This window comes from Oncorhynchus tshawytscha, linkage group LG31, assembly GCF_018296145.1.
Source record: "Oncorhynchus tshawytscha isolate Ot180627B linkage group LG31, Otsh_v2.0, whole genome shotgun sequence".
Classification (NCBI taxonomy): domain Eukaryota; kingdom Metazoa; phylum Chordata; class Actinopteri; order Salmoniformes; family Salmonidae; genus Oncorhynchus; species Oncorhynchus tshawytscha.
In genome coordinates, this window is record NC_056459.1 from 40,578,233 (window position 1) to 40,722,411 (window position 144,179).

The 144,179-nt window shown below is 43.7% G+C and overlaps 2 protein-coding genes, 1 non-coding gene and 1 pseudogene across 10 annotated transcripts; 1 reads left to right on the forward strand and 3 right to left on the reverse strand.

Annotated features, from left to right (window-relative positions):
* The first annotated feature begins 11,925 nt into the window (after positions 1–11,925).
* On the forward strand, positions 11,926–18,601 carry LOC112236200 (annotated as a pseudogene).
* A 14,989-nt stretch (positions 18,602–33,590) lies between these two features.
* Positions 33,591–84,185, reverse strand: rnf19a (ring finger protein 19A, RBR E3 ubiquitin protein ligase). Of its 7 annotated transcripts, none has more exons than XR_006080483.1 (11): positions 83,909–84,185; positions 65,659–66,453; positions 58,808–59,016; positions 58,548–58,692; positions 54,889–55,051; positions 49,582–49,696; positions 49,224–49,385; positions 41,276–41,489; positions 37,201–37,341; positions 36,007–37,002; positions 33,591–35,972 (listed from the first exon to the last, which is right to left on the reverse strand). XR_006080483.1 is itself a non-coding variant. In XM_042309881.1 (10 exons), exons 2-10 carry the CDS (start codon positions 66,249–66,251, stop codon positions 36,240–36,242), a joined length of 2,505 nt encoding a protein of 834 aa, XP_042165815.1. In that variant the 5' UTR covers positions 66,252–66,453; positions 83,909–84,185; the 3' UTR covers positions 33,591–36,239. The 7 variants fall into 7 exon arrangements, 1 of the variants encoding a protein (XP_042165815.1); XR_006080485.1 differs by having other exon boundaries at positions 33,591–35,256; positions 35,612–37,002; XR_006080484.1 differs by having other exon boundaries at positions 33,591–35,256; positions 35,578–37,002.
* A 22,085-nt stretch (positions 84,186–106,270) lies between these two features.
* LOC112236199 (polyadenylate-binding protein 1A) lies at positions 106,271–116,105 on the reverse strand. Of its 2 annotated transcripts, none has more exons than XM_042310285.1 (15): positions 115,409–116,105; positions 114,477–114,670; positions 114,218–114,333; positions 113,425–113,573; positions 111,340–111,434; positions 111,089–111,226; positions 110,711–110,806; positions 109,711–109,983; positions 109,437–109,527; positions 109,217–109,327; positions 108,911–109,053; positions 108,558–108,642; positions 107,257–107,387; positions 106,947–107,068; positions 106,271–106,626 (listed from the first exon to the last, which is right to left on the reverse strand). In XM_042310285.1, the coding sequence occupies exons 1-14, from the start codon at positions 115,599–115,601 to the stop codon at positions 106,976–106,978; spliced, it is 1,908 nt and encodes a 635-aa protein (XP_042166219.1). In that variant the 5' UTR covers positions 115,602–116,105; the 3' UTR covers positions 106,271–106,626; positions 106,947–106,975. The 2 variants fall into 2 exon arrangements, with proteins under 2 accessions (XP_042166219.1, XP_042166218.1); XM_042310284.1 differs by having other exon boundaries at positions 106,970–107,068; positions 115,409–116,104.
* Positions 110,914–111,046, reverse strand: LOC112242329. Its single transcript, XR_002952473.1, has one exon. It is a non-coding gene; the product is annotated as a small nucleolar RNA SNORA5 (small nucleolar RNA).
* Positions 116,106–144,179: the final 28,074 nt, after the last annotated feature.

Consider the following 144,179-nt stretch of genomic DNA (forward strand, 5'->3'; position numbering starts at 1 on the left):
GCTAGCGGCAGTTCGGCGGTAGAGAGGGCAGAGGAAGGGCAAGGACGTGAGGAGGAGCATAAAGGGATTCTTGCCTATGTACATATTCTCATTCACCCCTTTAGATGTGTGTATGAGGTAGTTGTTGGTGAATTGTTAGATTACTTGGTAGATATTACTGCACGGTCGGAACTAGAAGCACAAGCATTTCGCATTAACATCTGCTAACCATGTGTATGTGACCAATACATGTTGATTTGATTTGACGTTTAGGGAGGAAGAAGGAATTGGGGCGATGATATTGACGGCTGTGGGGGGTGCTCATAGTGTGGGTGTGAGGAAACGAAGCAGGCAGTGGAGGTGGGGATACAGGGAATTAGTTTAAAGAGTATATTGAGTAGAACGTCATTAAATTATATATACGTTTAAACGCAACGGGGCTGGCCTACACTCCAGTGGGTGGCAATACATTTTTTTTTTTTAACTAAGCAAGTCAGTTAAGAACACATTCTTATTTGCAATGGAACAGTGGTTTAACTGCCTCGTTCAGGGGCAGAATGACAGATGTTTACCTTGTCAGCTCTGGGGATTCGATAACACCAACCTTTAGGTTACTGTCCCAATTCTCCAACCACTAGGCTACCTGCCGCCCCGTTAGAATGCACCAAAACGTTGGTTAAACCCTAACCTAAGAAGAAGAATCACGTCCTTGATCAAGCAAAAGGGTTCGATCTTTTGGTGTCTAGGGCTCTATTTGACTTTCTCAGAGGAACAGGAATAATTGAATGTCGGTAGGCTGTAACTGGCCTAACACTTCAGTCCAGTAGGTGGCGATGTTAAAGGTCGGTCCGCCAAACCCAGAGAGAAGAATCACGTTGTTTCGACGCACGCTGGCATGAGAGAAACAAATACACATCTTTAGCAACTTTTTTTTTTTAACCGGTGGGTTATCTATTTCATACTGAATTGGGTTATAACATGCTATAATATTTCCCAGTTATTTTTTTATGGTATTTTAAAGTGGTTATCTGTGGGTAGTTGTTCTGTTTGCTGCTCTTAGCTAACTTTAGCTAGGAAGCTTACGCTAGCCAGGAAACCATTCACATGTAGTTAGCAGCTAGCTAAGGCTAAATCACAGATGACAGGAGTTAGTGTTGGATCCTGTATTTTACATTATAGCCATTACCATATATATGATTGAATATTATCTGCTGTTGGCTTGTGTGGATGTATGTATGTGTTATGCAACATAGCTGACTTGAAACATTGTTAAAAGTATCAGGGCCATGGGACCTTCTCATGATGGAAAAATACAGAGAAGCATGAAGACAGGAACTGTTCAAATTAGTTGGGAGGGGGGCACATTCAGAGCGGGGTGTTGCGAGAACAAGCGGTCTTTTGTTAGATAACAGGAGCCAGGTGCGAGATAACGGTATGGAGCATGAGAGCCTGGATGTTCTTCACAAGCAACATTTACATCTATCAACAGAAGCGCCAAGAGGCGGGGACCCGCCTGAGCGCCTGCAATAGGCTGAGCAAGTTTAAACCACGCCCAGTCTCTACTGTGATAGACAGTTCCAACCCGTCTGTTGGCCTATCACAGTATAAAGAATACAGTTTTACATACATCTTGTCAGTTCTCTGTTCTGCCCTGCGTGGTATTACAGTGAGCCCGTATATACGAAAGTTGCATTTGCCATTTATTACTTAGCTAATAAAAAATACATAGTATAAAATCGGTGACTCATTGTTATATTTATCCTGATACCAGATTCAAATTTACGCAACTCTAACAATTTGGTGACCACCGACGTGATCTGGTAGAAGGACAACGCTGGAAATTGTCCGGCCGATTGGCCAGTAAATCAAAATCGAATCAAATCAAATTTATTTATATAGCCCTTCGTACATCAGCTGATATCTCAAAGTGCTGTACAGAAACCCAGCCTAAAACCCCAAACAGCAAGCAATGCAGGTGTAGAAGCACGGTCGTACTCTCGTTGGACAGACACCTGTTGTGAAAAACTAAAGTTCTGCACATTGGACTTATCCAAATTTAGTTTTGTGAGACACCTGTTTGATGTAAGTTACTAAATTTAAACTATTATGATGTGTGAGATTGGAAAATAGTTGAGAAAGTAATATCTCCATTGGCAACTGCAATTTTATTATTGATCAACAATACTTAATGGTGCATTGTGTATGGGATGTACTAGTATGCCTGGCTGGTAGGTGGTAATAGAGAACACTTACTACATGTATGAATGGTGGGTAACGGGTGACCACCAAAGTGTGACTGGATAGTCTGGGACTACATGTATGAGTGGTGGGTAACGAGTGACCACCAAAGTGTGACTGGATAGTCTGGGACTACATGTATGAGTGGTGGGTAACGAGTGACCACCAAAGTGTGACTGGATAGTCTGGGACTACATGTATGAGTGGTGGGTAACGGGTGACCACCAAAGTGTGACTGGATAGTCTGGGACTACATGTATGAGTGGTGGGTAACGAGTGACCACCAAAGTGTGACTGGAAAGCCGTATGATGCGAATGTGATGTACTAGGCAGGGCCAAGTGTGAATGACGGATATTTAAATTGATTATGAATGAGGTCAGGGACCAAGCGAGTGTGGTACATTAGGTATTTCAGTTGGAGCTGGTACCGGTGAGAATGTTGAAAAAGTCGCATGCTTGCTGATGAGAGTTATATCATAGAATATTGAGGGGGTGTGCATGACTGTTGGAAAAAGTGTTAAACTCTATTAACGTAAAATTCTGTGTGTAGATTTATATTATGAGGTTTGAACTATACTAATATTGTAGAATTACATAATCAACATCTGAACATATTTACGTTAAACATTAATTGAGCCACTGAGTAATAGATAAGATATACACTAGGTACGGGGCGACGGGTGTGGTCGATGTAAGAAGCGAGTGGTGTTCTAACCAAGTGCTGAGAAACAAGGTAGATTTATTTTGTTCTTTTAATTAATTTACACAAGTACTTCCCGGTTATTGATTTTGGTTTGATTGTTCAGATAACACCACTGAAATTAAACAGGAGGTTAAGGTATACTAACATTACAATCTGTTTTCATTATGGGGAACAATGAAAGGCCCGCAGAGTGGATTGCAGGCTGATTTTATTTTATGTTAAAGGGACAGTGCACATTTATCACAGTTGTGTGTGTCTAATGGCTGGGTATTTAAGAAGTATTTTGGGGAGACAATTTGGAGAAACACGAATGTAAGACATGAAACATCGAGACGAATTATTTGAGTTTGAGGGGATTATCATAATTATTAGGTTTTGTTTTTGTAGTAAACGTTTGGGTTAAGGGGATTTCCATGTTCCCAGAGACATGATGTCTTAAAGGGGTACACTCACATATGGAATATTAGGAGTTTTAATTACATAAATCAATTTTTTAAAGATAAAGGGTTCTTTAATATGTCTAATATGGTATGTAGGGGGATGGTGTAACCTTTGACCTGCTTTCATGACCCTCCCGGGTGGTCTGATCAGCCACAAGGGGGTGCCATTTGAATAATGAATTTGTGGTCATGGGTAATACTGTTTTAAAAAAAATGTTTTTAAATTTAATTTATTTTTTAAGGTAACTTAAATTATAGTGGAGTTTAATTAACCTATATAAGGACTTTAGAAATTGCCACCATAGACATGTTTTTCTAAAAAAAATCCATGAGTTTAGATAAAGCCAAACAGTGAGACATTTAGTTAAAATGTGGAAACATGAGGAAAAAGAGCTACAGACAGATAGGGGAAAAGGCAGACAGAAGAGCCCTCCCCCGCACTGCAGAGACCTTGAAGGTTGGAGAGCAGAGAGGAGAAGTTTTAGAAGGGAGCCAGGACGAGCAAAGATAACAGTTACTGAGTGGAGACAAAAGGGAGAATTGGACATGTGGAAAATGAAAGGGGCGCTCCTACATGATAATGTCAGAACAGAAGGATAATATACTAATCTTACCTAAGTCATTATTTAGAGTAGGTAAGGTTGTTACCTGGGCAGAGCCAGGTATCAAAAGGGGGGTGGGTAAATTGTGGTCTAGGATAGGATGGGGCCTTTTGGATAAGAAACTAATAATAAAAAATAAATAAAAACATTTTTTAGCTATCAGATAAAACATATGAGAAACTGTTTGTTAACCAAGCCTGTATGTCCAGGATTTTATGCATTACAGGTGAACTACAGGTGAAGTCACTCAATCCAGTCCCTGAGGCTTGTTGGGGGGACCATACCAAGGACTCCTGGTGACAACTAGCTGAAAGAGCTACCCGGATTCATATCGCACGGCGGGAGTGTAAGACACATTGACACTGTCGAACAATAAACAGTGTTCGAGAGGAGAACTGGAATTAACAGAATTCCGGGGGCCATCTCTCGAATGAAGTAACCCTCCCTGTCCGGTCACCCCTGTTTTTGTTCATAGAAGTAAAGATGTGTCTGGCTCTTGCTAAGTGATGTGTTCTCGGGGAAAGGGTGGGGCTTCACATGGAAGCTGTTCGTCTGAGCTGTCTTATCATGGGTGACATATTCCTGATACAGGACGTCCTACTTGAGTATGCGGAGAGTGGTAATTTGACCCATGGTTTAGACGATGAGGATTTTGTTCCAAAATAAGCATAAGAGATCCCTAGATCTGGGTAAACAGGAAGTTAGAGTAGAGGTTGGGAAGGATCTCTCAATGGAGTTTTATGTAGACCAAAATGGAGTCTCTAACTACATGGCAGTCTAGGACACTGAGCCATTATGGCATATATCGGTGCAGGTTCCCATATTGATCGTGGACACAGGTCATAGCTCATTTGGAGAGAGAGGGCTATACGAATCCACTCACCCAGTATGGAAGGACAAAGTATACATTGATAACATTGGGTTTTCCACGGACATGGACTGGATTAACTATATTTATTATAATCAACAGCGCTTTAACAATTATACCAGAGATGCTATTAAATGTTTTGCAGAACAGACTGAAGCAACCAGCCTGATGGCTTGGCAGAATATAATTGCATTAGATATGTTATTGGCTGAAAAGGGAGAAGTATGCGTGATTATCGGGACCATGTTTGTGCTTACATCCCAAATAACACAGCTCCGGACGAATCAGTGACCGAAGCCTCAGCTGGTTTGACCACCCTGGCTCACGGTTTGGCAGAAAACTCTGGGGTGGATACTTCTCTGATTAATTGGGTTTGATAGTATGTTCAGAAAATGGGAAACAATATTATGATCACTGTATTATGGGCTACATTCACCTGTGTGACTGTTTAGTTTTATGGGGCTGTTGTCTAATTCCCTGTGTATGAGGCCTTATTTCCAGGACTCTGGAGAAATCGATGGAAATAGATGGTGAGGTACCAGCGGATTCCAGGTTCTGACCCGTGGAGTGCTGAATGTATGTCTACAGAACAAGTGGACTAAAATTATAAATGAAATTATATTAAATTGGGAGGGTGTCCGTATGGGGATTACATGATAACCGACTTGGGACAGTTCTGGGATTGGAGAAGAGGGTATCCTTATAGCATAGGGGATCCCACAAAGGTGGATAGGTTTTCCATGATATGGGGAAACCTGGGAGCACTGTTGAACTCTGTAAAGGTGATGAAATCCTACTAACCATCAAAACTATTAAGCTCTGTGATGCAGGCACTTACACCCTCGGACTACAAAGGACCGGGACAGACACGATGGGTGGGTTTTCTATTAAGGTGCTGCCAAAACCAGAGGTCCCAGACGAACCAGGGCCAGACACACTCCTCTACCACCCCTGGACCGAACCTGCCACCACTGTGTTAAAAAATCCCATTCAGGTAATTAATGTTAGAGACTATTCAGCTATTGATCAATTAGGCACTGAGACTGGTTTTGATGGTAGTGACAATTTGTGGCTGTCTTATACGAGGTATACAGCTAAAACCCTGAGAAGAAAGGACTGCATTATTTGTAGTCATGCAAGACCTGTTCTGGCTACACACCCATTTGCTATAGGAGAAGGAGAAGGGTGGTTGTGTATTCTGAGAGGTTTTTACCAGGTTCAGCCCAATTCAACTCTCTGTTCCTCTTTGAGCCTTGTGTTTCCTACAGTACCTCCTCATCGGGCCCCTTGGGGTGTTAAGGCATATGGGGGCATTTACAGTTGCATCACGGGTACAGGTAATGGCATTGATTATGGGAGATTGTCTGAAGCTGATTGCAGTAGTAACATAACCATTAATTCCACTTAGCCAGTTACAGGCCTAAACCAAACTAGTGGTCTGGCTGATGTGTGGTGGATATGTGGACCCAAAAAGTACTGAGACCCATTCTTAGAGGATACTGGCAAGGTACGTGTGCTCTGACCAGTTTGATAATTCCACTGACCATTGTTGAGGTTACTGCTGAGCAGCTGTTGGGTTCTGTATCCAGGGGACCTGAAAACATTCCATCCCATGGGAGACATAGACGTAGTGCTCCAGGACAGAGGATGTAGTTGACATACACACTACCCTGTTGGGAGTGCCAGTGGGGGTTCCTCATGAGTTTCAGGCCTTGGGTAGGAATGATGGACTCTGGCACTTACTACCTATTATGGGTCCAGCCATAGTGGATGCTAGACAGACTGCATGGATTAATTGTATCTACTATAATCAACAGCGTTTTGTGAATTACTCCCGTGATGCACTCACTGGTATGTCTGAACAGCTTGAGGCCACATCTAGGGTTGCCAGACTTTGGATATGCTTCTTGCCAGTCAGGGGGGCGTCTGCAAGATGTTCGGTGAACAATGTTGCACGTAACACCAGTCCAGATGGTAGTATATCTAAGGCCCTTAGTGGGCTTGATGCACTATCTGCTGAGATGAGGACCATGGCGGGGGTGGAGGAGTCTGTTCTCTTGGTTGGGAGCCTGGTTTGGTAAGTACACTGGTATGGTGGTTACTGGATTTCTGACCCTAATTCTTGTATTTTTGTTATTGATGTGTTGTGCTGCTTGCATCATACCGTGTTTGAAGAAGTCTGTTACAGATGTGGTACAGGCTTCAGGCATGATGATGCCTTTGCTTGATGCTCCAGTTGGAGATGCTGATACTGAAGCATGCTTTCAGGGGAGGATGGGACTGACTGAGGATGACCCATGGTATGCTGTGGGTGAGGTAGTAGAATACATTTTACACCACCACAGTTCCTTGTTATACATTTTTTATGATAGGTTTTCTTTCCAGTATGTTTGTTCTCCCTGTTGTGAAGGTTTCGAGTCCCTGGGTGGCATGGAGCCCACCTGGTGCAGGATAGGAGTAGCTGAGAGGACCAGATGGTTTATAATAATGCTTTGCTCTGCTTTACTCTGTTTTCCATGACCAAAGTTTTATCCTACATCATACATGTCAATAAACAATAAAGTCTTATCCTGTTTTTGTCAACAGGGGGAGACATAAGCATATATCACTTGATTTTTATTTTCAGTTTTTCTGTAAAAAAAAAATAATAATAATAATAATAATTATGTTTTATTAATAATACACTTTTTGTTATTTTCATGAAATGCTATTAACACATTACTATGTTGGGACCGCTGAAATAAGGATAATTAGTGACACCCTGGCAGGTGTCAAAAGGGGGATTGTTGGATCCTGTGTTTTACATTATAGCCATTAGTATACATATGATTAAATATCATCTGATGTTGGCTTGTGTGGATGTATGTATGTGTTATGCAACATAGCTGACTTGAAACATTGTTAAAAGTATCAGGGCCATGGGACTTTCTCATGATGGAAAAATACAGAGAAGCATGAAGACAGGATCATTGACTTCCGGCGCCGACAGAGATGGCCGCCTCGCTTCGCATTCCTAGGAAACTATGCAGTTTTTTGTTTTTTTACGTGTTATTTCTTACACTAGTACCCCAGGTCATCTTAGGTTTCATTACATACAGCCGAGAAGAATTACTGAATATAAGATCAGCGTCAACTCACCATCAGTACGACCAAGAATATGTTTTTCGCGATGCGGATCCTGTGTTCTGCCTTACAACCAGTGCCACGGAATGGTTCCCATGCAGCGACCCAAAAAAACGACTCAGAAAAAGAGGGAAACGAAGCGGTCTTCTGGTCAGACTCCGGAGACGGGCACATCGTGCACCACTCCCTAGCATTCTTCTTGCCAATGTCCAGTCTCTTGACAACAAGGTTGATGAAATCCGAGCAAGGGTAGCATTCCAGAGGGACATCAGAGACTGTAACGTTCTCTGCTTCACGGAAACATGGCTAACTGGAGAGACGCAATCCGAAGCGGTGCAGCCAGCGGGTTTCTCCACGCATCGCGCCAACAGAAACGAACATCTTTCTGGTAAGAAGAGGGGCGGGGGCGTATGCCTTATGGCCAACGTGACATGGTGTGATGAAAGAAACATACAGGAACTCAAATCCTTCTGTTCACCTGATTTAGAATTCCTCACAATCAAATGTAGACCGCATTATCTACCAAGAGAATTCTCTTCGATTATAATCACAGCCGTATATATCCCCCCCCAAGCAGACACATCGATGGCTCTGAACGAACTTTATTTAACTCTCTGCAAACTGGAAACGATTTATCCGGAGGCTGCATTCATTGTAGCTGGGGATTTTAACAAGGCTAATCTGAAAACAAGACTCCCTAAATTTTATCAGCATATCGATTGCGCAACCAGGGGTGGAAAGACCCTGGATCATTGTTACTCTAACTTCCGCGACGCATATAAGGCCCTGCCCCGCCCCCTTTCGGAAAAGCTGACCACGACTCCATTTTGTTGATCCCTGCCTACAGACAGAAACTAAAACAAGAAGCTCCCACGCTGAGGTCTGTCCAACACTGGTCCGACCAAGCTGACTCCACACGCCAAGACTGCTTCCATCACGTGGACTGGGAGATGTTTCGTATTGCGTCAGACAACAACATTGACGAATACGCTGATTCGGTGTGCGAGTTCATTAGAACGTGCGTTGAAGATGTCGTTCCCATAGCAACGATTAAAACATTCCCTAACCAGAAACCGTGGATTGATGGCAGCATTCGTGTGAACTGAAGGCGCGAACCACTGCTTTTAATCAGGGCAAGGTGTCTGGTAACATGACTGAATACAAACAGTGCAGCTATTCCCTCCGCAAGGCTATCAAACAAGCTAAGCGCCAGTACAGAGACAAAGTAGAATCCCAATTCAACGGCTCAGACACAAGAGGCATGTGGCAGGGTCTACAGTCAATCACGGACTACAGGAAGAAACCCAGCCCAGTCACGGACCAGGATGTCTTGCTCCCAGGCAGACTAAATAACTTTTTGCCCGCTTTGAGGACAATACAGTGCCACTGACACGGCCTGCAACGAAAACATGCGGTCTCTCCTTCACTGCAGCCGAAGTGAGTAAGACATTTAAACGTGTTAACCCTCGCAAGGCTGCAGGCCCAGACGGCATCCCCAGCCGCGCCCTCAGAGCATGCGCAGACCAGCTGGCCGGTGTGTTTACGGACATATTCAACCAATCCCTATACCAGTCTGCTGTTCCCACATGCTTCAAGAGGGCCACCATTGTTCCTGTTCCCAAGAAAGCTAAGGTAACTGAGCTAAACGACTACCGCCCCGTAGCACTCACATCCGTCATCATGAAGTGCTTTGAGAGACTAGTCAAGGACCATATCACCTCCACCCTACCTGACACCCTTGACCCACTCCAATTTGCTTACCGCCCAAATAGGTCCACAGACGATGCAATCTCAACCACACTGCACACTGCCCTAACCCATCTGGACAAGAGGAATACCTATGTGAGAATGCTGTTCATCGACTACAGCTCGGCATTCAACACCATAGTACCCTCCAAGCTCGTCATCAAGCTCGAGACCCTGGGTCTCGACCCCGCCCTGTGCAACTGGGTACTGGACTTCCTGACGGGCCGCCCCCAGGTGGTGAGGGTAGGCAACAACATCTCCTCCCTGCTGATCCTCAACACTGGGGCCCCACAAGGGTGCGTTCTGAGCCCTCTCCTGTACTCCCTGTTCACCCACGACTGCGTGGCCACGCACGCCTCCAACTCAATCATCAAGTTTGCGGACGACACAACAGTGGTAGGCTTGATTACCAACAACGACGAGACGGCTTACAGGGAGGAGGTGAGGGCCCTCGGAGTGTGGTGTCAGGAAAATAACCTCACACTCAACGTCAACAAAACTAAGGAGATGATTGTGGACTTCAGGAAACAGCAGAGGGAACACCCCCATCCACATCGATGGAACAGTAGTGGAGAGGGTAGCAAGTTTTAAGTTCCTCGGCATACACATCACAGACAAACTGAATTGGTCCACTCACACAGACAGCATCGTGAGGAAGGCGCAGCAGCGCCTCTTCAACCTCAGGAGGCTGAAGAAATTCGGCTTGTCACCAAAAGCACTCACAAACTTCTACAGATGCACAATCGAGAGCATCCTGGCGGGCTGTATCACCGCCTGGTATGGCAACTGCACCGCCCTCAACCGTAAGGCTCTCCAGAGGGTAGTGAGGTCTGCACAACGCATCACCGGGGGCAAACTACCTGCCCTCCAGGACACCTACACCACCAGATGCTACAGGAAGGCCATAAAGATCATCAAGGACATCAACCACCCGAGCCACTGCCTGTTCACCCCGCTGTCATCCAGAAGGCGAGGTCAGTACAGGTGCATCAAAGCTGGGACCGAGAGACTGAAAAACAGCTTCTATCTCAAGGCCATCAGACTGTTAAACAGCCACCACTAACATTGAGTGGCTACTGCCAACACACTGTCAATGACACTGACTCTACTCCAGCCACTTTAATAATGGGAATTGATGGGAAATTATGTAAATATATCACTAGCCACTTTAAACAATGCTACCTTATATAATGTTACTTACCCTACATTATTCATCTCATATGCATACGTAGATACTGTACTCTATATCATCGACTGCATCCTTATGTAATACATGTATCACTAGCCACTTTAACTATGCCACACTCATCTCATATGTATATACTGTACTCGATATCATCTACTGTATCTTGCCTATGCTGCTCTGTACCATCACTCATTCATATATCCTTATTTACATATTCTTTATCCCCTTACACTGTGTATAAGACAGTAGTTTTTTTTTTGGAATTGTTAGTTAGATTACTTGTTCGTTATTACTGCATTGTCGGAACTAGAAGCACAAGCATTTCGCTACACTCGCATTAACATCTGCTAACCATGTGTATGTGACAAATAAAATTTGATTTGATTTGATTTAGGAACTGTTCAAATTAGTGGGGAGGGGGGCACATTCAGAGCGGGGTGTTGCGAGAACAAGCGGTCTTTTGTTAGATAACAGGAGCCAGGTGCGAGATAACGGTATGGAGCATGAGAGCCTGGATGTTCTTCACAAGCAACATTTACATCTATCAACAGAAGCGCCAAGAGGCGGGGACCCGCCTGAGCGCCTGCAATAGGCTGAGCAAGTTTAAACCACGCCCAGTCTCTACTGTGATAGGCCAACAGATGGGTTGGAACTGTCTATCACAGTATAAAGAATACTGTTTTACATACATCTTGTCAGTTCTCTATTCTGCCCTGCGTGGTATTACAGTGAGCCCGTATATACGAAAGTTGCATTTGCCATTTATTACTTAGCTAATAAAAAATACATAGTATAAAATCGGTGACTCATTGTTACATTTATCCTGATACCAGATTCGAATTTACGCAACTCTAACATTAGATAGTAATATTGGGCTAAATTGCTGAGATAATTATGCTTTTGGGTCACTTAGCAAACCAGTTATGTTAGATAGTCATAACATAATTTATAAGCCATGCAGTTTCGGGTGTTGCACATAAATTGGTTATACTGTCTCAAACGATACTGAAAATGTTATCTGATTTTCTCCAGATTCAAGCATGGACACTCAAAAAGACGTGCAACCCCCCAAGCAACAGCCTATGATCTACATATGTGGGGGTAATGTCTTCTGTTCGGAAGCTGTAATATTGTACATGGCACAGTGTGTTTGAGATGCTATTTTACCATTGTTTCTAAAATCCATGCTTTGTCTTTGTACTGTAACTAAGACTGTTAGTGACTTTTCATAACATGCCCTTCAGTACCCTTGTTTTGTTCACCCATATCTACATATGTAGTTACATGATTGATGTACTACTGCAGCGCCTGCCTTACATGCTGACTAGATCGGGCACGTGTGTGCTTTCTTAGCGCCATCACAAATATGTTGATTTTGTCCATCCAAACCAGATGCGACCAAGACGTGCAGGTTGAAATATCAAAACAATCTCTTAACCAACTATTTTAATTTGGGGACAGGTCGAAACACAAGAAATATTCATGGCCATTTAGCTAGTTTGCTGTTGCTAGGTCATTTGTCCTGGGAAATAAACATTGGGTTGTTATTTGACCTGAAATGCACAAGGTCCTCTACTCTGACAATTAATCCACAGATAAAAGGGTAAACAGAGTTTGTTTCTAGCATTCTGTCCTCCAGGCTTCTAATGATTTTTTCTTTGGACTTTATATGGCGGTTGGCACCCAACTTTAAGGTGCATTACTACCAACTGGACTGTAGTGTGCACCTCATTTCAGCTTCCAATCACCCACGTAGGTATATGCTCCTAAAAACAAATGAGATGTGAGAGGCGGGACTTGCAGCACATCAAGCCTAAAAAAATAAAGAAAACAGTTCTATTTTATCGCCTGGCTACGCAAACGCTCGTCGATGCGCGCAAGCAGTTTGGATGAAGTGATTGAATAACATGTATGTGTACATTTATTTTGCAACGCTCGCGCACGTAACGCAAGTGGTGTGGTCAGCATGTTACAGAATGTTTGATGTACTACTGCAGCTCCTGCCTTACAGAATGATTACCAGTATGTCTGTGATGTAGTAGCTGCTAAAATGTTTTTCTCCTAACAGAATGCCACACTGAAAATTAAATTAAGGCCCGTGATCCAATCAGATGCAGAGAGTGTGGATACAGAATTATGTACAAGAAGAGAACAAAGAGATGTATCCTTTGAAATATATTAAGGTTTTAAATAGGTGCTGAAACCTCTAGGAAAGAATCCAGGGTTTTATGGATCAAAAAGGTGGGGGGTTTGGCAATGGGCACGGTCGGCGCGGCTGAATTTTAGAGAATTTGAAGCCCCTTATCTTTTGTTTCGTTGCATTTTTTAAAGCCAATTTCTTGCCATTCAAATTTCAATGGAGCCGATATACATTTTTGCAGTTGTAAAGTTAATTTCCTGCTATTCTACACATTTTGCCAAGAAGCTGAGAGAAAATATTGCAGTTTTAAAGAGAATTTCCTGCAATTCTATGCAGTTTGCCATGGCTGTGCTTTTGCTCAAACTTATCAAAATCAATACTTTTTTAAATGAATTAACAATTCTCCTGTCTAGATTTGATTGATTGTTAGTTCTCAAAGATTATATTACAAAAAATATATAGGCCCCCCACCCTCATACAATCCTGCAGGTGGAGGTTCTGGGCTGGCGTGGTTACACATGGTCTGCTTTTGTGAGGCCGGTTGGACGTACTGCCGAACTCTCTAAAACGATGTTGGAGTAGAGAATCGAACATTACATTCTCTGGCGAAAGCTCTGGTTGACATTCCTGCAGTTAGCATGCCAATAGCACACTCAAAGCTAGAGACATCTGTGGCAGTGTGTTGTGACAAAATGGTGCATTTTAAAGTGGTCTTTCATTGTCGCCAGCACAAGGTGCACCTGTGTAATGATCATACTGCTTAATCAGTTTCTTGATATGCCACACCTGTTAGGTGGATGGATTATCTTGGCAAAGGAGAAATGCTCACTAACAGGAACTACCAGAGATGTAAATACATTTTTGCACAAAATTAGAGAGAAATTAGCTTTTTGTGCATTAAAAAAACGTCTGTGATTTTCTTCAGTTTATGATACATGGGACCTTTACATGTTTTATATTTTTGTTCGGTGTGTACAAATACTTTTCTTACTGTTTGGACTTGGGCTTAGGCGGCCCGGCCCGCCCAATGGTTTCTTTGGCAGACAAATCCCTGGAATCATTAGTGTACATTATAGAAAAATGCCCTGAAATAGACTAGCGTCCTGTCTAGGGGCTCAAGCTGCCTCACGCAACATAAACAGGATGTAGGCTCCTGCTCCTCTGAGCCGTTCCGATTCGCACACAAGCCAAAACTACATTCCTTGACTCTGACTCCAGTGGTTGTGTTTGACGCCCGGTGAAGTTGACGACGACAACATTGGCTAGGCACATTTTTATTATGTTCGTTTAAATAAATAAATTTAATTTACAAGTCACCAACTCTTTATTCTTTCTAAGAAATTCCACCTTTGACAGGGAAGCTGTGGGATGACAGGGCCAAGCCTATGGGTTCGTAGCTTCCACCCCGCAGCACACACACACACACCAACTGATTAATGGACTGCTGAATACATATTTTTCTCTTGCTTTGTCTGCTCTTTTCAGTATTATGTCTCTCTGATAAGCTACCCAGGAAAGGGCTGAAAACAGCCCATATTAATATATGCAGCCTTAGAAATAAGGTTAATCAAATCAATAACTTGCTAACATCAGATAACATTTGATGATTCAGCAGTAGCAATACAAGGATATAACATTCATAGAAGAGAGAGAATTGCATTTAAGGAAGAGGTGCTGCTATATATTCAGAGGCATATCCCTGTAATGCTTAGAGAATATCTGTTACGATAAATGAGTGAGGAGGTGTGGAGTCAGGCGCAGAGAGCAAAAGATGTGGGAAAAACACGCTTTAATGTCCCGGAAACATAACATGAACCAAAAGTAGAAAAACAAATGATCAGAAATATAAACGGACAGCGTGAAACCCAAATACAAACAAAATACACTCAAACAACAAAACAGACTAACAAGCCCGCACGAAACAAAAGCGGGCTGAACAAACTATATATAACCCTACCCTAACAACCAAACAAGAAACAGGTGATACCAATCAGACAAAACCAAAGGAACACAGAACAACGGATCGGCGATACCCGAACAAGAAGGGGAGTCACCTTCGGTAATATTCGTGACAGTACCCCCCCCCCCTGACGCGCAGCTCCCGCAGCACGCCGGCCTCGGGGACGACCCGGGGCCGAGGCGCTGGGCGATCCGGACGGAGGCGATGGAACTCACTCAACATAGATGGATCTAGAATATCCCTCACCGGAACCCAGCACCTCTCCTCCGGACCGTACCCCTCCCAGTCAACGAGGTACTGCAAGCCCCTCACCCGGCGTCTCGAGTCCAGAATAGCTCGTATCTTGTACGCCGGGGACCCCTCGATGTCCAGAGGGGGCAGAGGAACCTCCGGAACCTCACCTTCCTGCATGGGACCAGCTACCACCGGCCTGAGAAGAGACACATGAAACGAGGGGTTAATACGATAATACGAAGGAAGTAATAATCGATAACAAACCTCGTTTATTCTCCTCAGCACTTTAAATGGCCATATACACTGCGGACCCAGCTTCCGGCAGGGCAAGCGGAGGGGCAGGTTTCGGGTCGAGAGCCAGACCCTGTCCCCAGGTGCAAACACGGGGGCCTCACTGCGGTGACGGTCAGCGCTCTTCTTCTGCCTTATACTCGCTTGGCGTAATGACTCTTGGACAGCCTGCCAGGTCTCCTTAGAGCGCTGCACCCACTCCTCCACCGCAGGAGCCTCAGTCTGGCTCTGATGCCACGGTGCCAGGACTGGCTGGTACTCCAACACGCACTCAAATGGTGACATGTTGGTAGAGGAGTGGCTTAGTGAGTTCTGGGCTATTTCTGCCCAGGGAATATATCTCGCCCACTCCCCTGGCCGGTCCTGGCAATACGACCGCAGAAACCTACCCACCTCCTGGTTCACTCTCTCCACCTGCCCATTACTCTCCGGGTGATACCCTGAGGTCAGGCTGACCGAGACCCCCAGACGTTCCATAAATGCCCTCCAAACACGGGAGATAAACTGGGGGCCCCGATCAGAAACTATATCCTCGGGCACCCCGTAGTGCCGGAAGACATGGGTGAAAAGAGCTTCCGCAGTCTGTAGGGCTGTAGGGAGACCGGGCAATGGGATAAGACGGCAGGACTTAGAGAACCGATCCACGACCAGGATCGTTGTGTTACCCTGAGAGGGGGGAAGGTCAGTAAGAAAATCCACCGATAGATGGGTCCACGGCTGTTGTGGAACGGGAAGAGGTTGTAATTTACCTCTTGGCAGGTGTCTAGGAGCCTTACTCTGGGCGCACACCGAACAGGAGGAAACATAGAATCGCACATCCCTCCTCAAAGTGGGCCACCAGTACTTCCTCTCAAGACCTCGGACTGTCCTAAAAATACCTGGGTGACCCGACGAGGGTAGACAATGAGCCCATCGAATCAATTGATCACGAACAGCCAGCGGCACGTACCTACGACCCTCCGGACACTGTGGAGGCGCAGGTTCCTCCCTTAGCGCCCGCTCGATGTCCGCGTCCACATCCCATACTACTGGTGCCACCAGCTTAGCTGCCGGAATGATGAGAGTAGGATCGATGGACCTGTCCTCAGTGTCATAGAGTCTTGACAGCGCGTCGGCCTTAGTGTTGAGGGAACCTGGTCAATATGAGATAGTGAAACGAAATCTGGTGAAAAACATGGCCCACCTTGCCTGACGAGGATTCAGTCTCCTAGCTGATCGGATATACTCCAGGTTACGGTGGTCAGTCCAGATAAGGAAAGGGTGCTTAGCCCCCTCAAGCCAGTGTCTCCACACCTTCAGCGGCTTAACCATAGCCAACAACTCCCTATCCCCCACATCATAATTCCGCTCCGCTGGCCCGAGTTTCTTCAAAAAAAAGGCACAGGGGCGGAGCTTCGGTGGCGCACCCGAACGCTGTGAGAGCACCGCTCCAACCCCAGCCTCGGATGCGTCCACCTCTACTATAAACGCCAAAGAAGGGTCCGGATGCGCCAACACCGGCGCCTCAGTAAACATCGCCTTCAACTTATGAAAAGCTCCGTTCGCCTCTGCTGACCACTGTAAACGCACCGGTCCCCCTTCAGCAGTGAGGTAATAGGGGCAGCTACCTGACCAAAACCCCGGATAAACCTCTGGTAGTAATTGGCAAACCACAAGAACTGCTGTACCTCCTTTACCGTGGTCGGAGTCGGCCAATTACGCACGGCCTTTACGCGGTCACCCTCCATTACCAACCCAGAGCTGGAAATGCGATAACCCAGGAAGGAAACTGATTGTTTGGAAAACTCACATTTCTCCGCCTTCACATACAGGTCATGCTCCAGCAGTCGTCTAAGAACCTTGCGCACCAGAGATACATGCGCAGTGCGTGTAGCGGAGTAGATCAAAATATCGTCAATATACACCACTACACCCTGTCCGTGCAGGTCTCTGAGAATCTCATCCACGAAGGATTGAAATATAGCTGGAGCATTCTTTAAACCGTATGGCATGACGAGGTACTCATAATGGCCAGAAGTAGTGCTAAATGCAGTTTTCCACTCATCTCCATCCCGAATACGCACCAGATTATAAGCACTCCTGAGATCCAGTTTAGTGAAGAACTGCGCTCTGTGAAATGATTCCACTGCCGTAGCAATGAGAGGTAGTGGGTAACTAAAACCCACCGTGATGGAATTTAGACCTCTATAATCAATACACGGACGTAAACCACCATCTTTTTCTTCACAAAAAGAAACTCGAAGAGACAGGTGACATGGAGGGCCGAATGTACCCCTGTCCCAGAGCCTCGGTGATATAAGTTTCATAGCCACCGTCTCCTCCTGGGACAAAGGATACACATGACTCCTGGGGAGTGCAGCGTTACCCTGGAGGTTTATCACGCAATCCCCCTGCCTATGGGGTGGTAATTGGGTCGCCTTCTTTTTACTGAAAACGATAGCCAAATCGTTATACTCAGCTGGAATGCGCACGGTGGAAACCTGGTCTGGACTCTCCACCGTTGTCGCACCGATGGAAACCCCTACACACCTGCCTGAACACTCATCAGACCACCCCTGTAGAGTTCCCTGTTTCCACGAAATCGTAGGATTATGAATAGCTAGCCAGGGAATCCCCAGTACCACTGGAAACGCAGGTGAATCGATAAGGAACAAACTAATTCGCTCCTTGTGATTCCCCTGCATAATCATCTCCAACGAAATTGTGGCTTTCCTCACCAGCCCTGACCCTAATGGTCGACTATCTAAAGAGTGCACGGCAAAAGGGGGGGTCTACTTTTACTAACGGAATCCTCAACCTCTGAGCGAGTCCGCGATCTATAAAGTTTCCAGCTGCGCCTGAATCTACCAGTGCCTTATGCTGGAGAGAAGGAGAATAATTAAGGAAACAAATTAATAGGAACATGTGACCAACAGGAAACTCTGGGAGAGTGTGGTGCTTACTCACCTGGGGTGACCGAGGAGTGTTCTGCCTGCCCTCTCGATTCCCAGATGAATTCCTCCAGCACAGACCAGACGTGTGCCAGCAGTGCTGGAACCGGATCCAGATGGGGGAGATGGTAGAGTTGCTGGTGGGAGGGTCGGTGGGGTAGTAGGGAGACCATTCCTCTCCCAACGATCCATCCTTTCCATCATCTGATCCATCGCTGATCCTAGGCGATGGAGGATAGACGTGTGATGAAGGACTCTCTCCTCCATAGTAGGAAGAGGAGTGGTCGCTGCTCCTGCTGACTCCATATCGTGGTGCGGGCTTCTGTTACGATAAATGAGTGAGGAGGTGTGGAGTCAGGCGCAGAGAGCAAAAGATGTGGGAAAAAACACGCTTTAATGTCCCGGAAACATAACATGAACCAAAAGTAGAAAAACAAATGATCAGAAATATAAACGGACAGCGTGAAACCCAAATACAAACAAAATACACTCAAACAACAAAACAGACTAACAAGCCCGCACGAAACAGAAGCGGGCTGAACAAACTATATATAACCCTACCCTAACAACCAAACAAGAAACAGGTGATACCAATCAGACAAAACCAAAGGAACACAGAACAACGGATCGGCGATAGCTAGTAGACCGGTGACGACGACCGCCGAGCGCCACCCGAACAAGAAGGGGAGTCACCTTCGGTAATATTCGTGACAATATCTTATTTTGTGTTATTGAAGTGTTGTGGTTGCAGGTTCACTTGGCACATCTAAAGCCCTTTCTTTGGGGGTGTATAGTGCAAACAGTCAGTATCGAAATAATGTGTGAAATGCTTGATAGTGTATGTGATGTAAACAGAGAGGTCTACTTTCTTGGGGACCTGAATATTGACTGGTTTTCCAGTTATTGATAAACATGCATCTCAAGGACATTCAGAGTCTTGTCCCGAAGCCATTCCTGCATTGTCTTGGCTATGTGCTTAGGGTTGTTGTCCTGTTGGAAGGTGAACCTTGACCCCAGTCTGAGGTCTTAGAGCAGGTTTTCATCAAGGATCTCTCTGTACTTTGTTCTGTTCATCTTTCCCTTGATACTGACTAGTCTCCCAGTCCCTGACGCTGAAAAACACCACCATGCTAGGGATGGTGCCAGGTTTCTTCCACAAGTGATGCTTGGCAAAAGAGTTCAATCTTGGTTTCATCAGACCAGAGAATCTTGTTTCTCATGGTCTGGGAGTCTAGGTGCTTTTTACTAAGTGGCTTCCGTCAGGCCACTCTACCATAAAGGCCTGATTGGTGGAAAGCTACAGAGATGGTTGTCCATCTGGAAGGTTCTCCCATCTCCACAGAGGAACTCTGGAGCTCTGTCAGAATAGCCATCTGATTCTTGGTCACCTCCCTGACCAAGGTCCTTCTCCCTCGATCTCTAGGAAGAGATTCCTTCGACCTCATGGCTTGGTTTTTGCGCTGATGTGTGCCTTTCCAAATCATGCCCAATCAATTTAATTTACCACAGGTGGAATCCAATCAAGTTGTAGAAACATCAAGGATGATCAATGGAAACAAGGTGCACTGGAGCTAAATTTCTAGTCCCATAGCAAAGGGTCTAAATACTTATGTAAAAGAGGTATTTCTGTGTTATTTTTAATACATTTGCAAAAATGTCTAATCCTGTTTTCACTGTCATTATGGGGTATTGTGTGTAGATTGAAGGAAACGTATTTAATCATTTTTAGAATAAGGCTGTAACGTAACAATGTGGAAAGTGAAGGGGTCTGAATACTTTCTGAATGCACTGTATGTCATAGCTTTAATATGAACAAAGAGGAAAGTGTTTGTCCTCAGGCCTGGAATGAAAGCAAAAGTAATTCTGCTATCCAAGAATGGTAAAGCAGCCTTTACTGGTTTTAACAGATGACCGATCAGCTCTTTGCAAACTTTTTGACCAAATACAACAGACTTTCAGCAGGCTTATAAAAAAGGGCACTCCATGTGTACTGCACGGACACTGACTGGTTGACAGAAATGTATAAAAAATATCCTAGGAGCTGTTAGATTTCAGCAGCCTTTGATATTATTGACCATAACCTGTTGTCAGAGATATATATCTAATAGAACTGAGGGTTTGTGTTACTGGAAGCTTCTCTGTCGAACATGAAGGGTGTGGTGTACCACAGGGCAGCTCTCTGGGCCCTCTACTCTTTTCTATTTTTACCAATGACCTGCCACTGGCATTAAACAAAGTAGTTGTGTCCATGTATGCTGATAATTCAACCATATACCCATCAGCAACCACAGCTAATGAAGTCACTGAAACCCTTAGAGTTGCAGTCTGTTTTGGAATGGGTGGCCAGTAATAAACTGGTCTTGGAACGTTTCTAAAACTAAGAACATTGTATTTGGTACAAATCATTCCTTAAGTTTTAGATCTCAGCTGAATCTGGAAATGAATGGTGTTGCTGTTGAACAAGTTGAGGAGACAATTACTTGGTGCTAACTTAGATTGTAAACTGTCATGGTCAAAACACACAGATTCAATGCTTGGACAAATGGGGAGAGGTCTGTCTGTAATAAAGAGCCTCTGCTTTTTCGACACCACACATCAAGAAGCAAGTCCTGCAGACTCTAGTTTTATCTTGTGTAGGGCTGGGCGATATGGCCTTAATATATATTTTTTCAAACGATATCGAAACTCAGCAAAAAAAGAAACGTCCTCTGTCAACTGCTTTGATTTTCAGCAAACTTAACATAAGATTCAACAACTGAACAAGTTTCACAGACATGTGACTAACATAAATTGAATAATTTGTCCCGGAACAAAGGGGGAGGGTCAAAATCAAAAGTAACAGTCGGTAACAGTATCTCCTCCTCATGGACTGCACCAGATTTGCCAGTTCTTGCTTTGAGATGTTACCCCACTCTTCCACCAAGGCACCTGCAAGTTCCCAGACATTTCTGGGGGGGAATGGCCCTAGTCCTCACCCTCCGATCCAACAGGTCCTAGACGTGCTCAATGGGATTGAGATCTGTGCTCTTCATTTGCCATTTCAGAATATTGATATTCCTGTCTATACTGCAGGAAATCACGCACAGAACGAGCAGTATGGCTGGTGGCATTGTCATGCTGGAGGGTCTTGTCAGGATGAGCCTGCAGGAAGGGTACCACATGAGGGAGGAAGATGTCTTCCCTGTAACGCACAGCGTTGAGATTGCCTGCAATGACAGCAAGCTCAGTCCGATGATGCTGTGACACCGCCCCAGACCATGACGGACCCTCCACCTCCAAATCGATCCCGCTCCAGAGTACAGGCCTCGGTGTAACGCTCATTCCTTCGACTACAAACACGGATCTTAGGCGTTTCACAGTACGGACATTGCCCTGGCCACATCTGCAGTCCTGATGCACTCCCCCCCTATTTATTTCTGCAGTGAGGAGTCACCCCCTTTAGAGAATCATTTGTAACTTATCAGCAGGGTCCATTTCAGAATGATGGAGGCCACTGTGTTCTTGAGGACCTTCAATGCTGCAGACATTTTTGGTACCCTTCCCCAGATCTGAGCCTGAGCTTCCTTCAACCTCATGGCTTGGTTTTTGCTCTGACATGCACTTTCAAACAATGTCAAATCAATTGAATATACCACAGGTAGACTCCTAGTTGTAGAAACATCTCAAGGATGATCAATGGGAACAGGAGACACCTGAGTCTCATAGCAAAGGGTCTGAATAATTATGTAAATAAAGTATTACATTTAAAAAAACATTTCTAAAAACCTGTTTTCTCTGTCATTATGGGGTATTGTGTAGATTGAGGAGGACAATTATTTATCTAATCCATTTTAGAATAAGGCTGTAACATAACAAAAGGTGGAATAGGTGAATGGGTCTGAATTCTTTCCGACTGCACTGTATCTACAGTTTAAAATATTACATTTCACAACACTTTGTGTTCCCTCAGACCACGACTATCACACATCTACAATACAGTACCCGTGTCTGTGTATGAGTCTGCCCGTGTGTCTCTTCACAGTCCCCTGCTGTTCCATAAGATAATTAAAAATCTGATTCTACTGCATCAGTTACTTGAGTTCCATAAACAGTTGAAGTCTTAAGTTTACATACACTTAAGTTGGAGTCATTAAAACTTGTTTTTCAACCACTCCACAAATTTCTTGTTAACAAACTATAGTTTTGGCAAGTCGGTTAGGATATCAACTTTGTGCGTGACAAGTAATTTTTCCAACAATTGTTTACAGACAGATTATTTCACTTATAATTTACTATATCACAATTCCAGTGGGTCTGAAGTTTACATACACTAAGTTGACTGTGCCTTTAAACAGCTTGGAAAATTCCAGAAAATAATGTATTTGCTTGAGAAGCTTCTGATAGGCTAATGGACATCATTTGAGTCAATTGGAGGTGTACCTGTGGATGTATTTCAAGGACTACCTTCAAACTCAGTGCCTCTTTGCTTGACATCAATGGGAAAATCTAAAGAAATCAGCCAAGAGCTCAGAAAAAAAATGGTAGACCTCCACAAGTCTGGTTCATCCTTGGGAGCAATTTCAAAATGCCTGAAGGTACCACGTTCATGTGTACGAACAATAGTAGGCAAATATAAACACCATGAGACATGGGGACAAAGACCATACTTTTTGGAGAAATGTCCTCTGGTCTGATGAAACAAAATTAGAACTGTTTGGCCATAATGACCATCATTATGTTTGGAGGATAAAGGGGGAGGCTTGCAAGCCGAATAACACCATCCCAACCGTGAAGCACTGGGGTGGCAGCAGCATGTTTTGGGGGTGCTGTACTGCAGGAGGGACTGGTGCACTTCACAAAATAGATGGCATCATGTGGCAGGACAATAGATATAAATATATTGAAGCAACATCAAGACATCAGTCAGGAAGTTAAAGCTTGGTCGCAAATGGGTCTTCCAAATGGACAATGATCCCAAGCATACTTCCAAAGTTGTGGCAAAATGGCTTAAGGACAACAAAGTCAAGGTATTGGAAAAAAATCACTTGTGGGAAGCTTGTGGAAAGCTATCCAAAATGTTTGCCAAGTTAAACAATTTAAAGGCAATGCTACCAACTACTAATTGAGTGTATGTAAACTTCTGACCCACTGGGACTGTGATGAAAGAAATAAAAGCTGAAATAAATCACACTACTATTATTCTGACAACTCACATTCTTAAAATAAAGTGGTGATCCTAACTGACCTAAGACAGGGAATTTTTACTAGATTTAAATGTCAGGAATTGTGAAGAACTGAGTTTAAATGTATTTCTCCAAGGGGTTTGTAAACTTCTGACTTCAACTGTATGTAATAACACGGGTCCTGTTTCAGTAATAATATCAGACCTTCTTGTTGCGTGTCCGATAATCTACCATTTATATAGGAGTGGTTAAAACATGCTAATAATGGTCCACTGAGTACATCAAAACAAGTTGTGTAAACATCCGCTGGTCTGCCATCCAGCCCTGCAGTTTTCCTTGAAGGCCCCAATTGCATCAAGAATTTCCTCCTCTGTAATTTGGCCTTCACATGAGCCTCTGTACAGATATTAATTTTATATTATTATTATTAGGAAAAAAATCCATATAATTAGTTTCAGTTAGTGGAGATGGAGGAGACTGAAACGAAAACATATTCTTAAAGTACTTTACTTCCTCTTTCAAAATATAATTTGGTTGATTCATGCATGACTCCATTTGTAGCATTTCTTTATTGAAGATCGAAAAATAATTTGATGCATTTTTCGCCATCTCCCATCCAGTTCGCTTTATTTGATAATATATTACACTGGATTTTTCTTGAATTAAGTTCCTCCATTTATTTTCCCTCGAACTTATTCTGTGCTACCAGACTTAACACACTGCACAATTTATAGTCCAATATTTACACGTGGATGGGGGATCCTTCTGATATTATAATTAAGTTAAAATGTTTATTCTATTAAACTGAGCCATTTACTTATGTTCCTATTCTTATATTTTCTTATTGTAATTGAAGGAACCTGCTAGTAAGCATCTCGTTGGACGATGTATTTTCCCGATACGCATGGTATACTGAACAACTAATACAACTTCAACTATTTTTACCAGGGAGATCAGATTGGCAACTCAAGTGCATTGTGATTATTTAACTAGGCAAGTCCGTTAAGAACAAATTCTTATTTTCAATGACGGCCTAGGGACAGTGGGTTAACTGCCTTGTTCAGGGGTAGAACGACAGATTTTTACCTTGTCAGCTCGGGATTCGATCTTGTAACTTTTCAGTTACTAGTCCAACGCTCTAACCACTAGGCTACCTGCCGCCCCAATAAGTGCATCGATGACGTTGTCCCCACAGTGACCGTACGTACATATCCCAACCAGAAGCCATGGATAACAAGCAACAGCCTCATCGACACCTATAAGATATCCCGCTATGCCCTCTGACGGTTCATCAAACAAGCAAAGCATCAATACAGTAATAAGATTTAATCCTACTACACTGGCTCTGACGCTCGTCAGATGTGGCAGGGCTTGAAAACTATTACAGACTACAAAGGGAAACCCAGACGCGAGCTGCCTAGTGACGAGAGCCTTCAAGGCAAGCAACACTGAAGCAAGCACGAGAGCACCAGCTGTTCTGGATGACTGTGATAACGCTCTCGGTAACCGATGTGCGCAAGACCTTTAAACAGGTGAACATTCACAAAGCCGCTGGGCCAGATGGATTACAGTGTCAGTGTCTCCTGACCCCTCCTGTCTCAGCCTCCAGTATTTATGCTGCAGTAGTTTGTGTCGGGGGGCTAGGGTCAGTTTGTTATATCTGGAGTACTCCTCCTGTCCTATCCGGTGTCCTGTGTGAATTTAAGTATGCTCTAATTCTCTCTTTCTATCTCTCGGAGGACCTGAGCCCTAGGACCATGCCTCAGGACTACCTGGCATGATGACTCCTTGCTGTCCCCAGTCCACCTGACCGTGCTGCTGCTCCAGTTTCAACTGTTCTGCCTGTGATTATTATCATTTGAACATCTTGGCCATGTTCTGTTATTATCTCTACCCGGCACAGCCAGAAGAGGACTGGCCACCCCACATAGCCTGGTTTCTTCCTAGGTTTTGGCCTTTCTAGGGAGTTTTTCCTAACAACCGTGCTTCTACACCTGCATTGTTTGGGGTTTTAGGCTGGGTTTCTGTACAGCACTTTGAGATATCAGCTGATGTACGAAGGGCTATATAAATACATTTAATTTGATTTGATTACCAGGACGTGTACTCAAAGCATGCACTAACCAATTAGCAAGTGTCTTCACTGACATTTTCAACCTCTCCCTGACTGAGTCTGTAATACCTACATGTTTCAAGCAGACCACAATAGTCTCTGTTCCCAAGAACACTAAGGTAACCTGCCTAAATGACTACCGACCTTTAGCACTCACGTCTGTAGCCATGAAGTGCTTTGAAAGGCTGGTCATGGCTCACATCAACACCATCATCCTGGAAACCCTAGACCCAGTCCAATTTGCATCTGCCCCAACAGATCCACAGATGACGCAATCTCAATCCACCTGTCCCTTTTCCACCTGAACAAAAGGAACACCTATGTGAGAATGCTGTTCATTGACTACAGCTCAGCGTTCAACACCATAGTGCCCACGAAGCTCATCACTAAGCACCTCCCTCTGCAACTGGACCCCTTGACGAGCCGCCCCCAGGTGGTAAGAGTAGGCAACAACACGTCTGACACGCTGATCCTCAGGGGTGCGTGCTTAGTCCCCTCCTGTACTCCGTGGCCTAACATGACCCTGACGACAACAGTGGTAGGCCTGATCACTGACAACGATGAGACAGCCTATAGGGGGGAGGTCAGTGAACTGGCAGTGGTGCCAGGACTAAGCAATGTGAGCAAGACAAAGGAGCTGATCGTGGACTACAGGAAAAGGCGGGCCGAACAGGCCCCCATTATCAACAGGGATGTAGTTGAGCGGGTCGAGAGTTTCAAGTTCCTTGGTGTCTACACCAACAATCTATCATGGTTCAAACACACCAAGACAGTCGTGAAGCAGGCACAACAAAACCTTTTTCCCCTCAGGAGCCTGAAAAGATTTGGCATGGGTCCCCAGATCCTCAAAAAGTTTTACAGCTGCACCATCGAGAGCATCCTCTTCAAAAGCCAAGTCAACAAACAGATCACTGACCATCTCAAATCCCACCGTACCTTCTCTGTGCAATCCGGTTTCCGAGCCGGTCACACCTCAGCCACGCTCAAGGTACTAAACGATATCATAACCGCCATCGATAAAAGACAGAACTGTGCATCCGTCTTTATCGACCTGGCCAAGGCTTAAGACTCTGTCAATCACCATATTCTTATCGGCAGACTCAGTAGCCTCGGTTTTTCTAATGACTGCCTTGCCTGGTTCACCAACTACTTTGCAGACAGAGTTCAGTGTGTCAAATCGGAGGGCATGTTGTCCGGTCCTCTGGCAGTCTATGGGGGTACCACAGGGTTCAATTCTCGGGCCAACTCTTTTCTCTCTCTATATATATATATATATATATATCTCAATGTTGCTCTTGCTGCGGGCGATTCCCTGATCCACCTCTACGCAGACGACACCATTCTGTATACTTCTGGCCCTTCCTTGGACACTGTGCTATCTAACATCCAAACAAGCTTCAATGCCATACAACACTCCTTCCGTGGCCTCCACCTGCTCTTAAACGCTAGTAAAACCAAATGCATGCTTCTCAACCGTTCGCTGCCTGCACCCGCACGCCTGACTAGCATCACCACCCTGGATGGTTCCGACCTAGAATATGTGGACATCTATAAGTACCTAGGTGTCTGGCTAGACTGCAAACTCTCCTTCCAGACTCATATCAAACATCTCCAATCCAAAATCAAATCTAGAGAGTCGGCTTTCTATTTCGCAACAAAGCCTCCTTCACTCACGCCGCCAAACTTACCCTAGTAAAACTGACTATCCTACCGATCCTCGACGATGTCATCTACAAAATAGCTTCCAATACTCTACTCAGCAAACTGGATGCAGTTTATCACAGTGCCATCCGTTTTGTTACTAAAGCACCTTATACCACCCACCACTGCGACCTGTATGCTCTAGTCGGCTGGCCCTCGCTACATGTTCGTCGCCAGACCCACTGGCTCCAGGTCATCTACAAGTCTATGCTAGGTAAAGCTCCGCCTTATCTCAGTTCACTGGTCACGATGTCAACACCCACCCGTAGCACCCGCTCCAGCAGGTGTATCTCACTGATCATCCCTAAAGCCAAAACCTCATTTGGCAGCCTTTCCTTCCAGTTCTCTGCTGCCTGGGACTGGAACGAATTGCAAAAATCTCTGAAGTTGGAGACTTATCTCCCTCACCAACTTCAAACATCTGCTATCTGAGCAGCTAACCGATCGATGCAGCTGTACATAGTCCATCGGTATATAGCCCACCCCTTTTACCTACCTCATCCCCATACTGTTTTTATTTGATGTACTTTTCTGCTCTTTTGCACACCAGTATCTCTACCTGCACATGTTCATCTGATCATTTATCACTCCAGTGTTAATCTGCTAAATTGTAATTATTCACTCCTATGGCCTATTTATTGCCTACCTCCTCATGCCTTTTGCACACAATGTATATAGATTCTTTTTTTTCTCTACCGTTACTTGTTTATTGTTTACTCCTCTTGTGTTGTTGTCTGTTCACACTGCTATGCTTTATCTTGGCCAGGTCGCAGTTGCAATTTTTTTTAACCTTTATTTAACCAGGCAAGTCAGTTAAGAACAAATTCTTATTTTCAATGATGGCCTAGGAACAGTGGGTTAACTGCCTGTTCAGGGGCAGAACGACAGATTTGTACCTTGTCAGCTCCGGTTAATAGTCCAACACTACCACTAGGCTACCCTGCCGCCCCTGGTTGCAAATGAGAACTTGTTCTCAACTAGCCTACCTGGTGAAGTAAAGGTGAAGTAAATAAATAAAAAATCCCGACTGGTTGCATCACCGCCTGGTGACTCCCCACTTAAGACGCTACAGAGGGTAGTGCGAACAGCCCAGTACATCACTGGGAACAAGCTTCCTGCCATCCAGGACCTATATAATAGGCAGTATCAGAGGAAAGCCCAGAAAATTGTCAGAGACTCCAGTCACCCAAGTCATAGATTGTTCTCTGCTACCACACGGCAAAAGGTACCGGAGCGCCAAGTCTAGGACAAAAAGGCTCCTTAACAGCTTCTACCCCCAAAGCCAGAAGACTGCTGAACAATTAATCAAATGGCCACCCGGACTATTTACATTGACACACATCTCCCCTTTTGTTTGTACACTGCTGCTACTCCCTGTTTATTATCTATACATAGTCCCTTTACCTTAACTAACCTGTACCCCCTGCACACTGACTCTGTACCGGTACCCCCTGTATATAGCCTCCACATGGACTCTGTACCGGTACCCCTGTATATAGCCTCCACATGGACTCTGTACCGGTACCCCTGTATATAGCCTCCACATGGACTCTGTACCGGTACCCCTGTATATGTCCTCCACACTGACTCTGTACCGGTACCCCTGTATATAGCCTCCACATGGACTCTGTACCGGTACCCCTGTATATGTCCTCCACACTGACTCTGTACCGGTACCCCTGTATATAGCCTCCACATGGACTCTGTACCGGTACCCCTGTATATGTCCTCCACACTGACTCTGTACCGGTACCCCTGTATATAGCCTCCACATGGACTCTGTACCGGTACCCCTGTATATAGCCTCCACATTGACTCTGTACCGGTACCCCCTGTATATAGCCTCCACATTGACTCTGTACCGGTACCCCCTGTATGGAGCCTCGTTATTGTTATTCTTAGTGTTACTTTTTATTTTAGTCTACTTGGTAAATCTTTTCTTCTTCTTGAACTGCACTGTTGGTTAAGGGCTGGTAAGTAAACATTTCACGGTAAGGTCTACATGTGAACTGCACTGTTGTATTCGCCGCATGTGACAAATAAAGTTTGATGTGATGTCATCCCTCTACCAGATTGATCCCTACCAACCAGTCAGAGAGGAGAAGTCTACTCCACCTCAGGTTTGATGTCAGAGATGAGACTGTATAGGAGGCTGATGAAGACCTGGGAAGGCTGTTCAGGCCTCACAGAGTTGACATGAACTATGCTGGATGTTGGGCTCTGGCCGGTTCTGACTCCAAAGAGCATCATTAAAGCATTGTGTGGACAACGGCGGAGCGTTCAGTAACACAGGGCAGGCAGCTGCTTCCTTCATTTCCATTCTGGAGACTCTAGAAGCAATGCAGCATCTTACATTTGACTCATCCAGAGCGACTTGGTTAGTTCATTCTGTACCTTGGCGTGCTCAGACTCCCTGCAGCAACACACTAGAGAAAGGTCAGATTCCATAAAGTGCACTATTGACCAGGGTCCATAGGGCTTTAATCAAATGTAGTGCACTATTAACCAGGGTCCATAGGGCTTTAATCAAATGTAGTGCTCTATTAACCAGGGTCCATAGGGCTTTAATCAAATGTAGTGCACTATTAACCAGGGTCCATAGGGCTTTAATCAAATGTAGTGCACTATTAACCAGGGTCCATAGGGCTTTAATCAAATGTAGTGCACTATTGACCAGGGTCCATAGGGCTTTAATCAAATGTAGTGCACTATTGACCAGGGTCCATAGGGCTTTAATCAAATGTAGTGCACTATTAACCAGGGTCCATAGGGCTTTAATCAAATGTAGTGCACTATTAACCAGGGTCCATAGGGCTTTAATCAAATGTAGTGCACTATTAACCAGGGTCCATAGGGCTTTAATCAAATGTAGTGCACTATTAACTAGGGTCCATAGGGCTTTAATCAAATGTAGTGCACTATTAACCAGGGTCCATAGGGCTTTAATCAAATGTAGTGCACTATTAACTAGGGTCCATAGGGCTTTAATCAAATGTAGTACACTATTAACCAGGGTCCATAGGGCTTTAATCAAATGTAGTGCACTATTAACCAGGGTCCATAGGGCTTTAATCAAATGTAGTGCACTATTAACCAGGGTCCATAGGGCTTTAATCAAATGTAGTGCACTATTAACCAGGGTCCATAGGGCTTTAATCAAATGTAGTGCACTATTAACCAGGGTCCATAGGGCTTTAATCAAATGTAGTGCACTATTAACCAGGGTCCATAGGGCTTTAATCAAATGTAGTGCACTATTAACCAGGGTCCATAGGGCTTTAATCAAATGTAGTGCACTATATAGGGGATAGGCCCATAGGGCTTTAATCAAATGTAGTGCACTATGTAAGGGATAGGGTGCAATTTGGGATGCATTCCCAAAATCTCAGAAGCTGCGAGTGACTAGATTTCTTGCCAAATTATTTGATTTGTTTCCACTAAACTGCAGATTATGCAGAGAGGCTCTAGAAACACAATGTGGTGTGCCTCAGAGATTCAAGTTCAACCATATATTGGGGAATTGTAATCTGAACCTCAGAGAAATAACATCCTTGTGTGTATATATAACATACACTGCAGAGTATTTTACATGTGAACCATTATTGGGCACTGTTGCCTACTTATTTTTATCACCACAACACTCCAAACTGGTCACACTTGTAACGCAGCCAGTCTTTCATTCAAAACCTGTCATTGTGCATTCATTTTGGATTGTAAACATCTCCCCACAGAACCATTCATGTGAAATGTAATGAACATTGGCTTACATCACCAAAACATAATATTTTCACTGTATTCGGTTTAACTATCAGTTAAACCTATAGCAAACAACGCAAGAGACGTGTTTCAAATCACCCTTAGAAGTCATGATGTTACTGTAGATTACCCAACTAAACTGACAGAAAACCTATAATCAATGAAGACATCCTCCAACATCAGTCATGCAAAAAAACGGTTAGATTTTTCAGATATAATTGTAACATAAGTGTACAGTTTTTATTTAATTAGGCAAGTCAGTTATGAACAAATTCTTATTTACAATGACAGCCCACCCTGGCCAAACCCTAACCTGGACAACGCTGGGCCAATTGTGCGCCGCCCTATGGGACTCCCAATCACAGGCGGTTGTGATACAGCCTGGAATTGAACCAGGGTCTGTAGTGACGCCTCCAGCACTGAGATGCAGTGTCTTAGACCGCTGAACCAGGGTCTGTAGTGACGCCTCCAGCACTGAGATGCAGTGTCTTAGACCGCTGAACCAGGGTCTGTAGTGACGCCTCCAGCACTGAGATGCAGTGCCTTAGACCGCTGAACCAGGGTCTGAAGTGATGCCTCCAGCACTAGAAATAGCATAAACTCCTCTCTACATGAGGCCTGGCACTAGTCTTCAAAGTATCATACAGAATCATATTATCAATCCAGACTGATAGTTGCACAGCACCACAACAGTAGATAAATGAACAGTTTAGGGTCAACCTTTAGGTTTAGAGAATTTAACTCTGGACTGACAAGCCCCCCCTCCAAAACCAGTTCCCCTCTAATCAGGAACTGGTTTAGACCTGGGACACCAGGTGGGTGATTCCCCTCTAGTCAGGGCCTGGTTTAGACCGGGGACACCAGATGGGTGCAATTAATTATCAGATAGAACAGGAAACCAGCAGGCTACAGACCTTGTAGGGTAAGAGTTGAATATCCCTGGTTTAGAGCACACATCCATGCACTCTTGAGAATCACAGGTACATGAACGTAGCCTCAACCCGTTTGAACATGTACTAACACGCCAAAAAATACCCCCCCCCCCCAAAGACGTCTCATTCTTGATGAAACCATAGCGTTTGACATTGTCACAGTGTTGACTGCACCCAAGACTGTTGTCACAGTGTTGACTGCACCCAAGACTGTTGTCACAGTGTTGACTGCACCCAAGACTGTTGTCACAGTGTTGACTGCATCCAAGACTGTTGTCACAGTGTTGACTGTTCAAGACAAGACCTTTGTTACAGTGAAGAAGTGGAAGGGAACTGTACAGCTGAAGCGTTTCCCCCCCAAATCCTTCAAATAAACACTAAGCTATAGGTGAATGTTACTCATTAAATCAGATAATGGACCGCTTGGTAGAAGGTTTGTCTTAAATGCTACACTATATAGGGAATAGGGCTCCATTGGACACCGACTCGGTCTGCTCTGCAGAGCAACACTACACCCCTCATCAGGGGTCCTGAGGAGTGAGGGTTCAACCACAGTAGCCTGTTCTGTCTTTGGTAGGCTAGGTGGTTACCAGATTGGTGTGTCCATTAGCATCTCTTGACTTGTTAAACATGATGACGGGATAGTTAGCATCTCTTGACTTGTTAAACACAATGATGACGGGATGGTTAGCATCTTGACTTGCTAAACACAATGACGGGATGGTTAGCATCTCGACTTGCTAAACACAATGACGGGATGGTTAGCATCTCGACTTGCTAAACACAATGACGGGATGGTTAGCATCTCGACTTGCTAAACGCAATGACGGGATGGTTAGCATCTTGACTTGCTAAACACAATGACGGGATGGTTAGCATCTTGACTTGCTAAACACAATGACGGGATGGTTAGCATCTTGACTTGCTAAACACAATGACGGGATGGTTAGCATCTTGACTTGCTAAACACAATGACGGGATGGTTAGCATCTCGACTTGCTAAACACAATGACGGGATGGTTAGCATCTCGACTTGCTAAACACAATGATGGGATGGTTAGCATCTTGACTTGCTAAACACAATGACGGGATGGTTAGCATCTTGACTTGCTAAACACAATGATGACGGGATGGTTAGAAAGGATCTGTAGCGATAACAACACTTAGACATTCTGATTTTCTCTACATTTCTTTGGTTGCGTCCCAGATGGCACCCTATTCCCTATATAGTGACCAGGGCCCATAGTAGTGCACTACACAGGGAATAGGACACAGTCCTGTATCTATTGAAGAGACAGGATGAGGTGCAAACAGACAAAAGCAGCTTTTTCAAAAAGGCAACATAGGTAGAAAAATCCTCATTTGCATGGTTCCAATGGAGAGGTGTTTGAAACGACCTGAATGCATCACCGTTAGCCTGGCTTGTCCCCTCTAACTGGTGATAATGACCTACGAGTTGAAGACAGCACAGATCATGAACTCAGGCTTAAATCACCATAGCCTTTTAATTAGAAGTGATGTAGATCTATAACAGAATGAAAAGAGAGTCAACCTCTTATCGCTCCCTTTATACCAAACGACCGCTGTTGTCCTCCTACTGATGGGCCAGCTCAACTCTGAGGCCTGATTCTTTCTGGAATATTTACTTATATTGTAAATCCAATCCTGACAGTTAAAATCTGTGTTGTTTAAGAAGACAAAGGGTTAAATTAGTTGACTCTTTCTTCACTCTGCTCACCCTAACCCCCCCTGGCCTCCCCTAACACAGGATCTGACCTCACAGGGCTCAACATGGAAAATACTAAAACTACAAAACAATATTCATCAACATCTTAAAAGTAATATTCATTTTTTTTATAGAATCATGGAAAAAATAAAAATGACTTATTGACTGGTCCCTCTTAGGTCAGTTTGACCTTTTCTCTGACCGGTTTATATTATAACTGAAGCTTGACAATCCTTTCTGCTGCGGTGTGATGCGACTGGCTGGCTGTTCACCACAGACATAGAAGTCTGTCTCAAATGGAACCCTACTCATCTAGTAACGCAGTACATGGTGAATATGATGCCACCTGAGACGGGGTTCGTTTTGAGTCGGATCCATAGGAGCTTCCTGGATGGACAGTCGTGTGGCCTTCTGGAGAATCTGTCCCCCATGTGAAGGCTAGTATAGAACACTGCTACATCATCACCCCACTGATACACCTGCCATACACCTCGTACTCTGTCCCCGTACATTTAACTGGAACTTTCCATGCGCCTTGGGCCATCTAAATGTTACCACCGACCAAAAACACTCCGGACATGAGATTTAATCAAGACTTCCCATCCAGACTGCCAACATCTCTTCTATATGAATAAAACCCTTAAACCAGTAGGAAAGCTTTCTCCCTCCCTATAGCCTGTCTACCTTATCCCTCCACCTGTATCACCACCCAGCCTACCTTATTCCTCCACCTGTACCACCACCCAGTCTAACTTATTCCTCCACCTGTATCACCAACCAGTCTACCTTATTCCTCCACCTGTATCACCAACCAGTCTACCTTATTCCTCCACCTGTATCACCAACCAGTCTACCTTATTCCTCCACCTGTATCACCACCCAGTCTACCTTATTCCTCCACCTGTATCACTACCCAGTCTACCTTATTCCTCCACCTGTACCACCACCCAGTCTACCTTATTCCAGTCTACCTTGTCCCTCCACATGTATCACAACCCAGTCTACCTTATCCCTCCACATGTATCGCCACCCAGTCTACCTTATCCCTCCACATGTATCACCACCCAGTCTACCTTATCCCTCCACATGTATCACCACCCAGTCTACCTTATCCCTCCACATGTATCACCACCCAGTCTACCTTATCCCTCCACATGTATCACCACCCAGTCTACCTTATCCCTCCACATGTATCACCACCCAGTCTACCTTATCCCTCCACCTGTATCACCACCCAGTCTACCTTATTCCTCCACCTGTATCACCACCCAGTCTACCTTATCCCTCCACATGTATCACCACCCAGTCTACCTTATCCCTCCACATGTATCACCACCCAGTCTACCTTATCCCTCCACATGTATCACCACCCAGTCTACCTTATCCCTCCACCTGTATCACCACCCAGTCTACCTTATCCCTCCACCTGTACCACCACCCAGTCTACCTTATTCCAGTCTACCTTGTCCCTCCACATGTATCACAACCCAGTCTACCTTATCCCTCCACATGTATCACCACCCAGTCTACCTTATCCCTCCACCTGTATCACCACCCAGTCTACCTTATCCCTCCACCTGTATCACCACCCAGTCTACCTTATCCCTCCACCTGTATCACCACCCAGTCTACCTTATCCCTCCACCTGTATCACCACCCAGTCTACCTTATCCCTCCACATGTATCACCACCCAGTCTACCTTATCCCTCCACATGTATCACCACCCAGTCTACCTTATCCCTCCACCTGTATCACCACCCAGTCTACCTTATCCCTCCACCTGTATCACCACCCAGTCTACCTTATCCCTCCACATGTATCACCACCCAGTCTACCTTATCCCTCCACATGTATCACCACCCAGTCTACCTTATCCCTCCACATGTATCACCACCCAGTCTACCTTATCCCTCCACATGTATCACCACCCAGTCTACCTTATCCCTCCACATGTATCACCACCCAGTCTACCTTATCCCTCCACATGTATCACCACCCAGTCTACCTTATCCCTCCACATGTATCACCACCCAGTCTACCTTATCCCTCCACATGTATCACCACCCAGTCTACCTTATCCCTCCACATGTATCACCACCCAGTCTACCTTATCCCTCCACATGTATCACCACCCAGTCTACCTTATCCCTCCACATGTATCACCACCCAGTCTACCCTCAACCATCACATTATTTTATCTTTCATATTAGCAGACATGGATAAAACACCTCTCCTCCTCTGCTGTCCTGTCTTTCTCTCTACTCTTCTGTAAAACGAGCTTGCCCACTCAGTAAACAGAAGTGGATTTCAGGCTAGCTGTGAAAAAAGCTGGCATAAATATTAGGTCAGTCTGTAGTAGTAGCCCTGGAGTCAGCCAGCCAGTCAGTCAGCCAGCCAGCCAGGAGAGTTTATATCTCAGTCTGAATGCAGCCACTCCTCACAGGGCTGGAAGGCTGCTGGGATACGACACCTCCGTCCAACATGTTGTTATTGGTCTCCTTCAGGACCTCCTCCACCGCGAGGGAGTCCAGCTCCTCCTGCGTCGTCCTCATCAGCCCTAAGCTCTCCTCGGCGATGTAGAGGAGCATACCTCCTCCTACCCCTCCTTCTGTGTAGACGGGGGCCGCGGAGGAAGGTGAGGAGGAGGATGCAGCGGGACAGTTCTCCAGATGGTCGTTCTCCACCTCCGGCAGGGCGGTGACGGTGACCAGGTCTGTTCCCAGGGAGGTGAGGGGGCGCTGGGGGTGGAGGTCAATGCAGCAGGGGGTGAGAGGAGGAGGTCTGGAGGTCTCCGGATCAGAGCAGCTAAACTCTGATAAGTGGCTGCAGTGGGAGTCTGCTACGGAGGGCAGGGAGCCGCTGAGGGAGTCGAACTCTGAGGAGTTAGTGCTGCGCTGCTCTAGGAGCTGAGCATCCATGTCCTCACGGGTCTCCTGGATCTTAGTTCCTCCGCTGGTCTTCTTAGTCCTCAGCTTGCCCTTGCTCTTCTTGCCCCCCGAGGAAGAGGGGTCCTTCACCCATTTGGAGGAGCGAGACTCATGGGGGCAGCCGGAGGGACACACTCCAACCCCTCTCCCCTCGCCGTTGGCGTCGTCCAGGCTGCTGCTGTTGCTATGGTGATGTAGTTTCTTCTCCTGCTTCCCCTCCATGTCCACCTCCAGATTACCCTCTCTGTAACCATGAAAACAAGACATGTTAACACCACCTCCAGACGGTTCTATGTAACCATGACAACAAGACATGCTAACAGGTTGGTGATTGGTGATCAAATAGGGACAGTAGTATTTGGTGACTGCAAAACCATCTAGTTGTGAAGACGACAACAATGTCAACTACCAGAACTGAACCAGTGCTACGGAGGGTGCTGACCTGTCCAGAGGCATGTAGTTGAGAATGGATCCAGCCATTGCTTTGGTGCTAGTGTTGTCACTGATGGTCCCCAAGCTGACATTGGCCGACTCTCCACTCAGACTACCCTGCTCCTTCTGAACGTCAGCCTGGACCTCCAACCTGGGTAGAGAAGGAGATAAACATCAGACAGTGTTGTGAGGAAGGACAGAGATAGTGTTGTGAGGAGGAAGGACAGATAGATGGCACAACATTTGAATACGTATTACTTTTGTTTTATAAATAAAGATATGCAACACCAGCACTCCTGTGTGAAAAAGTATTTGTCCCCTTACTCTCACTAACTGGTTGTGCCTCCTTTAGCTGCACTGACTCCAACCAAACACTTCCTGTAGTTGTTGATCAGTCTCTCACATCATTGGAGGAATTATGGCCCACTCTTCCATGCAGAACTGCTGTAAATCAGCAACATGTCAGTTTTCGAGCATGAACTGCTCGTTTCAGGTCCACAACATCTCAAATCGGGATTAAGTCTTTCACTAGGCCATTCCAGAACTTTACATTTAAAAAAAATCCAAGATGGCGCTGCAGTAGGACGTGTGTGTTTGTCTGTCTTATCCCGTGTAAATAGCCAGTCTTTCGCGTATATATCTTAATTTTACTTTCTATCTACGAACTAATTATACTTTCCTCACCCAATGTGGTACGGATCTGCTATTTTCATTCCTTATAACTGGAACTTCCATCAGGTGCTAGCCAGCTAACTAGAACCTAGTCTTTATTAGCCATGGCTAGCGGTCCTCTAGCCAGCTAACTAGAACCTAGTCTTTATTAGCCATGGCTAGCGGTCCTCTAGCCAGCTAACTAGCACCTAGTCTTTATTAGCCATGGCTAGCGGTCCTCTAGCCAGCTAACTAGCACCTAGTCTTTATTAGCCATGGCTAGCGGTCCTCTAGCCAGCTAACTAGCACCTAGTCTTTATTAGCCATGGCTAGCGGTCCTCTAGCCAGCTAACTAGCTAATAGTCTTTGTTAGCCACGGCAAGCAGTCCTCTCCTTTTTACCCCATCATCAGCCAGCCTTAGCTCAGAAAACACCAGCCAGTCTGCACAGTGCGATATCAACCCAGAGCATATCGGACTGCTTCTCTCTACCACATCACCGATTCCTGCCGCTCTGGATCATTACACCGGATCATCGCAGCTAGCTAGCTGCAAACGAGTGGCTACTGTTCGCTAACGCTTCTGTCCCAAAGCAAGCACCAGTTAGCCTTGAGCGAGCCTCGAGCCAGGCCCATATACCAACTAATTCTAGGGCTACAATACCTCCTTTGCCAATTGGCCTGGACCCTTTATTGTCGGCACGGAGCCCCACCGATCCATCACGACTGGACTGCCGACATGATCGCCCGATGTGGTCTCAACAGGCTATTCTGTAACAATGTCGCCGAAGAACCATCCACTAGCCCCAGCCTGTTAGCTTTTCTGAACGCTGTGTCCCCTGCTTGCCTAGCGTAGTAATGACTACCGAACGGCACCCTGACTCACCTAGCGTAGTAATGACTACCGAACAGCACCCTGACTCACCTATTGCTGCTCTTTTGACCCTATGATCACTCGGCTACACAGCTGATGCCGCCTGGACTGTTTCAATAACACGGTACCTCATTTTGTTTATCTGTCTGCCCCAGCCTCAAACTCAGGTCCTGTATGTACCTCACTGACCCTCTGCCCGTTCATCACCATTTACCCGTTGTCGTCTTAGCTCTCCTGATCAACACCTGTGATTGCTTTTTGCCTCTCTCTAATGTCAATATGCCTTGTCTACTGCTGTCTTGGCTAGTTTTTACTGTTTTGTTTCACTTTAGAGCCCTCAGTCATGCTCAAAATGCCTTAAATAGCTCTTTCATCCCACCCCACACAGATGCGGACCTCACCTGGATAAACTTGTCCCCTCCAGAGATGAAACCTGCCATCGTCACTCAACGCCTAGGTTTACCGGCGCCGACAGAGATTACCGGCGCCGTACTTCCGGCGCCGACAGAGATGGCCGCCTCGCTTCGCGTTCCTTACAAGCATTTCGCTACACTCGCATTAACATCTGCTAACCATGTGTATGTGACAAATAAAATTTGATTTGATTTGATACCTCCACTGTACGCACATCCTACCATACCCTTGTCTGTACATTAAGCCTTGAATATATTCTACCACACCCAGAAATCTGCTCCTTTTACTCTGTTCCGAACATACTAGATGACCAGTTTTGATAGCCTTTAGCCGCACCCTTATCCTACTCCTCCTCTGGTGATGTGGAGGTTAACCCAGGGACCTGTAGCCCCGAGTACTACACCTATTCCCCAGGCGCTCTCATTTGTTGACTTCCGTAACCGTATAAGCCTTGGTTTCATGCATGTCAACATCAGAAGCCTCCTCCCTAAGTTTGTTTTACTCACTGCTTTAGCACACTCCGCCAACCCTGATGTCCTTGCCGTGTCTGAATCCTGGCTTAAGGAAGACCACCAAAAATTCTGAGATTTCCATCCCTAACTACAACATTTTCCGTCAAGATAGAACTGAAAAAAGGGGGAGGAGTTGCAGAGTTCTGTCATACCATCCAGGTCTGTGCCCAAACAGTTAGAGCTTCTACTTTTAAAAATGCACCTTTTCAGAAACAAGTCTTGTTTTTGACCCAGCAGTGCCCTGGACACCATATGTGAATTAATTGCCCCCCCATTTATCTTCAGCGTTTGTAATGTTAGGTGACCTAAACTGGGATATGCTTACCCCGGCAGTCCTACAATCTAAGCTAGATGCCCTCAATCTCACCCAAATTATCATGGAACCGACCAGGTACAACCCTAAATCTGTAAACACAGACACCCTCATAGATATCATCCTGACCAACCTGCCCTCTAAATACACCTCTGCTGTCTTCAACCAGGATCTCACCGATCACTGCCTCATTGCCTGCATCCGTAATGAGTCCTCATCACTGTTAAACGCTCCCTAAAACACTTCAGCGAGCAGGTCTTTCTAATCGACCTGGCCGGGGTATCCTGGGAGGATATTGACCTCATCCCATCAGTAGAGGATGCCTGGTTATTCTTTAAAAGTGCCTTCCTCACCATCTTAAATAAGCATGCCTCATTCAAAAGATTTAGAACTAGGAACAGATATAGCCCATGGTTCACTCCAGACCAGACCGCCCTTGACCAGCACAAAAACATCCTGTGGCGTACTGCATTAGCATCGAATAGCCCCGGCGATATGCAACTTTTCAGGGAAGTTAGGAAAGTAAAGGCAAGCTTTTTCAAACAGAAATTTGCATCCTGTAGCACAAACTCCCAAAAGTTCTGGGACAACTCCCAGGTGCCCACTGCACTGAGGCTAGGAAACATTGTCACCATTGATAAATCTACGATAATCAAACATTTTTCTACAGCTGGCCATGCTTTCCACCTGGCTACCCCTGCCCAGGTCAACAGCCCTGCACCCCCCACAGCAACTTGCCCAAGCCCTCCCCATTTCTCCTTCACCCAGATCCAAGAGCTGGCCACCTGGCCAAACTGATCAATCGGGGGAGAAGGGCCTTGGTCAGGGAGGTGACCAAGAACCCGATGGTCACTGACAGAGCTAAAGAGTTTCTCTGTGGAGATGGTTGTCCTTCTGGAAGGTTCTCCCATCTCTGCAGCATTCCACCAAATCAGGCCTTTATGGTAGAGTGGCCAGACGCACGCCACTCCTCAGTAAAAGGCATGGCGGCCCGCTTGGACTACACCAAAAGGCAGCTAAAGATTCTCTGGTCTGATGAAACCAAGATTGAACTCTTTGGCCTGAACGCCAAGCGTCACGTTTGGAGGAAAACTGGCACCATCCCTACGGTGAAGCATGGTGGTGGCAGCATCATACTGTGGGGATGTTTTTAAGCGGCAGGGACTGGGAGACTAGTCTGGATCGAGGGAAAGACGAACGGAAGAAAGTAGAGAGAGATCCTTGATGAAAATCTATGAAATCAAAGACAGACTTCTAAAGAAGCCTGAATTATTCTGAACAGTAAGTTAAAGGGATTCTTGCTTCTCCACTCTAGTACCCTACCTGTTATAACAGTTGACCATGGCGCTGCCAGACAGAGATCCGGTGATGCTGGCCCCAGCCAGAGCCATGGTGGAGGCATTCTCACTCAGGTTGTCCCTCATGGCGCCCATCCGGTCCATGTGGCTCCCGCTGGCACTCAGACTGCCTGTCATGCCCCCCACACTGCCCTCTCCAATGCTGGGGTTGTGTCTGGTCTCTGCCACCGATGTGGCGTCTGAGGAGAATAATATAATACCTGTCACTTCAGATGCCACATTACACAGGGCCATGTTCAGCGGGACACAACATTGTGGATAATGTTCAGAAGGACGTTTGTTCTCAGTAACATATTATCATTATCTTTTTGTCTACTGAACAGGGCCCAAAGATAGATTTTTCACCATCACCTGATCAGGTGATGAGGTGGTGGAGGAGATGAGTGGTGATGAGGTGGTGGAGGAGATGAGTGGTAATGAGGTGGTGGAGGAGATGAGTGGTAATGAGGTGGTGGAGGAGATGAGTGGTAATGAGGTGGTGGAGGAGATGAGTGGTAATGGTGGTGGAGATGAAATGAGTGGTAATGGTGGTGGAGGAGAAGAGTGGTAATGGTGGTGGAGGAGAAGAGTGGTAATGGTGGTGGAGGAGAAGAGTGGTGGTGAAGGTGAGAGGTGAGTGGTGATAGAGGTGAGTGGTGGTGGAGAAGGTGAGAGGTGAGTGGTGATAGAGGTGAGTGGTGGTGGAGAAGGTGAGAGGTGAGTGGTGATAGAGGTGAGTGGTGGTGGAGAAGGTGAGAGGTGAGTGGTGATAGAGGTGAGTGGTGGTGGAGAAGGTGAGAGGTGAGTGGTGGTGATGAGGTGGTGGAGAAGGTGAGAGGTGGTGGTGGAGGTGAGTGGTGATGAGGTGGTGGTGGAGATGAGTGGTGATGGTGATGAGGTGGTGGAGATGAGTGGAGATGAGTGGTGATGGTGGTGAGGTGGTGGAGGAGATGAGTGGTGAGTGGTGGTGGAGGAGATGAGTGGTGAGTGGTGGTGGAGGTGAGTGGTGGAGAAGGTGGGAGGTGAGTGGTGGTGGAGAAGGTGAGAGGTGAGTGGTGGTGGAGAAGGTGAGAGGTGAGTGGTGGTGATGAGGTGGTGGAGATGAGTGGTGAGTGGTGGTGGAGGAGATGAGTGGTGAGTGGTGGTGGAGGAGATGAGTGGTGAGTGGTGGTGGAGGAGATGAGTGGTGAGTGGTGGTGGAGGAGATGAGTGGTGAGTGGTGGTGGAGGAGATGAGTGGTGAGTGGTGGTGGAGGTGAGTGGTGGTGGTAGAGGTGGTGAGTGGTGATGAGGTGGTGGTGGTGGTGATGAGGTGGTGGAGAAGGTGAGTGGTGGAGAAGATGAGGTGAGTGGTGGTGATGAGGTGGTGGAGAAGGTGAGAGGTGGTGGAGGTGAGTGGTGAGGTGGTGGTGGTGGAGATGGTGAGTGGTGGTGGAGGAGATGAGTGGTGAGTGGTGGTGGAGGAGATGAGTGGTGAGTGGTGGTGGAGGTGAGTGGTGGAGAAGGTGAGAGGTGAGTGGTGATGGAGGTGAGTGGTGGTGGAGAAGGTGAGGTGAGTGGTGGTGATGAGGTGGTGGAGAAGGTGAGAGGTGGTGGTGGAGGTGAGTGGTGATGAGGTGGTGGAGGAGATAAGTGGTGGAGGAGATAAGTGGTGGAGAAGGTGAGAGGTGAGTGGTGGTTGAGGTGAGTGGTGGTGGTAGAGGTGGTGAGTGGTGGTGGAGAAGGTGAGAGGTGGTGGTGGAGGTGAGAGGTGGTGGTGAGTGGTGATGAGGTGGTGGTGGTGATGAGGTGGTGGAGGAGATAAGTGGTGGAGAAGGTGAGAGGTGAGTGGTGGTCATGAGGTGGTGGAGAAGGTGAGAGGTGGTGGAGGTGAGTGGTGATGGAGATGAGTGGTGATGGTGGTGGAGGAGATAAGTGGTAATGGTGGTGGTGAGGTGGTGGAGGAGATGAGTGGTGAGTGGTGGTGGTGGTGAGTGGTGGAGAAGGTGAGAGGTGAGTGGTGGTGGAGGTGAGTGGTGGAGAAGGTGAGAGGTGAGTGGTGATGGAGGTGAGTGGTGGTGGAGAAGGTGAGGTGAGTGGTGGTGATGATGAGGTGGTGGAGAAGGTGAGAGGTGGTGGTGGAGGTGAGTGGTGATGAGGTGGTGGAGGAGATAAGTGGTGGAGGAGATAAGTGGTGGAGAAGGTGAGAGGTGAGTGGTGGTTGAGGTGAGTGGTGGTGGAGAAGGTGAGAGGTGAGTGGTGGTGATGAGGTTGTGGAGAAGGTGAGAGGTGGTGGTGGAGGTCAGTGGTGATGATGAGGTGGTGGAGGAGATAAGTGGTGGAGAAGGTGAGAGGTGAGTGGTGGTGATGAGGTGGTGGAGAAGGTGAGAGGTGGTGGTGGAGGTGAGTGGTGATGGTGGTGATGAGGTGGTGGAGGAGATGAGTGGTGAGTGGTGGTGGAGGAGATGAGTGGTGAGTGGTGGTGGAGGTGAGTGGTGGAGAAGGTGAGAGGTGAGTGGTGATGGAGGTGAGTGGTGGTGGAGAAGGTGAGGTGAGTGGTGGTGATGAGGTGGTGGAGAAGGTGAGAGGTGGTGGTGGAGGTGAGTGGTGGTTGAGGTGGTGAGTGGTGGTGGAGAAGGTGAGAGGTGAGTGGTGGTGATGAGGTAGTGGAGGAGATAAGTGGTGGAGAAGGTGAGAGGTGAGTGGTGGTGATGAGGTGGTGGAGAAGGTGAGAGGTGGTGGTGGAGGTGAGTGGTGATGAGGTGGTGGAGGAGATAAGTGGTGAAGGTGGTGAAGGTGGGTGGTGGAGAAGGTGAGAGGTGGTGGAGGTGAGAGGTGGTGGTGAGTGGTGATGAGGTGGTGGAGGAGATAAGTGGTAGAGAAGGTTAGAGGTGAGTGGTGGTGATGAGGTGGTGGAGGAGATAAGTGGTGGAGAAGGTGAGAGGTGAGTGGTGGTTGAGGTGAGTGGTGGTGGAGAAGGTGAGAGGTGAGTGGTGGAGAAGGTGAGAGGTGGTGGAGGTGAGTGGTGATGAGGTGGTGGTGGAGGTGAGTGGTGATGAGTGGTGATGAGGTGGTGGAGATGAGTGGTGATGAGGTGGTGGAGATGAGTGGTGATGGTGGTGGAGGAGATGAGTGGTGATGTGGTGGTGGAGGAGATGAGTGGTAGTGGTGGTGAGGTGGTGGAGGAGATGAGTGGTGGTGGAGGAGATGAGTGGTGAGTGGTGGTGGAGGTGAGTGGTGGAGAAGGTGAGAGGTGAGTGGTGATGGAGGTGAGTGGTGGTGGAGAAGGTGAGAGGTGGTGATGAGGTGGTGGAGAAGGTGAGAGGTGGTGGTGGAGGTGAGTGGTGATGAGGTGGTGGAGGAGATAAGTGGTGGTGGAGGTGAGAGGTGGTGGTGGAGGTGAGAGGTGGTGGTGAGTGGTGATGAGGTGGTGGTGGTGATGAGGTGGTGGAGGAGATAAGTGGTGGAGAAGGTGGTGAAGGTGGGTGGTGGAGAAGGTGAGAGGTGGTGGTGGAGGTGAGAGGTGGTGGTGGTGATGAGGTGGTGGAGGAGATAAGTGGTGGAGAAGGTGAGAGGTGGTGATGAGGTGGTGGAGATGAGTGGTGATGGTGGTGGAGGAGATGAGTGTGATGGTGGTGGTGGAGGTGAGAGGTGGTGGTGGAGGTGAGAGGTGGTGGTGGAGGTGAGAGGTGGTGGTGGAGGTGGAGGTGGTGGTGAGTGGTGATGAGGTGGTGGAGGAGATAAGTGGTGAGAAGGTTAGAGGTGGTGGTGGAGGTGAGTGGTGATGAGGTGGTGGTGGTGATGAGGTGGTGGAGATAAGAAGAAGGTGGTGAAGGTGGGTGGTGGAAGATGAGTGGTGTGGAGGTGGAGGTGGTGGTGGTGATGAGGTGGTGGAGAGATAAGTGGTGGAGAAGGTGAGAGGTGGTGATGAGGTGGGTGGATGGTGGTGGAGGAGATGAGTGGTGATGGTGGTGGAGGTGAGAGGTGGTGGTGGAGGTGAGAGGTGGTGGTGGAGGTGAGAGGTGGTGGTGGAGGTGAGAGGTGGTGGTGGAGGTGAGAGGTGGTGGTGAGTGGTGATGAGGTGGTGGAGGAGATAAGTGGTAGAGAAGGTTAGAGGTGAGTGGTGGTGATGAAGTGGTGGTGGAGGTGGTGGTGGTGATGAGGTGGTGGAGGAGATGAGAGGTGGTGGGAGAAGGTGAGAGGTGGTGGTGGAGTGGTGGTGGTGGAGGTGAGAGGTGGTGAGTGGTGGTGGAGGTGAGATGGTGATGAGGTGGTGGAGAGATAAGTGAGAAGGTGAGTGGTGGTGATGGAGGTGGTGGTGGTGATGAGGTGGTGGAGGAGGGGGTGGAGAAGGTGAGTGGTGATGAGGGTGGTGGTGGAGATGAGTGGTGATGGTGGAGAAGGTGAGAGGTGAGGGTGGAGGAGAAGGTGAGAGGGGGTGGAGGTGAGTGGTGATGGGTGGTGGTGGAGATGGTGGTGATGGTGGAGATGAGGTGAGAGGTGAGAGGTGGTGGTGGGAGGTGAGTGGTGGTGGAGAAGGTGAGAGGTGAGTGGTGGAGAAGGTGAGAGGTGAGTGGTGGTGGAGAAGGTGAGAGGTGAGTGGTGGTGATGAGGTGGTGGTGGAGGTGAGTGGTGGAGAAGGTGAGAGGTGAGTGGTGGTGATGAGGTGGTGGAGAAGGTGAGAGGTGAGTGGTGGAGATGAGTGGTGATGGTGAGAGGAGATGAGTGGTAATGGTGGTGGTGAGTGGTGGAGTAGATGAGTGGTGAGTGGTGGTGGAGTAGATGAGTGGTGAGTGGTGGTGGAGATGAGTGGTGAGTGGTGGTGGAGGTGAGTGGTGGAGAAGGTGAGAGGTGAGTGGTGGTGATGAGGTGGTGGAGAAGGTGAGAGGTGGTGGTGGAGGTGAGTGGTGATGATGAGGTGGTGGAGGAGATAAGTGGTGGTGAAGGTGGGTGGTGGAGAAGGTGAAAGGTGGTGATGAGGTGGTGGAGGAGATAAGTGGTGGAGAAGGTGAGAGGTGAGTGGTGAGGATGAGGTGGTGGAGAAGGTGAGAGGTGGTGGTGGTGGTGAGTGGTGATGAGGTGGTGGAGGAGGTGAGTGGTGATGAGGTGGTGGAGGAGATAAGTGGTGGAGAAGGTGAGAGGTGAGTGGTGGTTGAGGTGAGTGGTGGTGGTAGAGGTGGTGAGTGGTGGTGGAGAAGGTGAGAGGTGGTGGTGGAGGTGAGAGGTGGTGGTGAGTGGTGATGAGGTGGTGGTGGTGATGAGGTGGTGGAGGAGATAAGTGGTGGAGAAGGTGAGAGGTGAGTGGTGGTTGAGGTGAGTGGTGGTGGTGGTAGAGGTGGTGAGTGGTGGTGGAGAAGGTGAGAGGTGAGTGGTGGTGATGAGGTGGTGGAGAAGGTGAGAGGTGGTGGAGGTGAGTGGTGATGAGGTGGTGGAGGAGATGAGTGGTGATGGTGGTGGAGGAGATGAGTGGTGGAGAAGGTGAGAGGTGAGTGGTGGTGATGAGGTGGTGGAGAAGGTGAGAGGTGGTGGTGGAGGTGAGTGGTGATGGTGGTGATGAGGTGGTGGTGGTGATCAGGTGGTGGAGGAGATAAGTGGTGGAGAAGGTGAGAGGTGAGTGGTGGTGATGAGGTGGTGGAGAAGGTGAGAGGTGGTGGTGGAGGTGAGTGGTGATGGTGGTGATGAGGTGGATGAGGAGATAAGTGGTGGAGAAGGTGGTGAATGTGGGTGGTGGAGAAGGTGAGAGGTGGTGGTGGAGAGTGGTGATGAGGTGGTGGTGGAGATAAGTGGTAGAGAAGGTTAGAGGTGAGTGGTGGTGATGAGGTGGTGGAGAAGGTGAGAGGTGGAGGTGGTGGTGATGAGGTGGTGGAGGAGATAAGTGGTGGAGAAGGTGAGAGGTGAGTGGTGGTTGAGGTGAGTGGTGGTGGTAGAGGTGGTGAGTGGTGGTGGAGAAGGTGAGAGGTGAGTGGTGGTGATGAGGTGGTGGAGAAGGTGAGAGGTGAGTGGTGATGGTGGTGGAGGAGATGAGTGGTGGTGGAGATGGGTGGTAGTGGGTGGAGATGAGTGGTGGTGGAGATGAGTGGTGGGTGGAGATGAGTGGAGATGAGTGGTGGTGGAGATGGGTGGTGGTGGAGATGGGTGGTGGTGGAGATGGGTGGTGGTGGAGATGAGTGGTGGTGGTGGATGAGTGGAGATGGTGGATGGTGGTGGATGAGTGGAGATGGTGGATGGTGGTGGATGAGTGGAGATGGTGGTTGGTGGTGAGTGGAGATGGGTGGTGGCGAGTGGAGATGGGTGGTGGCGAGTGGAGATGGGTGGTGGCGAGTGGAGATGGGTGATGGCGAGTGGAGATGAGTGATGGCGAGTGGAGATGAGTGATGGCGAGTGGAGATGAGTGATGGCGAGTGGAGATGGGTGATGGCGAGTGGAGATGAGTGATGGCGAGTGGAGATGAGTGATGGCGAGTGGAGATGAGTGATGGCGAGTGGAGATGAGTGATGGCGAGTGGAGATGAGTGATGGCGAGTGGAGATGAGTGATGGTGAGTGGTGGTGAGTGGAGATGAGTGGTGGTGAGTGGAGATGAGTGGTGGTGAGTGGAGATGAGTGGTGGTGAGTGGAGATGAGTGGTGGTGAGTGGAGATGAGTGGTGGTGAGTGGAGATGAGTGGTGGTGAGTGGAGATGAGTGGTGGTGAGTGGAGATGAGTGGTGGTGAGTGGAGATGAGTGGTGGTGAGTGGAGATGAGTGGTGGTGAGTGGAGATGAGTGGTGGTGAGTGGAGATGAGTGGTGGTGAGTGGAGATGAGTGGTGGTGAGTGGAGATGAGTGGTGGTGAGTGGAGATGAGTGGTGGTGGAGATGAGTGGTGGTGAGTGGAGATGAGTGGTGGTGGAGATGAGTGGTGGTGGAGATGAGTGGTGGTGGAGATGAGTGGTGGTGGAGATGAGTGGTGGTGGTGATGAGTGGTGGTGGTGATGAGTGGTGGTGGATGGTGGTGGGTGAGTGGTGAGTGGAGATGGTGGATGGTGGTGAGTGGAGATGGTGGTTGGTGGCGAGTGGAGGTGGTTGGTGGCGAGTGGAGATGGGTGGTGGCGAGTGGAGATGGGTGGTGGCGAGTGGAGATGGGTGGTGGCGAGTGGAGATGGGTGGTGGCGAGTGGAGATGGGTGGTGGCGAGTGGAGATGGGTGGTGGCGAGTGGAGATGGGTGGTGGCGAGTGGAGATGGGTGGTGGCGAGTGGAGATGGGTGGTGGCGAGTGGAGATGGGTGGTGGCGAGTGGAGATGGGTGGTGGCGAGTGGAGATGGGTGGTGGCGAGTGGAGATGGGTGGTGGCGAGTGGAGATGGGTGGTGGCGAGTGGAGATGGGTGGTGGCGAGTGGAGATGGGTGGTGGCGAGTGGAGATGGGTGGTGGCGAGTGGAGATGGGTGGTGGCGAGTGGAGATGGGTAGTGGAGATGAGTGAGATGGGTAGTGGAGATGAGTGGTGGTGAGTGGAGATGAGTGGTGGTGAGTGGAGATGAGTGGTGGTGAGTGGAGATGAGTGGTGGTGAGTGGAGATGAGTGGTGGTGAGTGGAGATGAGTGGTGGTGAGTGGAGATGAGTGGTGGTGAGTGGAGATGAGTGGTGGTGAGTGGAGATGAGTGGTGGTGAGTGGAGATGAGTGGTGGTGAGTGGAGATGAGTGGTGGTGAGTGGAGATGAGTGGTGGTGAGTGGAGATGAGTGGTGGTGAGTGGAGATGAGTGGTGGTGAGTGGAGATGAGTGGTGGTGAGTGGAGATGAGTGGTGGTGGGCGGAGATGAGTGGTGGTGGGCGGAGATGAGTGGTGGTGGGCGGAGATGAGTGGTGGTGGGCGGAGATGAGTGGTGGTGGGCGGAGATGAGTGGTGGTGGGCGGAGATGAGTGGTGGTGGGAGGAGATGAGTGGTGGTGGGCGGAGATGAGTGGTGGCGGAGATGACTCACCAGTTGCAGCCGCTGCACTTCCGACGTTCATCTCATTCTCGTCATCAAAATCGATGCGGACCCCTTTCCCGTTACCGGCGGAGACGCCACACCCACCGCTGCGACATAGAGAGATGGGCACCACCCCGTAGACGTATGCCAGCATGATGGGCACGCCGATACCTGGAGACACAATCAGAAAGCACAGAAGCTCCTGCTAATCGTGGATCTGAATGACATACTAAAGAAGAATATCATACAACGCTCCCCTGGGAGTGACAGAGGATATTGAAGATGGCTTGTCTGGTATAGAGACCAGTTAACATTTTAACTCAACTAACCTCTAGATATGATAAGAGCACTAGGGAGAGGGACTTACCAACAGTAACTGCTGCCACCACGGGGGAGACAATGACAGATAAGGTCACGCCACCTGCTATCACCAAGTTCCTCTTATGTTTGGAGATGTCCTTTCCTTCATAGCGATTGTGAATCTGAGAGGAGAGGGAGGAGGAAGAGAAGATGAGTTGGAGGAAGAGAGGGGAAGAAGAGAAAGCGGAGAGGTAGGAAGAAGAGGGATGAAGGAGGAGGAGAGGGATGAAGAGGAAGGAGATGGATGACGAGACAAGAGGAGGAGAGGGGGGAGGTGGTGAGGGTAAAGGAGGAGAGGAAAGAGAGGATGTCAGTAACAGGGACGTCACAGACTTTAACACAGGGGGATTACGGACTGCAGCAGCCCCCAGATAGATAAACCAAACCCATCCAAACCAAACTAAAAGCCTCATTAAGGATGACCCTGATCTTAATGAACAACTAAGCTCCTACTTCCAACTAGAGCTCAGCTAAAGTTAGACAGTGGATCGTTATTTTTGTAATCATATGTTGCCCAACATGTTTGTTGCAGGGTTCCGTTAGCTGGTAAATGCTGTTTTTGACAATAAATACAATGGTTGCCAGCCAAACTGTCAGGAATAGCAGTGGATGATATTCTTCACAGGATAAATCCTCAAGCTGCATGTGTGTGTGCTTCTATTTTTACTCATGCAGAAGAGGTGAGGTCCTCATAAAAGGACTTCAGCTAAGTGTACCCCTACTGCGTAAGATTGTGCTGATTATCCGTTTGCAGTGTGCCCCCCGAGAGGGGATTCTTCACCAAAACAGAGTGAAGACTGCCTCCAGATCAGTCCTTCAGGACAACGTAGCGAGGCTGATGAGCATCAAGCTGCTCCAAGGAGTTGGACAGTTTTGACTTCCCGCTTCCCGTTTTGACTTCCCGGACAACTTTGAGCAGACAAAGTTCCACCGTAAACGCAAGTAAATTAGAGGCAAATTGTGTTGGTCAGGCACGTCCTAGCAGTTGTGCTGCCTCTCTGGATAAGATCAACATGTGTCAGGTTTTTATTTTACCTTTATTTAACTAGGCAAGTCAGTTAAGAAGAAATTCTTATTTTCAATGACGGCCTAGGAACAGTGGGTTAACTGCCTTGTTCAGGGGCAGAACCACAGATTTGTACCTTGTCAGCTCGGGGATTTGAACTTTCAACCTTTCGGTTACTAGCCCAACGCTCTAACCACTAGGTAGGATGGAGTGGATTGATAGATTAGCGTAAGTAATGTGTATCATGCACAATTGGTGCATTTCAGTTGAGCTTGGAAACAAAATATCGTTGCCAACTATTCACATCGGAGTTACAATGTTATCAATCACTAGGCAGCTGTCAATGGGATTTATATGTTTAAATGAATGATTAGAATATTCCACCCTGAAACCATATGATTGTATGAAATTAATTAGAATCATGAGATTATTCTAATGATGTATGTGGTTTTAGTCAGTCGAATTATACATCCGTGAGTGTAGTTTTTAGTCAGAATTAGGGTATAACAATATATCTGTACAATATATGTCTATTGTAGTATCTTAAAAACAGAACGTCTGAGCAAGATTCGGTGCCGACCTTGGCTGGGGGCCACAGAGTACTTCCCAGGGTCTCCCTGTCTTGAGGGAGGACGGGGAGTGATTCTCACGGACTCCCCTAATCTTTGTCGGCTGGGTAGCAGGACAGTGTGTGCGTAGGATACCTAATGTTTGTGTGTGAAAGTATGTGCGTAAGAAGCCAGTATAAAATGAATGGTTTTGTACAACAGACCAGCGCTCTCATGAAATAACTTTTTTGACTATTTAGCTGGGCCTCCGTCTGTTTCATTCGACCAGTATCTTGCCAATTCTAGGTTGCAGACTGAGTAGTATAATTGAATTGGGTTATGTACCTTGAGAACATAATTCTCATAACAGCAGCCCACTGTCTTACAGTAGGAAACAGTTAATCACTAGGCAGCCCACTGTCTTACAGTAGGAAACAGTTGTTAATCATTAGGCAGCCAACTGCCTTACAGTAGGAAACAGTTGTTAATCACTAGGCAGCCCACTGCCTTACAGTAGAAAACAGTTGTTAATCACTAGGCAGCCCACTGCCTTACAGTAGAAAACAGTTGTTAATCACTAGGCAGCCCACTGTCTTACAGTAGAAAACAGTTGTTAATCACTCATCTCTAAGAGACAGAACACGTCTCCTTCCTGAGTGGTATGACGGCTGTGTGGTCCCATGGTGTTTATACTTGCATACTATTGTTTGTACAGATGAATATGGTACCTTCAGGCGTTTGGAAATTGCTCCAAAGGATGAACCAGACTTGTGGAGGTCTACAATTCTTTTGAGGTCTTGGCTGATTTCTTTTGATTTTCCCATGATGTCAAGCAAAGAGGCACTGACTTTGAAGTTAGGCCTTGAAATACATCCACAGGTACACCTCCAATTGACTCAAATGTCAATTAGCCTATCAGAAGCTTCTAAAGCCATGACATAATTTCCTGGAATTTTCCAAGCTGTTTAAAGGCACAGTCAACTTAATGTATGTAAACTTCTGACCCACTGGAATTGTGATACAGTGAATTATAGGTGAAATAATCAGTCTGTAAACAATTGTTAGAAAAATTACTTGTGTCATGCACAAAGTAGATTTTCTAAACAACTTGCCAAAACTATAGTTTGTTAACAAGAAATGTGTGGAGTGGTTGAAAAACAAGTTTTAATGACTCCAACCTAAGTGTATGTCAACTTCCGACTTCAACTGTGTATCACATGACACAAGGCACGGCAGTTCAAATTAATTTAGCTAAACCTAACCCTTTTCCTTGCCTGCTACGAAAACTCAAATCTGACGTTAATTTGACAAAAGCTGGATCCCTGCTAGCCATGACCGTCCGGCCCTGGCGTTCATTTACAGTTTAATTTATTAGGCCTCATTTAAAATGTTCATGCCTAGGCTAAATTAAACGAGAGGCCTAGATTGAATTTGAAAACAGCTGTTTTGTTATTTATTTCTTAAAATGTTCATACAGATGGTTTATAGGACAGGTCGTTCACAAGTTATATTAGACAAATATATTTCTAGGTTGTGTTTTATTACAGTGTAGGTGGCTTGTTCTTCTAAGCTGAATGTTTTACCTTTAAGTGATAATCGTTTATGATTTATAGCAGGGATGAAGATGCAATGGGCAATGTTATGCTTTTCAATAAAACCCTATATTCTATTATTTTAAGATGATTTACAATAACCCTAAATGCGATTGAGAACCGTGGCTGGATGCTCTAATGTTTTACCCATCCAATGCATATGTATGTCTGGTCAATTTCTCAAATGTCCGGTCAATTAAAAATCTTGCCGGTCACGTTGTCCAGCACCAACCCTGGTTGGATCCCATACACTGGTTCGGTTTCAACCCCCCGTAGTGCTCTGCAGGTGCATCCTACACCATGTTGGCCATTACTCCCACCATAGACAGTCTGCCGTCTGACACTACTCAACGTCATAGATTCTAGACTGAGTCTCAGAACCCTGGTGTAGAATACTTTATCTAATCAATGGTTCTAATCTCATCTCCTAAAATGGCAAAAAAACAAACAAAAGACTTAGGCTGAGCAGACAGTAGAACCATCTGGAGACTGATGTAGTTGGACAGTCACATGACCTTCCCAGAACTGGGAATGGATGGTGTGTCAATACACCCAGTCAATATAAAGATACAGGCGTCCTTCCTAAGTCAGTTGCCGGAGAGGAAGGAAACCCATTGGGGATTTCACCATGAGGCCAATGGTGACTTTAAAACAGAGTTTAATGGCAGTGATAGGAGAAATCTGAAGATGGATTAACAACAGTTACGCCCCAATACTAACCTAAATGACAGAATGAAAAGGAAACCTGTACAGAATAAAAATATTCCAAAACATGAATCCTGTTTGCAACAAGGCACTAAAGTCATACTGCAAAAGAATGTGGCAAAGCAATAAACTTTTTGTCCTGAATACAAAGTGTTCTGTTTGGGACACATCCAATACTGAAGGTGCGTAGTCACTGAGAACCACACTCCATATTTCAAGCATAGTCGTGGCTGCATTATGTGGAACTACGTTGTAGCTTTGGCTGAATGTGGTGGCTGCATCAGGTGGAACTACGTTGTAGCTTTGGCTGAATGTGGTGGCTGCATCAGGTGGAACTACGTTGTAGCTTTGGCTGAATGTGGTGGCTGCATCAGGTGGAACTACGTTGTAGCTTTGGCTGAATGTGGTGGCTGCATCAGGTGGAACTACGTTGTAGCTTTGGCTGAATGTGGTGGCTGCATCAGGTGGAACTACGTTGTAGCTTTGGCTGAATGTGGTGGCTGCATCAGGTGGAACTACGTTGTAGCTTTGGCTGAATGTGGTGGCCAGGTGGAACTACGTTGTAGCTTTGGCTGAATGTGGTGGCTGCATCAGGTGGAACTACGTTGTAGCTTTGGCGGAATGTGGTGGCCAGGTGGAACTACGTTTAACCTCTGACACTAGCGCCTCTATTTCAGTTTCATAAAATAAAGAATGAATGAAACGGCGTTGTATATTCTCAACATAATTTAAAGGGATGATTTTGACCATATGCTTCATTTGGGGCATTTCGAAATGCAAATAGCCAAGGCTGTGCATGAGCATTGAGGCTGAGAACAATTGGTATTTCAATGTTTCTCTGCTACCGGTGTGCGTATAGCTCTCATAGGACACTTTTTCTATGCGTACGACCATTCTGAATTCTTTCGTAAGTAGCATTAGTCGATATTGATAAATGAGGCCCCAGATCTGCAATGCTCTAAGACTTACCCAGAAAAACTCCTCATTAAATCGCTACCGAAGGTCATTTTAACATTATTGACTCAGGCGTGTGAATACTTACGTAAATGAGATATTTCTGCATTTCATTTTCAATAAAATTGGCAAAAATGTCTAAAAACATGTTTTCACTTTCTCATTATGGGGTAGTGTGATATAGATGGGTGAGACACATCTCTTTAATCCAGGCTGAAACAACAAAATGTGGAAAAAGGGGTGTGAACACTTTCTGAAGGTACTGTAAATAATGAATTTATTAGTCCAATAATGTACATCGCAATTAAGGATTCTCTTTAAAGCAGCAGTAGCATTGGCAGCAACAGCTGTATGAAACACCTCCCTGTTTCCCTCTGTTTTCAATGTGCTACTAGTACAATCAGATTCCTTTAACTGTTTGTAGCTGTGCGTGTCAGTGGCTTTTGAGGGTCATCTATACACATTCCTAAAAAAAAGAGGGTCTAAACTATTCCTGTGTCCAAACTCACCTTCCTCCCCACGTAGACAGGGATGCCTATGATCATGGCGGGGATGGCAATGCCAGCGATCAGAGCGATGCCCACCGGTGCGCCCACCAGCGTGCCCAGCTGCCACAGAATCTTCTTCTTCCTGCTCCATGGCTTCTTACCCCAGAAGGTACATCCTGACGGGCTGGGGGAGAGAGAGAGGACATTACAACACCATCCTGACGGGCTGGGGGAGAGAGAGAGGACATTACAACACCATCCTGACGGGCTGGGGGAGAGAGAGGGACATTACAACACCATCCTGACGGGCTGGGGGAGAGAGAGGACATTACAACACCATCCTGACGGGCTGGGGGAGAGAGGACATTACAACACCATCCTGACGGGCTGGGGGAGAGAGAGAGGACATTACAACACCACCCTGACGGGCTGGGGGAGAGAGAGAGGACATTACAACACCATCCTGACAGGCTGGGGGAGAGAGAGAGGACATTACAACACCATCCTGACGGGCTGGGGGAGAGAGAGAGGACATTACAACACCATCCTGACGGGCTGGGGGAGAGAGAGGACATTACAACACCATCCTGACGGGCTGGGGGAGAGAGAGAGGACATTACAACACCATCCTGACGGGCTGGGGGAGAGAGAGAGGACATTACAACACCATCCTGACAGGCTGGGGGAGAGAGAGAGGACATTACAACACCATCCTGACGGGCTGGGGGAGAGAGAGAGGACATTACAACACCATCCTGACGGGCTGGGGGAGAGAGAGAGGACATTACAACACCATCCTGACGGGCTGGGGGAGAGAGAGAGGACATTACAACACCATCCTGACAGGCTGGGGGAGAGAGAGAGAGGACATTACAACACCATCCTGACAGGCTGGGGGGAGAGAGAGAGGACATTACAACACCATCCTGACAGGCTGGGGGGAGAGAGAGAGGACATTACAACACCATCCTGACGGGCTGGGGGAGAGAGGACATTACAACACCATCCTGACGGGCTGGGGGAGAGAGAGAGGACATTACAACACCATCCTGACGGGCTGGGGGAGAGAGAGAGGACATTACAACACCATCCTGACAGGCTGGGGGAGAGAAAAGGACATTACAACACCATCCTGACGGGCTGGGGGAGAGAGGACATTACAACACCATCCTGACAGGCTGGGGGAGAGAGAGAGGACATTACAACACCATCCTGACGGGCTGGGGGAGAGAGAGATGACATTACAACACCACCCTGACGGGCTGGGGGAGAGAGAGGACATTACAACACCATCCTGACGGGCTGGGGGAGAGAGGACATTACAACACCATCCTGACGGGCTGGGGGAGAGAGAGGACATTACAACACCATCCTGACAGGCTGGGGGAGAGAGAGAGGACATTACAACACCATCCTGACGGGCTGGGGGAGAGAGAGAGGACATTACAACACCATCCTGACAGGCTGGGGGGAGAGAGAAAGGACATTACAACACCATCCTGACAGGCTGGGGGGAGATTTGTTACTTTACTTTCACTGTCAGAGCAGGTTAGAAAAGCAATGTGTGCAAACCAATCATATCCCTTTCCCTCAATGAAAAAAGCAATGTGTGCAAACCAATCATATCCCTTTCCCTCAATGAAAAAAGCAATGTGTGCAAACCAATCATATCCCTTTCCCTCAATGAAAAAAGCAATGTGTGCAAACCAATCATATCCCTTCCCCTCAATGAAAAAAGCAATGTGTGCAAACCAATCATATCCCTTTCCCTCAATGAAAAAAGCAATGTGTGCAAACCAATCATATCCCTTCCCTCAATGAAAAAAGCAATGTGTGCAAACCAATCATATCCCTTTCCCTCAATGAAAAAAGCAATGTGTGCAAACCAATCATATCCCTTCCCTCAATGAAAAAAGCAATGTGTGCAAACCAATCATATCCCTTCCCTCAATGAAAAAAGCAATGTGTGCAAACCAATCATACCTTCCCCTCAATGAAAAAAGCTTCCCCTCAATGAAAAAAGCAATGTGTGCAAACCAATCATATCCCTTCCCTCAATGAAAAAAGCAATGTGTGCAAACCAATCATATCCCTTCCCTCAATGAAAAAAGCAATGTGTGCAAACCAATCATATCCCTTCCCCTCAATGAAAAAAGCAATGTGTGCAAACCAATCATATCCCTTCCCTCAATGAAAAAAGCAATGTGTGCAAACCAATCATATCCCTTCCCTCAATGAAAAAAGCAATGTGTGCAAACCAATCATATCCCTTTCCCTCAATGAAAAAAGCAATGTGTGCAAACCAATCATATCCCTTTCCCTCAATGAAAAAGCAATGTGTGCAAACCAATCATATCCCTTTCCCTCAATGCAAACCAATCATATCCCTTTCCCTCAATGAAAAAAGCAATGTGTGCAAACCAATCATATCCCTTTCCCTCAATGAAAAATCATATCCCTTTCCCTCAATGCAATGTGTGCAAACCAATCATATCCCTTTCCCTCAATGAAAAAGCAATGTGTGCAAACCAATCATATCCCTTTCCCTCAATGAAAAAAGCAATGTGTGCAAACCAATCATATCCCTTTCCCTCAATGAAAAAAGCAATGTGTGCAAACCAATCATATCCCTTTCCCTCAATGAAAAAAGCAATGTGTGCAAACCAATCATATCCCTTCCCTCAATGAAAAAAGCAATGTGTGCAAACCAATCATATCCCTTTCCCTCAATGAAAAAAGCAATGTGTGCAAACCAATCATATCCCTTCCCCTCAATGAAAAAAGCAATGTGTGCAAACCAATCATATCCCTTTCCCTCAATGAAAAAAGCAATGTGTGCAAACCAATCATATCCCTTCCCCTCAATGAAAAAAGCAATGTGTGCAAACCAATCATATCCCTTCCCTCAATGAAAAAAGCAATGTGTGCAAACCAATCATATCCCTTTCCCTCAATGAAAAAAGCAATGTGTGCAAACCAATCATATCCCTTTCCCTCAATGAAAAAAGCAATGTGTTAGACATTTACATTAAAGAGCAGCTGCCTTTAAAAAGCAACACATCTCTTTGAAAACAGCCCATGTGGCATCACTATGAGTCAGAAAGTTATTCTAGGGTAAAAATGTACTACAAAGTGTAAATAGGATCCTTTGTCATAAAGTCTGTCTTGTCTAAAATGGAGTTTGGAACATCCGTGCGTCACACAATATGTAAATGAAGGTTGGGTCCATTTGTCCACTAACATGGGGAGAGCAGCTGCAGTGTTTGCTGTCGATCCAATAGACATACCCACCCATCTTTGTTTCCGGAAGCCAACAGGTTGAGAAATACTGCATCAAACACCTTAGTTAGATGTCAAACTGCTCAACTAAAACATCCAACAAAAATTTCCAACATTTATTACAGATGTCTTGAGTTATCTTGGACTCATTCTGGTAAAAAAAATATGTTTTTTTCCTAATGAGCAACAGAAAAGCATAGGTACCAATCAGCGTGTTCAGTGGTTCTAACATTGGTCATTCATCAAACGCTCTGATCCAAAGTGACTTAATTGAATGTAATGCCTATGAGGTAGGTAAAACAACCACATATCACAGGCATTACAAATGAAACTCAATCCGTACAGGAAAGACAAGTGTGAGAGTTAGTTGAAGACATGGTTGTTGTTTGTCAGCCCCTCACCTCAGGTAGTGCAGGTCAGAGATCTCCTTCATGCAGAGCCAGCAGAACTCACAGCCGCACACGGCACAGGTCATGTGGTTACAGCTGCCGTCGTTCATCTTGATGATGTAAGCAGCGCAGCGAGGACACGGCTTGATGTCATCAGCTGGTGACGGTGAGAGAGAAGGAACGGACAGATCAGATTCATCCTCTGTGTGAACTGATAAGAGCTGTGAGGAGGTATGAGCTGTGAGGAGGTATGAGCTGTGAGTGAGTGTTACCTGCAGCACCACTCTCCTGGCTGTAGTTGAGAGATGAGGAACGGAAGGTGCGTAGCCTCAGGCTCTGGGCTCTCTGCTGCCGGGCGGCATCACACGTCTGGTTGGGGTGCCACAGCTGTTTACAGTGGTAACAGAACTCTGTGCCACACCCCTCACGCCCACACGTGATCTTAGGACAGCTGGCACAGCCAAAGGCAATGACTGCATACCTGGGGAAAGGAGAACAAAAACAAAAATGGTGGCCATTAGTCCCAGAGGTTTCGGCTAGAATCAGTACTGCAGAAGGACACCAGGGGCGATAGGGGGGGGGCTTTATGTGGCTCATCGCAGTCTAGCGACTCCTTGTGGCGGGCAGGGCTGACCTCGGTCGTCAGGTGAACGGTGTTTCCTCCGACACATTGGTGCAGCTGGCTTGGGGTTAAGCAAGAGGGTGTTAATAAGTGCAGTTTAGCTGGTCATGTTACGGAAGACGCATGACTCGACCTTCGCCTCCTAAGCCCGTTGGGGAATTGCAGCAATGCAACAAGATTGAAATTGGGGAGAAAGGTGGGTAAAAAAATAAATTGATCTAGCAAGGAGAAACACACAGGTTTAACCCATTTACATCAAATTGAAGTTACCCAATTTACAACCTCTTAACCCCATCGGTCCCGAGACCCCAGCAAAAATAATCGCTTCATTTATGTGCGTATCAAGTAGAGATCGACCGGTTAATCGGAATGGCCGATTAATTAGGGCCGATTTTTTTACACCTCTATTTTATCTTTAGGCAAGTCAGTTAACACATTCTTATTTACAATGACGGCCTAGGAATGAGGCAGAACGACAGATTTTGACCGTGTCAGCTCGGGGGTTCCAATCTTGCAACCCTACAGTTAACTAGTCGAACGCTCTAATCACCTGCCTCACGAGGAGGCTGCCTGTTACGCGAATGCAGTAAGCTAAGGTAAGTTGCTAGCTAGCATTAAACTTATCTTATAAAACAATCAACGACTGTCGTTGCTCCAATATGTACTTAACCATAAACATCAATGCCTCTCTTAAAATCAATACACAAGTATATATTTTCAAACCTGTATATTTAGCTAAAATAAATCCAGGTTGGCAGGCAATATTAACCAGGTGAAATTGTGTCACTTCTCTTGCGTTCATTGCACGCAGAGTCAGGGTAAAGCAAAAGTTTGGGCCGCCTGGCTCTTCACGAACTAATTTGCCAGAATTTTACGCAATTATGACATAACATTGAAGGTTGTGCAACGTAACAGGAATATTTAGACTCATGGATGCCCTCTGTTAGATAAAATACGGAACGGAATAAACGTTTTGTTTTCGAGGTGATAGTTTCCGGATTTGACCTAAGGCTCGTATTTCTGTGTGGCTAGTATTTGATATAGCAGTCTGACTGAGGGGTGGTAGGCAGCAGCAGGCTCGTAATAGTCAAAGGTATATGGTTTAGAGAGAAATAGTCGACGCGTTATAATTCCTGTAATAACTTGCGGCTGAACTTGAGAGGTTCCTTCGTTATTTTACCGTTCATGTCTTCCATAGAGAATGTCTTGATCTACTTCCAATAAGGTCTCCGTTTCGTGCTTAAACCGCTTCTGTTCATGTCTTCCATAGAGAATGTCTTGATCTACTTCAGATAAGGTCTGTGTTTCGTGCAGGTTAGGGTGCAGGTTTAAACCGCCTCTGCGTTTTGATACCGTGTAAATCTCACTAGGATAAGGTAACGTTTGTCAACATATTTTCATAAATCCACTCTACAAAAAAAATTCTTCACTTATATTTAGCCAATATTGATCAGAGTTACCTTGTCCTATGGATATCTACACAGTTATAAAATTGGCAAGGTGGTGTAAGCCTACACGAAACACAGACCTTATTTTAAGTGAATCTAAAAAATATCCTATGGAATAAATGAATGAAGGAACCGCTTTTCAGATTTTGCTAGAAGGTGTCATGGGAATTATGACTCGCACTTTGGTAGTCAATTCTTACCATGTCCATTATTAAAATAGAATTTCCTGCAAATAGAAATTACAGTTTTGTTTTCAACATTCATCACAGGTAACTTGAACTCTATTTTTATTCAAACAGTTGAGAGTATTTGTCTCCTAAGCAGACTCTTCAGTGTCATTGTCACTTCAGAGCTGTGTGTGTTTTACAGATGGCAGAGAAAAGCAGAACACCAGTGTGGGACTATTACATGGAATTGGGACCAGGGAAAGCAAGGTGTCTTATTTGTGATAAAGATGTAAGCATGGGGTCAGCAACGGCTAAATCTAAACATACCACCAACCTGTGGAATCACCTTAAGAACACCCATCCAAAAGCCCATATGTATTATATTAAGTTAAAATAAAAGTGTTCATTCAATATTGTTGCAATTGTCATAATTACAAAAGTGTATAAAAATTTCTGCATTTAAAAAAAATAAAAATAAATAAAAAACACGGCCAATTAATCGGCATCGGGCTTTTTGCCCTCCAATAATCGGTATCGGCGTTGAAAAATCATAAATCGGTCGACCTCCAGTATCAAGTGTTTTACCATTTCCTTTACAGGACAACCAGGAAAAGTAGAACTGTGTTGGAATATTGCTGAGGGGACTAAAATAGCCAAATCCATTAATTTCAAGATGTGTCCACATACTTTTGTGTAACGTTACATCTATATCGTCTTTCTACCTCAAAATCAATGTAACGTGGTTAACCTTAAATCTAAATCATCTTTTACATTTGAATAAAATTCAAACAGAGAACCTGGAGATCATGGGAAGAGACTGCACTTGACCATTTCACTTGAATCATTCCCATGGTGAATCACTAAATCATTCCCATGGTGAATGACTAGCTACACTATGAAACCACACACTATTGAATCATTCCCATGGTGAATGACTAGCTACACTATGAAACCACACACTATTGAATCATTCCCATGGTGAATGACTAGCTACACTATGAAACTACACGATATTGCAGATACTTTTTTAATGTTATTTAACTAAGCAAGACAGTTAAGAACACATTCTTATTTACAATGACAGCCTACCTATTACCAGCCGCAATTGATATGGTGAAAACAATGTGTGTGGAGGCAGAGGGACAGAAACTCACACCAATACCTATGTTAGAAAACACAAAGAATGTATGCTATTGCTAGCAATCAAGAGAAAACTGACTGAATGACTCAAACTCCCCAGATTATGCTCTCCAAATGGACGTTAGCTGTGAGGGCCCAGATGACCATGCATTGACTTTTGTTGACTAAACACGTCACCGGATGCTATTCATGAGGACATATTGTTCTGTCTCATGATTCGGGAGCATGAAATGGCACAGGGGATGATTAGGCCTCTGCACTAGATATGAATGTGTTTCTTTCTGCTATATGGACACGTTGGCTGATACACCGAGAACAACTGGCAGCAAAAGAACTGAGCACAGAACTCAGATATACTGCAGCAGGTAACTTCCTGTTCACAAAACTATGGAGATATGGGATCCCCAAAGTTTGTGGTCATATGCAGATCCTTAAAAACATAGGTGCTGCTGGGAGAATAAAGAAAACTAGTATAGAACAATAGGAGAGATATGGGATCAGAGCATGACCATGTTCTACATCACCCCAAGGCTTGGTGGTTCTCCAGGGGAGTGGTGGAAAGATGTTTCACAACAATGGCCAACATCCCTGTGGAGCGCTTTCGACATCTTGTAAAGTCCATCCCCAGACGATTTGAGGCTGTTCTGAGGGCAAAAGGGGGTGCAACTCAATATTAGGAAGGTGTTCCTAATGTTTTGTATACTCAGTGTAAATCTGTCATTCTCATTGAAAGCCAGTCTAAGAAGTGGAGAATCTGTTCTACCAATGAGAATGACATTTCCACTTCTTAGACTGGCTATTTGTTATAGATCTGTCATTCTCATTGATAGAACAGATTCTCCACTTCTTAGACTGGCTTTCAATGAGAATGACAGATCTACACTGAGTGTACAAAACATTAGGAACAAGTTCCTAATATTGAGTTGCACCCCCTTTTGCCCTCAGAACAGCCTCAAATCGTCTGGGGATGGACTCTACAAGGTGTCGAAAGCGCTCCACAGCGATGCTGGCTCATGTTGACTCTACAAGGTGTCCAAAGTGCTCCACAGGGATGCTGGCTCATGTTGACTCTACAAGGTGTCCAAAGTGCTCCACAGCGATGCTGGCTCATGTTGACTCTACAAGGTGTCCAAAGTGCTCCACAGTGATGCTGGCTCATGTTGACTCCAACGTTTCCCACAGCTCTGTTAAGTAGACTGGATGTCCTTTGGGTGGTGGACCATTCTTGATACACAGAGGAAACTTAAGAGTAAAAAAAATCCAGCAGCATTGACAGCATTGCACCTACTACCATAACCCATTCAAAAGGCACTTCAATCTTTTGTCTTGCCCATTCACCCACTGAATGACACACATACGCAATCCAAGTCTACATTTTCTCTCGGCTTACAAATCCTTTAACTTGTCTCCTCACCTTCATCAACACTCATTTAAGTGGATTTAACAAGTGTCATCAATAAGGGATCATAGCCGTCACCTGGTCAGTCTATCATGGAAAGACTCCCATTTCTAGGTGAATTTGGTCAGGTTGTCTGAAAAGGTACATATTACAGCTGTAAGACATTGTCTTGAATCTAGGTTGTGCCTTCAGATTCTCTCAATGACTTCTCAAACTCCCAACACCGGCCTGGTCTGTTTCACAGGCATTCTGAGAAGTCTGGCGATGTTGTGCCTCTGGGTTTAAAAAAACTGGAGTGATAACATGGGAGTAGCATGTGACAGGATAGGGCTGGGCAGGCAGGACACTAATATTATCCAGTGTTGCACTTCTGAAATACAAGAACACATTTTACCACTGGAGCTTAATCACACAAACTCATCAGAAACACAACCTATTTTTTTTTAAACTTTCACCTGTTGATCTGGTTACTCTGTACACCTGACCTACCGTTGAGACAATGATTTATCAATGACCCAAGCCCAGCTCAGTTAATCCCTACCATTGTGTCGCTGAGTCATCATAATGCTTCAGCAAATTTACATTATACCAGTGGCGTTGGTAGACACAATGTAAGTAACCTAATTTATGTCCCTCTAACTGCCCTGAATGCCTCTACTGATCCTACAGCTATTGTATACAGTAATCATGTGCATATGAACCAGATTTATACTGTTAGCACTGAGGCGGTGTGCCCTAGTAGGAAGTCCACTGTGTGCAGCTCACTCTGCACTAACATAAATAACATGAGAATGTCTACTTCTGCTCTGGAAACAAGCAAGCATCCCAGAAAAGTTGTTAAAACATGTACCTTAAATATTGACTGGATTTCATCAAGCTGCCCACTCAAGGAAAACCTTCAAACTGTAACCAGTGCCTGCAACCTGGTTCAGGTTGTCAGTCAACCTACCAGGGTAGTTACAAACAGCACAGGAAGGAAATCATCAACATGTATTGATCACATCTTCACTAATACTGCAGAAATGTGCTGTAAAGCAGTATCCAGATCCATGGGCTGTAGTGATCACAATATAGCATAGCAATATCTATGAAAACCAAAGTTCCAAAGGCTGGGCCTAATATAGTGTATAAGAGGTCAGGCTGGGCCTAATATAGTGTATAAGAGGTCAGGCTGGGCCTAATATAGTGTATAAGAGGTCATACAATACATTTTGTAGTGATTCATATGTTGATGAAAGAAAATCTGTTGGTCCGTGGTGTAATGAGCATCCAGACGTTACAACTTCACACAGTTATGTAATTGCTTATCCCAGTTACTAATAAACATGCACCCAAGAAGAAACCACACTATGAAACAAAGATAAGTGACAACAAAATATAGTAAAAAGCTTTGGAGCACCTTCAATTCAATTTTGGGAAAAAAGGCAAACTCAGTTCCATCTTTCATTGAATCAGATTCATCACAAAAACAATGGATACTTCTACTTTAAAAAAGTTTTAGAAAACTTAGACATGACAGCAACAAACGCTGACACTACACATTCAAGTATATATGACCAAATTATGAAAGAATTGTAATTTTCAATTCCATAAAGTGAGTGTGGAAGAGGTGAAAAACATGATTGTTCTCTATTAACAATGACAAGCCACCGGGGTCTGACAACTTGGATGGAAAATTACGGAGGATAATAGTGGACGATATTGCCACATCTTCAATTTAATCCTATTAGAAAGTGTGTGCCCTCAGAACTGGAGGGAAGCTCAAGTCATTCCACTACCTAAGAAAAGTAAAGCCCCCTTTACGCGCTCAAATAGCCAACCAATCAGCATGTTACCAACCCTTAGTAAACTTCTGGAAAAAATGGTTTGATCAGATACAATGCTATTTTACAGTAATTAAAATTGACAACAGCCTTTCAGCACGCTTATAGGGAAGGACATTCAATGTGGATAAAGAGTTACCTGTCTAACAGAACACAGAGGGTGTTTTTTAATGGAAGCCTCTCCAACATAATCCAGGTAGAATCAGGAATTCCCCAGGGCAGCTGTCTAGGCCCCTTAATTTTTTCAATCTTTACTAAAGACATGCCACTGGCTTTGAGTAAATTGTCTATGTATGCAGCATGGCTGGCCCATAGATGTACACAGAGAGCTAACAATAATATACATGTCAATCTCTCCTGGCTCAAAGTAGAGGAGAGATTGACTTCATCATAAATAACCGTTTTAATTTTGCCGGACCCCAGGAAGAGTAGCTGCTGCTGCCTTGGCATAATAAATAGAAACACAAATGAACCCTAATGACTGATAATGAACTCTGCCTATTGCCGTGAGGTGTGTCTCTTACCCGCAGTCGGGGGCGGGGCACCAGCGGCAGTCAGGGTCGGCCACCAGCCATCGTCTCAACATGAACTCCTCGTACTTCTCCATGAGGGGCTGGTCTCCCAGGATGATGCGGATGTCGTGGGGGTTGAATCGCTCAGAGCACTCTGGACAGCTGATGTTGACGCGCGACTCACTGATCTCTATTCGTAAGTACTGGCGCAGGCAATCCGCACAGGAGCGGTGGTGGCAGGTCATGATGTCAGGGAAACGGTCTCTGGCGTGGCGGAGGAGACAGAGAGGACACTCCAGGAACTCAGAGGAGGAAGAGGCCACAACGGGGGCGGAGTGCGTCGAGGTCTTGTCTCCATGACATATCTCTGAATGGATGCTCTCCACGCTGGCGATCCCATCCACACCGCCACCCTGTAAGTCCTGTGATTTCCTCTTGGGGTCTCGATCCCCACGGTGGCGCCGGCTGAACAGCGAGCGCAGGGAGAGGCGTCTCTTCTTGGGGGCCTTCCTGACGGAGGGCAGGCTGATGGAGGAGGCTGCTGAGTGGAGGTCCCTCTCAGACCCAGAACCCCCCCGATCCCCCCTCAGCTGCTGCAGGCTCATCTCCCCACCAGAGGCTCCTCCTCCACCAGGCAGGGGGGCATCCACAGGGAGGGAGGGGGGTGGTGAGAGGGGCTGGGGGGACAGGGTGTTAAGGAGCAGGCGCAGGCTGGTAAGACATGGTGGTGGTCTCTGGTGGCGGCCTGGGCCTGCTCTCCAGGTCTGGTCTCGTATGGCCCACAGGGCTGGATCTGTTCTGGACTACCTGGAGGGAGAGAAGGAGTGGGTCAGTGACTGAACACAGAAACAGGGTCAGAGACAGACGTTTTGGTCAAGGGAAGTGTTCTCACGGTTTCAGTTAGAGAAGACATTTCCTCATTTAGTACAGAAAACATGTGCAACACTGGAAAAATTCCTCAACAGTTTACTAATATCAATAGATACTATCTAATGTGTGGTCAGAGAAGTGTTCTGGGACATAGGCTAGTTAATGTCATGGAACATCTAAGTGGGTGCTGAAAAAGATATACAGTAAGGAGTATTGGAGCACTGAAACAAGATAATTATACTACTTCCCGGTGAAACAACATGACACGTGTGTTGGGTTCATCAAAGAGCAAGTCAAAGGTGCAGTACCAGTAATCACATCAAGACACAGAACTACAGAACACACCATTGGAGATACAGAACACACCATTGTAGATACAGAACACACCATTGTAGATACAGAACACACCATTGTAGATACAGAACACACCATTGTAGATACAGAACACACCATTGTAGATACAGAACACACCATTGTAGATACAGAACACACCATTGTAGATACAGAACACACCATTGTAGATACAGAACACACCATTTGAGATACAGAACACACCATTTGAGATACAGAACTACAGATGTAATGTTAGTGTTCTAAATGAGAATTGTTTGTCATAGTAATTTATGATCAGTCAGTAGCGACACCCCCGTAAGCACAGACATTTACATCGGCGTCATGGAATGCCCCCCTGGTCTGGGCTGTTTTTCATGGGTAGGGCTATGCCCCTTAGTTCCACGGAAGGGAAATCTTAATGCTACAGCATACAAAGACATTCTAGACGATTCTGTGCATCCAACTTTGTGGTAACAGCTTGGGGAAGGCCCTTTCCTGTTTCAGCATGACAATGCACCTGTGCACAAAGCGAGGTCCACACAGAAATGGTTTGTCAAGATCGGTGTGGAAGAACTTGACAGGTCTGCAAAGAGTCCTGACCTCAACCCCATCGAACACCTTAGGGATAAATTGTAACGTCGACTGCAAGCCAGGCCTAATCGCCCAACATCAGTACCCAATCTCACTAATGCTCGTGGCTGAATGGAAGCAAGCAATGTTCCAACATCTAGTCGAAAGCCTACCCAGAAGAGTAGAGGCTGTTAAAGCAGAAAAGTGGGGTCCAAGTCCATATTAATGCCCACGTCAGTAAGGGGAAAACACTGCATTAAGAAACCTTCAATCATCAGTCAACACAAACACCTTCTCTCAAACACAAAGCTCCCAATTTAAAACAAAGCCCGAGACAGACCAGACCAGACAGACGTGATTTTGATCTAGTCTTCCATTAGTCCTATTGGAATCCTAACTTTGAAACACGAGTAGTAGACCCTTTGCCTAATATGGAGGGTCTGAGTATATTGAGGGTCTAATATGGAAGGTCTGAATATATTGAGGGTCTAATATGGAAGGTCTGAATATATTGAGGGTCTAATATGGAGGGTGTGAGTATGTTGAGCGTCTAATATGGAGGGTCTGAGTATGTGGAGGGTCTAATATGGAGGGTCTGAGTATATGGAGGGTCTAAGTATATAGAGGGTCTAATATGGAAGGTCTGAGTATAAAGAGGGTATAATATGGAGGGTCTGAGTATGTGGAGGGTCTAATATGGAGGGTCTGAGTATATGTCAGGTCTGAGGATATGGTGTGTCTAATATGGAGCGTCTGAGTATATGGAGGGTCTAAGTACATGGAGGGTCTAAGTATATAGAGGGTCTAATATGGAGGGTATGAGTATATTGAGGGTCTAATATGGAAGGTCTGAATATATTGAGGGTCTAATATGGAGGGTCTGAGTATATGGAGGATCTAATATGGAGGGCCTGAGTATATGTAGGGTTTAATATGGATGGTCTGATTATATTGAGGGTCTAATATGGAGGGTTTGAGTACATGGAGGGTCTAATATGGAAGTTTTGAATATACTGAGGGTCTAATATGGAGGGTCTAGGTATTTTGAGGGCCTAATATGGAGGTTCTGAGTATGTGGATGGTCTAATATGGAGGGTGTGAGTATATGGAGGGTCTAAGTATATAGAGGGTCTAATATGGAAGGTCTGAGTATAAAGAGGGTATAATATGGAGGGTCTAAGTATATAGAGGGTCTAATATGGAGGGTATGAGTATATTGAGGGTCTAATATGGAAGGTCTGAATATATTGAGGGTCTAATATGGAGGGTCTGAGTATATGGAGGATCTAATATGGAGGTTCTGAGTATATTAGACACTCAATATACTCAGACCCTCCATATTAGTCCCTCAATATAATCAGACCCTCCATATTAGACCCTCAATATACTCAGACCCTCCACATTAGACCATCTACATACTCAGACCCTCCATATTAGACCCTCTTTATACTCAGACAATCCATATTAGACCCTCTATATAATCAGACCCTAATATGGAGGGTGTGAGTATGTTGAGTGTCTAATATGGAGGGTCTGAGTACGTGGAGCATCTAATATGGAGGGTCTGAGTATATTGAGGATCTGAGTATATGGAAGGTCTGACTATATTGAGTGTTTAAAATGGAGGGTCTAATATGGAGGGTCTAATATGGAGGGTCTAATATGGAGGGTCTGAGTATATTGATGGTCTAATATGGAACGTCTGAGTATATGGAGGGTCTAATATGGAGGGTCTGAGTATATGGAGGGTCTGATTATATAGAGGGTCTAAAATGATTATAGGCAACACATCTGCCACACTGACCCTCAACACGGGGGCCCCTTAGGGGTGCAAGCTTAGTCTCCTCCTGTACTGTGGTAGGCATGATCACAGACAACAAGACAGCCTATAGGGAGGAGGTCAGAGACCTGGCTGTGTTGTGCCAGGACAACAACCTCTCCCTCAATGTGATCAAGACAAAGGAGATGATTGTGGACTACAGGAAAAAGAGGACTGAGCATGCCCCCATTCTCATTGCATTGGAGCAGGTTGAGAGCTTCAAGTTCCTTGGTGTCCACATCAACAAACTAACATGGTCCAAACACACCATGACAGTCGTGAAGCGGGCACAACAAAACCTATTCCCCCTCAGGAGCCTGAAAAGATTTGGCATGGGTCCTCAGATCCTCAAAAGATTCTACAGCTGCACCATCAAGAGCATATATATATATATATATATATATATATAACCTGACTGGTTGCATCACTGCCTGGTATGACAACTGCTCGGCCTCCGACCGCAAGGCACTACAGAGGGTAGTGCGTACAGCCCAGTACATCACTGGGGCCAAGCTTCCTGACATCCAGGACCTCTATACCAGGTGGTGTCAGAGGAAGGCACTAAAAATGGTCAGACTCCAGCCACCCTAGTCATGGACTGTTCTCCCTGCTTCCACACTGCAAGCGGTACCAGAGCGCCAAGTCTAGGTCCAAGAGGCTTCTAAACAGCTTCTACCCCCAAGCCATAAGACTCCTGAACATCTAATCTAATGGCTACCCTGACTATTTGCATTGCCCCTGTCGTGGAAATGTCCTGTATTTACCAAATCATGAGAGCAAACCACACACAAGTCAGAGTTATCATAAAGTCCATCTTTAATTATATGAGCTCCATCACAACCCTGTGACTCTCAGATCAATTCAGTGTCTATAAATTAATTCTCTGAGAGTCCTTACACATTGCAACTGAGATCCTTTATTGCAAAGACACACATAGCCAGACAGCATTGGCCATAAATTATCGTTCAGCTTTGTCTCCTAAACTGTTATTTTCTCGTTCTCAGAACCATAAAACAAAACCTATCAACAGGCATATATCAAATACACCCCTCCTTGACAAGATCACAGACACAGTGAGTGGCACACAGACATTGTGGAGCCAAGATAATTGATTTAAAAGATATGTTTACATATGAAGACGAGCTTGACCCCTCCCCTCTCTGCGGCCCAAATAACTTAGTCCTGACAGAGAACAGATAACTGCAAATGGCCACCACTATAGTACAACAAGATACATTCTGATGAGAAGTAACTCATAAGCATATCATGAAAATAAAACATCTTATCTATGTTACCCAACTAATTCTGATTATTTCCCAACACCCCGCCCCCCGTCATCTATGCATAGTTACTTTAATAACTCTATCTACATGTACATACTACCTCAACTAACCGGTGCCCCCGCATATTGACTCTGTACCGGCACCCCCATGTATATAGTCTCGCTATTGTTATTTCACTGCTCCACTTTAATTACTTGTTACTTTGATCTCTTATTCTTATCTGTATTTTTTGAAACTGCACTGTTGGTTAGGGGCTCATAAGTAAGCATTTCACTGTAAGGTCTATACCGGTTGTATTTGGCGCATGTGACTAATAAAAGGTGTTTTGATTACTCCCGGATCACCCAAGACTACGTGGCAGCGCATGACTCCAACACCATCTTCAAGTTTGCAGATGACATGACAGTGGTAGGCCTGATCACTGACGACGAGACAGCTTATCGGGAGGTCAGAGACCTGGCAGTGTGGTGCCAGGACAACAACCTCTCCCTCAACGTCAGCATGACAAAGGAGCTGATCATGGATTACAGGAAAAGGAGGGCTTAGCACACTTTAGCTTGAAATGAAACCACTCAAAATTAGCAATGTGTAATACCTGGAAATAAGTATAGCGTTAGCTAACTACAATCTTATCCGCATATATCATGCATGGCTGCCATGCCACGGTTGCCCAGAATTTGAAGATGTAATCCGGAGACAGGTGCTTTCTCCATCTCTGTAGCTATCATACTCTAATTACACTGATTTCAAAACTTGATCCTGCAGAAAGTTGAGCAACACCACATTTAAAAAAAGCAGCATTCGACAGGATTAACACAGACTGACTAGCTCAATGCTAACTCCTCGCCTCTAACAATTTTATTCATATTTACAGATGACATACAAGTTTGTTATTAAGGCACATGAAAGTTCACATGTTCCAGAAGTAATTTCTGCCCAAAAACAAATTTAGAAAGATAATAATAATAATTTAAAGCATGTTTAAATGGCTCTCCTGTGAAGTCATGACATGCCTAGTTTCCTGAAACGGGTCACATATTTGAAATCTGATATGGCTACTTGTGTCTGAAAATGAATGATATCAGGCGATGTATTTTTGCAGTCATTCATGGACAGTTTTGAGTAAGTCATACAAAGAAGCATAGGATATTAAGTGCTCCAGGAATCTAATTTAATTTTATATTTTAGCATTGTGCATATGTTAGGCAGAGATGAAAGGGGGACTCAACTGAAACGCATCATAGTGTCTAAGATGATGCCAAGGATCTTCAACTAGTAGGCACAAACCACCTGAATATTGATATTCATTAAATGTGTTTGAAGGTTGGGTGACTGAGAAACTAATTACTAGAACAAGAACATTTTCAAACACCCAGAACTTCAGGGGAGGACAACCCTCCTGGAGTGCAAGCAGGATGCTCTTACCTTGAAAGCTGCCTATGGACAAGGAGGCCGCAATCTGTTATTTGGTTAGCCACTGCCACAACCATCAACATTACAATTTTACTTTAAATTTCGCCCGCTAAAAATCTCAAAGTATCAAAGTGGTCGAATTGAGTGTGCATTTAATGTTCACAGTGGTCGAATTGAGTGTTAATGTTCAATCCTGAATTCACCGGACCGGTGTTTTCTATCAGTTTATTTTCCACCCTGGTCACGGGCCTTGTAAAAATAGGTAGAAATGCAGGAAATTAGCTTTAAAACAGCAACATTTTCCATCCAGAGCTTGTGCCAGGCGGCAAGGAAATTCACATAGCAAATCAGAAGCGCGGCCAGCTCTAAAAAGAGTCTTGGTGGATCCAAACTTCTTCCATTGAAGAATGATGGAGGTCGCTGTGTTCTTGGGGACCTTCAATGCTGCATACATGTGTTGGTAAACTTCCCCAGATCTTTGCCTCGCCACAATCCTGTCTCGGAGCTCTAAGGACAATTCTTTTGACCTCATGGCTTGGTTTTTGCTCTGACATGCACTGTCAACTGTGTGACTTTATATAAACAGGTGTGTGCCTTTTCAAATCATGTCCAATCAATTGCATTTACCCCAGGTGGACCCCAATCAAGTTGTAGCAACAGGATGCACCTGAGCTCAATTTCAAGTCTCATAGCAAAGGGCCTGACTAGTTATGTAAATATGTTTTTCTTTTATTTTAAACATTTTCTACAATCTTCTAAAACGTGTTTTCACTTCATTATGGGGTATTGTATGTAGGTTAAGATTTAAAAAAAAAAACTTTTACAGTAAGGCTGTAACAAAGTGGAAAAAGTCATGGGGTCTGAATACTTTCCGAATAGACTGAATTTACAAAACATTAGGAACAGCTGCTCTTTCCATGAGACTGACCAGGTGAATTCAGGTGAAAGCTTTGATCTCTTATTGATGTCACTTAAATCCACTTCAGTGTAGATGAAGGGGAGAAAGGTTAAAGGAGGATATGTAAGCCGTGAGACATGGATTGTGTATGTGTACTATTCAGAGAGTGACGGAGCAAGACAAACGTTATAAAGATGCACTATGCAGAAATAGCTCCGCCATTTCCTGGTTGCTAAAATTCTAATAGATTGTGACAAAACAAGCTAGTGTAGAGTAGAGGTCGACCGATTATGATTTTTCGATACGGATACCGACTATTGAAGGACCAAAAAAAGCTGATACCGATTAAATCGGCCGATTTTTAAAATCTATTTGTAACAATGACCATTACAACAATACTGAATTAACACTTATTTTATATAATATAATACATCAAATCAATTTAGCCTCAATTAAATAATGAAACATTTTCAATTTGGTTAAAATAATGCAAAAACAAAGTGTTGGAGAAGAAAGTAAAAGTGCAATATGTGCCATGTAAGAAAGCTAATGTTTTAAGGGTCTTGCTCAGAACATGAGAACATATGAAAGCTGGTCGTTCCTTTTAACATGAGTCTTCAATATTCCCAGGTAAGAAGTTTTAGGTTGTAGTTATTGTAGGACTCTCTCTATACGAATCGTATTTCATATACCTTTGACTATTGGATGTTCTTATAGGCACTTTAGTATTGCCAGTAACAGTATAGCTTCCATCCCTCTCCTCGCTGCTACCTGGGCTCGAACCAGGAACACATCGACAACAGCCACCCTCGAAGCATCGTTACCCATCACTCCACAAAAGCCGCGACTCTTGCAGAGCAAGGGGAACAACTACTCCAAGTCTCAGAGCGAGTGACGTTTGAAACGCTATTAGCACGCACCACGCTAACTAGCTAGTCATTTCACATAGGTTACACCAGCCTAATCTCAGGAGTTGATAGACTTGAAGTGATAAATAGCACAATGCTTGAAGCATTGCGAAGAGCTGCTGGCAAAATGCAGGAAAGTGCTGTTTGAATGAATGCTTGCTTACGAGCCTGCTGCTGCCTACCCCCGCTCAGTCAGACTGCTCTATCAAATCAGACTTAATTATAACATAGAAATACGAGCCTTAGGTCATTAATATGGTAGAATCCGGAAACTATCATTTCTGAAAACAAAACGTTTATTCTTTCAGGGATATACGGAACCATTCCGCATTTTATCGAACAGATGGCAACCCTAAGTCTAAATATTGCTGTTACATTGTACAACCTTCAATGTTATGTCATAATTACGTAAAATTCTGGCAAATTAGTTCGTAAAGAGCCAGGCGGCCCAAACTGTTGCATATACCCTGACTCTACGTGCAATGAGCGCAAGAGAAGTGACACAATTTCACCTGGTTAATATTGCCTGGTAACCTGGATTTCTTTTAGCTAAATATGCAGGTTTAAAAAGATATACTTCTGTGTATTGATTTTAAGAAAGGCATTTATGTTTACGGTTAAGTACACGTTGGAGCAACGTGCCTTCTTTTCCCTCTGTAATGAATACGCTAATGTCCGGTTGGAATATTATTTAAGATTTATTATAAAAAGACCCTAAAGATTGATTGTAAACATCGTTTGACATGTTTCTACAAACTGTAATGGAACTCTTTTGACTTTTCGTCTGGATTTTGCGCTCAATATTGTGCCTTTGGAATACTGAACTAAACGCGAACAAAAGGAGGTATTTGGACGTGATCGAAACTACCATTTCTTGTGGAAGTGGGAGTCCTGGGAGTGCATTCCGACGAAGATCAGCAAAGGTAAGTGAAGATTTATAATGCTATTTATGACTTTTGTTGACTCCACAACTTGGCGGGTACCTGTATTGCTTGCTTTTGTGGCTGAACGCTGTTCTCAGATTATTGAATATTGTGCTTTGCTATAAAAGGTGTTAATGCTTGACTTCTAACTCTATTTGTAAATATGAGTGAAATGCTACCCGCCAACGTGGCTGGTGAAATAAACATTTTACCCACAAATTCCTAAATCTACCCGCATGTGGCGGGTGTTAATCTAATGCGCTGAATCAGTTGGTGTAGCTTTGTGAGGCCAGCTGAGTATAAATCTAAATTATTTGCAAATAATTGTATTTTACTGGACTGATGGTAGGCTACTTGCATCTGATGGTCATGTTGCTTTCAAGACAACTGGGAAAAATCACGACATCAGTGATGTTCTGGTCGGAAAGTCGGGTCTCTAGAAAGATGCCAGAGCTTGACTGAGTTGGATGACCATTAAGATTTTTCCCAGTTGGAGCTCATTTCCACCCTAAATTGCCAGGTGTCTTGAACGCACTGAAGTCGGAGTATTCCGAGTTCCCGGTTTTTGAACACTGCATCAGTCTCAGTGGAGGGAGGGAGAGAAAAGCAGAGGGTCAGTCTCTTGCGGTTCTCTTCTTCTCCTCCTGTGAGACTGACCAGATGGGACACTGTCTTCTCCCTGATGGTGACACTGGAGTGTCACCGCATCCGCTTCATGCAAAAACTGATGTTCCTGTGACCAGAGGAAATACTCCTCCATATTCAAATAGACGAGCTGCTAATAATACTAAAAACGCATGACTATTGATACACTGTCTACGCATTCACAGGGCTGCCAACTTCTGATGAAATTCACATAGAAAGGCTTTGGTCAGGGAGGTGAACAAGAACCCGATGGTCACTCTTGACAGAGCTTGAGAGTTCCTCTGTGGAGATGGGAGAACCTTCCAGAAGGACAACCATCTCTGCAACACTCCACCAATCAGGTCTTTATGGTAGAGTGGCCAGACAGAAGCCACTCCTCACTAAAAGGCACATTACAGTCCACTTGGAGTTTGCCAAAAGCCACCTAAAGACTCTCAGACCATGAGAAACAAGATTCTCTGGTCTGATGAAACCAAGACTGAACTCTTTGGCCTGAATGCAGTGTCAGGTCTGGAGGAAACCTGGCAACATCCCTACGGTGAAGCATGGCGTTGGCGGCATCATGCTTTGGGTGTGTTTTTCAGCTGCAGGGACTGGGAGACTAGTCAGGATCAAGGGAAAGATGAAGCAAAGTACAGAGATCATTGATGAAACCTACTCCAGAGTGCTCAGACGAAGATGGGTGAAGGTTCACCTTCCAACAGGACAACGACCCTAAGCACACAGCCAACGCAAAGCAGAAGTGGCTTCGAGACAAGCCTCAATGTCCTTGAGTGGCTCAGCCAGTGCCCAGACTTGAACTCGATCAAACATCTATGGAGACCTAAAATAGCTGTGCAGCAACGCTTCCCATTCAACCGGAGAGCTTGAGAGGATCTGCAGAGAATAATGGGAGAATCTCTACAAATACAGGTGTGCCAAGTTTTTAGCATCACAACCAAGAAGACTCAAGGCGGTAAATGGCTGCCAAAGGTGCATCAACAAAGTACTGAGTAAAGGGTCTGACTACTTCTGTAAATACAATCACTTATTTTTTTTTATTTTTTATGAATTAGCAAAAACATTTTAACCTTTTTTGCTTTGTCATTATGGGGTATTGTGTGTATATTGAAGAGGGAAAAAAATATTTAATACATTTTAGAATAAGGCTGTAACGTAACAAAATGTGGAAAAACTGAAGGGGTCTGAATACTTTCCAAATGTATTGTATATGTAGGCTTATGTAATGTATGGAACTGACATGATCCCCTACTCTACATTTGAGAAAATCAATTCTATAAAGTAGGCCTTGCTACATTTATTTTTATCTCCTTTTTTTTACCCCTTTTTCGTAGTGTCCAATTGTTGTAGTAGCTACTATCTTGTCTCATCGCTACAACTCCCGTACGGGCTCGGGAGAGACGAAGGTTGAAAGTCATGCGTCCTCCAATACACAACCCAACCTAGCCGCACTGCTTCTTAACACAGCGCGCATCATCGCTGGTGTGCGATGAGACAAGGACATCCCTACATCCCATCCCTAGCCAATTGTGCGTCGCCTAACGGACCTCCCGGTCGCGGCCGGTTACGACAGAGCCTGGGCGCGAACCGCCTAGCTACATTTCATTCAGTAATGTTACACCCTCCTGAACAGGCCCCAGGTCAGGGCCTGGCCATTGGTCTGGGGTAGCGTCCCAGGTCCATTGGTAAGGGTAGGGGAAACCTGGCACCCTCTCTACGGTGAAGCATGGCGGTGGCAGCATCATGCCGTAGGGATGTTTTTCAGTGGCAGGGACTGGTAGACTAGTCTGGATCGAGGGAAAGACGAACGGAGGAAAGTACAGAGAGATCCTTGATGAAAAGTGCTCTGGAGCTCTCAGGACCTCAGACTGGGGTGAAGGTTCACCTTCCAACAGGACAACAACCCTAAGCACACAGCCACTCCTGCGTTGTCTTGGCTATCGGACAAGTCGCTGAATGTCCTTGAGGCCCAGCCAGAGCCCGGACTTGAACCCGAACGAACAATATGGAGAGACCTGAAAATAGCTGTGCAGCGGTGCTCCCCATCCAACCTGACAGAGCTTGAGAGGATCTGTAGAGAAGAATGGGAGAAACTCCCCAAATACAGGTGTGCCAAGCATGTACTATCATACCCAGGAAGATTACTTATGTAAAGGTGATACATTTTTTTATTCGTAATATATTAGCAAATATTTCTAGAAGCCAGTTTTTGCTTTGTCATTATGGGGTATTGGGTGTAGATTTAAGAGAAAAAATGATTTAATAAAATGTTAGAATAAAGCTGTAACGTAACAAAGCAAAAAAATGTAAATCAAATGTATTTATATAGCGCTCTTCGCCTAAAACTCAGTGGTTCTTCCTTTTAAAGTTGCGGCAGCACAACTTGCGGGCTGCCGCAGAATTCTATGGCACGTTATTTAAGTGTCAGCCATTGTTGCCATGGTAGTTAGTGCTAGTTTGCCCACCAGAGGGCATCTTTGAGAAGCTAAGTTACTGAAATGACATAGGCCTAAAGCTCCAAGACGCAAACGGAGCCTCGAATTGAACAGACTATATGGGATTGATTTTTAGAAATGTAGCTTCATTCATTTGAACATTATGGTTTTTCTCTTCCAAGAGAAACAAAAATGTGAGTATAGTGCAGAATAATCCTTACATTTCCACATAAACATCTGATTGATTTTTAAAGACCCGTCCACATGTTGTGTCATTCAGTGACATTTATTCTCATAGTAATTCCTTATGGATCCATCCAGATGTTAGACAACATTTGGTGGGCTATGCAAAAGAGATGGGGGAAGTGACATGCCTCGCAAACATCCATTGATACTGTACATTTAAAGTCCCTAAAGTTGGCAAAGGAGTCCATTGTCCTATTGATAGCCCATCAAGGACATTTTGTTTGCAGAGTTCAAACACTTGTGAATGCCTCCAGCTGTACATAACTACTGTAAATAAAAAACACAGCATCTACAGTGGTACAAGTATATTATTGAATTCAACTTTTTTTTTTTTTTTTTACATTTTAAAATATATAATGTTTATTATGCTACTGCCTACAGTACATAGTAAACAGGGTAAAGTACTTAATTCCTTACATAAGGGAGAGCAGGCCATGTCCAGACTTTCTCAGTGACCTCAAGTGCTCATTAACTCTGTCTTTAATGCTTTTTCAGGTTGCATCAGTCACTAGTTAGACTCATGTATACTGTGATCGCTCATCTTTGTTGTTGTGAGTTGTAGGGGAAGGGGCTTGGGAGAAAGAGGTGAAGCGAGAGGTTTCACTCTCACCAAAAACGGTCTAAAATAAGCCCAATGCATTTCTATGCCCTTATTTTGACCCCAAGCTTGTCGCCTGCCTTCCCTCCTTCGGGACAAGACTCCCACTGTTAGGGGGAGACATGAGCATCTCTTTTGGGAGATCTCTGGTGTAATTGGGAAGGTGCACATAAGGAGTGAAGGAGACTAAACCAAAAAGACATGAGAACAAGTAGACAAACGCTCATAATAAAACCTTGATTGTTGCGATACAGACATTTGGAATTTCACACAACAGCATTAATTCGATATATCACATCGGCTGTAAACTGCTCTACTGATAATCTCAGTACGTCCTCCCTGGGATGATAATCTACTGTTGGCGTCTGGGAATGCCAACCCCTCCCCCCCAGACAAACACCCGTGTTCACCGTTCCACGCGAGCGGGCAATACTCAGCATATCATAAGGTCCTAAATAATGGCCAAGTCTACCTCTCTCCCTGCTTGACTGAATCGCTTGGTAGTAACAAACAAGTCCTCCAACACCTATCAAAAACTGCTAAACTACCCTCCTGTTCCCCGGGCTCCTGATACCGCCGAGCCAGCCTCGACCCCGGGCTCCTGATACCGCCGAGCCAGCCTCGACCCCGGGCTCCTGATACCGCCGAGCCAGCCTCGACCCCGGGCTCCTGATACCGCCGAGCCAGCCTCGACCCCGGGCTCCTGATACCGCCGAGCCAGCCTCGACCCCGGGCTCCTGATACCGCCGAGCCAGCCTCGACCCCGGGCTCCTGATACCCAAAGGAATGAAAAGCAGTGGATGGCCCCATCGTCAAATCATCACCACCGCCCATGGGTGACTGCTATGGTCCCATGATTTCTCTCAAGTTTACAAGCTCCAAGATGAACTTTGACTGCCCAAAAATATCCAAGTCACTATACGCGATCCCAGACTCTGCTTTTGGCATGCAAGCTGTTTTAATTAGTTCCCAGCATCCAGTGCAAGAAAGAGAGGTAAATTCACTACCGAACTCCATCCAATAAAAACGAAAACAGCCTAAACCCAACAGTCAGAACATGTTACGTTTTTTTCAAACTGTCAATCACACTCGAGTAATCTGAGACCCACAAGCTAAGCCCAAGGGACTACTACGGGGGAGGGGGGTTCTTGAACATTTGCTGTGTCATTCCAAAAAGTGATCAAATTCAACATCTTCTCAGACTCCAACCTTGACGTCCACTGCCTTTCAGAGACACGGCTCCATAAAAACTCTACATCTGCTGCTTTGTGCCTGGCTGCAATGTTTTCAGGAGAGACCGGATGGAAGGAAGAGGGGTTCTGCCCGGCTGCAATGTTTTCAGGAGAGACCGGGTGGAAGGAAGAGGGGGTCTGCCCGGCTGCAATGTTTTCAGGAGAGACCGGATGGAAGGAAGAGGGGGTCTGCCCGGCTGCAATGTTTTCAGGAGAGACCGGATGGAAGGAAGAGGGGGTCTGCCCGGCTGCAATGTTTTCAGGAGAGACCGGATGGAAGGAAGAGGGGGTCTGCCCGGCTGCAATGTTTTCAGGAGAGACCGGATGGAAGGAAGAGGGGGTCTGCCCGGCTGCAATGTTTTCAGGAGAGACCGGATGGAAGGAAGAGGGGTCTGCCCGGCTGCAATGTTTTCAGGAGAGACCGGATGGAAGGAAGAGGGGTCTGCCCGGCTGCAATGTTTTCAGGAGAGACCGGATGGAAGGAAGAGGGGGTCTGCCCGGCTGCAATGTTTTCAGGAGAGACCGGATGGAAGGAAGGGGGGGGGGTTTGATTATTTACATTAAAGAACATATCCGATGTAAACAAATTGAGCGGCCGTGATAATGAACTAGAAGGTATTGGCCTAAAGAATCCACTGTCTCAACAAATGCCTAATAGCCTTAAGGAATGTACAGACCCCTTTACACCAAAACACTGTTTTTGACCAGTTTAATTAAGGGAATGTCATTTCAGGACATTGTTCATCTTAAAATGGGAGATTTTAACATGAATTATGAAGACAAGTCTTGTAGGAAAATCCTAAAACGGATCATAAATACCTTCGACCTCACAGCTCGTAAAAAGGCCAACCAGGGTGACTTGTCTTACGGACAGAACCCCTCCACTGGTTTCTTGGGCACAGCACCAGTGAATGACACTCAACAGGTTCATCACCATAAGGGAGGTTTCTGAGTCAGAGGTGAACAAGATGATTAGCTCTCTAATGAACTAAAGCAAATCAAATCAAATTTTATGTCACATACACATGGTTAGCAGATGTTAATGCGAGTGTAGCGAAATGTTTGTGCTTCTAGTTCCGACAATGCAGTAATAACCAACAAGTAATCTAGCTAACAATTCCAAAACTACTACCTTATAGACAAGTGTAAGGGGATAAAGAATATGTACATAAAGATATATGAATGAGTGATGGTACAGAGTGGCATAGGCAAGATACAGTAGATGGTATTGAGTGCAGTATATACATATGAGATGAGTATGTAAACAAAGTGGCATAGTTAAAGTGGCTAGTGATACATGTATTACATAAAGATGCAGTAGATGAGAGAGTACAGTATATACATATAAGATGAATAATGTAGGGAATGTAAACATTATATTAGGTAGCATTGTTTAAAGTGGCTAGTGATACATCATATCCCATCAATTCCCATTATTAAAGTGGCTGGAGTTGAGTCAGTGTGTTGGCAGCTCAATGTTAGTGGTGGCTGTTTAACAGTCTGATGGCCTTCTTAACAGATTCTAACAGATTCTACCCTCAAGCCATAAGACTCCTGAACAGCTAATACAATTGTTATTTGCACCCCCCTCCCTCTTTTACACTACTGCTACTCTGTTTATTATCTATACACAGTCACTTTAACTCCACCCAGATGTACATATTACCTAAATTACCTAGACTAACCTGCGCCTCCACACATTGACTCTGACCCCCTGTATACGCGCTACTGTTATTTTACCGCTGATGTTTAATCATTTGTTTTAAAAAACAACTTTTTCTTAAAACTGCATTGTTGGTTACGGGCATGAGGTCCTAAGCATTTCACTGTGAGGTCTACTACACCTGTTGTATTCAGCATTTCACTGTGAGGTCTACTACACCTGTTGTATTCAGCATTTCACTGTAAGGTCTACTACACCTGTTGTATTCAGCATTTCACTGTGAGGTCTACTACACCTGTTGTATTCAGCATTTCACTGTGAGGTCTACTACACCTGTTGTATTCAGCATTTCACTGTAAGGTCTACTACACCTGTTGTATTCAGCATTTCACTGTGAGGTCTACTACACCTGTTGTATTCAGCATTTCACTGTGAGGTCTACTACACCTTTGTATTCAGCATTTCACTGTATCTCAGCATTTTCACTTTCACTGTAAGGTCTACTACACCTGTTGTATTCAGCATTTCACTGTAAGGTCTACTACACCTGTTGTATTCAGCATTTCACTGTAAGGTCTACTACACCTGTTGTATTCAGCATTTCACTGTGAGGTCTACTACACCTGTTGTATTCAGCATTTCACTGTAAGGTCTACTACACCTGTTGTATTCAGCATTTCACTGTAAGGTCTACTACACCTGTTGTATTCAGCATTTCACTGTAAGGTCTACTACACCTGTTGTATTCAGCATTTCACTGTAAGGTCTACTACACCTGTTGTATTCATCATTTCACTGTAAGGTCTACTACACCTGTTGTATTCAGCATTTCACTGTAAGGTCTACTACACCTGTTGTATTCACCAGTTCACTGTGAGGTGAATACCGGTTGTATTCAGCATTTCACAGTAAGGTCTACACCTGCTGTATTTTGCGCATGTGACAAATAAGATTTGATTTGACTAGTTGGGCGGAAGCTTGCTGTACCAACATTTAAACCCATTCAGTGCATCTACAAACAGGCTCTCAAAGTGCTTGATAGAAAACCCAATAGACACTTAAATCCTCAGAAAGCATGAGCTCCTATATTGGGAAAATCTTGTGCAATACAACGACATGTCTTGTATTTGGCAGGAAGCCTGGCAGGTAGGAGCACTGAGCCAGTAACCGAAAGGTTGCTGGATCGAATCCCTTAGCTGACTAGGTAAACATCTGTCGATCTGGCCCCGAGCAAGGCAGTAAACCTACTGTTCCCCGGGCGCCGAAGACGTGGATGAATACATTCAGTTGTACAACTGACTAGGTATCCCCCTTTCCAGATCCTAAATGGCCTGGCTACCCTCCACTTAATATTTTAAAATCAAACAGAAATCCCAAACCCACTGCGGCAGATCCACAAGGTCTGCCATGAGAGGTGACTATAGTTCCCTTAAGGAAAAGCACCTTTAGTAAATCCGTTTTCTCTGTGAGAGCTTCCCATGTCTGGAATACACTGCCATCAGATACACATAACTGCACCACATATCACACTTTCACAAAAAACAAAGACATGGCTAAAGGCCAATCTGATTTGTGAACATAATCCCTAGCTGTGTACTGCCGCTTTCCATGTTGTCTGTTGATTGTTTAGTGTGTAAACGGTTATTGTTTTAATAACCTGCTGAGGGACTGCAGTTGAAAATTACCCGGCTCGCTAGAACTTTTACTGTAAAGTTGATTAATGTGCACTGTCCCTGTAAACATAAACGCAATAAAGTAAATCAAATTGCTAGCTAGCTAGTAGTTACAATAACACAAATAAGCCAAACATGAACATTTAGCTCGCAAATAGAAAGCTAGCTAGTTAGCTAAAAATGGTAATTGATCAAAACTCCGGGTAAAATTAAAATATGTTGGGTAGTTAGCTAGTCAGATGCCAACATCATTGTCTAGTTTGCTAGTAAACTGACTGAAATGTATGTTGTACAATTTGCTCGCTAGCTAACGTCAACTAAATGGCTTTCTGTATAACGTTACAATTTATAAAGTAGTCAAAAGGACAGTCGCAACATATTTGTAAGCTAATATAATTAGCCTATTCGCTATCTAATTGTAAACTATTTCAAACATTTGGAGGGGGGGGGGTGTTTTCATGTTAGCTAGTTAGTCATCCAGATGGCTAACGGTAGCTAGCGGGCTACAGCCAACACTTCGGGGAAGTCGAAACTCATCGGGGCGGTTTTTACCAAAGAAATGTTCCTGTTATGAAAACAGAAGCTTAGCGAAGTTATCTAGGCAGGAGAATCGAGTTTAGTAACATATTACAGAACAAAACGAATAACTAAATGAATAGGTTATATTGAAAGCGTATTATCTTTCCTAAGCTAACTAGTTAGCTTGCAGGCCGTCGTTGCATTGATTTAGGAAGCTACTTCATTCCGACTTACCGTTTCAAAAACAAAGATCCACCTCACGGTTTGTCCCGTAAAGGGGGTGAAATGGAACTACAACGATTCACCGATGTCACTTCGGTAATAAAATGGATTGATCACAAAATGGCATTTGTGTTGTTCGTTGTAACGAGTTACTTCTCCGTTCCAGACTTCTGCCCTTCCCATTGGAAACACCGACCGACCGGTTCCTTGTGGATGGATTCAAACGATCACTACGGAATCTCGCGAGGACACGTACACAGTTGTTCAAGTCTTTGGACAGGCCCTTGTGGTACAGGCAAAAGTTGCATTGTGGTCACGGACCAGGCTGCCCCATCAAGAAAACATTAAGTGAAACCTTTTCAGGAAACATTACAGTTCAATGTGTCTCCTAAAGAAGGAAACACTACACTCCTAAAGCAGGACGCACTACATAGTTCAATATTTCTCCTAAAGCAGGAAACATTGCAGTTCAATATGCCTCCTAAAGCAGGACACACTACAAGGTTCAATATTTCTCCTAAAGCAGGAAACATTACAGTTCAATATGCCTCCAAAAGCAGGAAACACTACACGGTTCAATATGCCTCCTAAAGCTGGGCTCCCAAGTGGCCCAGCAGTCTAAGGCACTGCATTTCAGTGTTAGAGGTGTCACTACAGACCCTGGTTCAATTCCAGGCTGTGTCACATTGAGTCGTCCAGGTTAGGGTGTGGCCAGGGTAGGCTGTCATTGTTAATATGAATTTCTTCTGAACTGACTTGCCTAGTTAAATAAAGCAATGTGTCATGACTGGCCGGGCCAAGTTACCGTGGACCACAAACCCACAGAGAGATCTCTCACACCAGAGGGGAAGAGATGGAGATGTTTTTTTTTATGACACCTCACGCCCATTTTAAATCTAAGGCAGCAGACAATATTCCTTTGTCCTCTCACTATGGAGAACGGGGCTCAGAACATTAACATGCAATAAATGGACTTTGGGACAATATCACATTTCTTTATAAAGCCCTTCTTACATCAGCTGATATCTCAAAGTGCTGTACAGAAACCCAGCCTAAAACCCCAAACAGCAAGCAATGCAGGTGTAGAAGCACGGTGCCTAGGAAAAACTCCCTAGAAAGGCCAGAACCTAGGAAGAAACCAAGAGAGGAACCAGGCTATGGGGGTTGGCCAGTCCTCTTCTGGCTGTGCTGGGTGGAGATTATAACAGAACATGTTCAAATGTTCATAAATGACCAGCATGGTCAAATAATAATAATCACAGTGGTTGTCGAGGGTGCAACAGGTCAGCACCTCAGGAGTGAATGTCAGTTGGCTTTTCATAGCCGATCATTAAGAGTATCTCTACCGCTCCGGCTGTCTCTAGACAGTTGAACACAGCAGGTCTGGGACAGGTAGCACGTCCGGTGAACAGGTCAGGGTTCCATAGCCGCAGGCAGAACAGTTGAAACTGGAGCAGCAGCACGGCCAGGTGGACTGGGGACAGCAAGGAGTCATCATGCCAGGTAGTCTATCCATGGTCCTAGGGCTCAGGTCCTCTGAGAGAGAGAACGAAAGAGAAAATTAGAGAGAGCATACTTAAATTCACACAGGACACGGGATAAGACAGGAGAAATACTCCAGATATAACAGACTGACCCTAGCCTCCCGACACATAAACTACTGCAGCTTAAATACTGGAGGCTGAGACAGGAGGGGTCAGGAGACACTGTGGCCCCATCCGATGATACCCCCGGACAGGGCCAAACAGGCAGGATATAACCCCACCCATTTTGCTAAAGCACAGCCCCCACACCACTAGAGGGATATCTTCAACCACCAACTTACCATCCTGAGACAAGGCCGAGTATAGCCCACAATAGGTTTCGTCAGCCACAATGGTGGTTATGACGATATAGGAAAATTAATGTTGTTTTTGTTATGTTATTACAAGTTAAAGGACAACGTTATTATGAAAACATTGTAACTTTAAGAATTTTCCTAGTACAGTATATGCTTGATGTTTGCATATTGTACGTTGTCCAGATCAAAGAGAATGTTTCTGTAAAGATGAAATGTGAAGGTAGTTGTCTAAATCGAATATGAGTCAAATCCAGACCTTGCCTCGTGACTAGGGACGTCCAGACGATCTTGCCATAAAAGCAGAAACGCCTATTTATGACCAGAGGGTATAAAACTTGCAGACTAAGTGACCTGAGCTTCAGCCAAGGTCTGAGTAGTCAACAACCCCAAAACACAACACGAGGTTGAAGACAAAGGAACCTTTTATCTATCCGTGCTATGGATGAGTAGTTGCGTTTAAGAGGGTGAATTCAAGCAGGACCACCCGGTCACCACTCTCCATCGAATCGTGTGTCTACACTGCTTTTATTCCTACGCTGTGAGCCCTGAGCTACAGGGCTGGCAGTTCTCAAAAGACCCCATTCAGAACAAGGGCGAGGAAACAGACCACTAAGACAAAGGACACTGACATTGTGAGGACAACCATAGAGTTACACCCTGTAACCAGAGAAGTGTGTCATCAGAGAAGCCGAAACTCGTTCATGAAGAGACCCCCCCCCCGTCGGAGACTTTCGACACGTAATTACATCATTATATTCTGACCCATAAGAGACGGCAGTCCGGTTCAAGGTTAGGGTTAAACTAGGCCTAGTTTCCAAATGTAATCAAGTGTGCTTTCTCTCTTTTTTTATTTTGTATTTTTTATTTCACCTTTATTTAACCTGGTAGGCAAGTTGAGAACAAGTTCTCATTTACAATTGCGACCTGGGCAAGATAAAGCAAAGCAGTTCGACAGATACAACGACACAGAGTTACACATGGAGTAAAACAAACATACAGTCAATAATACAGTATAAACAAGTCTATATACGATGTGAGCAAATGAGGTGAGATAAGGGAGGTAAAGGCAAAAAAGGCCATGGTGGCAAAGTAAATACAATATAGCAAGTAAAACACTGGAATGGTAGATTTGCAATGGAAGAATGTGCAAAGTAGAAATAAAAATAATGGGGTGCAAAGGAGCAAAATAAATAAATAAATTAAATATAGTAGGGAAAGAGGTAGTTGTTTGGGCTAAATTATAGGTGGGCTAAGTACAGGTGCAGTAATCTGTGAGCTGCTCTGACAGTTGGTGCTTAAAGCTAGTGAGGGAGATAAGTGTTTCCAGTTTCAGAGATTTTTGTAGTTCGTTCCAGTCATTGGCAGCAGAGAACTGGAAGGAGAGGCGGCCAAAGAAAGAATTGGTTTTGGGGGTGACTAGAGAGATATACCTGCTGGAGCGTGTGCTACAGGTGGGAGATGCTATGGTGACCAGCGAGCTGGGATAAGGGGGACTTTACCTAGCAGGGTCTTGTAGATGACATGGAGCCAGTGGGTTTGGCGACGAGTATGAAGCGAGGGCCAGCCAACGAGAGCGTACAGGTCGCAATGGTGGGTAGTATATGGGGCTTTGGTGACAAAACGGATTGCACTGTGATAGACTGCATCCAATTTGTTGAGTAGGGTATTGGAGGCTATTTTGTAAATGACATCGCCAAAGTCGAGGATTGGTAGGTTGGTCAGTTTTACAAGGGTATGTTTGGCAGCATGAGTGAAGGATGCTTTGTTGCGAAATAGGAAGCCAAGGGTCCAGATTTTGCAGCTCTTTCAGAACATCAGCTGAACGGATTTGGGAGAAGGAGAAATAGGGAATGCTTGGGCGAGTTGCTGTGGGGGGTGCAGTGCTGTTGACCGGGGTAGGAGTAGCCAGGTGGAAAGCATGGCCAGCCACAGAAAAATGCTTATTGAAATTCTCAATTATGGTGGATTTATCAGTGGTGACAGTGTTTCCTATCTTCAGTGCAGTGGGCAGCTGGGAGGTGTTCTTATTCTCCATGGACTTTAGTGTCCCAGAACTTTTTTGAGTTAGTGTTGCAGGAAGCAAATTTCTGCTTTTAATTTCTGCTTTTAAATCCCCATCTTGTGTAACACGTGTCATATTGTGTTGGCCCACTAGGGAGCTGTTTCGTTGTACTAAGTTCTAATCAATAGCCTAGACTGTGTGTTTGTGTATCTTATATTATAATTTTAGCTTGTTAGTAAATAAATAATCAACTCAATTGGTGTGGTATGGACTTATTTGTTGAGACTTGGGTTTGTGCAGATTCCCGGATTATGCAACGTTCAGAATGAGACTGTAGAGGAAATTGATTGATTAGCAACTGTTGTAAAATCGATATTCTGATGTTCTTTGAGTTAATTTGGGAAATAGAAACTCAATAAAACCAAACTTTACCATGGTGCCCCAGGTTAATGAGTTAATAATTACCTCATTCATTTAATCACTTTGTTTTAACCGTTAATCACTTGATGAGCAGCAGTCGTCACATTAATCAATACAACGTCACGACAAGTGTCTCTGTGTGTGACGTCAAGATGTCACTAAGCTTCCAATGAATTGTAGGAATGACTCACCTTTTAAAATGATTGACTGTAGTTCTGTGATGACTAAACTGAACAGATGTTTTGGTTGCTTGAAGGAGGGAGGAATTCACCCCATTCCTTCACCAGTGGAAGCCTGGAATGTCAGCTGGGGCCACCTGGAGGAAAAGAAGATTTGGAAATTCTAAAAGTACATCAGTTGTGATTGAATGGATGGGGATTCGGTCACGACTCAGTCAATAACCTATAGTGGAGACCTCATAGGCGGCGCTCTCTCTCCGTCTCCCACTTGGAACACATGATGAGGTCCAATGAGGACTGATTCTGCCACAGTTTGAGCACTGATTAGTCCATGTGTGCATCAAAAATGGCAACCCTTTTACAGTGCCTTCAGAAGGTATTCACACCCCTTGACTTTTTCCCCCTAAAAAAGTTGTGTTACAGCCTGAATTTAAAATGGATTGAATTGAGATTTTTTTTGTCGCTAGTCTACACACAACACCCCATAATGTCAAAGTGGAATTATGGTTTTGGAATCTTATACAAAGTAATTTAAAATGAGAAGTTGAATTTCTTGAGTCATTAAGTATTCACCACTTTGTTATAGCAAGTTAAGGAGTAAAAATGTGCTTAACAAGTCACATAATAAGTTGCATGGACTCACTCTGTGTGCAATAATAGTGTTGAACTTGATTTTTGAATGACCTCATCTCTGTACCCCAGACATACAATTATCTGTAAGCTCCCTCAGTCAAGCAGTGAATTTCAAACACAGATTAAACCACAAAGACCAGGGAGGTTTTACAATGCCTCTCAAAGGGCACCTATTGGTAGATGGGTACAAAAATAAATAGACATTGAATATCCCTTTGAGCATGGTGAAGTTATTAATTACAAAGACACAGGCGTCCTTCCTAACTCAGTTGCCGGAGAGGAAGGAAACCGCTCAGGGATTTCACCATAAGGCCAATGGTGACTTTAAAACAGTTACAGAGTTTAATAGCTATGATAGGAGAAAACTGAGGATGGATCAACAACATTGTAGTTACTCCACAATACTAACCTAAATGACAGAGTGAAAATAAGGAAACCTGTACAGAATAAAAATATTCCAAAACATGCATCATGTTTGCAACAAGGCACTAAAGTCATACTGCAAAAAAATGTGGCAAAGCAATAAACTTTTTGTCCTGAATACAAAGTGTTCTGTTTGGGACAAATCCAATATAACACATTACTGAGTACCCTTTCTGTCACGTCTACTCCCGCTCCGGCGTTCAACATCACTGGTTTACTAACCACCGGTCCTGGCAGCCTATCATTACTCACACCCTATCATTAGGCACACATGGACTTTATCATTACCCTGATTACACCCCATTTATTTAGCCCTCATTTGTCATCAGGCCTTAGGTGTTATTGCTCGTGTCTCATGTTCAGTATGCGGCCCATGTTTGTTATTTTGACGATTGTGTATTAGTATTAAAGTCCCCTTCTGCACCTGCTTTCTGACTCCCGGAGTACATGTTACACACTCTCCATATTTTCAAGCATACTGGTGGCTGCATCATGTTATGGGTATGCTTGTAATTTTTAAGGACTGGGGAGTTTATTAGGATAAAAATAAACAGAATAGAGCTAAGCACAGGCTTAATCATAGAGAGGATCACCTCACTTCTAGTCCTTAGGAAACTATGCAATGTTTTTTTTTAAATGTATCATTTCTTACATTGTTATCCCAAAAAATCTTAAGTGTTATTACATACAGCCGGGAAGAACTATTAGATATCAAAGCGACGTCAGCTTACCAACATTACGACTAGGAATACGACTTTCCCGAAACTGATCCTTTGTTCACATCACCACCCAGGGCATTTGATCTGAATCCAGAGGCCGACCCAAAACAATGTCGCCGCAGAAGAGGTAGACGGAGCGGCCTTCTGGTCAGACATCGGAGGTTTGCACACCACCCTTCACTTCCGAGTATATTACTCGCCAATGTCAAGTCTCTAGATAACAAGGTAGACAAAATTAGGGCAAGGGTTGCTTTCCAGAGAGACATCAGGCATTGTAACATACTCTGTTTTACAGAAACACGGCTCTCTCGGGATATGTTGTCAGAATCGGTACAGCCACCTGGATTCTTTATGCGTCGCGCCTACAGGAATAAAGAAGAAGGACGGGGGTATATGTTTCATGATTAACGACTCATGGTGTAATCGTAACAACATACAGGAACTCAAGTCCTTTTGTTCACCTGACCTAGAATTCCTCACAATCAAATGCTGACCATATTATCTCCGAAGAGAATTCGCATCAGTTATTCTCACAGCTGCGTACACCACCCCCCCTCAAGCAGATACCACAACGGCCCTCAATGAACTTCACTGGACTCTATGCAAACTAGAGACCATATATCCTGAGGCTGCATTTATTGTAGCTGGGGATTTTAACAAAGCAAATTTGAGAACAAGGCTACCTAAATTCTATCAGCATATTGATTGCAGCTCTCATGCGGGCAATACACTGGATCACTGCTTCTCTAACTTCCGAGATGCATACAAGGCCCTCCCTTCAGCAAATCTGACCACGACTCTATTTTGCTCCTCCCTTCCTATAGGCAGAAACACAAACAGGACGTACCCGTGACAAGAACCATTCACGCTGGTCTGACCAAACGTAATCCACCCTCATCAATGTTGTTGTTCGACGCTATGCGGAACGTGATCGAAGCAATCTTGAAGCGTGGAATCCGATTGGTCGGACCAGCGTTGAACAGACCTGAGCACGGGTGCTTCCTGTTTTAGTTTCAGTTTATAGGCTAGGAGCAACAAAATGGAGTCGTGGTCAGCTTTTCCGAGAGGAGGGCAGGGGAGGGCCTTATATGCGTCGCGGAAGTTAGAATAACAATGATCCAGGGTTTTGCCAGCCCGGGTTGCGCAATCGATATGCTGATAGAATTTAGGGAGCCTTGTTTTCAGATTAGTCTTGTTAAAATCCCCAGCTACAATAAATGCAGCCTCAGGATATGTGGTTTCCAGTTTACATAGAGTCAAATGAAGTTCATTCAGGGCCGTCGATGTGTCTGCTTAGGGGGGAATATACACGACCGTGATTATGATCGAAGAGAATTCTCTAGGTAGATAATGCGGTAGGCATTTGATTGTGAGGAATTCTAAGTCAGGTGAACAAAAGGACTTGAGTTCCTGTATGTTGTTATGATCACATCACGTCTGGTTAATCATAAGGCATACACCCCCGCCATTCTTATTTCCAGAGAGATGTTTGTTTCTGTCGGCGCGATGTGTGAAGAAACCAGGTGGCTGTACCGACTCCAATAGCATGTCTTGAGTGATTCATGTTTCCGTGAAACAAAGAATGTTACAGTCTCTGATGTCTCTCTGGAAGGAAACCCTTGCTCGGATTTTGTCTACCTTGTTGTCAAGAGACTGGACATTGGCGAGTAGTATGCTCGGGAGCAGTGCGCGATGTGCCCGTCCAGAAGACCACTCTGTCTGCCCCTTCTGCTGCTCCGTTGTTTTGTGCCGCTGGCTGGGATCCGATCCATTGTCCTGGGTGGTGGGCCAAAACAGAGGATCCACTTCGGGAAAGTTGTTTTCCTGGTCGTAATGTTGGTGAGTTGACGTTGCTCTTATATTCAATAGTTCCTCCCGGCTGTATGTAATAAAACCTAAGATTTCCTGGGGTAACAATGTAAGAAATAACAAAATACTGCATAGTTTCCTAGGAACGCGTAGCGAGACAGCCATCTCTGTCTTTTTTTCTTTTCTTTTTTTTCCTTTTACCTTTATTTAACCAGGCAAGTCAGTTAAGAACAAATTCTTATTTTCAATGACGGCCTAGGAACAGTGGGTTGACTGCCTGTTCAGGGGCAGAACGACAGATTTGTACCTTGTCAGCTCGGGGGTTTAAACTTGCAACCTTCCGGCTACTAGTCCAATGCTCTAACCACTAGGCTACCCTGCGCTGGATATCGATTTATACGCTGATCCGGTGAGTGAGTTTATAAGGAAGTGCATTGGAGATGTTGTAACCACTGTCACTATTAAAACCTACCCTAAACAGAAACCGTGGATAGATGGCGGAATTCGCGCAAAACTAAAAGCGCGAACCACCGCGTTTAACCAAGGTAAGGTGACTTGGAATATGGTGGAAAACAAAAAGTGTAGTTATTCCCTCCGCAAGGCAATCAAACAAGTGAAATGTCGGTATAGGGACAAAGTGGAGTCGCAATTCAACGGCTCAGACACGAGACGTATGTGGCAGGGTCTATAGACAATCATGGACAACAAAAAGAAAACCAGCCCCGTCACGGACACCGACGTCTTGCTTCCAGACAAAATAAACACCTTCTTTGCCCACTTTGAGGATAATACAGAGCTACCAACGTGGCCCGCTAACAAGGACTGCGTCCCCCCCCTCTCCCTCTCCGTGGCTGACATGAGTAAGACATTTAAACATGTTAACCCTCGCAAGCTGCCGGACCAGACATCATTCCTAGCCATGTCCTCAGAGCATGCACAGATCAGCTGGCTGGTGTGTTTGGGGACATATTCAATCTCTCCCTATCCCATGCAGTCCTTACATGCTTCAAGATGGCCACAATTGTTCCTGGCAAAGGTAACTGAACTAAATTACTAGTAGCACTCACTTCTGTCATCATGAAGTGCTTTGAGAGGCTAGTCAAGGATCATATCACCTCCACCTTACCTGCCACCCTAGACCCACCTCAATTTGAATACCGCCCCAATAGGTACAGATGCACACTACACACTGCCCTATCCCATCTGGACAAGAGGAATACCTATGTAAGAATGCTGTTCATTGACTACAGCTCAGCATTCAACACTATAGTACCCTCCAAGCTCATCAGTAAGCTGGAAGCCCTGGGTTTGAACCCCATCCTGTGCAATTGGGTCCTGGACTTCCTGATGCCCCCCCCCCCAGCTGGTGAAGGTAGGAAACAACATCTCCACTTGGCTGATCCTCAACAGTGGGGCCCCACAAGGGTGTGTACTCAGCCCCCTCCTGTACTCCCTGATCATCCATGACTGCGTGTCCATGTACGCCTCCAACTCAATCATCAAGTTTGCATACGACACAACAGTAGTTGTCCTGATTACCAACAACAAGACAGCCTACAGGGAGGAGGTGAGGAACCCAGGAAAACAACCTCTCACTCAACGTCAACAAAAGGAGATGATCGTGGACTTCAGGAAACAGCAGAGGGAGCACCCCCCTATCCACATCGAAGGGACTGCAGTGGAGAAGGTGGAAAGATTTAAATTCCTGGGCGTACACATCACAGACAAACTGAATTGGTCCACCCACATAAACATGTGTTGAAGGCGCAACATCGCCTCTTCAACCTCAAGAGGTTGAAGACATTTGGCTTAGCACCTAAAATTCTGACAAAGTTTTACAGATGCACAATTGAGAGCATCCTGTAGGGCTGTATCACTGCCTAGTACGGCAACTGCACCACGCACAACCACAAGGCTCTCCAGAGGGTAGTGAGGTCTGCACAATGCATCACCGGGGGCATCACCGGGGCCCTCCAGGACACCTACAGCACCCGATGTCACAGGAAGGTCAACAAGATAATCAAGGACAACAACCACCCGAGCCACTACCTGTTCACCCCGCTACCATCCACTCACCCCTGATCCTCACTAATCATGGAACTGTTTGACATCGGTCCAGTCGTGAACAGGTTTAACCTGCTACATGTGGTCTGAGTCCCATAATGATTCACAATAAACGATGATTGACGACATGTCACAAATTATTGCGTTAGCCGAATGTGATCCACTAATGCTAGCTACCCTCAGGAACAACTACACTGACATGACAGAGGAAATAAAGGTAAACGGAATGGCACGATGCAAAACCTAAGCTACAAATTGAAGAAAACGAACACTAAAGTGACAGTTATAAATGTATGTGAGTATTACTGACGGTGGCTCCCGATGGTGGGTAATATTTAACATGAAACAAATTGCAAAAAAAACGGAGAAAAAGTTAGGAGTAGGTATTAGTATTTTAGACATTCTAAAGTGCATATATCAATTACAGTGGCCTATAGCTTGGGTGTCCACATTTTCGTCCACTCCAATTACGAGGGCACAGAATTACAATTTTTAATAACGGCACAGCTATTTATAGCCTATTTCACAGTGGAAAAGGGGCTGCAATACATGTTATGTTTTTATTTAACTAGGCAAGTCAGTTAAGAACAAATTCTTATTTATGATGACGGCATACCAAAAGGCAAAAGGCCTCCTGCGGAGATGGGGGCTAAAAATATAGGACAAAACACACAACAAGACAGACACCACAACACAACAAAAAGAGAGACCTAAGACAACAACATAGCATGGCAGCAACACAACATGACAACATGGTAGCAGCACAACATGGTAGCAGCACAACAGCACAAAGATAGATAGGGTGTATTGTGAAATGTATTATGTTCTAACGAGTTTAGTTGTACAATGGTTAGAAATAGCCAATGGGATTTGAAATGCAGGGGTTGAGTTATTTTAATTAACAAATGATAATGGGGTTTCCGTTCTTGCATTGAAGTGATTGGATTACGAGATGCAAGGTAGGGTAAAATATCAATAATGTTTTGGAGAGTTGGGCTGAAGAGGCTGTAGAGAGCAGTCGTCTGTTGGGCTGAAGACGCTGTAGAGAGCAGTCGACTGTTGGGCTGAAGAGACTGTAGAGAGCAGTAGACTGTTGGGCTGAAGACGCTGTAGAGAGCAGTCGACTGTTGGGCTGAAGAGACTGTAGAGAGCAGTAGACTGTTGGGCTGAAGAGGCTGTAGAGAGCAGTCGACTGTTGGGCTGAAGAGTCTGTAGAGAGCAGTCGACTGTTGGGCTGAAGAGGCTGTAGAGAGCAGTAGACTGGAATGTTTTAAGGAGAACATTAAATAAATCTGTTCTGTTTACTATCAGTACGCTTTGGAGTCTTCAGTAAAAGAACCCAGCATCTTAGGATGTAACAGTAGAAACAACAATACATCACCCGAAGCATCCACAGCTGTCAGTAAGATCTGCATGGAGGAATGGGCCAAAATACCAGCAACAGTGTGTGAAAACCTTGTGAAGACTTACAGAAAACATTTGACCTCTGTCATTGCCAACAAAGGGTATATAACAAAGTATTGACATAAACTTTTGTTATTGACCAAATACTTATTTTCCACCATAATTTGCAAATAAATTAATTAAAAATCCTATAATGTGATAATCTGGATTTTTTCCCCTCATTTTGTCTGTCACAGTTGAAGTGTACCTATGATGAAAATTACAGGCCTCATCTTTTTAAGTGGGAGAACTTGCACAATTGGTGGCTGACTAAATACTTTTTTGCCCCACTGTATACAGGGGGTACCGGTACTGAGTCAATGTGTGGAGGTACATGTTAGTTGAGGTAATTTGTACATGTAGGTAGGGATGAAGTGACTCTGCATAGATAATTAACAGTGAGAGTAGCATCAGCGTAAGAAAAAGGGAGGGGGTCAATGCAAATATCCCAGGTAGCCATCTGATTAGATGTTCAGGAGTCCTATGGCTTGGGGGTAGAAGCTGTTAAGAAGAAGCCTTTTGGACCTAGACATGGCGCTGTGGTACCGCTTGCCGTGCGGTAGCAGAGAAAACAGTCTATGACTAGGGTGGCTGGAGTCTTTGGCCAATTTAGGGCCTTCCTCTGACACCGCCTGCTATAGAGGTCCTGGATGGCAGGAAGCTTGGCCCCAGTGATGTACTGGGCCGTACGCACTACCCTCTGTCGTGCCTTACAGTCGGAGGCCGAGCAGTTGTCATACCAGGCAGTGATGCAACCAGTCATGCTCTTGATGGTGCAGCTGTAGAATCTTTTGATGATCTGAGGACACATGCCAAATCTTTTCAGTCTCCTGAGGGGGAATAGGTTTTGTCGTGCCCTCTTCACGACTGTCTTGGTGTGCTTGGACCATGTTAGTTTATTGGTGATGTGGACACCAAGGAACTTGAAGCTCTCAACCTGCTCCACTGTAGCCCCGTCGACGAGAATGTGGGCGTGCTCGGTCCTCTTTTTCCCGCAGTCCACGATCATCTTCTTTGTCTTGATCACGTTGAGGAAGAGGTTGTTGTCTCTGCCCTCCTCCCTATAGGCTGTCCCATTCTTGTTGGTGATCAGGCCTACCACCGTTGTGTTGTCTGCAAACTTAATGATGTTGGAGTCATGCTTGGCCACGCAGTCATGGGTGAACAGGGAGTACAGGAGGGGACTAAGCACGCACCCGAGGGGCTCCCGTGTTGAGGATCAGCTTGGCAGACGTGTTGTTGCCTACTCTTACCCCCTGGGGGTGGCCCGTCAGGATGTCCAGGATCCAGTTGCAAAGGGAGGTGTTTAGTCCCAGGGTCCTTAGCTTAGTGATGAGCTTTGAACGCTGAGCTGTAGTCAATGAATAGCATTCTCACATAGGTGTTCCTTTTGTCCAGGTGGGAAAGGGCAGTGCAAGAGAACCAAGCATATCTGTCGACACACCTTCATTAATGTGGTGTCTGTAGACCCACCTCCACCCCACCTTTATTTATTAGATCTCCACCCCCAACGAATAGCAGGTGAATAGCAAAGGTGTTTCTAACATGTATTGAGTCAGGGGGTTGAAAACTTGTCTAATCATGATATATTCCTGTTTCATTTATTTACAAATGTTACAACTGTCCTCCCACTTTGACAGAGTATTTGTGTAGATTGTTGACAAAAAATGACAATTCAATCCATTTGAATCCCACTTTGTAACAACAAAATGTGGAAAGGTGTGAACACTTTCTGGAAACACTGGAGAGCACTGCCTTTGACCAGAAGGAAGTTCACTATAATGGAAATAGGTTGTAATTTGGGAGAATCTCAATTGAATACTTCTCGCGTCCTTTCTCCTCGCCTCCTTCTCAAAACCAATTGGACGAGGTCAGAGGGGATGGATCTCTGGCTTCTCATCCAATGGGTTTTGAGGATAGGTGAGAGAACGCGAGGAGTATACATTTGAGATTCTCCGCATATATCGAGTTCCACACAGGCGGTGGATTAACTATCCTGGATTGACCTGGAATTCACAAGGGACTTTTGTTTAACCAAGATCTATTTTTAAGCCAATACATTTACAAGATGTCAGACTGGCCCTAGCCTTGGCAGGACCAGTTTTGCCTCAAATATTTTGGCCCTCATGTGGAAAGCACTAAAAGCTCATTTCTGCTCGCTGTTGAGTACAATCTGGACTGGACTGGTCTGTGTTGTTTAACTAACTTATCGTTATGGTTCAAAACAAATTGACCTTCTACACCTGCATTGCTTGCTGTTTGGGGTTTTATTCTGGGTTTTCTGTACAGCACTTTGAGATATCAGCTGATGTACGAAGGGCTATATAAATAAATTTGATTTGACCTCTTCTAATTTTTGCTATGAAGAAATATCGACTAACCTTGACTCTTGATTTTCTGTTGTTTTGAAGTAGTCCATGACAGGCAATGGACATCACTATAATGCGTGTCAGCTCTCTACTTTATCAAAGCACGCAGGAAATGTTTATTTTATCATGACATAAGACCAGTCACATGATGTCATTCCTGCTAAAGGCACAGTAGGCCACTACAGTAACGCAGTATGTTCTAAATCCTAACTAGTATATTATTATAGCATCCTCATCTCCTTCTGATTCTATTTCATTAATCAAACCTCAGAAGCATGACTTCAGTGTGTATGTAATGTTGAGTGTATCTTCTCAGTAAACATGTCCACACTGGCACCATGTGGGCTATTATATTGGTCTCACGTAGGCTGCCAACATTGGGCCGATGTGCCTTTGTACATCAGCTCCACATCAGGCCCCATGGTCAGCCCTCACTTCTCCCGATATAGTCCACTCTTTTGGATCAGCTGCCTGTTACATTATATTTTTTGATACAAAGTTGTTACTATCATATATCCACGTTGGACTGGCTTGGGCTAAGCCGCGTTGGACTGGCGTGGGCTTGGTGTGGGACAGTGGCATCATTAGGCCAGCCCTGAACGTTTTGATGGTCAAATATTAGTTTCCATAACCACACATCACTTGAGCTATGCAGTATTTAAAAAAAAATGTTTTCATGACAAAAAATGTACAATACAATATACCGTAGTGTGCTCATGTCACGACTTCCGCCGAAGTCGGGTCCTCTCCTTGTTCGGGCGTCGCCGGTCTTCTAGCCATCATCATCACTTTTCATTTTCCATGTGTTTTGTCTTGTTTTTCCTCACACCTGGTTTCAATTCCCTACTTCGGCGGAAGTCGGTTTCAGGACCCTACTTCGGCAGAAGTCGTGACAGTGCTGCAAGAAGCCCCTGGCGGGACCGGTGCCTGCTGTGATTTGTCGTAATTTCACACCGCGCAGGACCGCTCACGTCCCTTGACCCCTTCCCACCGTTTAGACGCCAATGTCCTCACTCAGCAAAACGTCTGTGACTCCGTCTGCAGTATAGCACAGAGCAAATATACACATTTCTTACGCAACTTTTTACGAAAGAAAGGCAACAAAAAAATGCATGCTGGTTGAGGCAGCAGTAAATTCGGTGGAGGGCAGAACTACTTTATCTAGTCTGCCTCAACATAACGCAAATAAACTAGCGTTAGCGATCAGCATCCTTAAGCTATTGGGTGTCACGAGTTATTTAACAATATATTTAGTGAATTGGCAAGCTAAGGATGTTGATATTAGGTCAAGTGTTTACTTCTAGCGAGTGTATTTGATGGGATTCGTTTCTGTAGGTAGCTACTGGCTGGCTGGCTGGCTGACACCAAAAGAGAGAAGTTTTTCTGACAGCGACACAGTGCCCCCCTGTGGACTGATCTTTACTACAACATATTTAACCCTGTTTCAAATTACCAGTGTTGAGGTGGAAGAACTGACAACATTCATTTAATTATAGAGGTCATAACCTAATCCATTCTGCAGATTAATATGTTTGGTTCATGTCTGTTATTTCCATATAGGCAATATTAAAACTATTTGTAAAAAAAAAAAACTGCCCATTATTAAATTGATTAAATTATTTAATTGAGCTTTTATTTGTATTACTCTTTTTATTAATTGATCTACTTCATGTGTATATGACAAACAAAATTCAACTTAGAAGGGACAGGGCAGCCAGAAAGACCGGGGAAAAGAGTCAGCTTTGTGCTTAGATTGGAAGTGAACAAAACTTCCTCAAATGTTATGTAATGTAAAAATCTCACAGCTGGTAGAACTGATGAAATTAATCATTACATTCTACAGGTAATTTTTATTGGGCTCATGTCTCTTTATATTCATATAGACTCGGGGCTATGTAGCTTCTCATCTGTTATGTTTGGAGTTGTGTTGCTCTGTTATGTGGACACTTGAATTTCTCTTTACAGTTGAGTTGCCCTGTTTGTGTCGGTATACAGTAACTTTAAAGAACAACTGCCCCTAAAAATCAACTTTAATTTAGAAAATGGACCATGTGGCATCGATATGAACCAGAAACATATATTCTACTGTCAAAATTGCCTACAAAGTGTAAATCATTTTGGTAATAAAGTCAGTCTCGTTCAAAGCGTGTGACCTTGACTGCATCATAACGTAAATGAAGGTTGGGTTTGTTTCAATTCTGCCCACATGACCACAGCTGGCAGGACAGTATTCATCAATTCTGCCCACATGACCACAGCTGGCAGGACAGTATTCATCAATTCTGCCCACATGATCACAGCTGGCAGGACAGTATTCATCAATTCTGCCCACATGATCACAGCTGGCAGGACAGTATTCATCAATTCTGCCCACATGACCACAGCTGGCAGGACAGTATTCATCAATTCTGCCCACATGACCACAGCTGGCAGGACAGTATTCATCAATTCTGCCCACATGACCACAGCTGGCAGGACAGTATTCATCAATTCTGCCCACAAGACCACAGCTGGCAGGACAGTATTCATCAATTCTGCCCACAGCTGGCAGGACAGTATTCATCAATTCTGTCCACATGACCACAGCTGGCAGGACAGTATTCATCAATTCTGCCCACATGACCACAGCTGGCAGGACTGTATTCATAAATTCTGCCCACATGACCACAGTTGGCAGGACAGTATTCATCAATTCTGCCCACATGACCACAGCTGGCAGGACAGTATTCATCAATTCTGCCCACATGATCACAGCTTGCAGGACAGTATTCATCAAATCTGCCCACAAGACCACAGCTGGCAGGACAGTATTCATCAATTCTGCCCACAGCTGGCCATTCATCAATTCTGACATGACCACAGCTGGCAGGACAGTATTCATCAATTCTGCCCACATGACCACAGCTGGCAGGACTGTATTCATAAATTCTGCCCACATTATCACAGTTGGCAGGACAGTATTCATCAATTCTGCCCACATGACCACAGCTGGCAGGACAGTATTCATCAATTCTGCCCACAAGATCACAGCTTGCAGGACAGTATTCATCAAATCTGCCCACAAGACCACAGCTGGCAGGACAGTATTCATCAATTCTGCCCACAGCTGGTAGGACAGTATTCATCAATTCTGCCCACATGACCACAGCTGGCAGGACAGTATTCATCAATTCTGCCCACAGCTGGTAGGACAGTATTCATCAATTCTGTCCACATGGTCACAGCTGGCAGCACAGTATTCATCAATTCTGTCCACATGGTCACAGCTGGTAGGACAGTATTCATCAATTCTGTCCACATGGTCACAGCTGGCAGCACAGTATTCATCAATTCTGCCCACATGACCACAGCTGGCAGGACAGTATTCATCAATTCTGCCCACATGACCACAGCTGGCAGGACAGTATTCATCAATTCTGCCCACATGATCACAGCTTGCAGGACAGTATTCATCAATTCTGCCCACATGACCACAGCTGGCAGGACAGTATTCATCAATTCTGCCCACAGCTGGCAGGACAGTATTCATCAATTCAGAGTGCAGCTGCATATGACCTGATAATTTACTACAGGCATTACTTGGGTTAACTTTGGATATCCCTATGGCGTGATTTAGGGACCATCTGTAAATTACACAATGTATATGGGACAATATGTTAAAAATCCAATAGCTCCAAATTACAATGACTTAAAAACCTCAAACCAACCAAAATTAATATACAGATATTGAAAGCATAAAAGGTGTGCAACATGAAAATATTGTCACATTTACATTGTGTCATTTATTGACAGTCCCTAACTAGCCCCTGAGCTAGGGTTCAAAGTCAGGTCACAAACCAGCCAGGCTCAAGCTAAATGACGAAATAAATTTGACCAACTCTTTCCACCTGCAAATACAGGAGACACCCACATCAAACCATACCGATATCAACTCGTGTTTGAATGTAGTCATGGCTACGAGCATTTCAAAATCAGGAAGTATAGTTGCCCTTTAAAACTAACTAATGACATATTGCAGCTCTACTTTGCTACATTTCAGATTAGACAAGAGTCCTATTTCGCACAGGACTAGTTGGTTATGGAATTATTACTCCAGAATGTGTTATTCCAGAGGACGATTAGCACAGGATCAGTTAGCTTTTTTGCTCAAACCGTGAGCAACACCTGTCAAACACAGACATTTCTCTCAAAACACAGGGATGTTAATTTGCACAGGTCTAGTATTATCAGAGGAACCTTGGAGTTGGCCAAAAAACAGTAGATTATTCTGGTTGGAATTGTGACTCTCCATGTAAAAACTACTGATGTGGCAGATTCGGACAGGACTAAAATCACAGATGTGTTTTGTGCTTGTGCACATAATTCCATTACCTGACCTCACCCAGTAAAACTAATCCTGTCTGATGACCTGACCTCCCCCAGTAAAACTAATCCTGTCTGATGACCTGACCTCCCCCAGTAAAACTAATCCTGTCTGATGACCTGACCTCCCCCAGTAAAACTAATCCTGTCTGATGACCTGACCTCCCCCAGTAAAACTAATCCTGTCTGATTACCTGATCTCCCCCAGTAAAACTAATCCTGTCTGATTACCTGATCTCCCCCAGTAAAACTAATCCTGTCTGATGACCTGACCTCCCCAGTAAAACTAATCCTGTCTGATGACCTGACCTCCCCCAGTAAAACTAATCCTGTCTGATGACCTGACCTCCCCAGTAAAACTAATCCTGTCTGATGACCTGACCTCCCCCAGTAAAACTAATCCTGTCTGATTACCTGATCTCCCCCAGTAAAACTAATCCTGTCTGATTACCTGATCTCCCCCAGTAAAACTAATCCTGTCTGATGACCTGACCTCCCCCAGTAAAACTAATCCTGTCTGATGACCTGACCTCCCCCAGTAAAACTAATCCTGTCTGATGACCTGACCTCCCCCAGTAAAACTAATCCTGTCTGATTACCTGATCTCCCCCAGTAAAACTAATCCTGTCTGATTACCTGATCTCCCCAGTAAAACTAATCCTGTCTGATGACCTGACCTCCCCAGTAAAACTAATCCTGTCTGATGACCTGACCTCCCCAGTAAAACTAATCCTGTCTGATGACCTGACCTCCCCCAGTAAAACTAATCTTGTCTGATGACCTGACCTCCCCCAGTAAAACTAATCCTGTCTGATGACCTGACCTCCCCCAGTAAAACTAATCCTGTCTGAATGAAGAGAACAGGTGACAGCAGCAGGCCAGTCGAGCACTTAGAACAGCAGCAACTGGTAGGATGACTGACCCAGACAGGTGCAAAACAAGTTAAGCTACCCCAGTATTCCCTTGACCGTTTCAGATTGCAAAACTAAAGAGACATGCCAGAGAAGACAGAAGAATAGGATATCTGCTGTTGGAGTACTGTTTTCTGTGACAGGTGGGAAGGTGCAAGTTACCTGAAAATTATCTAATCTCTCAGTGTTCATCTCAAAGCGCTCCAAATTCATGCATTTTGCAGTGGAAATTCCTTTTTTTTGCCAGTGGAAAATGCATGCAAACCCCCCTACTGGCTTTGGGCTAAGCCCCCAATGTCCGTGTTGGGCTCGGTGTGGGCTAGGGTTTAACATGGGTAACCGGGATCTTGGGAACTTCACATTTTCCAAAAACAGAAACCCGGGAAATTACAGAAATTCCCCATGTAAGCATTAATGCAATTCTACAAAAAAACACGAGAAGCATCAGATTAGCAAAAAACAAAATCTCCCATTATCCAAACAGGTTGTCATGGAAGCCTAGTGGGTTAACTCCCTTTACCATTGTACGTTGGCTAATAGGACCAATCAATGGAAAATAAAATAGACAAACTACAATCACGTATATCCTACCAACGGGACATTAAAAACTGGAATATCTGAGGTTTCACTGAGTCGTGGCTTAACGACATTCATTCATTTGTTTTATTTAACCTTTATTTAACTAGGCAAGTCAGTTAAGATCAAATTCTTATTTACAGTGACGGCCTACCAAAAGGCAAAAGGCCTCCTGCGGGGAATCCTGAATTTATTCAGGCCTCCTGAATAAAAATATAGGACAACACACACATCACAACAAGAGACAACACTACATAAAAGAGAGACCTAAGACAACAACATGGTAGCAACACAACATGGTAGCAACACAACATGGCAGCAGCACAGGTTACAAACTTTATTGGAAACAGACAACAGCACAAAAGTCAAGAAGGTAGAGACAACAATACATCACGCAAAGCAGCCACAACTGTCAGTAAGAGTGTCTATGTCTTTGCATTAAGAGAGTGAGATAAAACTGTCCAGTTTGAGTGTTTGTTGCAGCTAGGGGTCGCGGCCCCATGTGGCATTGCCTAATATGAAAATGGAGTCGCGGGAGAATTTCCAAAATCCCCCAAAATATGAGCGCCCTTAGATCACGGCTGTACTTGACCATTGCACTTGAAACGTTGAATCATTGAATGACTAGGCATGATACACTATGAAACCACACACTATTGCAGAGACTTTGATATTACCAGCTGCAATTGATATGGTGAAAACAATGTGTGTGGAGGCAGAGGGACAGAAATTCACACCAATACCTTTGTCAGAAAACACAAAGAATGTATGCTATTGCTAGCAATCAAGAGAAAATGGACTGAACGACTCAAACTCCCCAGATTATGCTCTCCAAATGGACGTTAGCTGTGAGGGCCCAGATGACCATGCATTGACTTTTGTTGACTAAACACGTCACCGGATGCTATTCATGAGGACATATTGTTCTGTCTCACGATTCGGGAGCATGAAACGGTATATGGGATGTTCCTTGTGCTGCGTGGCTATATTGATGAAAAACAGAATCCATATGCCATCAAATGGTGGGCTTTTGCACAGATGTGCCTCATCTTTGGCGGGGCGGTGGGCAGGCCTCTGCACTAGATATGAATGTGTTTCCTTCTGCCATATGGACACATTGGCTGATACACCGAGAACAACTGGCAGCAAAAGAGCTGAGCACAGAACTAGGAGACATACTGCAGCAAGTAACTTCCACTGTGCCCAAGCATGTTCACTAAACTACACAGCCAAAATAATATGGACACCTGCACGAACATCTCATTCCAAAATCATGGGCATTAATATGGACTTGGGCACTGATGTTGGGCGATAAGGCCTGGCTCGCAGTCGCAGCCAATTCATCCCGAAGGTATTCAATGGGGGTTGAGGTCAGGGATCTGTGCGGTGATCTTAAGCTTGTGTGCGGCTGCTCAGCCATGGAAATCATGAAGCTCCCGATGAACAGTTCTTGTGCTGACGTTGCTTCCAGAGGTAGTTTGGAACTCTGTAGTGAGTGTTGCAATCGAGGACAGGGGTCTTTACGAGCTTCAGCACTCTGCAGTCCCGTTCTATGAGCTTGTGTGGCCTACCACTTCACAGCTGAGCTGTTGCTCTCCTAGACATTTCCACTTCACAATAACAGCACTTATAGTTGACCAGAGCAGCTCTAGCAGGGCATAAAATTTGACAAACTGACTTGTTGGAAAGTTGGCATCCTATGACGGTGCCACATTGAAAGTCGCTGAAGGCCATTCTACTGGCAATGTTTGTCTATGGAAATTGTATGGCTGTGTGCTCAGATTTATACACCCGTCAGCAGTGGGTCTGGCTGAAATAGCCAAATCCACTCATTTGAAGGGGTCTCCACTTTTTTTATTACAGTGCAAGTTCCCGTTCTAATGCTCTTACATGTTGTGGGGAACAGATGATCATTGTTCCCTTAAAATGCACCATTTACTGATTTATAAACATGAGGTTAACATGCTATGTATCCCATAGAACACTCATGTCTGCCTTTGTTAAATTTAGCCGTTCTGTAAAGTTAAGACCAATTTCCACTCATCTCAGGTCATTTGAAAAAACATGGTTTTAACTTTACCACTACTTGGTGCGCCCTACTGCGCTAATTAGGGACTACACATTGGGCCATTGTCAGCTGGCAGGCATCATGTCTTCCACCAGTTAATGACAACTTCCACCAATATCAGATAAAAAAAACATGAGCTGGCGCACACCCGGAATAGTAGTTTAGGTGGAGGTGCTGACTATCGTCCAATAAACTATCAAAATAAAGAAAGTCGCACACTCCATGTGTAATCTCCCAGCATCACGCAGGAAACCTTCCTCGCAGGGGGAAACCTTCCTCGCAGGGGGAAACCTTCCTCGCAGGGGGAAACCTTCCTCGCAGGGGGAAACCTTCCTCGCAGGGGGAAACCTTCCTCGCAGGGGGAAACCTTCCTCGCAGGGGGAAACCTTCCTCGCAGGGGGAAACCTTCCTCGCAGGGGGAAACCTTCCTCGCAGGGGGAAACCTTCCTCGCAGGGGGAAACCTTGGTAAATACCCATTACATTGCTGGAAGAGTACACACGGAGTGTGCCACTTTATTTAGATCATTTATAACTTCCACCAATATGACAACATCCAATCTTTTAAGAAGTTTAATTCAAGCAAACAAAGGTAAAGGTACATTTCACAACTCTGGGTTATTCAACATCCTGGCCACGTACACCCCAAACATTGATACATCTAAAAGGAATAAAACACCAGAAGGGAACGCTTTCTGGAAGCCCTCATTCCATCATATGGAATTCTCTAAAACACTTTAAATGTTTATTTTGAAACTTTTTCCAAAGCCAGTGTGCTCTTCTCTAGGCCTGGCTGAAAGACTTGCCTTTTTAGAACAGGTTCTCTTTTTGCATTGTTTTGGCGTTAACTTTTTCCAAAGTTTCATCAGAATTATCTTTTTTTTTTAAAGATGAAGTTCCAAGGTTCCCCATCCCTGTGAAGACAGAAAAAGCATTCAGTCATAATCGTAGGTATACAACAAGTATCTGAGCATCAGATGACCAATGTATAATGCTGAGTGTAATGCTAGACCTGAAACAGGCCTACCTGGGCTCAGACACTCGGCCTACCTGGGCTCAGACACTCGGCCTACCTGGGCTCAGACACTCGGCCTACCTGGGCTCAGACACTCGGCCTACCTGGCCTCAGACACTCGGCCTACCTGGCCTCAGACACTCGGCCTACCTGGCCTCAGACACTCGGCCTACCTGGCCTCAGACACTCGGCCTACCTGGCCTCAGACACTCGGCCTACCTGGCCTCAGACACTCGGCCTACCTGGCCTCAGACACTCGGACCACCAGCAGAGTTGGGGACAGTCTTCTGGACTAATTCCTTGGCCTGGTGTGCCTGCAGCACAGCCACAGCCTCATCCACCTACCAGCAACATCAACCAGGTTAATAACAGCATCACCTATTACCACAGCTACAAACTCATCTGTACACTACAACATTTAAAATCCATCAGAGGGGTTACACAGTTTCCTCAAATGCTCTCACTTGGGCTCGCCTGGCTTCAAGGAATTTCTCCTGATGACACATTCTGGTCAGGGAGCAGAACTGACCTTAGAGCGGAGAGACTCGGGAGACTCCAGCATGTGAAGCAGTTCAGAGTTGTCTATCTCCAGCAGCATGCCAGTGATCTTCCCAGCCAGGCTGGGGTGCATGTTCTGGATGCACGGGAACAAACGCTCACCTGGGGACAAACAGGGTTTTAGTGTCCTGGCTCAGAAACCGGAGGGAGATTGACAGTGTGGTAGGTTGAATGGATGTTAAGCCCAATTTTATGCAGTTTTATAACGCAGATCTGAACGGCTTTAAAATGTCTGCATGTCAAATCTTAGTGAAAGACTTGCGACGAGACGGATTCTGTTAGCCAATAAGAGAACACTGCGCTGACGTTCTGTGTTTGCTGCAGTAGTGTAAAGTTGTTAAGTAAAAATACTTGAAAGTACTGAAGTAGTTTTTGGAGGCATCTGTACTTCACTATTTATATTTTTGACAACTTTTAATTTTCTTTATGAATGTAGTAAAGTATGTACTTTTTACTCCATACTTTTCCCATGACACTCAAAAAGTACATTTTGAATGCTTAGCAGGACAGGAAAATGGTCTAATTCACACACCTAAGAGAACATCCCTGGTCATCCCTACTGCCTCTGATCTGGAGGACTCACTAAACAGATATTTAGTTTCTAAATGATGTCTGAGTGTTGGAGCGTGCCCTGGCTATGTATAAAAAAAACGTGCCGTCTGGTTTGCTTAATATAAGGCATTTGAAATGATTTATACTTTTACTTTTGAGCAATTACATTTACTTTAGAAAATTTTACTGAAGTCAGATAATCCTGGGTGACTCACTTTTACTTGAGTCATTTTCTATTAAGGTATCTTTACTTTTATACTCAAGTATGACAATTGGGTACTTTTTCTACCACTGAGTAAGAGCTAGTCTAGCTTGCTGATATTTCTCTGGAAAGTCACAAAGCGTACCCTGTTTCTGGTGCATGTAGGGGTGGCAGGTAGCCTAGTGGTTAGAGCGTTGGGACAGTAACCAAAAGGTTGCTGGATCGAATCCCTGACCTAACAAAGTAAAAATCGTTCTGCCCCTGAACAAGGCAGTTAACCCACTGTTCCCCAGTAGGTCATCATTGTAAATAAAACTTTGTTCTTAATTGGACTTGCCTAGTTAAATAAACATATCATGAAACTCGTTTGCTACAACACCTTGCTACATAAAGTGACAACTATGTTTCATCACGTCATTGTTGAGGCCCCATGACCGTGGAAACAGTCGTATTGATCTGAATGCTTGGTGTTCAGTCCGCTAAAAGATAGTCTTGTCTGGGGTTGAGTTTACACTCACCCAACATCTGCTTCTGTTCCTGAGGTGGTGCAGCGGCCAGCATGGAGGCAGTCAGAGGGTCCTGGCCCTGCACATGGACAGCAGGCTACACACACGGACACAGAGTTAGAGAGAACACACCAAGGTAATATTGACACGGTAGATAATATTTTTTTGTGGTCCCCTGTAAAGGCACGCGGTCCCCTAACGGAGTTGGTAGAGCATGGTGCTTGTAGTGGGTTCGATTCCCGGGACCACCCATAAACAAAATGTATGCACGTAAGTAACTTTGGATAAAAATGTCTGATAAATGGCACATTATTATTTTCTAATACTGCCTTCAGTTTACATTTGATAGGAGAGAGGAGGCATACCTGCTGCATAGTGACTTGGGGCTGTGAGTTAATGTGGTTCTGTGGGTTGCGGACTCCTGTGGCGTACTTATACTGAGGCACGCCACGCACCGGGGCTCCACTCACTGGGGCCGAAGGGGCGCGGGGCCCCATGGTCTGGGGACCTGCAGAGGGGCAAGAAGAGATCATTTTGACGTTATTTCAAATGTTACGTCATAAAGCACCTAAATTCAATATAAATCCTGCATTAGCATGTACATAATGCAGAAGCACTACTACATATTACAAAGACAGAGGCACAAATGAGTATCTCTCCAGGTTACTCACCCACGCTCCGCGTGGACATCATGCGAGGCATCTGGTTGGTTGGCCTCATAGGGCTGAAGCTGGGCTGTCTGGATGTGGAAGGACGTATGGAGCCTGGCATGTTCTGGAAGTCTGAAGTCCCAACAATGTAATTTAGGAATACTTTTAACACTAAACTATGATTGTAGAAGTCAGTGGTCATATCGTAAAGTAGTAGAGGTTATGAGGGCGTACTACTCACATTGAGGTCTCACACCCTGGGTGGCCCAGCGAGGGCTGGGTCTCAGCTGGGCTATCTGGTTGGCAGGGTAGTAAGCAGCTCTGTTATGAGCCTATAGGGATGGAGAACACAGTGCAGGTATTATCTACATCCAACAGCATCCAGTCTGACACACTTCCACTTTGTCCATGGACTGAACTGTGATCCTGTGAACATGAATATCAAGGGCTAGATCGATTGATTGACATAAATGTGATTGTTTGATTGACATGAACTGAATTGACCAAGTGGTGACCTGTGGGATGGCAGCCATGAAGTACCCAGAAGGAGGGGCAGGCTGGTAGGGGTTGAGGACTGGGTTGGGTATGGGCCGGACGGTGGCCATCCTCTGCATGTACTGGTTGGTGAGGTGAGCCTGACGCTCCTCTTTCCTCTGAGCCAGCGCCACGTACAGAGGCTTAGTGGCCACGATGCGCCCGTTCATCTCGGTCACGGCCTTGGTGGCCTCCTCCGGGGAAGAGAAGCACACAAAGCCGAAGCCCTTGCTGCGACCACCCTCCATCATCACCTAATGGAGGAGAGGGGAGGAAACGGTTTTCTTAGCACACAGCTGAACAGAACAAAGCAGTTCTCTTTAATACATCAACAGCCAGGAGGTTGGTTCTCTTCAACACGCCAACAGCCAGGAGGTTGGTTCTCTTCAACACGCCAACAGCCAGGAGGTTGGTTCTCTTCAACACGCCAACAGCCAGGAGGTTGGTTCTCTTCAACACGCCAACAGCCAGGAGGTTGGTTCTCTTCAACACGCCAACAGCCAGGAGGTTGGTTCTCTTCAACACGCCAACAGCCAGGAGGTTGGTTCTCTTCAACACGCCAACAGCCAGGAGGTTGGTTCTCTTCAACACGCCAACAGCCAGGAGGTTGGTTCTCTTCAACACGCCAACAGCCAGGAGGTTGGTTCTCTTCAACACGCCAACAGCCAGGAGGTTGGTTCTCTTCAACACGCCAACAGCCAGGAGGTTGGTTCTCTTCAACACGCCAACAGCCAGGAGGTTGGTTCTCTTCAACACGCCAACAGCCAGGAGGTTGGTTCTCTTCAACACGCCAACAGCCAGGAGGTTGGTTCTCTTCAACACGCCAACAGCCAGGAGGTTGGTTCTCTTCAACACGCCAACAGCCAGGAGGTTGGTTCTCTTCAACACGTCAACAGCCAGGAGGTTGGTTCTCTTTAACATGTCAACAGCCAGGAGGTTGGTTCTCTTTAACATGTCAACAGCCAGGAGGTTGGTCCTTACCCTGGCACTGGTGATGGTGCCGAATGGGGAGAATTCTTTACGCAGGCGCTCGTCATCAATTCCATCGTCAAGATTCTTCACGTAGAGATTGACACCCTGGAGAAGACATGTAGAACATACTTTTACAAAACAATACTATTCAACATTCCTTTTGATTCTGACCTTGCATTGATAGACTACATATTAACCGTCGATGAACTAGTAATTGTCTGTAGAACACATTTATCCCCAGCAAACATGCCAGAGGGATGTGGGGCTCATGAATTACTCACTGTGGCAGCCATTTTGGCCAGTACAGTCCATTGTAGAGAAAACATGGAATTTGACAAGGCTGCAACAAAAACTGCACAACATCACAAAGTGCTGATTCACTGTGACCTGGTAGCGCGTCATGCGATCCTGTTTCATCTGTTCAAACTTGCGTTTCAGCTCCGTCTGACGCTCCACTTTCTTCTGGGCGCGGCCCACGTAGATGAGCTTTCCATTCAGCTCCTTCCCATTCATCTCATCAACAGCCTGGAACAGACATCCTCTTTTACAATATGGCCATCAGCCTTCCCATCCTTGATTGAGACCCTCCGTACGAAACGCCACCAACCAAGCAACCATTTCAAACACATTAAGCTCACCTTTTGGGCGTCCTCGTGCCTCTCGAAGCTCACAAAGCCAAAGCCTCTGGATTTGCCACTGTCATCAGTCATGACGCGGATACTCATGGCACTGCCTAGATGTAACAGGAGACAGTTCAGATACTCATGGCACTGCCTAGATGTTACAGGAGACAGTTCAGATACTCATGGCACTGCCTAGATGATAGAGGAGACAGTTCAGATACTCATGGCACTGCCTAGATGATAGAGGAGACAGTTCAGATACTCATGGCACTGCCTAGATGATAGAGGAGACAGTTCAGATACTCATGGCACTGCCTAGATGTTACAGGAGACAGTTCAGATACTCATGGCACTGCCTAGATGTTAGAGACTAGAGGTAGACAGATTATGATTTTTCAACGCCGATACCGATTATTGGAGGACCAAAATGGCCGATACCGATTGATCGGCCAATTTAAAAAAAATGTATTTGCAACAATGACAATTACAACAATACTGAATTAACACTTATTTTAACTTAATATAAATCAACAAAATCAATTTAGCCTCAAATAAATAAACATGTTCAATTTGGTTTAAATAATGCAAAAACAAAGTATTGAGAAGAAAGTCATGTGTGCCATGTAAAAATGTGTGCCATGATAAAAAGCTAACGTTTAAGTTCCTTCCTCAAAACATGAGAACATATGAAAGTTGTTGGTTCCTTTTAACATGAGTCTTCAATATTCCAAGGTAATAGGTTTTAGGTTGTAGTTAATATAGTATTTATAGGACTATCTCTCTATACCATTTGTATTTCATATACCTTTGACTATTGGATGTTCTTATAGGCACTATAGCATTGCCAGTGTAACAGTATAGCTTCAGTCCCTCTCCTCGCCCCTACCTGGGCTCGAACCAGGAACACATCGACAACAGCCACACTCGAAGCATCGTTACCCATCACTCCACAAAAGCCGCAGCCCTTGCAGCACAAGGGGAATAACTACTCCAAATCTAAAAGCGAGTGACTTTTGAAACAGTATTAGAGCACACCCAGCTAACCATTTCACATTGGTTACACCAGCCATTAGGCTGATAGGCTTGAAGTCATAAACAGCGCTGTGCTTGCGAAGAGCTGCTGGCAAAATGCACGAAAGTGCTGTTTGAATGAATGATTACGGGCCTGTTGCTGCTCAGCCAGACTGCTCTATCAAATCAGACTTAATTATAAAATAATAACACAGAAATACAAGCCTTTGGTCATTAATTTGATCGAATCCAGAAACTATCATTTCGAAAACAAAACGTTTGTTATTTCAGTGAAATACGGAACCGTTTGGTATTTTATCTAACGGGTGGCATCCATAAGTCTAAATATTCTTGTTACATTGCACAACCTTCAATGTTATGTCTCAATTACGTAAAATTCTGGCAAATTAGTTCACAATGAGCCAGGCAGCCCAAACTGTTGCATATACCCTGACTCTGCGTGCAATGAACGCAAGAGAAATGACAATTTCACCTGGTTAATATTGCCTGCTAAATTGGATTAGTAGTTATAACTAGTGATTATGATTGATTGAGTGTTTTTTTTTTATAAGATAAGTTTAATGCTAGCTAGCAATTTACCTTGACTTCTACTGCGTAACAGGCAGGCTACTTGTGGAGCGCAATGGTTAGAGCGTTGGACTAGTTCACTGCGGTTGCAAGATTGGAACCCCTGAGCTGACAAGGTGAAAATCTGTCGTTCTGCCCCTGAACAAGGCAGTTAACCCACTGTTCCTATGCCGTCATTGAAAATAAGAATGTGTTCTTAACTGACTTGCCTAGTTAAATAAAGGTATAATTATTATTTATTTTTTTAATAAATGGAAATCGGCGCCCAAAAAAAACAATTGTTATGAAAACCTGAAATCGGCCCTAATTAATCGGCCATTCCGATTAATCGGTTGACCTCTAGAGGAGACAGTTCAAATGCCCATGGCACTGCCTAGATGTTACAGGAGACAGTTCAGATACTCATGGCACTGCCTAGATGTTACACGACCCAGTAACCATCTCGTAGCCTACAGCTATGTGACTTGGTTTCTGAGTGTGGGCGGAAAGTAATAAACATACCATACTCGGCATACTTGCTGAAGACCTCCCTCAGTTTCTCATCATCCATATCTTCACCAAAGTTCTTGATGTAAACGTTGGTGAACTCTTTGGCCCGGGCACCAAGCTCAGCCTCACGTTCTTTGCGAGATTTGAATCGTCCCACAAACCTGCAATAGAAAAACTAGTTGGAGCTGGCAGACAAAACCCTCACCAAAATGTCCAGACCTGCTCCCCGTAACATACTACACAAGGCTTTCCCAAACTCTGTCCTAACCCCCCTGCTTCCCAAACACTGTCCTACCACCCCTCCCCCTTTCCCAAACTCTGTCAAATCCAATTTATTTATAAGCCCTTCTTACATCAGCTGATATCTCAAAGTGCTGTACAGAAACCCAGCCTAAACCCACAAACAGCAAGCAATGCAGGCGTAGAAGCACGTTAACAACCAAGTCACATAGCTGTAGGCTACGAGCTGGTTACTGAGTCGTGTCCTATCCCCCCACCCCCACCCGGGTGCACGTTTAATTTTTTCCCCTAGCACTACACAGATGATTCAAATAACCATCTCATCAGGCAAAAAACAAAACGTGCACCAAACAGGGGCCCCAGGACCGAGTTTGGGAAACCCTGTACGACAACCTCGTTACCAGAATGTACACTTCCAGGTAGAACTGTGGCATTGCAGCAAGAAACCAAGTTCACAGTCAGAGACGCAAGTTGTAAAAAACAACCACACAATTAGTATTAAAACAATTGTGATTAGTACCGTTAAAGAGCCACGACAGAAGAAACCTTTACTGATCACACTTACACTTTTCTGTCATTGAGAAGCATGCCGTTCATTTTCTCAATGGCTCTTTCAGCAGCCTCCTGGGTCTCAAAATGCACAAAGCCATAGCCCTTTGAGCCATTCTCATCACAAACAACCTTGGAGAAAGGAGGGTTGGCACGAGCTTTAGATATGCAATACAATTAAGGTCAACTTGAGGATAAAAACTATCCCATCATGCAACACATTTCTAACCAATACAACACCCTCCTTGGGGATGAAAGGTTGTGCGAGATATTACCTTGCAGGACAGGATGTTGCCGAAGGCAGAAAAGGTGTCGTAGAGGGCCTTGTTGTCAATAGATTTGTCTAGGTTCTTGATGAAGATGTTGCCCACCCCGCTCTTCCTCAGGGATGGGTCACGCTGAGACCACATGATGCGGACAGGACGACCCTTGATCACGTCAAAGTTCATGGTGTCTAGAGCCCTCTCAGCTGAGAAGAGGAATTATATTAACACATTATGACTCCTGTGATAGCCCCCCCCACACTCCAGTGATAAGCTAAATTTTGACCCCATACTAGATTTACTTCCCTATTTCTTCAAATAACCTGTTTAGATCTGACCAAATGAACTGGCTGTAGTATAAACCACATCCCTGGATGGATTTAATATCTGACCAAATGAACTGGCTGTAGTGTAAACCATATCCCTGGATGGATTTAATATCTGACCAAATGAACTGGCTGTAGTATAAACCACATCCCTGGATGGATTTAATATCTGACCAAATGAACTGGCTGTAGTATAAACCACATCCCTGGATGGATTTAATATCTGACCAAATGAACTGGCTGTAGTATAAACCATATCCCTGGATGGATTGGTCAGATATTAAATCCATCCAGGGATATGGTTTACACACGATGCCCCACCCAAAACAAACAGGACAAGCCAACTGTTGTCCTGTCTCTAGAATGGCAGCTATTCATCTCGATTATGATTCAATGACTAGTGATACATGTATGTGGAATTAGAGTGTAGAACAGTCATACAGACAGCTGTGTGTAGGTAGCGAGTTGTTTGTGACTAGACTAGCCAAGACAGCGATGCCCGTGTACAATGTCTTTCTCACTGTCACATGGAGGAGAAACAGACTAGCCGTGTCATCTTTCCTGGCTTTGACAACCTTTAAAATAGATACAATATTAACATGACAGTTCGCTACATACCATCAGCTGGCTGTTGGAAGTTGACATAGGCGTACCCGAGGGAACGACGGGTGATCATATCCCTGCAGACCCGGATGGAAAGGATGGCCCCGGCGGGGCTGAATTTTTCGTAGAGCAAAGCTTCGGTCACATCTTGATGAAGATCACCGACATACAGGGATGCCATGGGGTAAGTAGGAGCACCGGGGTTCATTTTCGTAACGAAATCCGACAAAAAAAAATGTTACCTTTCAGACGAAATTGTTCGTAATTTAAAAAGGGTCTGGTTACGCTAACTCGAGGGTTGAATCTAAACCAGCTGGCTAGCAAAGTTTAACAAGCTTGACAAGTTCTAATGAAGTTAATTTAGAAGATAAATATTTGAAACGTTTAAAATACGACCAATTCGTTACGTATATGTTGTTTAAAATGTCTATATAATTGACAAAATAGAGCTTGAAATCAACATGTCCTTGCTTGCTTTTCCCGTTGCAGATGGTAACAGTAACCAGAGAAACGCAGCGTAACATTCTCGTCGTTCCACTTCAGTTCGAATATCAACTAGTGCTTCAACGAGTTGGTTAACAAATATATATGTTTTTAAGGTTTAAAAAAAAAAAACTATTTTTTTAGATATATATTTTTTCTAGGAATAAGTGGCGAGGAAGCGCTGGCGTTCACACAGCACTATCAGCCGGGGTTTAGATGAGGGAAATATGAAACATGGTCTTAGTTATACCCTTACTTACATACGTCACATGTGGTTAAGAAAAACGTTGAGGTGTTTCTGTACTGCGGCGTCTCAACAACTACGTTGCTGATTGGTTGAAAAAATGTTGACTCTCATGATCAACAAATAAAATGTGAAAGCGATGAATCATGGTTGATCAAAACATTTTGATGTTTATTTTTTTATTTTTAACTAAGCAAGTGAGTTAAGAAACAAACTGCTACAGACCTATATCTATCCTACCCTGCCTTTCTATCCTACCCTGCCTGATCACCGACCATTTAGAATCCCACCGAACCTTCTCCACTATACAATCTGGTTTCAGAGCTGGTCATGGGTGCACCTCAGCCACTCTCAAGGTCCTAAACGATATCTCTAACCACCATCGATAAGAAACAATACTGTGCAGCCGTATTCATTGACCTGGCCAAGGCTTTCTACTCTGTCAATCACCACATCCTCATTGGCAGACTCAACAGCCTTGGTTTCTCAAATTATTGCCTCGTCTGGTTCACCAACTACTTCTCCGACAGAGTTCAGTGTGTCAAATCTGAGGGCCTGTTGTCCGGGCCTCTGGCAGTCTCTATGGTGTGCCACAGGGTTCAATTCTTGGGCCGACTCTCTTCTCTGTATACATCAATGATGTTGCTCTTGCTGCTGGTGATTCTCTGATCCACCTCTACGCAGACGACACCATTCTGTATACTTCTGGCCCTTCTTTGGACACTGTGTTAACAAACCTCCAGGCAAGCTTCAATGCGATACAACTCTCCTTCCGTGGCCTCCAACTGCTCTTAAATACAAGTAAAACTAAATGCATGCTCTTCAACCGATCGCTGCCTGCACCTGCCTGCCAGTCCAGCATCACTACTCTGGACGGTTCTGACTTAGAATATGTGGACAACTACAAATACCTAGGTGTCTGGTTAGACTGTAAACTCTCCTTCCAGACTCACATAAAACATCTCCAATCGAAAGTTAAATCTAGAATTGGCTTCCTATTTCGCAACAAAGCATCCTTCACCCATGCTGCCAAACATACCCTCGTAAAATTGACCATCTTACCGATCCTCGACTTCGGCGATGTCATTTTCAAAATAGCCTCCAATACCCTACTCAACAAATTGGATGCAGTCTATCACAGTGCCATCCGTTATGTCACCAATGCCCCATATACTACCCACCACTGCGACCTGTACCCTCTCGTTGGCTGGCGCTTGCTTCATACTCGTCGCCAAACCCACTGGCTCCAGGTCATCTACAAGACCCTGCTAGGTAAAGTCCCGCCTTATCTCTGCCCACTGGTCAACATAGCAGCACCTACCCGTAGCACACGTTCCAGCAGGTATATCTCACTTGTCACCCCCGAAGCCAATTCCTCCTTTGGCCGCCTCTCCTTCTATTTTAAATGTGGCTTTATCCCAGTGGAGAGGAGAAGTGATTTCATTCAGTCACAATGAAGCTCGGAAATGACCACTACAGAATATCCATTCTTGAAGAAGAGGTTATATGGTTATATACAGGGAGTACCAGGTAATAACATGATTATATACAGGGAGGTAATAACATGGCTATATACAGGGAGGTAATAACATGGTTATATACAGGGAGTACCAGGTAATAACATGGTTATATACAGGGAGTACCAGGTAATAACATGGTTATATACAGGGAGTACCAGGTAATAACATGACTATATACAGGGAGGTAATAACATGGCTATATACAGGGGGTAATAACATGGTTATATACAGGGAGTACCAGGTAATAATATGACTATAGACAGGGAGTACCAGGTAATAACATTGTTATATAGAGGGAGTACCAGGTAAAAACATGGTTATATACAGGGAGTACCAGGTAATAACATGGTTATATACAGGGAGTACCAAGTAATAACATGACTATATACAGGGAGGTAATAACATGGCTATATACAGGGAGGTAATAACATGGTTATATACAGGGAGTACCAGGTAATAACATGGTTATATACAGGGAGTACCAGGTAATAACATGGTTATATACAGGGAGTACCAGGTAATAACATGACTATATACAGGGAGGTAATAACATGGCTATATACAGGGAGGTAATAACATGGCTATATACAGGGAGGCAATAACATGGTTATATATAGGGAGTACCAGGTAATAACATGGCTATATACAGGAAGTACCAGGTAATAACATGACTATATACAGGGAGTACCTGGTAAAATGGTTATATACCGGGAGGTAATAACATGACTATATACAGGGATTACTATCTAATAACATGGCTATATACTGGGCGTACCAAGTAATAACATGGCCATATACAGGGAGTACCAGGTAATGACATGGCTATATACAGGGAGTACCAGGTAATAACATGACTATATACAGGGAGTACCAGATAATAACATGGCTATATACTGGGCGTACCAAGTAATGACATGGCCATATACAGGGAGTACCAGGTAATGACATGGCTATATACAGGGAGTACCAGGTAATAGCATGGCTATATACAGGGAGTACCAGGTAATAACATGACTATATACAGGGAGTACCAGGTAATAACATGGTTATATACAGGGAGTATCAGGTAATAACATGGCTATATACAGGAAGTACCAGGTAATAACATGGCTATAAACAGGGAGGTAATAACATGGCTGTATACAGGGAGTAGTGGGAAATAACATGGCTATATACAGGGATTACTAGGTAATAACATGACTATATACAGGGAGTACCAGGTAATATGGTTATATACCGGGAGGGAATAACATGACTATATACAGGGATTACTAGGTATTAACATGACTATATACAGGGAGTACTATGTAATAACCTGGCTATATACAGGTAATAACATGGCTATATACTGGGAGGTAATAACATGACTATATACAGGGATTACTAGGTAATAACATGGCTGTATACAGGGAGTAGCGGGTAATAACATGGCTATATACAGGAAGTACCAGGTAATAGAATGGCTATATACAAGAAGTATCAGGTAATAACATGGCTATATACAGGGAGTACCAGGTAATAACATGGTTATATACAGGGAGTACCAGGTAATAACATGACTATATACAGGGAGGTAATAACATGGCTATATACAGGGAGGTAATAACATGGTTCTATACAGGGAGTACCAGGTAATAACATGACTATAGACTGGGAGTACCAGGTAATAACATGGCTATATACAGGGAGTACTAGGTAATAACATGGCTATATACAGAGAGTACCAGGTAATAACATGGCTATATACTGAGAGTACCAGGTAATAACATGGCTATATACAGGAAGTACCAGGTAATAACATGGCTATAAACAGGGAGGTAATAACATGGCTGTATACAGGGAGTAGTGGGAAATAACATGGCTATATACAGGGATTACTAGGTAATAACATGATTATATACAGGGAGTACCAGGTAATAACATGGCTATATACAGGGAGGTAATAACATGACTATATACAGGGATTACTAGGTAATAACATGACTATATACAGGGAGTCCCATGTAATAACATGGCTATATACAGGGAGTCCCATGTAATAACATGGCTATATACAGGGAGTACCAGGTAATAACATGACTATATACAGGGAGTACCAGGTGATAACATGGCTATAAACAGGGAGTACCAGATAATAATATGGCTATATACTGGGCGTACCAAGTAATAACATGACTATATACAGGGAGTACCAGGTAATAACATGACTATATACAGGGAGTACCAGGTAATAACATGGTTATATACAGGGAGTACCAGGTAATAACATGGCTATATACAGGAAGTACCAGGTAATAACATGGCTATAAACAGGGAGGTAATAACATGGCTATATACAGGGAGTACCATGTAATAACATGGCTATATACAGGGAGTACTAGGTAATAACATGGTTATATACAGGGATTACTAGGTAATAACATGACTATATACAGTGAGTACCATGTAATAACATGGCTATGTACAGGTAATAACATGGCTATATACAGGGAGGTAATAACATGACTATATACAGGGATTACCAGGTAATAACATGGTTATATACAGTACCATGTAATAACATGGCTATATACAGGAGTACCAGGTAATAACATGGCTATAAACAGGAGGTAATAACATGGTTATATACAGGGAGTACCAGGTAATAACATGGCTATATACAGGGAGTGCCAGGTAATAACATGGCTATATACAGGGAGTACCAGGTAATAACATGGCTATATACAGGAGTACCAGGTAATAACATGGCTATATACAGGGACTACCAGGTAATAACATGGCTATATACAGGAGGTAATAACATGGCTATATACAGGAGTAGGTAATAACATGGTTATATACAGGGAGTACCAGGTAATAACATGGCTATATACAGGAGTACCAGGTAATAACATGGCTATAATAGGTAATAACATGGCTATATACAGGGAGTACCAGGTAATAACATGGCTATATACAGGGGGTAATAACATGGTTATATACAGGGAGTACCAGGTAATAACATGGCTATATACAGGGAGTACCAGGTAATAACATGGCTATATACAGGGAGTACCAGGTAATAACATGGCTATATACAGGGAGTACCAGGTAATAACATGGCTATAAACAGGCTATAAACAGGAGGTAATAACATGGCTATATACAGGGAGTAGTAGTGGGTAATAACATGGCTATATACAGGGATTACCAGGTAATAACATGACTATATACAGGGAGTACCAGGTAATAACATGGCTATATACAGGTAATAACATGGCTATATACAGGACCAGGTAATAACATGGCTATATACAGGGAGTACCAGTAATAACATGGCTATATACAGGGAGTACCAGGTAATAATGGCTATATGGCTAGGTAATAACATGGCTATATACAGGGAGTACCAGGTAATAACATGGCTATATACAGGGAGTACCAGGGTAATAACATGGCTATATACAGGAGTACCAGGTAATAACATGGCTATATACAGGGAGTACCAGGTAATAACATGGCTATATACAGGGAGTACCAGGTAATAACATGGCTATATACAGGGAGTACCAGGTAATAACATGGCTATATACAGGGAGTACCAGGTAATAACATGGCTATATACAGGAGTAATAATAACATGGTTATATACAGGGAGTACCAGGTAATAACATGGCTATAAACAGGGAGGTAATAACATGGCTGTATACAGGGAGTAGTGGGTAATAACATGGCTATATACAGGGATTACTAGGTAATAACATGACTATATACAGGAGTACCAGGTAATAACATGGCTATATACAGGGAGTACCAGGTAATAACATGGCTATATACAGGGAGGTAATAACATGGTTATATACAGGGAGTACCAGGTAATAACATGGCTATATACAGGGAGTACCAGGTAATAACATGGCTATATACAGGAGGTAATAACATGGCTATATACAGGGAGTACCAGGTAATAACATGGCTAATAACAGGGACCAGGTAATGGCTATATACAGGGAGTACCAGGTAATAACATGGCTATATACAGGAGTACCAGGTAATAACATGACTATATACAGGGAGTACCAGGTAATAACATGGCTATATACAGGGAGTACCAGGTAATAACATGGCTATATACAGGGAGTACCAGGTAATAACATGGCTATATACAGGGAGGTAATAACATGGCTATATACAGGGAGTACCAGGTAATAACATGGCTATATACAGGGAGGTAATAACATGGCTATATACAGGAAGTACCAGGTAATAACATGGCTATATACAGGGAGTACCAGGTAATAACATGGCTATATACAGGGAGTACCAGGTAATAACATGGTTATATACAGGGAGTACCAGGTAATAACATGGCTATAAACAGGGAGGTAAGAACATGGCTGTATACAGGGAGTACCAGGTAATAACATGGTTATATACAGGGAGTACCAGGTAATAACATGGCTATATACAGGGAGGTAATAACATGGCTATATACAGGGAGGTAATAACATGGTTATATACAGGGAGTACCAGGTAATAACATGGCTATATACAGGGAGTACCAGGTAATAACATGGCTATATACAGGGAGTACCAGGTAATAACATGGCTATATACAGGGAGTACCAGGTAATAACATGACTATATACAGGGAGTACCAGGTAATAACATGGTTATATACAGGGAGTACCAGGTAATAACATGGCTATATACAGGGACCAGGTAATAACATGGCTATATAACATGGCTATAACATGGCTATATACAGGGAGTACCAGGTAATAACATGGCTATATACAGGGAGTACCAGGTAATAACATGGCTATATACAGGGAGTACCAGGTAATAACATGGCTATATACAGGGAGGTAATAACATGGCTATATACAGGGAGTACCAGGTAATAACATGGCTATATACAGGGAGTACCAGGTAATAACATGGCTATATACAGGGAGTACCAGGTAATAACATGGCTATATACAGGGAGTACCAGGTAATAACATGGCTATATACAGGGAGTACCAGGTAATAACATGGCTATATACAGGGAGTACCAGGTAATAACATGGCTATATACAGGGAGTACCAGGTAATAACATGGCTATATACAGGGAGTACCAGGTAATAACATGGCTATATACAGGGAGTACCAGGTAATAACATGGCTATATACAGGGAGTACCAGGTAATAACATGGCTATATACAGGGAGTACCAGGTAATAACATGGCTATATACAGGAAGTACCAGGTAATAACATGGCTATATACAGGGAGTACCAGGTAATAACATGGCTATATACAGGGAGTACCAGGTAATAACATGGCTATATACAGGGAGTACCAGGTAATAACATGGCTATATACAGGGAGTACTAGGTAATAACATGGCTATATACAGGGAGTACCAGGTAATAACATGGCTATATACAGGGAGGTAATAACATGGCTATATACAGGGAGGTAATAACATGGCTATATACAGGGAGGTAATAACATGGTTATATATAGGGAGTACCAGGTAATAACATGGCTATATACAGGGAGTACCAGGTAATAACATGACTATATACAGGGAGTGCCAGTACCGGGTAATAACATGGCCATATACAGGGAGTACCAGGTAATAACATGGCTATATACAGGGAGTACCAGGTAATAACATGGCTATATACAGGGAGTACCAGGTAATAACATGGCTATATACAGGGAGTACCAGGTAATAACATGGCTATATACAGGGAGTACCAGGTAATAACATGGCTATATACAGGGAGTACCAGGTAATAACATGGCTATATACAGGGAGTACCAGGTAATAACATGGCTATATACAGGGAGTACCAGGTAATAACATGGCTATAAACAGGGAGGTAATAACATGGCTGTATACAGGGAGTAGTGGGAATAACATGGCTATATACAGGGATTACTAGGTAATAACATGACTATATACAGGGAGTACCAGGTAATAACATGGCTATATACAGGGAGTACCAGGTAATAACATGACTATATACAGGGATTACTAGGTAATAACATGACTATATACAGGGAGTACCATGTAATAACATGGCTATATACAGGTAATAACATGGCTATATACAGGGAGGTAATAACATGACTATATACAGGGAGTACCATGTAATAACATGGCTATATACAGGGAGTACCAGGTAATAACATGACTATATACAGGAAGTACCATGTAATAACATGGCTATATACAGGGAGTACCAGGTAATAACACGGTTATATACAGGGAGTACCAGGTAATAACATGGCTATATACAGGGAGTACCAGGTAATAACATGGCTATATACAGGAGGTAATAACATGGCTATATACATAGGTAATAACATGGCTATATACAGGGAGTACCAGGTAATAACATAGGTATATACAGGGAGTACCAGGTAATAACATGGCTATATACAGGGAGTACCAGGTAATAACATGGCTATATACAGGAAGTACCAGGTAATAACATGGCTATATACAGGGAGTACCAGGTAATAACATGGCTATAAACAGGGAGTACCAGGTAATAACATGGCTATATACAGGGAGTACCAGGTAATAACATGGCTATATACAGGGAGTACCAGGTAATAACATGGCTATATACAGGGAGTACCAGGTAATAACATGGCTATATACAGGGAGTACCAGGTAATAACATGACTATATACAGGGAGTACCAGGTAATAACATGGCTATATACAGGGAGTACCAGGTAATAACATGGCTATATACAGGGAGTACCAGGTAATAACATGGCTATATACAGGGAGTACCAGGTAATAACATGGCTATATACAGGGAGTACCAGGTAATAACATGGCTATATACAGGAGTACCAGGTAATAACATGGCTATATACAGGGAGTACCAGGTAATAACATGGCTATTTAACAGGGAGTACCAGGTAATAACATGGCTATATACAGGGAGTACCAGGTAATAACATGGCTATATACAGGGAGTACCAGATAATAACATGGTTATATACAGGAGTACCAGGTAATAACATGGCTATATACAGGGAGGTAATAACATGGCTATATACAGGGGTAATAATAACATGGCTATATACAGGGAGTACCAGGTAATAACATGGCTATATACAGGGAGTACCAGGTAATAACATGGCTATAACATGGCTATATACAGGGAGTACCAGGTAATAACATGGCTATATACAGGGAGTACCAGGTAATAACATGGCTATATACAGGGAGTACCAGGTAATAACATGGCTATATACAGGGAAGTACCAGGTAATAACATGGCTATATACAGGTAATAACATGGCTATATACAGGGACCAGGTAATAACATGGCTATATACAGGAGTACCAGGTAATAACATGGTTATATACAGGGAGTAGCAGGTAATAACATGGCTATATACAGGGAGTACCAGTACCGGGTATAAACATGGCTATATACAGGGAGTACCAGGTAATAACATGGCTATATACAGGGAGTACCAGGTAATAACATGGCTATATACAGGGAGTACCAGGTAATAACATGGCTGTATACAGGGAGTAACGGATAATAACATGGCTATATACAGGGATTACTAGGTAATAACATGGCTATATACAGGGAGGTAATGACATGACTACATACAGGGAGGTAATAACATGGTTATATTCAGGGAGTACCAGGTAATAACATGGCTATATACAGGAAGTGCCAGGTAATAACATGGCTATATACATTGAGTACCAGGTAATAACATGGCTATATACAGGGAGGTAATAACATGGTTATATACAGGGGGTACCAGGTAATAACATGACTATATACAGGGAGTACCAGGTAATAACATGGCTATATACAGGGAGTACCAGGTAATAACATGGCTATATACAGGGAGTACCAGGTAATAACATGGCTATATACAGGGAGTACCAGGTAATATACAGGGAGTATGGCTATATACAGGGAGGTAATAACATGGCTATATACAGGAGTAGTGGGTAATAACATGGCTATATACAGGGAGTACTAGGTAATAACATGACTATATACAGGGAGTACCAGGTAATAACCATATACAGGTAATAACATGGCTATATACAGGGAGTAAATAACATGGCTATATACAGGGAGTAGGTAATAACATGGCTATATACAGGGAGTACCATGGCTATATACAGGGAGTACCATGTAATAACATGGCTATATACAGGGAGTACTAGGTAATAGCATGACTATATACAGGGAGTACCAGGGAGTACCGGGTAATAACATGGCTATATACAGGGAGTACCAGGTAATAACATGGCTATATACAGGGAGTACCAGGTAATAACATGGCTATATACAGGGAGTACCAGGTAATAACATGGCTATATACAGGGAGTACCAGTAATAACATGGCTATATACAGGGAGTACCAGGTAATAACATGGCTATATACAGGGAGTACCAGGTAATAACATGGCTATATACAGGGAGTACCAGGTAATAACATGGCTATATACAGGGAGTACCAGGTAATAACATGGTTATATACAGGGAGTACCAGGTAATAACATGGCTATAAACAGGGAGGTAATAACATGGCTGTATACAGGGAGTAGTGGGTAATAACATGGCTATATACAGGGAGTACCAGGTAATAACATGGCTATATACAGGGAGTACCAGGTAATAACATGGCTATATACAGGGAGTACCAGGTAATAACATGGCTATATACAGGGAGTACCAGGTAATAACATGGCTATATACAGGGAGTACCAGGTAATAACATGGCTATATACAGGGAGTACCAGTAATAACATGGCTATATACAGGGATTACCAGGTAATAACATGGCTATATACAGGGATTACTAGGTAATAACATGACTATATACAGGGAGTACCAGGTAATAACATGGTTATATACAGGGAGTAGCAGGTAATAACATGGCTATATACAGGGAGTACCAGTACCGGGTATAAACATGGCTATATACAGAGAGTACCAGGTAATAACATGGCTATATACAGGGAGTGCCAGGTAATAACATGGCTATATACAGGGAGTACCAGGTAATAACATGGCTGTATACAGGGAGTAACGGATAATAACATGGCTATATACAGGGGTACCAGGTAATAACATGGCTATATACAGGGAGTACCAGGTAATAACATGGCTATATACAGGAGTACCAGGTAATAACATGGCTATATACAGGGTGTACCAGGTAATAACATGGCTATATACAGGGAGTACCAGGTAATAACATGGTTATATACAGGGAGTACCAGGTAATAACATGGCTATATACAGGAGAGTAATAACATGGCTGGCTATACAGGGAGTACCAGGTAACATGGCTATATACAGGTAATAACATACTATATACAGGTAATAAACATGGCTATATACAGGGAGTACCAGGTAATAACATGGCTATATACAGGGAGTAATAACATGGCTATATACAGGGAGTACCAGGTAATAACATGGCTATATACAGGGAGTACCAGGTAATAACATGGCTATATACAGGGAGTACCAGGTAATAACATGGCTATATACAGGGAGTACCAGGTAATAACATGGCTATATACAGGGAGTACCAGTACCGGGTAATAACATGGCTATATACAGGGAGTACCAGGTAATAACATGGCTATATACAGGGAGTACCAGGTAATAACATGGCTATATACAGGGAGTACCAGATAATAACATGGCTATATACAGGGAGTACCAAGTAATAACATGGCTATATACAGGGAGTACCAGGTAATAACATGGCTATATACAGGGAGTACCAGGTAATAACATGGCTATATACAGGGAGTACCAGGTAATAACATGGCTATATACAGGGAGTACCAGGTAATAACATGGCTATATAATAACATGGTTATATACAGGGAGTACCAGGTAATAACATGGCTATATACAGGGAGTACCAGGTAATAACATGGTTATATACAGGGAGTACCAGGTAATAACATGGCTATATACAGGGAGTACCAGGTAATAACATGGCTATATACAGGGAGTACAGGGAGGTAATAACATGGCTATATACAGGGAGTACCAGGTAATAACATGGCTATATACAGGGAGTACCAGGTAATAACATGGCTATATACAGGGAGTACCAGGTAATAACATGGCTATATACAGGGAGTACCAGGTAATAACATGGCTATATACAGGGAGTACCAGGTAATAACATGGCTATATACAGGGAGTACCAGGTAATAACATGGCTATATACAGGTAATAACATGGCTATATACAGGGAGTACCAGGTAATAACATGGCTATATACAGGGAGTACTAGGTAATAACATGACTATATACAGGGAGTACCAGGTAATAACATGGCTATATACAGGAGTACCAGGTAATAACATGGCTATATACAGGGAGGTAATAACATGGCTACTATACCAGGTAATAACAGGGGGAGTACCAGGTAATAACATGGCTATATACAGGGAGTACCAGGTAATAACATGGCTATATACAGGGAGTACCAGGTAATAACATGACTATATACAGGGAGTACCAGGCTATATACAGGGTAATAATATGGCTATATACAGGGAGTACTAGTAATAACATGGCTATATACAGGAGTACCAGGTAATAACATGGCTATATACAGGGAGTACCAGGTAATAACATGGCTATATACAGGGAGTACCAGGTAATAACATGGCTATAAACAGGGAGGTAATAACATGGCTATAAACAGGGAGGTAATAACATGGTTATATACAGGGAGTACCAGGTAATAACATGGCTATATACAGGGAGTACCAGGTAATAACATGTCTATATACAGGGAGTACCATGTAATAACATGGCTATATACAGGGAGTACTAGGTAATAACATGGTTATATACAGGGATTACTAGGTAATAACATGACTATATACAGGGAGTACCATGTAATAACATCACTATATACAGGTAATAACATGGCTATATACAGGGAGGTAATAACATGACTATATACAGGGATTACTAGGTAATAACATGACTATATACAGGAAGTACCAGGTAATAACATGGTTATATACAGGGAGTACCAGGTAATAACATGGCTATATACAGGGAGTACCAGGTAATAACATGGCTATATACAGGGAGTACCAGGTAATAACATGGCTATATACAGGGAGTACCAGATAATAACATGGCTATATACTGGGAGTACCAAGTAATAACATGGCTATATACAGGGAGTACCAGGTAATAACATGGCTATATACAGGGAGTACCAGGTAATAATATGACTATATACAGGGAGTAGATAATAGCATGGCTATATACAGGGAGTACCAGGTAATAACATGGCTATATACAGGGAGTACCAGGTAATAACATGGCTATATAGAGGGAGGTAATAACATGGCTATATACAGGGAGTACCAGGTAATAACATGGCTATATACAGGGAGTACCAGGTAATAACATGGCTATATACAGGGAGTACCAGGTAATAACATGGCTATATACAGGGAGGTAATAACATGGCTATATACAGGGAGTACCAGGTAATAACATGGCTATATACAGGGAGTAGCAGGTAATAACATGGCTATATACAGGAGTAGGTAATAACATGGCTATATACAGGAGTACATGGCTATATACAGGGAGTAGCAGGTAATAACCTGGCTATATACAGGGAGTAGCAGGTAATAACATGGCCATATACAGGGAGTACTAGGTAATAACATGGCTTTATACAGGGAGGTAATAAAATGGTTATATACAGGGAGTACTAGGTAATAACATGGCTATATATACAGGGAGTACCAGGTTATAACATGGCTATATACAGGGAGTACCAGGTTATAACATGGCTATATACAGGGAGTACCAGGTTATAACATGGCTATATACAGGAGTACCAGGTAATAACATGGCTATATACAGGGAGTACCAGGTAATAACATGGCTATATACAGGGAGTACCAGGTAATAACATGGCTATATACAGGGCTATACCAGGTAATAACATGGCTATATACAGGGAGTACCAGGTAATAACATGGCTATATACAGGGAGTACCAGGTAATAACATGGCTATATACAGGGAGTACCAGGTAATAACATGGCTATATACAGGGAGTACCAGGTAATAACATGGCTATATACAGGGAGTACCAGGTAATAACATGGCTATATACAGGGAGTACCAGGTAATAACATGGCTATATACAGGGAGGTAATAACATGGTAATAACATGGTTATATACAGGGAGTACCAGGTAATAACATCGCTATATACAGGTAATAACATGGCTATATACACGGAGGTAATAACATGACTATATACAGGGAGTACCAGGTAATAACATGGCTATATACAGGGAGTACCAGGTAATAACATGGCTATATACAGGGAGTACCAGGTAATAACATGGCTATAAACAGGGAGGTAATAACATGGCTGTATACAGGGAGTAGTGGGTAATAACATGGCTATATACAGGGATTACTAGGTAATAACATGACTATATACAGGGAGTACCAGGTAATAACATGGCTATATACAGGTAATAACATGGCTATATACAGGGAGGTAATAACATGACTATATACAGGGATTACTACGTAATAACATGACTATATACAGGGAGTACCATGTAATAACATGGCTATATACAGGGAGTACTAGGTAATAGCATGACTATATACAGGGAGTACCAGTACCAGGTAATAACATGGCTATATACAGGGAGTACCAGGTAATAACATGGTTATATACAGAGAGTACCAGGTAATAACATGGCTATAAACAGGGAGGTAATAACATGGCTGTATACAGGGAGTAGTGGGTAATAACGTGGCTATATACAGGGAGGTAATAACATGACTATATACAGGGATTACTATGTAATAACATGACTATATACAGGGAGTACCATGTAATAACATGGCTATATACAGGGAGTACTAGGTAATAGCATGACTATATACAGGGAGTACCAGTACCGGGTAATAACATGGCTATATACAGAGAGTACCAGGTAATAACATGGCTATATACAGGGAGTACCAGATAATAACATGGCTATATACTGGGCGTACCAAGTAATAACATGGCCATATACAGGGAGTACCAGGTAATGACATGGCTATATACAGGGAGTACCAGGTAATAACATGGCTATATACAGGGAGTACCAGGTAATAACATGGTTATATACAGGGAGTACCAGGTAATAACATGGCTATAAACAGGGAGGTAATAACATGGCTGTTTACAGGGAGTAGTGGGTAATAACGTGGCTATATACAGGGACTACTAGGTAATAACATGACTATATACAGGGAGTACCAGGTAATAACATGGCTATATACAGGTAATAACATGGCTATATACAGGGAGGTAATAACATGACTATATACAGGGATTACTACATAATAACATGACTATATACAGGGAGTACCATGTAATAACATGGCTATATACATATTATATAACATATTATATATTATATAAATAGCTGGATTGTCATATTATAATAGAGACAGTAGATCTAGGCAGGTCTGTCATAATATAATCGAGAGAGTACATCTACCTTTTCTGTCATAATATAATAGAGACAGTAGATATTTCTGGTCTATCATATTTCAATAGAGACAGTAGATCTAGCTGGTCTGTCATAATATAATAGAGACAGTAGATCTAGCTGGTCTGTCATAATATAATAGAGACAGTAGATCTAGCTGGTCTGTCAAATTATAATAGAGACAGTCGATCTAGCTGGTCTGTCATATTATAATAGAGACAGTCGATCTAGCTGGTCTGTCATAATATAATAGAGACAGTCGATCTAGCTGGTCTGTCATAATATAATAGAGACAGTAGATCTAGCTGGTCTGTCATAATATAATAGAGACAGTAGATCTAGCTGGATTGTCATATTATAATAGAGACAGTAGATCTAGGCAGGTCTGTCATAATATAATCGAGACAGTACATCTACCTTTTCTGTCATAATATAATAGAGACAGTAGATCTAGCTGGTCTGTCATAATATAATAGAGACAGTAGATCTAGCTGGTCTGTCATAATTTAATAGAGACAGTAGATCTAGCTGGTCTGTCATAATATAATAGAGACACAGTGACAGTAGATCGAGCTGGTCTGACATAAAATAATAGAGAGAGTAGATCTAGCTGGTCTGTCATAATATAATAGACACAGTAGATCTAGCTGGTCTGTAATAATATAATAGAGACAGTAGATCTAGCTGGTCTGTCAAATTATAATAGAGACAGTCGATCTAGCTGGTCTGTCATATTATAATAGAGACAGTCGATCTAGCTAGTCTGTCATAATATAATAGAGACAGTCGATCTAGCTAGTCTGTCATAACATAATAGAGACACAGAGACAGTAGATCGAGCTGGTCTGACATGATATAATAGAGACAGTAGATCTAGCTGGTCTGTCATATTGTTAAAGAGACAGTAGATCTAGCTGGTCTGTCATAATATAATAGAGACAGTAGATCGAGCTGGTCTGTCAAATTATAAGAGAGACGGTAGATCTAGCTGATCTGTCATAATATAATAGAGACAGTAGATCTAGCTGGTCTGTCATAATATAATAGACACAGTAGATCTAGCTGGTCTGTCATAATATAATAGAGACAGTAGATCTAGCTGGTCTGTCATAATATAATAGAGACACAGAGACAGTAGATCGAGCTGGTCTGACATAAAATAATAGAGAGAGTAGATCTAGCTGGTCTGTCATAATATAATAGAGACAGTAGATCTAGCTGGATTGTCATATTATAATAGAGACAGTAGATCTAGGCAGGTCTGTCATAATATAATCGAGACAGTACATCTACCTTTTCTGTCATAATATAATAGAGACAGTAGATCTAGCTGGTCTGTCATAATATAATAGAGACAGTAGATCTAGCTGGTCTGTCATAATATAATAGAGACAGTAGATCTAGCTGGTCTGTCATAATATAATAGAGACAGTAGATCTAGCTGGTCTGTCATAATATAATAGAGACAGTAGATCTAGCTGGTCTGTCATAATATAATAGAGACAGTAGATCTAGCTGGTCTGTCAAATTATAATAGAGACAGTCGATCTAGCTGGTCTGTCATATTATAATAGAGACAGTCGATCTAGCTGGTCTGTCATAATATAATAGAGACAGTCGATCTAGCTGGTCTGTCATAATATAATAGAGACACAGAGACAGTAGATCGAGCTGGTCTGACATAATATAATAGAGACAGTAGATCTAGCTGGTCTGTCATATTATAATAGAGACAGTAGATCTAGCTGGTCTGTCATAATATAATAGAGACAGTAGATCGAGCTGGTCTGTCAAATTATAAGAGAGACAGTAGATCTAGCTGATCTGTCATAATATAATAGAGACAGTAGATCTAGCTGGTCTGTCATAATATAATAGAGACAGTAGATCTAGCTGGTCTGTCATAATATAATAGAGACAGTAGATCTAGCTGGTCTGTCATAATATAATAGAGACAGTAGATCTAGCTGGTCTGTCATAATATAATAGAGACAGTAGATCTAGCTGGTCTGTCATAATATAATAGAGACACAGAGACAGTAGATCGAGCTGGTCTGACATAAAATAATAGAGACAGTAGATCTAGCTGGTCTGTCATAATATAATAGAGACAGTAGATCTAGCTGGTCTGTCATAATATAATAGAGACAGTAGATCTAGCTGGTCTGTCATAATATAATAGAGACAGTAGATCTAGCTGGTCTGTCATATTATAATAGAGACAGTAGATCTAGCTGGTCTGTCATAATATAATAGAGACAGTAGATCTAGCTGCTCTGTCATATTATAATAGAGACTGTAGATCTAGCTGGTCTGTCATAATATAATAGAGACAGTAGATCTAGCTGGTCTGTCATAATATAATAGAGACAGTAGATCTAGCTGGTCTGTCATAATATAATAGAGACAGTAGATCTAGCTGGTCTGTCATAATATAATAGAGACAGTAGATCTAGCTGGTCTGTCATAATATAATAGAGACAGTAGATCTAGCTGGTCTGTCATAATATAATAGAGACAGTCGATCTAGCTGGTCTGTCATATTATAATAGAGACAGTAGATCTAGCTGGTCTGTCATAATATAATAGAGACAGTAGATCTAGCTGGTCTGTCATAATATAATAGAGACAGTTGATCTAGATGGTCTGTCATAATATAATAGAGACAGTGAAGATCTAGCTGGTCTGTCATAATATAATAGAGACAGTAAATCTAGCTGGTCTGTCATAATATAATAGAGACAGTAGATCTAGCTGGTCTGTCATATTATAATAGAGACAGTAGATCTAGCTGGTCTGTCATAATATAATAGAGACAGTAGATCTAGCTGGTCTGTCATAATATAATAGAGACAGTAGATCTAGCTGGTCTGTCATAATATAATAGAGACAGTAGATCTAGCTGGTCTGTCATAATATAATAGAGACACAGAGACAGTAGATCTAGCTGGTCTGTCATAATATAATAGAGACAGTAGATCTACCTGGTCTGTCATAATATAATAGAGACAGTAGATCTAGCTGGTCTGTCATAATATAATAGAGACAGTAGATCTAGCTGGTCTGTCATAATATAATAGAGACAGTAGATCTAGCTGGTCTGTCATAATATAATAGAGACAGTAGATCTAGCTGGTCTGTCATAATATAATAGAGACAGTAGATCTAGCTGGTCTGTCATAATATAATAGAGACAGTAGATCTAGCTGGTCTGTCATAATATAATAGAGACACAGTAGATCTAGCTGGTCTGTCATAATATAATAGAGACAGTAGATCTAGCTGGTCTGTCATAATATAATAGAGACAGTAGATCTAGCTGGTCTGTCATAATATAATAGAGACAGTAGATCTAGCTGGTCTGTCATAATATAATAGAGACAGTAGATCTAGCTGGTCTGTCATAATATAATAGAGACAGTAGATCTAGCTGGTCTGTCATAATATAATAGAGACAGTAGATCTAGCTGGTCTGTCATAATATAATAGAGACAGTAGATCTAGCTGGTCTGTCATAATATAATAGAGACAGTAGATCTAGCTGGTCTGTCATAATATAATAGAGACACAGTAGTAGATCTAGCTGGTCTGTCATAAAATAATAGAGACAGTAGATCTAGCTGGTCTGTCATAATATAATAGAGACAGTAGATCTAGCTGGTCTGTCATAATATAATAGAGACAGTAGATCTAGCTGGTCTGTCATAATATAATAGAGACAGTAGATCTAGCTGGTCTGTCATAATATAATAGAGACAGTAGATCTAGCTGGTCTGTCATAATATAATAGAGACAGTAGATCTAGCTGGTCTGTCATAATATAATAGAGACAGTAGATCTAGCTGCTGGTCTGTCATAATATAATAGAGACAGTGACAGTAGATCTAGCTGGTCTGTCATAATATAATAGAGACAGTAGATCTAGCTGGTCTGTCATAATATAATAGAGACAGTAGATCTAGCTGGTCTGTCATAATATAATAGAGACAGTAGATCTAGCTGGTCTGTCATAATATAATAGAGACAGTAGATCTAGCTGGTCTGTCATAATATAATAGAGACAGTCGAGCTGGTCTGTCATAATATAATAGAGACAGTATCTAGCTGGTCTGTCATAATATAATAGAGACAGTAGATCTAGCTGGTCTGTCATAATATAATAGAGACACAGAGACAGTAGATCTAGCTGGTCTGTCATAATATAATAGAGACAGTAGATCTAGCTGGTCTGTCATAATATAATAGAGACAGTAGATCTAGCTGGTCTGTCATAATATAATAGAGACAGTAGATCTAGCTGGTCTGTCATAATTATAAGAGAGACAGTAGATCTAGCTGGTCTGTCATAATATAATAGAGACAGTAGATCTAGCTGGTCTGTCATAATATAATAGAGACAGTAGATCTAGCTGGTCTGTCATAATATAATAGAGACAGTAGATCTAGCTGGTCTGTCATAATATAATAGAGACACAGAGACAGTAGATCTAGCTGGTCTGTCATAATATAATAGAGAGAGTAGATCTAGCTGGTCTGTCATAATATAATAGAGACAGTAGATCTAGCTGGTCTGTCATATTATAATAGAGACAGTAGATCTAGCTGGTCTGTCATAATATAATAGAGACAGTACATCTAGCTGGTCTGTCATAATATAATAGAGACAGTAGATCTAGCTGGTCTGTCATATTATAATAGAGACAGTAGATCTAGCTGGTCTGTCATAATATAATAGAGACAGTAGATCTAGCTGGTCTGTCATAATATAATAGAGACAGTAGATCTAGCTGGTCTGTCATAATATAATAGAGACAGTCGATCTAGCTGGTCTGTCATATTATAATAGAGACAGTAGATCTAGCTGGTCTGTCATAATATAATAGAGACAGTAGATCTAGCTGGTCTGTCATAATATAATAGAGACAGTAGATCTAGCTGGTCTGTCATAATATAATAGAGACAGTAGATCTAGCTGGTCTGTCATAATATAATAGAGACAGTAGATCTAGCTGGTCTGTCATAATATAATAGAGACAGTAGATCTAGCTGGTCTGTCATAATATAATAGAGACAGTAGATCTAGCTGGTCTGTCATAATATAATAGAGACAGTAGATCTAGCTGGTCTGTCATAATATAATAGAGACAGTAGATCTAGCTGGTCTGTCATAATATAATAGAGACAGTAGATCTAGCTGGTCTGTCATAATATAATAGAGACAGTAGATCTAGCTGGTCTGTCATAATATAATAGAGACAGTAGATCTAGCTGGTCTGTCATATTATAATAGAGACAGTAGATCTAGCTGGTCTGTCATAATATAATAGAGACAGTAGATCTAGCTGGTCTGTCATAATATAATAGAGACAGTCGATCTAGCTGGTCTGTCATAATATAATAGAGACAGTAGATCTAGCTGGTCTGTCATAATATAATAGAGACAGTAGATCTAGCTGGTCTGTCATATTATAATAGAGACAGTAGATCTAGCTGGTCTGTCATAATATAATAGAGACAGTAGATCTAGCTGGTCTGTCATAATATAATAGAGACAGTAGATCTAGCTGGTCTGTCATAATATAATAGAGACAGTAGATCTAGCTGGTCTGTCATAATATAATAGAGACAGTAGATCTAGCTGGTCTGTCATAATATAATAGAGACATAGAGACAGTAGATCGAGCTGGTCTGTCATAATATAATAGAGACAGTAGATCTAGCTGGTCTGTCATATTATAATAGAGACAGTAGATCTAGCTGGTCTGTCATAATATAATAGAGACAGTAGATCTAGCTGGTCTGTCATAATATAATAGAGACAGTAGATCTAGCTGGTCTGTCATAATATAATAGAGACACAGAGACAGTAGATCTAGCTGGTCTGTCATAATATAATAGAGACAGTAGATCTAGCTGGTCTGTCATAATATAATAGAGACAGTAGATCTAGCTGGTCTGTCATAATATAATAGAGACAGTAGATCTAGCTGGTCTGTGATAATATAATAGAGACAGTAGATCTAGCTGGTCTGTCATAATATAATAGAGACAGTAGATATCTAGCTGGTCTGTCATATTATAATAGAGACAGTAGATCTAGCTGGTCTGTCATAATATAATAGAGACAGTAGATCTAGCTGGTCTGTCATAATATAATAGAGACAGTAGATCTAGCTGGTCTGTCATAATATAATAGAGACAGTAGATCTAGCTGGTCTGTCATATTATAATAGAGACAGTAGATCTAGCTGGTCTGTCATAATATAATAGAGACAGTAGATCTAGCTGGTCTGTCATAATATAATAGAGAGACAGTAGATCTAGCTGGTCTGTCATAATATAATAGAGACAGTAGATCTAGCTGGTCTGTCATATTATAATAGAGACAGTAGATCTAGCTGGTCTGTCATAATATAATAGAGACAGTAGATCTAGCTGGTCTGTCATAATATAATAGAGACAGTAGATCTAGCTGGTCTGTCATAATATAATAGAGACAGTAGATCTAGCTGGTCTGTCATAATATAATAGAGACAGTAGATCTAGCTGGTCTGTCATAATATAATAGAGACAGTAGATCTAGCTGGTCTGTCATAATATAATAGAGACAGTAGATCTAGCTGGTCTGTCATAATATAATAGAGACAGTAGATCTAGCTGGTCTGTCATAATATAATAGAGACAGTAGATCTAGCTGGTCTGTCATAATATAATAGAGACAGTAGATCTAGCTGGTCTGTCATAATATAATAGAGACAGTAGATCTAGCTGGTCTGTCATAATATAATAGAGACAGTAGATCTAGCTGGTCTGTCATAATATAATAGAGACAGTAGATCTAGCTGGTCTGTCATAATATAATAGAGACAGTAGATCTAGCTGGTCTGTCATAATATAATAGAGACAGTAGATCTAGCTGGTCTGTCATAATATAATAGAGACAGTAGATCTAGCTGGTCTGTCATAATATAATAGAGACAGTAGATCTAGCTGGTCTGTCATAATATAATAGAGACAGTAGATCTAGCTGGTCTGTCATAATATAATAGAGACAGTAGATCTAGCTGGTCTGTCATAATATAATAGAGACAGTAGATCTTGCTGGTCTGTCATAATCTAATAGACACATTAGATCTAGCTGGTCTGTCATATTATAATAGAGACAGTAGATCTAGCTGGTCAGGCATAATATAATAGAGACAGTAGATCTAGCTGTTCTGTCATAATATAATAGAGACAGTAGATCTAGCTGGTCTGTCATAATATAATAGAGACAGTAGATCTAGCTGGTCTGTCATATTACAATAGAGACAGTAGATCTACCTGGTCTGTCATAATATAATAGAGACAGTATCTCTAGCTGGTCTGTCATAAAATAATAGAGATAGTAGATCAAGCTGGTCTGTCATAATATAATAGAGACAGTAGATCTAGCTGGTCTGTCATAATATAATAGATTCAGTAGATCTAGCTGGTCTGTCATAATATAATAGAGACAGTAGATCTAGCTGGTCTGTCATAATATAATAGAGACAGTAGATCTAGCTGGTCTGTCATAATATAATAGAGACAGTAGATCTAGCTGGTCTGTCATAATATAATAGAGACAGTAGATCTAGCTGGTCTGTCATAATATAATAGAGACAGTAGATCTAGCTGGTCTGTCATAATATAATAGAGACAGTAGATCTAGCTGGTCTGTCATAATATAATAGAGACAGTAGATCTAGCTGGTCTGTCATAATATAATAGAGACAGTAGATCTAGCTGGTCTGTCATAATATAATAGAGACAGTAGATCTAGCTGGTCTGTCATAATATAATAGAGACAGTAGATCTAGCTGGTCTGTCATAATATAATAGAGACAGTAGATCTAGCTGGTCTGTCATAATATAATAGAGACAGTAGATCTAGCTGGTCTGTCATAATATAATAGAGACAGAGACAGTAGATCTAGCTGGTCTGTCATAATATAATAGAGACAGTAGATCTAGCTGGTCTGTCATATATAATAGAGACAGTAGATCTAGCTGGTCTGTCATAATATAATAGAGACAGTAGATCTAGCTGGTCTGTCATAATATAAGAGAGACAGTAGATCTAGCTGGTCTGTCAAATTATAATAGAAACAGTAGATCTAGCTGGCCTGTCATATTATAATAGAGACAGGAGATCTAGCTGGTCTGTCATAATATAATAGAAACAGTAGATCTAGCTGGTCTGTCATAATATAATAGAGACAGTAGATCTAGCTGGTCTGTCATAATGTAATAGAGACAGTAGATCTAGCTGCTCTGTCATAATATAATAGACAGTAGATCTAGCTGGTCTGTCATAATATAATAGAGACATAGAGACAGTAGATCTAGCTGGTCTGTCATACTATAATAGAGGGAGTAGATCTAGCTGGTCTGTCATAATATAATAGAGACAGTAGATCTAGCTGGTCTGTCATATTATAATAGAGACAGATCTAGCTGGTCTGTCATAATATAATAGAGACAGTACATCTAGCTTGTCTGTCATAATATAATAGAGACAGTAGATCTAGGTTGTCTGTCATAGTACAATAGAGACAGTAGATCTAGCTGGTCTGTCATAATATAATAGAGACAGTAGATCTAGCTGGTCTGTCATAATATAATAGAGACAGTAGATCTAGCTGGTCTGTCATAATATAATAGAGACAGTAGATCTAGCTGGTCTGTCATATTATAATAGAGACAGTAGATCTAGCTGGTCTGTCATAATATAATAGAGACAGTAGATCTAGCTGGTCTGTCATAATATAATAGAGACAGTAGATCTAGCTGGTCTGTCATAATATAATAGAGACAGTAGATCTAGCTGGTCTGTCATAATATAATAGAGACAGTAGATCTAGCTGGTCTGTCATAATATAATAGAGACACAGTGACATTAGATCGAGCTGGTCTGTCATAATATAATAGACACAGTAGATCTAGCTGGTCTGTAATAATATAATAGAGACAGTAGATCGAGCTGGTCTGACATGATATAATAGAGACAGTAGATCTAGCTGGTCTGTCATATTGTTAAAGAGACAGTAGATCTAGCTGGTCTGTCATAATATAATAGAGACAGTTGATCGAGCTGGTCTGTCATAATATAATAGAGACAGTTGATCTAGCTGGTCTGTCATAATATAATAGAGACACAGAGACAGTAGATCTAGCTGGTCTGATCATATATAATAGAGACAGTAGATCTAGCTGGTCTGTCATATATAATAGAGACAGTAGATCTAGCTGGTCTGTCATAATATAATAGAGACAGTAGATCTAGCTGGTCTGTCATAATATAATAGAGACAGTAGATCTAGCTGGTCTGTCATAATATAATAGAGACAGTAGATCTAGCTGCTGTCTGTCATAATATAATAGACACTGTAGATCTAGCTGGTCTGTCATAATATAATAGAGACAGTAGATCTAGCTGGTCTGTCATAATATAATAGAGACAGTAGAGATCTAGCTGGTCTGTCATAATATAATAGAGACAGTAGATCTAGCTGGTCTGTCATAATATAATAGAGACAGTAGATCTAGCTGGTCTGTCATAATATAATAGAGACAGTAGATCTAGCTGGTCTGTCATAATATAATAGAGACAGTAGATCTAGCTGGTCTGTCATAATATAATAGAGACAGTAGATCTAGCTGGTCTGTCATAATATAATAGAGACAGTAGATCTAGCTGGTCTGTCATAATATAATAGAGACAGTAGATCTAGCTGGTCTGTCATAATATAATAGAGACAGTAGATCTAGCTGGTCTGTCATAATATAATAGAGACAGTAGATCTAGCTGGTCTGTCATAATATAATAGAGACAGTAGATCTAGCTGGTCTGTCATAATTATAATAGAGACAGTAGATCTAGCTGGTCTGTCATAATTATAATAGAGACAGTAGATCTAGCTGGTCTGTCATATTATAATAGAGACAGTAGATCTAGCTGGTCTGTCATAATATAATAGAGACAGTAGATCTAGCTGGTCTGTCATAATATAATAGAGACAGTAGATCTAGCTGGTCTGTCATGATATAATAGAGACAGTAGATCTAGCTGGTCTGTCATATTATAAAGAGACAGTAGATCTAGCTGGTCTGTCATAATATAATAGAGACAGTAGATCTAGCTGGTCTGTCATAATGTCATCTAGCTGGTCTGTCATAATATAATAGAGACAGTAGATCTAGCTGGTCTGTCATAATATAATAGAGACAGTAGATCTAGCTGGTCTGTCATAATATAATAGAGACAGTAGATCTAGCTGGTCTGTCATAATATAATAGAGACTAGATCAGCTGGTCTGTCAATATAATAGAGACAGTAGATCTAGCTGGTCTGTCATAATGAAGACAGTAGAGACAGTAGATCATGCTGGTCTGACATAATAGAGACAGTAGATCTACACAGAGACAGTAGATCTAGCTGGTCTGTCATAAAATAATAGAGACAGTAGATCTAGCTGGTCTGTCATAATATAATAGAGACAGTAGATCTAGCTGGTCTGTCATAATATAATAGAGACAGTAGATCTAGCTGGTCTGTCATAATATAATAGAGACAGTAGATCTAGCTGGTCTGTCATAATATAATAGAGACAGTAGATCTAGCTGGTCTGTCATATTATAATAGAGACAGTAGATCTAGCTGGTCTGTCATAATATAATAGAGACAGTAGATCTAGCTGGTCTGTCATAATATAATAGAGACAGTAGATCTAGCTGGTCTGTCATAATATAATAGAGACAGTCGATCTAGCTGGTCTGTCATAATATAATAGAGACAGTAGATCTAGCTGGTCTGTCATAATATAATAGAGACAGTCGATCTAGCTGGTCTGTCATATTATAATAGAGACAGTAGATCTAGCTGGTCTGTCATATTATAATAGAGACAGTAGATCTAGCTGGTCTGTCATAATATAATAGAGACAGTAGATCTAGCTGGTCTGTCATAATATAATAGAGACATAGAGACAGTAGATCTAGCTGGTCTGTCATAATATAATAGAGATAGTAGATCTAGCTGGTCTGTCATAATATAATAGAGACAGTAGATCTAGCTGGTCTGTCATAATATAATAGAGACAGTAGATCTAGCTGGTCTGTCATATTATAATAGAGACAGTAGATCTAGCTGGTCTGTCATAATATAATAGAGACAGTCGATCTAGCTGGTCTGTCATAATATAATAGAGACATAGAGGCAGTAGATCTAGCTGGTCGTGTCATAATATAATAGAGACAGTAGATCTAGCTGGTCTGTCATATTATAATAGAGACAGTAGATCTAGCTGGTCTGTCATAATATAATAGAGACAGTAGATCTAGCTGGTCTGTCAAAATATAATAGAGACAGTAGATCTAGCTGGTCTGTCATAATATAATAGAGACAGTAGATCTAGCTGGTCTGTCATAATATAATAGACAGTAGATCAGGTCTGATCTAGCTGGTCTGTCATAATATAATAGAGACAGTAGATCTAGCTGGTCTGTCATAATATAACACAGATAGTAGATCTAGCTGGTCTGTCATAATATATTTGAGACAGTAGATCTAGCTGGTCTGTCATAATATAATAGAGACATTAGATCTAGCTGGTCTGTCATAATATAAAAGAGACAGTAGATCTAGCTGGTCTGTCATAATATAATAGAGACAGTAGATCTAGCTGGTCTGTCATAATATAATAGAGACACAGAGACAGTAGATCTAGCTGGTCTGTCATAATATAATAGAGACAGTAGATCTAGCTGGTCTGTCATAATATAATAGAGACAGTAGATCTAGCTGGTCTGTCATAATATAATAGAGACAGTAGATCTAGCTGGTCTGTCATATTATAATAGAGACAGTAGATCTAGCTGGTCTGTCATAATATCATAGAGACAGTAGATCTAGCTGGTCTGTCATAATATCATAGAGACAGAGACAGTAGATCTAGCTGGTCTGTCATAATATCATAGAGACAGAGACAGTAGATCTAGCTGGTCTGTCATATAACAGTAGAGACGGTAGAGCTAGCTCGTCTGCCATATTATAATAGAGACAGTAGATCTAGCTGGTCTGTAAATACAATAGAGACAGTAGATCTAGCTAGTCTGTCATATTATAATAGAGACAGTAGGTCTAGCTGGTCTATCATAATATAATAGAGACAGTAGATCTAGCTGGTCTGTCATAATATAATAGAGACAGTAGATCTAGCTGGATCTAGCTGGTCTGTCATAATATAATAGAGACAGTAGATCTAGCTGGTCTGTCATAATATAATAGAGACACAGAGACAGTAGATCTAGCTGGTCTGTCATAATATAATAGAGACAGTAGATCTAGCTGGTCTGTCATAATATAATAGAGACAGTAGATCTAGCTGGTCTGTAATATTATAATAGAGACAGTAGATCGAGCTGGTCTGTCATAATATAATAGAGACAGTAGATCTAGCTGGTCTGTCATAATATAATAGAGACAGTAGATCTAGCTGGTATGTCATACTTTAATAGAGACAGTAGATCTAGCTGGTCTGTCATAATATAATAGAGACAGTAGATCTAGCTGGTCTGTCATAATATAATAGAGACAGTAGATCTAGCTGGTCTGTCATAATATAATAGAGACAGTAGATCTAGCTGGTCTGTCATATTATAATAGAGACAGTAGATCTAGCTGGTCTGAAATTATATAATAGAGACAGTAGATCTAGCTGGTCTGTCATAATATAATAGAGACAGTAGATCTAGCTGGTCTGTCATATTATAATAGAGACAGTAGATCTAGCTGGTCTGTCATAATATAATAGAGACAGTAGATCTAGCTGGTCTGTCATAATATAATCTAGCTGGTCTGTCATAGAGACAGTAGATCTAGCTGGTCTGTCATAATATAATAGAGACAGTAGATCTAGCTGGTCTGTCATAATATAATAGAGACAGTAGATCTAGCTGGTCTGTCATAATAT

Excerpts from the sequence above, each read along its gene's own strand:
- LOC112236199 (XM_042310285.1), bottom strand. The coding sequence starts at position 115,601 with ATGAACCCCGGTGCTCCTACTTACCCCATGGCATCCCTGTATGTCGGT. Across the intron at positions 109,328-109,436 it reads CCAGGGTGTGAGACCTCAAT|ACTTCCAGAACATGCCAGGC; the intron begins GTGAGTAGTACG and ends TTGGGACTTCAG. Across the intron at positions 107,069-107,256 it reads CCGAGTCTCTCCGCTCTAAG|GTGGATGAGGCTGTGGCTGT; the intron begins GTCAGTTCTGCT and ends TGTTGCTGGTAG.
- rnf19a (XM_042309881.1), bottom strand. The coding sequence starts at position 66,251 with ATGAGCCTGCAGCAGCTGAGGGGGGATCGGGGGGGTTCTGGGTCTGAG. Across the intron at positions 49,386-49,581 it reads GGTGGCAGCAGTTACTGTTG|GTATCGGCGTGCCCATCATG; the intron begins GTAAGTCCCTCT and ends TTGTGTCTCCAG. Across the intron at positions 41,490-49,223 it reads AAGTGCAGCGGCTGCAACTG|ACGCCACATCGGTGGCAGAG; the intron begins GTGAGTCATCTC and ends TATTCTCCTCAG.